Source organism: Hemitrygon akajei, unplaced genomic scaffold, assembly GCF_048418815.1.
Source record: "Hemitrygon akajei unplaced genomic scaffold, sHemAka1.3 Scf000077, whole genome shotgun sequence".
Lineage (NCBI taxonomy): Eukaryota > Metazoa > Chordata > Chondrichthyes > Myliobatiformes > Dasyatidae > Hemitrygon > Hemitrygon akajei.
In genome coordinates, this window is record NW_027331963.1 from 1303651 (window position 1) to 1419999 (window position 116349).

Sequence of the window (116349 nt, forward strand, 5' to 3'; positions counted from 1 at the left end):
GTACCTGCCTCGACCACTTCCTCCGGCAGCTCCTTCAACAGACGGACCACCCGTATCCCTCTAAACCTTTCCTATCCGTGTCCCTGTCCGAGTGTCGTTAATGTACCTGCCTCGTCCACTTCCTCCGGCAGCTCCTTCCACAGACGGTCCACCCGTATCCCTCTAAACCTTTCCTATCCGTGTCTCTGTCCGAGTGTCGTTAATGTACCTGCCTCGTCCACTTCCTCCGGCAGCTCCTTCCACAGACGGTCCACCCGTATCCCTCTAAACCTTTCCTATCCGTGTCCCTGTCCGAGTGTCGTTAATGTACCTGCCCCGACCACTTCCTCTGGCAGCTCCTTCCACAGACGGACCACCCGTATCACTCTAAAACTTTCCTATCCGTGTCCCTGTCCCAGTGTCGTTAATGTACCTGCCTCGACCACTTCCTCCGGCAGCTCCTTCCACCGACGGACCACCCGTATCCTTCTAAACTTTTCCTATCCGTGTCCCTGTCCGAGTGTCGTTAATGTACCTGCCTCGACCACTTCCTCTGGCAGCACCTTCTAGAGGCGGACCACTCTCTGGGTGAAAAAGTTTCCTCTCGGGTCCCATATTAAATCTCTAAAACCTGTGCCCTCTGGTTCTTGATTCCCCGACCCTGGGGAGAAGCCTGTTCACATTCACCCTATCTGTGTCCCCTCGTGGTTTTTCACATCTCAGTAAGGTCCCCCCCCAGCGCTCCAGGGAATGAAGTCCCTACCTGCCCGACCTCTCTCCGTAACTCAGTCCCTCGAGTCCCGGCGACACCCTCGTAAATCCTCGTGAGCTTCCGCCTCCGGTACACGGTGCCTCGTCCGATGATGGCGGTCATGCCAAACGCCGCCTTCACCGCCCCGTCTGCCTGTGACCCCACTTTCAGGGAACCATAAATCTAGGAATCTCGGAATAATGATGCATATTTCCCTGAAGGTGGAATCTCATGTGAATAGGGTGGTGAAGAAAGCTTTTGGTAGGCTGGCCTTTATAAATCAGAGCACTGAGTATAGGAGTTGGGATGTAATGTTAAAATTGTACAAGGCATTGGTGAGGCCGAATTTGGAGTATTGTGTACAGTTCTGGTCACCGAGTTATAGGAAAGATGTCAACAAAATAGAGAGAGTACAGAGAAGATTTACTAGAATGTTCCCTGGGTTTCAGCACCTTAGTTACAGGGAAAGGCTGAACAAGTTAGGTCTTTATTCTTTGAAGCGTAGAAGGTTGAGGGGGGACTTGATAGAGGTATTTAAAATTATGAGGGGGATAGATAGAGTTGACGTGGATAGGCTTTTTCCATTGAGAGTAGGGGAGATTCAAACAAGAAGACATGAGTTGAGAGTTAAGGGGCAAAAGTTTAGGGGCAACAGGAGGTGGAACTTCTTTACTCAGAGAGTGGTAGCAGCGTGGAAGCAGCTTCCAGTAAAAGTGGTAGAGGCAGGTTCGAATTTGTCATTAAAAAATTGGACAGGAAAGGAATGGAGGGTTATGGATTGAGTGTAGGTCGGTGGGACTAGGTGAGAGTAAGCGTTCGGCATGGACTAGAAGGGCCGAGAGGGCCTGTTTCTGTGCTGTTATTGTTATATGGTTATAAACCAAAACTTGGCGCGTTCCGTTAATCGAAGGCTAAAGTTCTCCGTCTCTCACCCTCTCCCTCTTTCACCCCTCTCCGCCTCTCACCCTGTCCCTGTCTCACTCTCTCTGTCTCTGCCCCCTCTGTTTTCCACGTTTCTCTCCCTTCCCTGTCCGACCTCTCTCATCTCCTGCCTCTCACCTCCCTCTCCCCCATCTGACTCTCATGTCTCTCCCTCGATCAACTGTCCTCTGCCACCTCTCTTCTTTCTCCCCCTTCCCTACCCCCATCTCTCTCCCACCCACCCGCTCTCTTCCTCACCCATTGACCCCTTCTCTTCCTCCCGGTCTATGTCTCCCCACCTCCGCCTATCCAATACCCACTCTCACTCACTCGTCTCTCTTCCCCGGCCATCTTCACCCATGCCCCTCCCTCCCTCTCTCTCTTTCTCTCACCTCTCGCTCTCACCCCATTTCTCTCTCTCTCTCTCCACCACTCCACTCCTCTCTTTCCGTCTGGCTCTCTCCCCTCTCCCATGCTCCCTCCGCTCTGTCCCTCCGCCAAACACCGAATCTCTCAGAGGTTTGTCAGCGGGATGACGGTGATCTTGCTGGTCAACTGCCTGGTCTCGCTGGTGATGTCCGTCCTCACGGCCATCGCCAACAGCAGGGACCTGGAGTGCTGCGCCGCACAGCCTCCGGTGGTGAGTGGGATCTTCCTGTGCATGGAAGGGGTGTGTGTGGGCGGCGAGGGATGGGTCATGGGTACAAGAGATGGGGGAGGTGAACAGCGTGGGGAGGGAGCAAGAGAGCGGGAGGGGGTAGACAGAGATGGAGGCAGAAAAGGAATAAAAGGGTGCAGAGAGGGGTGGAGAGAGGAGGATAGGGTGGGGAGAGGGGATGATGGGGTGGTGAGGGGAGGGTAGGGTGGGGAGCGGGGTGGAGAGAGGAGGGTAGGGTGGGGAGAGAGTGGTGGGGGAAGAGATGGAGAGAGAAGAGGGGACAAGGGGACTGAGAGAGAGGCTGACGGAGTTGGTCTCATCTCCTCTCCTCACCTTATCTTTCTTCCCTCCCCTCCTCGATCTGATTCCTCTCTCTTCCCCACCCCCTGCAGAAAATGGTGATGCTCCACGCCAACCAGCCCGCACCGCCAGACCTCGCCTCCATCTTCTCCGGCAAGCCGGCGCCCACCCTACCTTTGACGGGCCCAGTGACGACACGTCCACCTACTCCATGGGACAGCCTGAACGATTCGGGCCGAGCGATCTGAGGCTCAGCCCGAAAGAAAAGTCAAAGCAGGACTTTCGAGACTGAGGAGGGGAGGGGATGGTAACGGTGCTAGCCTCTTCCCGAAGTTACATTCCTCCCCCGTGGGAACCCCCAGTTCCATCTCCCTTGTTACGAGCCGCCCTCTCCCACCCTCGGCTCCCGTCACTCCTGAAATACTCCGCTCTCTGTCCCCTCGCTCTCCCCTCTATCACCGCCCATCTCACCCTGGCCGGCGGCCATTTTGTGATGGTTACCATTGACAACCGCTCTCCCCGCATCATAGAATGGGGCAAACCCTTTTCCTCACCTTCCACTCACTTCCCTCCCTGTTTATTCAATTTCATCTGCTCACCCCTCCTCTCCTTCCCCTCGTTGCCCGATCTCCTGACTCTCCATTTAACCTACTGCCGACAGCCATTTTGTGACAATGTGAGACCCTCCTTCCCACTTCCTCCACCACGAAGTGGGTCACTCCCTCACACTCACCATCTTGTCACCCTCTTTCCCATCCCATCACTCGCAAACCCCTTCCCTCCCTCCCCTCGCTCTCCTCTCCCCGCCATCTAGATGCTCTGCATCGTATGCTGGTTGGGGCTGCCATTTTGCGATGCCAAACTTCACCTCTCCTCATCGCCCTCTTTCTCTCTCTCTGTTACCCACTGAGTCACTCCTCTACACCTTTTCCCCTCTCTGGCCCCTTGCCCTTTCTCCCGCCATCCACCACATTCTGGTGAACATTTTCTGATGGGAAATTTCGCTCCCCCACCCAATCCCTTCTCCCCCGTCCGTTGAGTGAGTTGCTTCCCTCTCCCTCGTTGAGACAATGAACTCCCCGACTCATCAGCCCTGACCGCAGACCCGACCCCCGCTCTCCCTTTCTCCTTCCCACGCCCCACTTTTTTGCAGCTCGTCTTATTTGCGAAGGAAATGGCACCACCCATTCATCTCCCACTACTGAAAACGTCACTCCCCCACACACCCTATCCAGTCCAATCAGACCACTCCCTCCCGTTACATCACTCCCCCTCCCTCCCCGGCCCATCACATCGCGCTCCCTCCCGTCCTATCAGTCCCGCTCCCTTCCTGTCGTTTCACTCCTCCTCACCCCGTCTTTGATCTTCTCCATGTCGGGCACCAGTTTGTGGCAGGAACTTTCGCCCCTCCCCTTTCCGTCCTCTATTGATTCAGTGACTTCGCCACGCTCACCGTCTCATCAGTCCACTCCTCGTCCCATCACTCCTCTTCCTCCCAAACCCCTCACCCCTCCTCCCTCCCTTATGTGTATGTGTGAATATCTGAGATATATACATTAGTTTATTCAATGACAAAATAATTAGAATTAGAACATATATAGAATACGCAAGACTATATAAAACACAAATTAAAATATTGTTATTGCAATCAATAACGAACTCGATCCCGGGATTGTATCCATGGGCACCGCATGTTCCTTCGCCATAAATACTGTGTGTGACATTGGCCATTGTAAGTCAGTGTCTCACTCCATCCCTGGCGGCCACATTAAACAAGGATTCGCCCATTTTAAACCAGCGCGTCACTCTCTCTCTTGTGCTCACTTCTACCAAAGCCGTCACTCTCTCTCCAGCAGCCATTTCAGGTGAAGCGTCGGACATCTCACCTCTCCCGCATATTGATAGCGGCTCCCTGACGCCCGCGGATTATATACAATATCCCAGAAATCGATTTTTTTGAGGGAGAGGGAGAGGGAGAGGGAGAGGGGGAGAGAGAGAGAGAGAGAGAGAGAGAGAGAGAGAGAGCGAGAGAGCGAGAGCGAGCGAGAGGGAGAGAGAGAGAGAGAGAGAGAGAGAGTGAGTGCCGTAGCAGAGTATTAAAAAAAAGAAAATACAAAACGTACTTCACCCCAGACTACACTAAAGTGTACCTCTGCATAATAGGGGTCAGCAATAATGACAGTGTCGCTCTCTGCACTGTTTGCAACAGTGACTTTTCTATTGCCCATGGGGGGTTAAATCACTGTTGAGGTGAGTTTAACGGGTGTCATTCGTTCATTAGTATAGCTAACGCTATTTAAACTAGCTGGCTGGCCGCTAAGGAGCTACTCTATTGCAGACATCCCACCTCTCCCGGGAGTTCCGGGAGTCTCCCGCAAATTGATGGTGTCTGCTTCCCTGAAATGAGATTTTGCAGGGTGGAATTAATTGAGTGATGGAATGGTGCAGACGGAGCTTCACTGTGTGTTTGGCATTGCAAGTTTGTGATGGGACGGTGTGGAGGGAAATTCACTCTGTGTCTGACCCCGGGAGTGTGTGATGGGACAGGGTGGCGGGAGATTCACTCTGTGTCAGGACCCGGGTGTGAGTAAATTTACAAATGTAAATTAAACAATGTGTGAGCTGCTGACGTGCGGGAATAAATAAGTTGCTCCCGACTCACTCACAGTCACACACAATTAACTGACCGGCGACAACGGGTGACAGTTTGAATAATCAGTCCCGTTTCTCACCGTCACTCTGCATCGGGGAACCGATGACTATAAAATCACACTTCAGGGCCGTGTCCGGGATCGCTGCAGATCCAGGGTCACTGCCGAGGGATTTGTCCATTTAACATCATTATATCGGCCAGACTGCCGAATGCACCGTCCTCAGCAAAGGGAGCAAAAGGATTCTCTCCCGGGATCATCCCCCCCACCCCGGGACACCGGTGTCCCAGACCGAGCCCCGGCCCCCGGGTTCTTCCTGTCTGTGTAATTCCCCGGGGTCTCACGTGGGCGGTGTCTCGAACACGCACATCCGACGGAAGCTGCGCCGCCGGACAACAGGCGGAAACACGTCACTGTGGGACCGCTTCCGATGTCACCGAGTTCGCGACTGGTGCCAGTTCCGTTAAAATCTTTGAGAATCACCCTCGGCGCACGGCCATTAAAGGTAAGGGCGGCAGTTAAAGGGCAGGGCGGGGAATCGGCCAAGATGTCGCCATCCCACGGGCGGGGATGTTCACACATTCAGATGTTCACTGTCAGACCGGGTCTGCCCTGCAGAGATCTCAATTCCTTCTCTCCGGTCTCACTGAACCAATTCACCCGCAGCCTGAAACAGATGGGAGAATAAAGATGAAATAAACAGATTACACAACAGTTGTTTTATGGGAAGGATGTAATAGAGAAATGGAGGTCATTTAAGGGTGAAATTATGAGGGTACAGAATCTTTATGTTCCTGTTCGGTTGAAAGGAAAGGTTAAAGGTTTGAAAGCGCCATGGTTTTCAAGGGATATTAGAAACTTGGTTCGAAAAAAGAGGGATGTCTACAATAGATATAGGCAGCATGGAGTAAAGGAATTGCTCGAGGAATATAAAGAATGTAAAAGGAAACTTAAGAAAGAGATTAGAAAAGCTAAAAGAAGTTACGAGTTTGGTTTGGCAAATAAGGTGGAAGTAAATCCGAAAGGCTTCTACAGTTATATTAAAAGCAAGAGGATAGTGAGGGATAAAATTGGTCCCTTAGAGAATCAGGGTGGTCAGCTATGTGTGGAGCCGAGGGAGATGGGAGAGATTTTGAACGATTTCTTCTCTTCGGTATTCACTAAGGAGAAGGATATTGAATGGTGTAAGGTGTGGGAAACAAGTAAGGAAGTTATGGAACCTATGACAATTAAAGAGGTGGAAGTACTGGCGCTTTTAAGAAATTTAAAAGTGGATAAATCTCCGGGTCCTGACCGGATATTCCCCAGGACCTTGAGGGAAGTTTGTGTAGAGATAGCAGGAGCTCTGACGGAGATCTTTCAGATGTCATTAGAAACAGGGATTGTGCCGGAGGATTGGCGTATTGCTCATGTGGTTCCATTGTTTAAAAAGGGTTCTAGAAGTAAGCCTGGCAATTATAGACCTGTCAGTTTGACATCAGTGGTGGGTAAATTAATGGAAAGTATTCTTAGAGATAGTATTTATAATTATCTGGATAGACAGGATCTGATTAGGAGTAGCCAGCATGGATTTGTGCGTGGAAGGTCATGTTTGACAAACCTTATTGAATTTTTTGAAGTAGTTACGAGGAATGTTGACGAGGGTAAGGCAGTGGATGTAGTCTATATGGACTTCAGCAAGGCCTTTGACAAAGTTCCACATGGAAGGTTAGTTAAGAAGGTTCAGTCGTTAGGTATTAATGCTGGAGTAATAAAATGGATTCAACAGTGGCTAGATGGGAGATGCCAGAGAGTAGTGGTGGATAATTGTTTATCGGGATGGAGGCCGGTGACTAGCGGGGTGCCTCAGGGATCTGTTTTGGGCCCAATGTTGTTTGTAATATACATAAATGATCTGGATGATGGGGTGGTAAATTGGATTAGTAAGTATGCTGATGATACTAAGGTAGGAGGTGTTGTGGATAATGAGGTGGGTTTTCAAAGCTTGCAGGGAGATTTATGCCGGTTAGAAGAATGGGCTGAACGTTGGCAGATGGAGTTTAATGCTGAGAAGTGTGAGGTTCTACATTTTGGCAGGAATAATCCAAATAGAACATACAGGGTAAATGGTAGGGCATTGAGGAATGCAGTGGAACAGAGAGATCTAGGAATAACAGTGCATAGTTCCCTGAAGGTGGAGTCTCATGTAGATAGGGTGGTGAAGAAGGCTTTTGGAACGCTGGCCTTTATAAATCAGAGCATTGAGTACAGAAGTTGGGATGTAATGTTAAAATTGTACAAGGCATTGGTAAGGCCAAATTTGGAATATTGTGTACAGTTCTGGTCACCGAATTATAGGAAAGATATCAATAAATTAGAGAGAGTGCAGAGACGATTTACTAGGATGTTACCTGGGTTTCAGCACTTAAGTTACAGAGAAAGGTTGAACAAGTTAGGTCTCTATTCATTGGAGTGTAGAAGGTTGAGGGGGGATTTGATCGAGGTATTTAAAATGTTGAGAGGGATAGATAGAGTTGACGTGAATAGGCTGTTTCCATTGAGAGTAGGGGAGATTCAAACGAGAGGACATGATTTGAGAGTTAGGGGGCAAAAGTTTAAGGGAAACACGAGGGGGTATTTCTTTACTCAGAGAGTGATAGCTGTGTGGAATGAGCTTCCTGTAGAAGTAGTAGAGGCCAGTTCAGTTGTGTCATTTAAGGTAAAATTGGATAGGTATATGGATAGGAAAGGAGTGGAGGGTTATGGGCTGAGTGCGGGTAGGTGGGACTAGGTGAGATTAAGAGTTCGGCACGGACTAGGAGGGCCGGAATGGCCTGTTTCCATGCTGTGATTGTTATATGGTTATATGGTTAACAGTGTCAGTAACAGGGGACTGGGGTTAATGTTTCAACAACACTAACAGACAAATATCACCAGAAAACCCGCGGATCCGCTGATATTTTATCACATTGAACATTAACACAAACACTCACAGGATCACCTCCAAACTCGGAAGGGTCAGTATGAGGCGGCGGAGAGCGGGAACAGATCGGTCTGTCAGCGAGTTTGATGCCAGGTACAGCTCCGTCAGTGATGGTTTTGTACTGAGAGCGGAGACAAGATCCTCGGCACCAGAATCAGTGAGACCGACACCCCACAGCCTGGAGATGAGAGAAAGTGAGGGTGAAGGATACAGAGAGACAGGAGACGGTACAAATCCCCAGTGTTTATCAGTAACACAATTACTGATCACATTAATGTTCAGTGTCAGACACCCAGTGACTGTAAACACAATCTCCCACAGTCTGGTACTTACACCAGTTTCTGTATTTTACACTCCGGGTTCCTCAGAGCCTCAGACACCAGTTTCACTCCTGAATCCCCCAGTTTATTACCACTCAGGTCTAACTCCGTCAGTGATGGGTTTGTACTGAGAGCGGAGACGAGATCCTCGGCACCAGAATCTGTGAGACCGACATTGATCAGCCTGGAGATGAGAGAGAGTGAGGGTGAAGAACAGAGAGAGACAGGAGACGGTACAAATTCCCAGTGTTTATCAGTAACACAATTACTGATCACATTAATGTTCGGTGTCAGACACCCAGTGACTGTAAACACAATCTCCCACAGTCTGGTACTTACTGCAGTTTCTGTATTTTACACTCCGGGTTCCTCAGAGCCACAGACACCAGTTTCACTCCTGAATCTCCCAGTTTATTACCAGTCAGGTACAGCTCCGTCAGTGATGGATTTGTTCTGAGACCGGATGCGAGATCCTCGGCACCAGAATCTGTGAGACCGACGCTCTCCAGCCTGGAGATGAGAGAGAGTGAGGGTGAAGGACACAGAGAGACAGGAGACGGTACAAATCCCTAGTGTTTATCAGTAACACAATTACTGATCACATTAATGTTCAGTGTCAGACACCCAGTGACTGTAAACACAATCTCCCACAGTCTGGTACTTACTCCAGTTTCTGTATTTTACACTCCGGGTTCCTCAGAGCCGCAGACACCAGTTTCACTCCTGAATCTCCCAGTTTATTACCACTCAGGTCCAGCTCCGTCAGTGATGGGTTTGTACTGAGAGCGGAGGCGAGATCCTCGGCACCAGAATCTGTGAGACCGACCTTCTCCAGCCTGGAGAAGAGAGAGAGTGAGGGTGAAGGACACAGAGAGACAGGAGACGGTGCAAATCCCCAGTGTTTATCAGTAACACAATTACTGATCACATTAATGTTCAGTGTCAGACAACCAGTGATTGTAAACACAATCTCCCACAGTCTGGTACTTACCCCAGTTTCTGTATTTTACACTCCGGGTTCCTCAGAGCCGCAGACACAAGTTTCACTCCTGAATCTCGCAGGACATTCCGCCCAAGTCTAAACACAAACAGACAGACTGATGAACAAAGTGATTCAAACAGTGGGTCTGGGGGAATTTCTCTCACTCCGATATTTCTGGAAACATTAAACCCTTCAGTAAATCACTGATCGGAGTTCCCATCACTGTCAATGTCCGTCACTGCCAAGCTCCAGGGTATTCACCGAATGTCAGTAATATAGTCTGTCGGTGTGAAGCTGTAAACTCCACATATTTTGTCTGATTCCCCGATGGTGAGAAAGTGTTTCTGACAGAAATGCAGAAATGTCAATGCGACACAGTGAAATAGACCCAACCAAGCTAAAGGGATGTGGAAGAGAGATTGCGCAGGGGTAAGGGCGATGGGAAAAGAGATCCCACAGGAGGAAGGGGACGGGGAAGAGAGATCCCACAGGAGGAAGGGGACGGGGAAGAGAGATCCCACAGGAGGAAAGGGGATGGGGGAGAGAGATCAGACAGGTTGAAGGGAGATGGAGAAGAGAAATCCCACAGGAAGAAGAGGGATTGTGAAGAGAGATCCCACAGGAGGAAGGGGCATGGGGAAGAGGGAACTGACAGGAAGATGTGAGATGGGGAAGACAGATCGTACAGGAGAAACGGGGATGAGTAGGAGAGTTAACTCATGAGTAATGGGGGATGGGAAAGAGAGATCCCACGGGAAGCAGGTGTTGGGAAGAGGGGGTTGGGAAAAGAAGACCCACAGGATGAAGAGGAATGGGAAGAGAGATCCCAGAGGAGGTAGGGGGATGGGGTAGAGATATCCCACAGGAGCAAGTCGGATGGATAAGTGATCCCAATGGAGGAAGGTGAATGGGGAAGAGAGATTCCATGGGAGGAAGGGTTTTGGGAAAGACAGATCCCACAGGTGGAAGGGGGATGGGGAAGAGAGATCTCACTGGAGGAAGCCGGATAGGGAACAGAGGCCCGAAAGCAGCATGCCGGATGCAGAAGAGAGATCGCTCAGAAGGAAGGGGGATGGGGTAGAGAGACCCCACAGGAAGTGGGATGATGGGAGTAGAGTCCCTACAAGAGGAAGGTGGATGGTAAGGGAGATCCCACGGGAGGAAGGTGATAAGGAAGGCAGATCGCACAGAAGGGTTGGGGAAGAGAGATACCTCAGAATGAACGTGGAGGGAAAAGACAGATCCCACAGGAAGTGTGGTGATGGAAACAGAGGACCCACAGGATGAAGGTAGATGGGGAAGAGAGATGGTACAGGAGGAATGGGGGATAGGGAAGAGATCGCACAGGAGGAAAGGGGATGTGGAAGAGAGATAGCACAGGGGGAAGGGGTATGGGGAAGAGAGATCCCACAGCAGGAAGGGGGATGGGGAAGAGAGATCCCACAGGAGGAAGGGGGATGTGGAAGAGAGATAGCACAGGGGGAAGGGGTATTGTGAAGAGAAATCCCTCAGAAGGATGGGGGATGGAGAAGAGAGACCCCACAGGACGAAAGGGGATTGGGAAGAGAGATAGCACAGGGGGAAGGGGTATGGGGAAGAGAGATCCCACAGCAGGAAGGGGGATGGGGAAGAGAGATCCCACAGGAGGAAAGGGGATGTGGAAGAGAGATAGCACAGGGGGAAGGGGTATGGGGAAGAGAAATCCCTCAGAAGGATGGGGGATGGAGAAGAGAGACCCCACAGGACGAAAGGGGATTGGGAAGAGAGATAGCACAGGGGGAAGGGGTATGGGGAAGATAAATCCCTCAGAAGGATGGGGGATGGAGAAGAGAGACCCCACAGGACGAAAGGGGATTGGGAAGAGAGGCCCAACAGGAGGAAGGGGGGTCGGGAAAGGAGATAGCACAGGACGGTGAAGGAAGGGGAAGACAGATCCCACAGAAGGAATGTGGATGGGGAGGAGAGATCACACATGAGGAAGGGGAAGGGAAAGAGATATCCCACAGGACGAAAGGGGATTGGGAAGAGAGGCCCAACAGGAGGAAGGGGATGGGGAAGAGAGATCCCACAGGAGGAAGGGGGACGGGGAAGAGAGATCCCACAGGAGGAAGGGGGATGGGGCAGAGAGATCCTACAGGAGGAAGGGGGACAGGGAAGAGAGATCCCATAGGAGGAAGGGGGACGGGGAAGAGTGATCCCACAGGCGGAAGGGGGACGCGGAAAAGAGATCTCACAGAAGGGACGGGGACGGGGAAGAGAGATCCCACAGGAGGAAGGGGGACGGGGAAGAGAGATTCCACAGGAGGAAAGGGGATGGAGGAGAGAGATCCCACAGGAGGAAGGAGGACGGGGAAGAGAGATCCCACAGGAGGAAAGGGGATGGGGGAGAGAGATCAGACAGGTTGAAGGGAGATGGAGAAGAGAAATCCCACAGGAAGAGGAGGGATTGTGAAGAGAGATCCCACAGGTGGAAGGGGCATGGGGAAGAGGGAACCGACAGGAGGATGTGGGATGGGGAAGAGAGATCGTACAGGAGAAACGGGGATGAGTAGGAGAGTTACCTCATGAGTAATGGGGGATGGGAAAGAGAGATCCCACGGGAAGCGGGGGTTGGGAAGAGGGGGTTGGGAAAAGAAGACCCACATGATGAAGGGGAATGGGAAGAGAGATTCCAGAGGAGGAAGGGGGATGGGGTAGAGATATCCCTCAGGAGGAAGTCGGATGGAGATGTGATCCCAATGGAGGAAGGCAGATGGCGAAGAGAGATACCATGGGAGGAAGGGGTTTGGGAAAGACAGAACCCTCAGGAGAAAGGGGGATGGGGAAGAGAGATACCACAGGTGGAAGGTGGATCGGGAGGAAAGATCCCAAATGAGGGTGGGGGAAGGGGAAGAGAGATCCCAGAGGAGGAAAGAGGATCTGGAAGAGATATTGTACAGAGGGAATGGGGATGGGGAAGAGAGATCCCATAGCAGGAAGGGGGATGGGGTAGAGAGACCTCACAGGAAGTGGGGTGATGGGAGTAGAGTCCCTACAAGAGGAAGGTGGATGGTCAGGGAGATCCCACGGGAGGAAGGTGATAAGGAAGACAGATCGCACAGAAGGGCTGGGGAAGAGAGATACCTCAGAATGAATGTGGTTGGAAAAGACAGATCCCACAGGAAGTGTGGTGATGGAAACAGAGGACCCACAGGAGGAAGGTGGATGGGGAAGAGAGATGGTACAGGAGGAAGGGATATGGGGAAGAGAGATCCCACAGCAGGAAGGGGGTGGGGAAGAGAGATGCCACAGGAGGAAGAGAGAAGAGGAAGAGAGATCCCACCAGAGGAATGGGCATTGGGAACAGAGTCCCAACAGGAGGAAGGGGGATCGGAAAAGGAGATAGCACAGGAGGGTGAAGGAAGGGGAAGACAGATCCCACAGAAGGAATGCGGATGGGGTGGAGAGATCACACATGAGGAAGGGGAAGGGAAAAAGATATCCCACAGGACGAAAGGGGATTGGGAAGAGAGGCCCAACAGGAGGAAGGGGACGGGGAAGGGAGATCCCACAGGAGGAAGGGGGACTGGGAAGAGAGATCCCACCGGATGAAAGGGAATGGGGGAGAGAGATCCCACAGGAGGAAGGGGCATGGGGAAGAGCGAACCAACAGGAGGATGTGGGATGGTGAAGAGAGATCGTACAGGAGAAACGGGGATGAGTAGAAGAGTTACCTCATGAGTAATGGGGGATGGGAAAGAGAGATCCCACGGGAAGCAGGAGTTGGGAAAAGAAGACCCACAGGATGTAGGGGGATTGGGAAAGGAGATAGCACAGGAGGGTGAAGGAAGGGTAAGACAGATCCCACAGAAGGAATGCGGATGGGGAGGAGAGATCACACATGAGGAAACGGAAGGGAAAAAGATATCCCACAGGACGAAAGGGGATTGGGAAGAGAGCTCCGACAGGAGGAAGGAGCATGGGGAAGAGAGATCCCACAGGAAGATAGATAGATAGATAGATAGATAGATAGATAGATAGATAGATAGATAGATAGATAGATAGATAGATAGATAGATAGATACTTTATTCATCCCCATGGGGAAATTCAACTTTTTTCCAATGTCCCATACACTTGTTGTAGCAAAACTAATTACATACAATACTTAACTCAGTAAAAAATATGATATGCATCAAAATCACTATCTCAAAAAGCATTAATAATAGCTTTTAAAAAGTTCTTAAGTCCTGGCGGTAGAAGTGTAAAGCCTAATGGCATTGGGGAGTATTGACCTCTTCATCCTGTCTGAGGAGCATTGTATCGATAGTAACCTGTCGCTGAAACTGCTTCTCTGTCTCTGGATGGTGCTATGTAGAGGATGTTCAGAGTTATCCATAATTGACCGTAGCCTACTCAGCGCCCTTCGCTCAGCTACCGATGTTAAACTCTCCAGTACTTTGCCCACGACAGAGCCCGCCTTCCTTACCAGCTTATTAAGACGTGAGGCGTCCCTCTTCTTAATGCTTCCTCCCCAACACGCCACCACAAAGAAGAGGGCGCTCTCCACAACTGACCTATAGAACATCTTCAGCATCTCACTACAGACATTGAATGACGCCAACCTTCTAAGGACCTTCTAAGAGGGGGAATGGGAGCGAGGCCTCACAGGAGGAAGTGGGATGGGGAAGAGAGATCCCACAGGAAGAGGGGGAATGGGAGCGAGGACTCACAGGAGGAAGCGGGATGGGGAAGAGAGATCCCACAGGAGGAAGCCGGATGGACAAGTGATACCAATGGGGGAAGTCAGATGGGGAAGAGAGATCCCATGGGAGGAAGGAGGATGGGAAGAGAGTTCCCACTGGAGGAAGGGGGAAGAGGAAGAGAGATTCCTCAGAAGGAAGGGGGATCGGGAAGAGAGATCCCACCAGAGGAAGGGGGATTGGGAACAGAGGCCCAACAGCAGGAAGCCGGATGCGGAAGAGAAATCCCTCAGAAGGATGGGGAATGGGGAATAGAGATCCTACAGGTGGAAGGTGATGGGAAGTGAGATCCCACAGGAAGAGGGGGCATGGGAGCGAGGACTCACAGGAGGAAGCGGGATGGGGTAGTGATTCCAATGGAGGAAGTCAGATGGGAAAGTGAGAACCGATGGGAGGAAGGAGGATGGGGAAGAGAGATCCAACAGCAGGAAGGAAGGGGAGAGGATGAAAGGGGGTTGGGAAAGAGAGATGGATGGATTGCTACCAGTGCCACGTGCTAGTGAGGCTAGAAATAGGAAGATAATGCAGCTAAATACGTGGCTGAGGGGATGGTGCATGAGGGGTTCATGTTTCTGGACAATTGGGCTTTCTTCCAGCGGATGTGCGACCAGTTCAAATTGGACAGTTTGCACCTGAACTGGAGGGGGACTAACATCCTTGCCGGTAGGTTAGCAAGTTCTGCTCCGGGGATTTTAAACTACATTGCAGGGGGAGGGGAACCAGAGTGTTAGAGCAGATAGTGAAGTGGAGGAGGATAAGGGTCATGCGAGCACTGCTTGTATAGACAGATATCAATGGTTTGTACGTGATAGAAATGTTCTCAGGTGCATCTATTTCGATGCAAGGAGTATTGTAGGTAAGGCAGATGAGTTTAGGGCGTGGACTGGCACATGAAGATTTCTACATTATTGCTATTAGTAAGACTTGGTTTGCAGGAAGGGCAGGACTTGCAGCTTCATGTTCTGGGTTTCCATTGTTTCAGACGTGATAGGGGGTAGGGATGAAAGGGGGAGGAGTGGCATTACTAGTCAGGGAGAATATCACAGCTGTGCGTAGACGGGACTGCCTGGAGGGCTCATCTACAAAGGCCATACGGGTGGAGCTGAGGAGCGGGAAAGGTGCGACCACACGAATAGGGTTGTATGATAGACCGCCCAATAGTCAGAGAGAATTGGAGGAGCAAATCTGCAGAGAGTTAGCAGACCGATGTAAGAAACAGAAAGATGTAATCATAGGGGATTTTAACTTCCCACATATTGACCTGGACTCCCACTCTGTGAAAGGGTTAGATGGCGTGGAGTTTGTCAAATGTGTTCAGGAAAGTTTTTTAAATCAATATATTGAGGTACCAACGAGAGAGGGTGCAGTACCTGATCTCCTATTAGGGAACCAGACAGGTCAGGTGACAGAAGTATGTGTAAGTGAACATTTTGGGTCCAGTGACCATAATGTCATTAGTTTCAAGATAATTATGGATAAGGATAGGACTGGTCCACCAGTTAAGGTTCTGAATTGGAGAAGGGCCAATTTTGTTGAAATGAGAAAGGATCCGGGAAGAGTGGATTGGGTGTTTTCTGGCAAGGATGTGTTCAGTAAGTGGAACGCCTTCAAAGGAGAAATTTTGAGAGTGCAGAGTTTGCATGTTCCTGCCAGGATTAAAGGCAAAGTTAACAGGCCTAGGGAACCTTGGTTTTCAGGGGATATTGGCGATCTGGTTCAGTAGGTGTTTCGCAGGTATAGGCAACAAGGAACAAATGAGCTACTTGAAGAGTATAGAAAATGTAAGGGAATCAGGAAGGCAAAAAGAAGACATGAGGATGCTTTGGCAGATAATGTGAAGGTAAACCCGAAGGGTTTCTACAAGTATATTGAGAGTAAAAGGATAGTAAAGGACAAAATTGGTCCCCTAGAAGATCAGAGTGGTCGTCTATGTGTGGAGCCTCACGAGATGGGGAAGATCTTAAACAGTTTTTATTTTTGCATCAGTGTTTACTCAGGAAACTGGCATAGCGTATATGGAATTAAGGCAAACAAACAGTAGTGTCTTGGAACATACAGAGATTAAAGAGGAGGAGCTGCTTGCTGCCTTGCAGTGAATAAAGGTAGATACATCTCCAGGCCTGACATGATATTTTCTCGGACCTTGAGAGAGACTGGTGTAGAAATTGCAGCGGCCCTGGCAGAAATATTTAAAATGTCCTTACCACGGGTGAGGTGCGGGAGGATTGGAGGGTTGCTCATGTAGTTCCGTTGTTTGAAAAAGGCTTCAAAAGTACACCAGGTAATTACAGGCCAGTAAGCCTGACATCAGTAGTAGGTAAATTATTGGAATGTGTTCTGAGAGATCGGATATACAGGGATTTGGACAACCAAGGGCTGATTAAAGATAGTCAACATGGCTTTGTGTGTGGTAGATCATGTTTAATGAATCTCCTAGTGTTTTTCGAGGAGGTTACCAAGAATGCATATAAAGGAAAGGCTGTGGATGTTGTCTACATTGACTTTTGTAAGGGCTTTGACAAGGTCCCACGTAATAAGTTAGTTCAAAAGGTCCAGACACTAGGTATCCATGGAGAGGTTATAAACTGGATTCGAATTGGCTGTTTCAGAGAAGACAGAGAGTGGTAGTGGATGATTGCTTCTCAGACTGGAGGCCTGTGACTAGTGGTGGGCCTCAGGGATCTGTGCTGGGACCATTGTTGTTTGTTGTCCATATCAATGATCTAGATGATATTGTGATAAATTGGATCAGCAGGTTTGTGGATGACACTAAGATAGAGGCGTTGTGGACAGCGAGGAAAGCTTTCAAAGCTTGCAGAGGGATCTGGACCAATTGGAAGAATGGGCCAGAAAATGGCAGATGGAACTTATAACATATGACATATAACCATATAACAATTACAGCACGGAAACAGGCCATCTCAGCCTTTCTGGTCTGTGCCGAATGCTTACTCTCACCTAGTCCCACCTACCTGCACTCAACCCATAACCCCCCATTCCATTCCTTTCCTGTCCATATACCTATCCACTTTTTTTTTAAATGACAAAACTGAACCCGCCTCTACCACTTCTACTGGAAGTTCGTTCCACACAGCTACCACTCTCTGCGTAAAGAATTTCTCCCTTGTGTTACCAATAAACTTTTGCCCTTTCACTCTCAACTCATTCCCTCTTGTTCGAATCTCCGCGACTCTCAATGGAAAAAGACTATCCACGTCAACTCTATCTATCCCCTCATAATTTTACATACTTCTATCAAGTTCCCCCTCAACCTTCTACGCTCCAAAGAATAAAGACCTAACTTCTTCATTAGGTGCTGAAACCCAGGTAACATTCTAGTAAATTTATTCTATACTCTCTCTATTTTGTTGACATCTTTCCTATAATTCGGTCACCAGAACTGTACACAATACTCCAAATTTGGCCTTACCAATGCCTTGTACAATTTTAACATTACACCCCAACTCCTGTACTCAATGCTCTGATTTATAAAGGCCAGCATACCAAAAGCTTTCTTCACCACCCTATCCACATGAGATTCCACCTTCAGGGAACTATGCACCATTATTCCTAGATCACTCTGTTCTGCTGCATTCCTCAATGCCCTACCATTTACCATATATGTCCTTTTTGGATTATTCCTACCAGAATGTATCACCTCACACATATCAGCATTAAACTCCATCTGCTATCTTTCAGCCAACACTTCTAACTGGCCTAAATCTTTGAACAACAAGCTTTGAAAACCTTCATTATCCACAACGTCACCTATCTTAGTATTATCTGCATACCTTCTAATCCAATTTACCACTCCATCATCCAGATCATTAATGTATATGACAAACAACATTGGACTCAGTACAGATCCCTGAGGCACGCCACTAGTCACCACTTTAATGCAGACAAGTGTGAGGTGTTGCATTTTGGAAGGACAGATCAAGGTAGGACATACTCAGTAAATGGTAGGGCACTGAGGAGTATGGAGGAACAAAGGGATCTGGGAGTTCAGATACATAATTCCCTGAAAGTGGCGTCACAGGTAGACAGGGTTGTAAAGAAGGCTTTTGGCATCCTGGCATTCATAAATCAAAGTATTGAGTATAGGAGTTGGGATGTTCTGATGAAGTTGTATAGGACATTGGTAAGGCCAAATATGGAGTATTGTGTGCAGTTCTGATCACCTATAGGAAGGATATCAGTAAGTTTGAAAAAGTGCCGAGAAGATTTACTAGGATGTTGCCGGGTCTTCAGGAGTTGAGTTACAAGGAAAGATTGAACAGATTAGGACTTTATTCCTTGGAGTGCAGAAGAATGCGGGGAGATTTAAAGAGGTTTACAAAACTCTGAGGGGTATAGACAGGGTAAATGCGAATAGGCTCTTTCCACATAGATTAGGAGAGATAAATTTCAGGAGGACTTGGCTTCAGGGTGAAAGGGGAAAGGTTTAGGGGGAACTTCTTCACTGAGAGAGTGGTGAGAGTATGGAACGAGCTGCCATTTGATGTAGAAGATGTGGACTCACTCTTAAGCTTTAAGAATAAATTGGATAGATACATGGATGGGAGAGGTCTGGAGGGTTATGGACTGGGTGCAGGTCAATGGGACTAGAGGAATAAAGTTTTGGCACAGAGCAGAAGGGCCGAAAGGCTTGTTTTCTGTGCGCTGGTGTTTTATGATTTTATGATTCTAAGAAGGGGGATGGGGAGGAGAGTTCACACAGGCGGAATGGGGATGGGGTAGAGGGATCCCACAGGAGGAAGCGGGATGGGAAGGGATACCACTGGAGGAAAGGGGATGGGGAGAGGATCCCACAGGAAAAAGGGATGGGGAAGGGAGATCCCACAGGAGGAATGGGGATGTGGAAGAGAGATCCCACAGCAGGATGAGCGATGGGGAAGAGAGATCTCACAGGAGGATTAGGAAAGAGTAATAGACAGCCCACAGGAGGAATGGGGATGGGGGCGAGATTCCAAAGAATGGAAGGGGGTTTGGGATGAGAGGTCCCACAGGAGAATTCCAAGGGTAAACGATAATCGTACAAGACGAGAGGATGCATACATTTTTGTATGTGTTTGTTGGTTCTGAACAGAGGCCCAGAGGAGATGCGCCCTCTCTCTCTGCGTATCTGGAAGTGAGCAAAGTCACACATGGGGAAGGGCAGGTGAGGAAAATCTCACAATGGTATTCCTTTCCTTCTCACTGGGACAGTCTGCTGACGGTCTCTTGTCCCTCACCGGGAAGGGGGTGTGAATCTCTGACCAACCTGCTGCAGTCAGTGTCAGTCTGGGTGACAGTAACAGTGAGAAGGAACATTGTCAATGGACGTGTCACAGGCAGCGAGAAACACGGCCATTCCTGTGATTTACTACCATTAAACCAATGGCTGTCGTTCACTGATCTGATGAAATCTCCAACATCCCTTCACAAGGAGCCACAGAACCCTCCCGTCCTTGGGGAATTACTGACCGATCCCCTGGGCATTTGTCACAATTCTTCACAATCAGATTTACTACAGTTTTACCCAAATCCCTTTACACTGAAAGAACACAATGATCTGAGATCAGAGTGGGAGATAAGTCAAGTTACCTCAACTCCTGGCACTTGTGCAGCCCGGGTCCCAGCCGATGGACTCCTTCACACTGAATGAGGCAGTTCTCCAGGTCGAGGTGTTTTATTGTATCACAGAATCCGATGGCATGAGACAGGACCGTGCAGTCAATCGGGGTCAGTGTCATTCCACTGAATGAAAGTGTTTCCACAGATCCCAGTGCGTCCTGAGCCAGTCCATGATTCTGAGACTCAAACAGGTAGTGAAATGTGTTCAGGAGGCTCCTTTTACCAGATTCACTCCATATGTTTCCACTCTGGCGTTTAACCTCCTCCTTCACCCAGTCAATCACCCGGCAGGTTGTTTGATGAGGGAATGGACCCAGAAACTCCTCCAGGCCCCGAGCTGTCTTTGGGGAGGAGAGACCAGCAACAAAACGGAGAAATACCTCAAATCGCCCATCTGTCGTGTTGTGGACTTCAGTGAGGAATTTCAGGATATCCCTGGGATGTGGATTCAGGAATTGTGTGACTGCAGCTACAAACTCTTGGATAGTGAGGTGTGGGAATGTGTACACCACGCTTCGGGCATAATCCTTTCTTTCCAAAAGCTCCATCAGGAACCCGGACAGGAACTGGGAAGGCTGCAGATTGTACTTGATCAAATCTCCATCTGTAAACACAATCTTCTTCTCGGACACTCCACTGAAGGCCATCTGACCAACCCTGAGTAACACATCACGTGGGTTCTCAATCTCACGGCCTTGGTTTTTCAGGATGTTGTAAATATAGTAGGAGTACAGTTGGGTGATGGTCTTGGGAACTCGCTGTGGGTCCCTGACTCTTTGTGTGAAGAAGGGACCCAGTGCCCGAGCGAGGATCCAGCAGTAGGAGGGGTTGTAGCTCATGGTGTACAGGATCTCGTTCTCCTTCACGTGTTTGAAAACTGCTTCCGCCACTGACTGATCTTCAAATTGCTTGATGAAATATTCCTTCCGTTCCTCTGCGCCAAATCCCAGGATTTCAGCCCAGACACTGATCTCAGCCTTTTCCAATAAAAGCAACGCAGTGGGACGGGTGGTCACCAGCACTGAACACCCTGGGAGCAGCTTGCCCTGGATTAAACTGTACACAATGTCAGACACTTCACACCACCACTCAGGATCTGGGCACTGGTGCTTGGGTTCTGTATCTCTCCGACTGTCAGCAAAATCGATTCTGTGTTTGAATTCATTCAAACCATCGAATATAAACAGCAATCCCTCTGGGTTCTTCCAGACCTCTCTCAGTAAATTCCGAAAGTAAGGATACTGATCCAGAATCAGTTCCCTCAGGTTTATTCTGCAGTTTATAGAGTTTAAATCTCGAAATTTGAAACTGAAAACGAACTGGAATTGTTGGTATATTTTCCCCGTGGCCCAATCATAAACAATCTTTTGTACCATTGTTGTTTTCCCGATTCCTGGCACTCCAGCTACTTCTGCAGAACTCCGGGATTTGGATTTACTCCGGGAAAAGCTACTCTGGAACAACTGATCCGCCCGGATTTTTTCCAGCTCAACACGGAGATGTTTTTCTCTCCACTCCTCGTGGTCTCTACCTCTTGCCAGCAGCTCATGTTCCACCAGTCTCCGATCTCGAATAGTAGAAATGACCGTGAGCTCAGCATATCCATCAACCAGCTGGAACACCTTCACCTTCTCCCTCATCCGGATCGTGTTCACTCTCAGTGTTTCAGTTCGTTCCCGAAGAGTTTCCTTGTGTTTCTTTTGAACATCTTCAATGGGAACAGAGAACATAGTCACAATCCATCAGAAAAGAGATCCATTACGCTTGTCAAAAAACACTGTTGAACACTGCAAAGGGATCTCTGTGATGATATTGCTGGAATTCAACGTTTCTACGGATGACAGTGTGGACAATAGAACTTGGTTTTAGGCAATGGACACGGTGGTATTCAATGACCAGGAAAATATTAGGCTTGTACAATCTAATATTCAGCGAACAGTGAAAGTGAAAGTTCCCACTACTATTTCATTATATCCTTCCTGCTCACGTAACGGCATATGTGATTTCCCTGTCCAGAGGCTCTTTCTGACACCCAATGATTCTTGATAGATCCTCAATAATGACTCCACAATCTCGTTCATATCATCCCCTTCCTGATGGGCCACTCAGGCGTCCTGGTGGTCTCATCCCTCGTAATTCACCGCCCTGATCTTGTCTGAAAATTTCACATCAGTTCTTCAACTCTCGGCAAGGCCCTTTTTACCCAACACCACAGTCATATTACTGCACTGGAATCACTCAATAAAGTTTTGAATTAACACATTTAATTCCCATCCATAGGCAAATTCGGCACGTCACTACTTCTCGGTCTGTCTAACATGCTCCAACGCAAATGACCACATGGAACCTCTGCTCCTTCACTTTTTGCCATTCTGCTTCACCACACTTCCGCAATCTCCAGTGATAGCCCTCTGGATCTGAACTATAATATTCATTCCCGAAAGCTCCCCAAACTCTTCCCAAAATCTATGTCATTGTTGTATTTGTTATCTGGGGTATTGCACGCATACTTTGGGACAGAAGGTGAAAAATATGGCAGAGATTCCATGAAAAAATCCATATTGATTAAGCTGGGAAACTGTGGTCTCACTAGTTCACTTGCAAACGTTCCTGTTGCACTGCAACAAAGAGGGAACCAAACGAGTTTCTGAGATGAGGAATTTTGGTTGCAGGATGTGCTCACTGTATTTCTTTGGCTAATAAGCTGGTCTCTCTTTGTCTGCATCGCAATGTTATAAATCAAAGCTGATATACAGGAAAAGAAGCGTCTTACAGTTAGCACAATAATTTGGGATCAGTTGAAACTATGAACCAAGGGGAGACATAAGCGTCATTTACCTCTATCAATCAGGTTAACAGAACTCTGGTCAACCATGGGAGTATGCATTATAAAGGGATGTAATACTGACAAAATTAGGAAATGAATGCACTTTCATGGACACAGGAAATCTGGGAAGTGGCAAATATTATTTTGGATTCTTTCACTTGGGCGCTGATTTTATTGGACCATGGTGCTTTCTTATTCCCTTTCTAATTTCTCTCTCTGAAACTGCACCTGGATCCAAATCTAGTTTTAACATATTTACCAGCGACGGGTTAGATTCACAAATCCTGTCTATTAACGCAATAAACAATAAATGTAAGTTCATGTTACAAATCTGAGATGACATCTCAATCAAAATACCCACATTTTGAAGAGAATGCTCATCGATTTAACCGTGAAGCGGAAGCCAACTTACACATGAACTTTGTTCCTTCCTTGCAGAAAGAGTGCAACCACTTCGATTCCGTTATGCCACAGGAAAGACAGGAGTAGATATATCACACAAAGCTATTATGAGTGAAACTGTTGTCATGGAAGTGTATTCTGACTTCCTAAAAATAAATCTGAATTGCCTTATTATAAGAGCTTGAAGAGGGTATAAATTTTAAAGTGCATCGAGGAGAGATGATGTTCTTTCATGTATTTAAACATTTTAAATATGGATAATGAAGGTGAGATTCATAGCAGTTATTGGGGAGAAGAACAGATGATTTGGACATAGATATCCTGAGGTAGGTGAGGGATGATTTCGATTGTATACCACAGCGCTGATTGAAGGTTATTCTTTACCCTATAAGCCGGAGTCTTTCAAAAGAGAATAGTGCGAGTTTGGGGCCAATGAGTGAAAGGCGTGAAAGTATTTCACGTGTTAGGCGTGAAAGGTGTAAATTGTAACGAACGTTGAAAATCAAGGTATATCAATGGTTTTACTGATAAAAGGTGCTGACTTCAGATTAAAGAATAAGAAAAAACAAAGAACATGTTTTGCGAAGAGTAGAGCAGAAGTACTTCAAATGAATTATGAGACCAGCCTGGGACATGGCATGATGATGTTCACGAAAAATGCCAAAGCGTTTTGTGAATATATTACAGGCAAGGGAGGTTCAGTGTATCAGGACACTCCAAGAGTACATGGAAGTTGAGTGTATGAGGAATCATCCAGTGGTGAATGCAGGGATCGACAATGTACTGGGACACTTCGGAGAGTGCAAGGTGCTTCACAGTGTGTTAAGATCAAGGCTGGGCTGTCTGTAGTTTTACAGGGCATCAACACTCTGCCAGAGGTCTATGCAGACCATGGTCGTAAACTGGATGAAATGAAGTATAGTTTAATATTCGTGCCAATTGTGAGACTCGAGCTGAAGGAAATGCTTAATAATATTTTTAGAGATATAGCACAGTAACATCCCATTCCTGCCCTTGTGCCCACACTGCCCAATTATACCAATGTGACCAATTAACCTACTGACCTGTACATCTGGGCATGGACTGATTGAGGATAGTCAGCATGGCTTCATGTGTGATAAGACATGGCTAACTTATAGAGTTCTTCCAAGAAGTTACCAGGAAAGTTGATAAAGGCCAGGCAGTGGATGTTGCCTACATAGACTTTAGTAAAGCATTTGACAAGGCCCCACATGGGAGGTTGGTCACGAAGGTTCAATTGCTCGGCATTCAAGATGAGGTAGTAAATTGGACTAGACACTGGCTCTGTCGCATCAGCCAGATAGAGTGGCAATCGATGTTTGTCTTTCTGATTGGAGACCGGTGACTTGAGAGTTCCAGGGATTATTGTCGGGTCCCTTGTTGTTTGTCATCTATATCGGAGATCTGTATAATAATGTAACTAACTGAATCAGCACATTTCCGATGACATCGATATTGGGAGTGTAGTCGACAGCGAAGAAGCCTATTATGACTAACAGAGGGATCTGGAACGTATGGGAAAATGGGCTGAAAATGCAGATAAAAATTATTCCAGACAAGTGCAAGGTGTTGCACTTTGGCAGGACCAACTAGGGTCGTACACAGTGAACAGTAGGGGATTGTAGGGTGTAGTAGAACGAAAGGATCTGGGAATAAAGGACCATAATTCATTGTAATTGGCATCACAGGTAGACAGGGTCTTAAAGAAAGCTTTTGGCACACTGGCCTGCACAAACCAAAGTATTGAGCACAGGAGTTGGGATGTTATGTTGAAGTTGTGTAAGGCCTGCTGAGGCCTAATTTGGAGTATTATGTGAAGTTTCGTTGACCTACAGGAAAAATGAAAATACGGGTCAATGAGTACATGGACGTTGCCGGGTCTGAAAGACCTGAGTTATAACGAAAGTTTTAATAGAATAGGATGTAATCCTTGGAACACAGAAAATTGAGAGGAGAGTCAATAGAGGTATACAAAATTATGGGGGGTATAGATAAGGAAAATGTAAGCAAGCTTTTCCCACTGACAATATGGGGACTACAACTAGTCGCCATGGTGAACATTTTAAGGGGACATTCAACTCGTCTCATTGCCCAAGACACCGGGACAACCAGTGGTCTGTCTCCTGATCCATTCTGTAAATCTATCACTCCACTCAGATGTTTGTCAGAGTGTGAAACACGATGCCAGCACAATTAGTTCACACAACCTATATTTCAACACACTAGAGGTTTGATTAGGTACATGGATAGAGGTAATTGGGAGTAGGCAGTTTAAGTGGTTCAGCAGAGTCGATGTGCAGAACTTTTCCATGACTCCGTCTTTAGAATGTGCACGAAACCGGATCATCCAGGAGAATCCCTCGCGGTCACGGAGAGACAGTACAAGCTCCTTTCAGACTGCAGCGGGAACTGAACCGAGATCACTGATGCTCAAAAGCAGTACTCTAACAGCAATAGACAATAGGTACAGGAGTAGGCCATTCGACCCTTCTAGCCACCACCGCCATTCACTGTGATCATGGCTGATCATACATAATCAGTACCCCGTTCCTGCCCTCTCCCCATATCCCTTGACCCCGCTATCTATAAGAGCTCTATCTAACTCTCTCTTGAAAGCATCCAGAGACTTGGTCTCCACTGCCTTCTTGGGCAGAGCATTCCACATATCCACCACTCTCTGGGTGAAAAAGTTTTTTCCGCATCTCTGTTCTAAATGGCCTACCCCTTATTCTTAAACTGTGGCCTCTAGTTCTGGTCCCACCCATCAGCGGGAACATTTTTCCTGCCTGCAGCGTGTCCAATCACTTAACAACAATGCTACCATGTCGTCCTAAACATGGAAGACTTCACGATTCTTCCGCTCTCAGACAATATGGGATTTGCTGCTGTATCAACAGCCAGCATTGTTGGGATTCACAACACATCAGCAGACTGCCAGCAACTTCCGGGTGTTTCTTTGGCAGCAGGACCTTGCTGGGTGTCGATGCCTGAGTGACTCTTATGGCTGAATAGCTGAAATACTGAACAGAGTTATTTGCACAAAATGTCAGAAATGGTCTGAAGTGCAACTTCAGCTCAATACCAATTCACTGATAGTGATTTCCAGTCAAGACCATCCTTTCCACAAACACTGACAGCTGGGCTCCTAGTTTCAGCAATCTGTGAACAATCGCTGTTCAACAGCATTCCTGCCGTTATCAGTTTGAATCGTTTATTTCATCACTCACCCTTGAGTTGCGAGGATAAATCACAAAAGCCTCGGGTGATATTCATGCCTTCATATGGATCAGGACCTGTTGACATTGAAAAACTTTCATGAAATTGGGTCCAATGTGCATTGTTAAATCTGGAAAGTTGCAATCTGATTTAGTGTGTTATTTCACTGTACCGAATTCCTGGATTTCCTTCAGTATCTTGTTCAACTTTGGTAACTCCTTCCTCATTTCCACAAAGGATTTCCACATATCCCTCCGGGCCTGGGCGCCTTTCTCCATCACCAGACTGAAGAAGAGTTTGGAACTCTCCGTCCGGTTTCTCCTTTCCACGAGCTCAGTGACTTCCTGTGAAGAATAACAGTGAAGATCAGAGAGACAGACACAGTATGATGAGGAAAATATCTGCACATTGATGGGACATACAGATAGTCTCATTACCCAAGGGCACCAGGACAACCATGGTCTGTCTCGATTCATTCTGTAGATCTATGGGGTCAGGAAATGGAACCGAAACACGAATTGAACACAATTACAAGTATTATTGTCGCAGAGTGAAGTAACCTTCCTTGCCACATTCCTTCATGACACCTGTGGACCTGTTACATTGCTTTGTTGGTGGTAACAATGTGAGATAGACATCGGGCCATTAACCAGTGGATTATGTCTCATTACAATTTACTGCTGCTGCACAATCCATTTGCGCTGCTAACTGGTCAGGGTCTGTTTCTTTCCGTATGATAAAAGTGCCATGGATGTGCTCCCTGTGAACATTTCACACATACAAGTACTTGGGATGAACATCTCCATTGAGAGATAGCATAATTGGAATGTTAATTTGGCTCGATTCTATAGAATTGTGCCCTGACTCATCTCTGGGACAACTTGGCAAATTCCTGTTCATGACATTTACTACTCTGGAGTATCCTCCCGGGTGACTAGGGCTAATGTGCCTTGATCTTACATGAATCCCTTGAGTAAGTTATCAGATTCTATATCATTAGTACATTTGTACTGTCCTGGAAAGGTGGAGCTGCTGAGTCACAGCGACGCTTTACTGGCTACAAAGAAAACTCTAACTACACTTCTCTGTACTACGATTAGTGCAATGTTTTTCATTTGCAAGTTGTTATTTTTGAACCGACTGTATATGCAGTGCTGTGGTGGAATTCGGTGAGCTGATGTGACGAGAGTACACGTCCGTTATGGTCATTGCTCGAAGTGACAGGAAGCGGGCCCGAGAGCGAGGAATGGACCAGAGTTTTGTCGTTTTGAGTGCTAGACCAAATCAATAAGTTTTGGATCTCACTGCCAGGAGCGACAAGCGGGTCGATGTTTAGTTCACTGCTTCGCGACATTTACTCACACCTGCCGATCTGGTGTGTGCTCAAGGACAGGCTGCAGCGGGAGTCATTGCTTCATTGCTGTGGACTCACTTTCCACGTTGGTGGTCTCTACTGTGCATATTCAGAGTGTTAAATGTTTACTTTTAGTGTTCGGACGATCTGTTCTGTTTTTTTTTCAAATATTGGGTGATTGGCGATCATTGTTGTGTGAGTTTTTATGAATAGGCTCTGTTGTATTTCTTTGGTGCTTGTAAGAAAGCGAATCTCAAGGTCGTTTGCTAGCAACATACTTTGATAATAAATATTTGAAACTATGAAATGTTGAAGATAATTGGACAAACAGGTGATAGGAAAGATTTAGGGCGATATGGTCCGTTTTCCTGTTGTGTGATTCTACTTCTATGGCCACGACACAATGGCGAAATTCCAGGCACCTGGCTGTGTACAGGAGTGATATGACCATATCGATGTGGCAGACAGGTATCCTTCCACACATGGCAACAGAGAACCGCATATCTGTATTGTGCATGAGGAGAAATGAAATTAATCCTAATGTGACCAAATGCCTTGATGGGTACTTTAATCAGGTGTTCCTTTCTGATGCTGATTCATTGAATCACATTTCTCTCACCATTGTGTTGGGCTCAGCGTGTTTGGACTGATGAATTAAGTTGGGATGTGCAGTTCGCACCTTTCCACCTCACTGATTTTAGCCTTGGTGCAAAGGTTTTGGGCACAAATTGCTCAGTGATCAATATCATCACTGCAGTGCACTGAAATAAGAGGACGAACCAGACTGACCTTTGTCTCCCATCCGTCTTTTTACTAAAATTAACAGTATCCCAACTGTTTCTCCCAATCACCTTGTGTTCCTGTTCACTGAATTGTCCCTCCTGTCTCAACATAAAGCTGAGTCTTTCTACCCGTTCTTCAATCGCAGGTTTCAGTCTCTCTCGGTAGAAATTGGTCAGGTGGAGCAGTTGATAATCTTCGCATTGTGTCAGGAGATCTGAGATCGTAGATTTGGGATCTGGGAATAGAAATATGAAAATACAGCAGTGAGCAACGTGGAGTGGAGAGCAAATTGACAAATCTGGCGGGGAACAAAGTATGCTTCAGTTGCATCTGACATGGTTAAAAACGTTGTGGACGAGTGTGAGCCTGCAAACACTTAGTGTACATTTCCAAACCAAAAGCCGTGGATGAATCAGGAGGTACATCGTCTGCTGAAAGCTAGATCTTTGGCATTCAATTCTGGCGACCCAGGTCTGTGCCAGAAAATCAGGTATGATTTGCAAAGGGCTATTTCAAAGGCGAAGAGACAATTTCGTACGTGGTTGGAGGCAACATCGGACGCTACAACTTTAATTACAATATAATTATGGCTGTGAAGACCCCTGCTGTACCTAATGATCCTGTGATCTCCGTCTCAGAGGCAGATGTTGGGTTGTCTTTAGAGAGGATGAACCCTCGCAAGCTGGACGGTCCCAATGGAGTACCTGGTAAGGCTCTGAAAACCTGTGCCAACCAACTGGCAGGTGTATTCAAGGACATTTTCAACCTGTCGCTACTATTGCTGGACATTCCCACTTGATTCAGTTATGTACCCCTAGGGTTCATATTTTCTGTGGACAATCACTTTAAAATGTCGGGAGAATGAGACTGGCTTTTGGACACTGTTTGAGCTGTTACAAAGAGAGAGAGAGGCATCCAGAGCAATGAGAGAGAGACAGAAACTGCTCGAAAGATTGATGTTATGGTTTCTCTGCTAGCTTGTTTACCTTTCTCCAAGGTCACTTGCCTGCTTGTTAAAGTTCCTGCAGAGAGAGAAGGGAGGAGCAGTTTGATGGACAGCTGGTGTCCACCATGGAGAGATAAAAGCCAGGTCTGCTGTTACACAGACAGACACACCAGGACACACACGGTTCTGTACACTGGACGAGCATTGTTGCACCATCAAGAAGGTGGCGCTTTTGGAGGATCGATTTGGGGAAATCGATCAGTGGCTCACAGTGTGAAAAGGTACAACCGGTGGGGAATTGTTTGTGTGTCCACCCTTGCCTGGGTGATAGTTACAACACAGAAGAATGATCGCCTTTGTTCTGTGGTCACATTCGGTGACTTTAAAGGAAGAGAAGAGGGGAGAGGAAGGTTTGAAACAAAAGAAACCTAGTGACAAAGAGATCACTCTTTGGACTCTCTCCTCTGTAGCCCGTAAGGGTGAGTTTGAGTTCCATTCGAATACGAAGGTGTGACTGTCACGTAGTTAATCCACAGGAGTGGGCTCTCTGATGAGGGGGAAATCTTTGTGATTACCACTTGTGTGTTACCCTTGTTTGGGTGTGGTAGTTCACTGAAGAAAGGCACCCCTGTGGCAAATCACTGTAAGAGTTATTTCGTACGTAGTGGAACTGGATAAATGGCTATCACAGTTGTGTGGTTGGGGTAACCTGGTGTGGAAACTACCTGTGTGTGATAATCCTGGCCTGGGTTGGTAGTTTTACCACTTGAAGATGGTACCTCGATGATAAGCTACTGTTGGTGGTAATCCATACATGGATTTTGTTCGAGTATCCTGTGGCCACCAAATAACTACCTGGAACTGAACAGAACTCTATTCACCATCGTAGGACTATTCATTCACCCCTAGGTTTGAAAGAGCCTAGTTTTGTTTCTGTTTCCATATATATCATTGCTAACCTGTTCAATATATTTGCATTTATATTGCCGTACTAGGTACTAATACTAGGTACTAATAAACACTATTAGTTCATACTAATACCAGACTCCAATGTGGTTTCCATTTCTGCTGGTTCTTTAACCCGGTCACGGGGTACATGACACTTCAAAAAGGCAACAGTTATTACAGTGAATAAGAAGAATAATGTGAGCTGCCTTAACAACTATTGCCTGGTAGCACTCACATCTACAGTGATGAAATGCTTTGAGAGGTTGGTTATGACCAGACTGAACTGCTGCCTCAGCAGGGACCTGGAGCCATTGCAATTTGCCTATCGCCACAACAGGTCAATGGCAGATGCAATCTCAATGGCTCTTCACATGGCTTTAGACCACCTGGACAACACAAACACCTATGTCAGGATGCTGTTCATCGACCATTCCAGTGGGATTACAATATTGCCAACTTTCCTGTTGAGTGTGTGCTCCTGGATTATTTTTTTATAGAGCATCCAGCCAGACCTCTAATCTTCTCATTCCTGGGATGTGAACACCATTTCCAAAACTGCCAGCTGTTGTGTACCTCATTCTGGAGGGAAGGAATGCCTTCATTTTAGAGAGCAGTTACAAATCGGCTGGATTAGGTCAGCCGTCGTGCTTAGACACAGAGTAACAAGTTCAGGTCGTGACCCTTGAGTGGGTTACATGAACAAATTTGGTTCTCAGGATGATGGACACTGACCATTCACCAAATAATTTTATCATTTCACATCACTACTCCAGAATCTCTGGTGAGATTTGATCCTTCATTCTGCTCAATGTCTATGGGACTGCACAGAGAAGCAATGCCACCTGGTATTTAAAACTCTGCATATTCTGTCTTTCTTTCAACTGTCAGTTTTCTCCTTTGGCCTGTGCGTCTCCTTGGGCCTAATGTGCCTCGATACCAAAATGGTCACCAATATTCTCGTGAAAACTGGCTGATGTATCTGAACACAGAAGAGAAGGCAAGTGTATTGAGTTGAGTAGGATGCTGCATTAGCCATAATGAAAAGGCGGAGCAGTCTCCATGGGCTGAATGGCCTAATTCTGCTCCTATGTTCTATGGTCTCATGACCTACCCAGGGATTTTAATCTTTAGTGGTAGGTGGAGGAAAGCATGTTACTAGGCAGATAGTAGATGCTTGTGCGAAAAATGTTGTGAGGCCTTCATATAAAGTCAGGGACGGAAAGAATAAGTAAAATGGGAATACTGTTTGGAGTTGTGTATCTATTAGTGCAGTTAATATTGTTTATGAGGCGGATAAGCTCAGAGCATGGGTCATCATGTGAAGATATGAAACTGTAGACGTTAGTGAGATTCGTATGCAGGAGAGGCAGGACTGGCAGCTTAGTGTCCCAGATTTCTGTTGTTTTCGACATGGCAGAGTTAGAGGGAATAAAGGGGAAGGTGTAGCATTACTAAACAGGGAAGGTGTCATGCAAAAGTTCAGGAAGGACAGTTCATCCACTGAGGCAGAGACCAGATTGGCTGAAGTGCTGTAGTGCTCTGTGTGTATCTCCAATTTTGACCTGTTCCCTGGAGAACGCTCCACTTATTCCAATGATTATGGATTCCAAATCCTAATGTGTCTCTTTTAGCACTGTCTGACCTGCACAACTTCATCACTCCAGTCTGGGTGACCTCCTGTTGCTGGGTCAATTTGTCAGGAGACCTCTCTTCCCAGTCACTACATTAATGCACACCAGAGTCCTCAGTGAATCCATTCCTTAGAATCATAGAACACTACAGCACAGAAACAGGCCCTTCGGCCGAAATATTTAACTGCCTAGTCCCATCAACGTGCACCTAGAACATAGCCTTCCATGTCCTTCCCATTCATGTACCTAATCTACTATACTGAATTCACAGAATGTTGAAATCGTACCGGCATCCACCACTTCCGCAGGCACCGAGTTCCACACTCTTGCCACAGTCTGAGTGAAGATAATCCCATTTTTGTTCCTTTTAAACATTTCATCATTCATCCTTAGCTCATCATCTCTTCTTCCAGTCTAGGTGTAATTTTATATATTTCTATCAAATCTCCTTTCATTCTCTGCACTCTAGGAAATAAAGACCACACTCACACCAACCTCTGAGTGAAGCTGATCCTCTACTTGTTCTTTAAAATGGTCACCATTAATCGTTAATTTATGACCAAGTTCCAGTCTATTTCAGTCTATACTGCTCATAATTTCCTATAGCTCTATCTAATCTCCTCTCATTCTCTTTTGCTCTGCAGATTAAAGTCCGAATTAATTCAACATTTCCCAACAGATCAGGTCTTTACATCACTCTTTCTGCACTCTTTTAATCTTGTTGGTGCACTGTATTTCCTGTGGGTAGGTGATGAGACTTGCATGCAGTACTCCAAATTAGTCTTCAATAAAGAGAACTTCAACTTAACATCTGAACTCCTGTAACACAACACTTTGATTTTTGTAGGCCGATGTGCGAGAAGCTTGCTTTACGACCTTGTCTACCTGTGATACCACTTACAAGGTTCTGTGTATCTGTATTCTCAGATCCCTCCATTCTATAGCATTCCTCAGTGTCCTGAACGTTCGCTGTGTAATCCTACACTGGCTTGTCTTAGCAAAATGCAACACCTCACACATCTCTGCATGAAATTCCATCTGTAATTTTCAACCAAATGTCATTTGGTCCAGAGCCAGCTGGAAACTTTGACAGCCTTTTTCCCTGCCTATGTACCACCAATCTCGGTGTCGTCCGCAAGCTTCTTAATCCACTTGACCACATCATCATTAAGATCCTTTATATAGATGCAATCAACAACGGACTGTAGACCAATCCTTGCAGCAGACAACTAGTTACCGGCCACCAGTCCGAGAGCCAACTGTCTACTACCACTCCCTGGCTTCTGCCACAAATCCAATGTCTAATCCAAGTGATTATCTCATTCTGAGTGCCAAGTGACTGAATCGGAAGTTTGATGGAGGAAAGGCAATAAATAGCTATATCTTGGCAACCCTTTTTATAGGACAAGGAACTGGCAACTGGGAGCCTGGGCTTGGACTCTGAGCCAGACACTGGACAAGAACCCAGAACCTGGGTCTTGACTCGGACTCTGACCCTAGAACTAGGCGAGGACAAGACGTGGCTACAGGACTTGGTGAGGCTTGGGTTCTTTGAGAGGATTCCAGCACAGGTGAAGGCAGATGGACGGGACAAGAACCTGAAGCCTTGACTTGATCTTGGGACACCAGAACACAGAGCATCGGTCTAGAGAGAACAGGAACACAGAGCCAGGACCCCTGCTTAAGAACAGGACTTGGGGCCGGGGCTCTACACAGAGTCAGGACTTCTCCTAGGGAGCGGGACGTCGGGCCGGGACTCGTACACAGAACACAGAGAGACAGTTCTCAACTCAAGGTAGCGGCAAACGGCCGGACCTACATAGCGAAGGCGTGGACACAGAGACCGTACCAAACAACGGTAGCCAGTTACTTATCTGGATACAGCAAGGTTCCGTTCTTGCTCCAGCGGTAGAACTTGACAGCGATACAGGCAAGGCTTCAGGACAAAAGTGAAGGGATAGTCCAGCAAATGAACCTGAACCTGGGAGCTATTTATGTTGCCAGCCCAAAATGAGAATCAGGTTCCTCAACTAGAGCACCCAACAGAACAAGGGAAACCCAGAAAACCTCAAATAAGGAACAATGGACCGGTCCGTGAACTGGAATGCGGACTTCACAGACCGGACCATGACAAAAGCTCAGACAGGGCAGACTCAACAGCTCGTCTACTGAGGCATGGACTAGACTGAGCAAATTGATCTGTGAGTATCTCCATTTTTCTCCTGTTCCCTGGAGAACTCTCCGTCTATTCGGATGATTATGGATTCCAAATCCTAACTGTCTGACCTGCACATCATCATCACTCCAGTCTGGGTGACCTCCTGTTGCTGGGTCAATTTGTCGGGAAACCTGTTTTCCCAGTCACCACATTAATGCACACCCAAGTCCTCAGTGAATCCATTCCCTCCCCAGACATTCAGAATCATAGAACGCTACAGCACAGAAACAGGCCCTTCTGCCAATATATTAATCTGCCTAGTCCCATCGACCTGCACCTAGAACATAGCATTCTATGTTCTTCCCATTCATGTACCTAATGTACTATATTGAATTCATATAATGTTGAAATCGTACCGACATTCACCGCTTCCGCAGGCACCGAGATCCACACTCTCGCCACAGTCTGAGTGAAGATAATCCCCTTCTTGTTCCTCAAGCATTTCACCATTCATCCTTAGGTCATCATCTCTTCTTCCAGTCTAGGTGTAATTTTATATAGCTCTATGAAATCTCCTTTCATTCTACTGCACTCTAGGAAATAAAGACCACACTCACACCAACCTCTGAGTGAAGCTGATTCTCTTCTTGTTCCCTTTAAAGATTTCACCATTAATCTTTAATTCATTAACAAATTCCAGTCTATGCTGCTCATAATTTTCTATAGCTCTATCTAATCTCCTCTCATTCTCTTTCGCTCTAAGGATAAAGTCCAAGTTAGTTCAACCTTTCCTGACAAATAAGGTCCTCACATCCCGGCAATATCCTTGTATATTTTTCTGCAGTTTTTTAATCCTGTTGATGCACTTCATGTATGTTGGTGACAAGGATTGCACGCAGTACTCCAAATTAGTCCTCCGTTAATGTGGCCAATGTGCCAAAAGCTTTCTTTACAACCTTATATACCTGTGATACCACTTACACGGTTCTGTGTATCTGTATTCTCAGATCCCTCCATTCTATAGCATTCCTCAATGTCCTGAACGTTTGCTGTGTAATCCTACCCTGGCTTGTCTTCGCAAAATGCAACACCTCACACATCTCTGCATGAAATTCCATCTGAAATTTTCAACCAAATTCCATCTGCTCCAGAGCCAGCTGGAAACTTTGACAGCCTTTTTCCCTGCCTATGTACCACCAATCTCGGTGTCATCTGCGAGCTTGTAAATCCACTTGACCACATCATCATCCAGATCCTTTATATAGATGCAATCAGCAATGGACCCTGAACCAATCCTTACAGCAGACAACTAGTTACCGGCCACTAGTTGGAGTGCCAACTATCTACTACTACTGTCTGGCTTCTGCCACAAATCCAATGTCCAATCCAACTGATTATCTCACTCTGTGACTGAACCTTCTTGAGTGAACTACCATGCGTAACCTTATAAAAGGGCTTGCCAAGATCCATATAGATATTTACTCCTTTCCTCCATCAAACATCCTGGTATATTCTTCAAATAATCTATAAGATTGGATAGATATGATATACCACCACACAACCATGTTGAATATCCGTAATCGGTCTCTGTCCATAAAAATTCTATTACTTAGAGTACTTCCAATAACTTAGTCAATATTGATAGCACGTCCATCATACTTGCTCAGATTATTTTTAGAGCCTTTCTTAAACAATGGAACAATATCAGGGGTGCTGCCATAGTGCAGCCATTAATGTGACACGAATGCTGCTCAGGGCATCTTAACTTGGAGTTCAGTTCTGGTGAGCACATTTGTACATTCCAACTCGTGTGCACAACTGTTTTCTCTGGGTGCTCTGGTTTGCTCTCACAATCCAAAAACGTACCGGTGTTTAGTTTAATTAGTCATTGTAATTTGCCCCCTGATTACGTTAGGTTAAATCGGTGGGCTGCTCCGTTACACAGCTCATTTGATTAAGGAAACTTATTTGAACACACTTGACAATCTCTATCTCATTCATAGTTTTTACACACATGGCAGTCCAAGTCATTATCCATAAAATCACTCAAGCAGTGACTATAATAAACATGTAGAAGTTATCTCTCTATTTCTCAGCCGTTACCCCTTCCCTGTATTCCTGCAAATTGCAGGCCTAGGCATTAAATTTGGAACTGATGTGAAGGCAACATTTATCTTTAAAAGTATTCTGAAACGCACCTGTGTCCTCTCCTGCTTTGGATCTCACTGGATCCCCATCCTTATTCACGCCTTCAGCCATGTTGGGGATGGGGTTTTCAACCTTCTGGCTCTCTGCAATAAACAATGAGGATAAGCTGATTATAATCAAAAGTAAGCCACTGCTTTGCGTTCTGCTCATTCTTCATCTTCAAACTGCTCTCTGTCAGGGAGGTAGAGTCATAATGTGCAAGCGCTTCAGCTAATCATGTACATACTGACCATCTAGACCAAACCATATATTTACCGTTTGTACAATTCCTGCAATGCCTTGGCAATTTTATTCATATCAGAAACAGAATCCGAGGTCAGGTTCAATAACACTGGCATATGTCGTGAACTTGTTAACTTTGTTGTATCGGTACAGTGCAATGCATGATAGAGGAACAAAAGCTGAATTGCAGTCTATATATCTGAAATAGTTCAATTAAATAGGTAGTGCAATTTAAAAAAATATTTAAGTACTGATCATGCGTTCAATATCCTTTCAGAAATAAGATGGCAGAGGGTAGGAAGCTATTGCTGAATCATTGAGTGTGGCCCTCAGGCTTCTGTTCCTCTTTTCTGATGGTAGTGGAAGTCCTCAAAGATGGACACCATCTCTTTGAAGCACCGCTTCTTGAAGATGTCCCTGATACTATGGAGGCTCGTGCCCACGATGGTGCTGACTAATTTTACAACTTTCTGCAGCTTACCTTGATCCTGTGCAGTAACACCTTCCCCCATTCCAGACAGTGATGCAGTCCGTTAGAATGCCTAACATCGTAAGTCTAGAAATTTGCACAATACTGTTTTTTGTGACATCCCAAATCTCCTCAAAATCCTGATGAAGTATAGCCACTGGGTCCAGGTTAGGCCCTCAGACATAGTAACACCTAGGAACTTGAAATTGCTCACTCTGTCCACTTCTGATCCCTCTATGAGGACTTTTGTGTGTTTACAACGATATTGCCTGGATTTGAAGTCTCGAGTTAGAGATTAAAGTTGAATTGGTTAGGAATTTAGTTTGGGGCGGTATGGTAACATAATGGTTAGCAGAATGCTCTACAGCCACAGTGACCTGCGTTCAAATCACGCTGTCATCTGAGGTGTTTATATGTTTCTTTCTGTGACGACTCGTGTTTCCAGTTTGCTCCCACATTACAAAGATGTTTGTGCTAGTAGTTTAAATGTTCACTAGCGTATAATTGGTGGCAAGGACTTGTTGTGTCGTGTCGTAAAGGAAGGAAGGGAGGAAGAAATAAATTATCTGCCATGCCCACTGACTCACACTCATCTATTTCAACAGCTACATTTTCTAAAACAGTCCTGCAGAGTACTGAAACATGCCTGCTCTTTGAGGAATATGTTCACACAGTCTGTTGTGTGTTCACCAATTATAGAATTATTAAGAGTTTTTAAGTAATACTTGAGTGACTGCTAAAAGTTTAATTTGAAACAATTTGCAATCTACTAACCTGCTGCATGTTCGAAGCTTCCAGAGGGTTTCGATTTTGTGGCATCATCAACTTCCCCTTGCGACAAGTTTTCAGGCTGAGTTTTAGCGGATGTCCCTCCCATTTCAGTTGTTTTGCTATCTGCAAAGTGAAACCTCAGGTCAAAGAGCAATGCAACACACCACTGAAGCTAGTAGAAATATTTAGATCATATCATAGGAGTAGAATTAAGCCGTTCAGTCCATCTTGCCTGTTGCTGATAGCTGATCCCAGATCCCACTCAACAGCATACAGCTGCCTTCTCACCATATCTCTTGATTCCCTGACTGATCAGGAAACGATCAGCTAGTGCCTTAGATATATGCACGGGCTTGGTCTCCATCATAGTCTGTGAAAGAGCAATCCCCAGATTTACTAGTCTCTGACTAAAAAAAATAATAATCCTAACCCCTTTTCTAAACAGTCACCGCTCAATTTTGAGGCTGCCCCTTCTACTTCTGGATGCCCTCAACATAGGAAGCATCCTCTGTACATCTACCCAATCTAGACCTTTTAACATTCGGTAAGATTAAATGAGATCCCCACACATTTTTCTACATTTCAGGGAGTACAGGTTGAAAATGTTGAACCCGTTCTGAGGTTTGGGGCCCAAAACTGTTGAAAATACTCCTAGTTCAGCCTGACTAGTGTCTTATAAAGGTTCAGCATGATTTCCTTGCCTTTATATTTATTCCCTTAGAAATAAATGGCAACAATGCATTTCCAATCTTTACCACAGTCCGAAGCTGTAAATTAATCTTCTGGGAGTCCTGCACGAGGACTCCGAAGTCCCTCCGTACCTCTGGTTTGAGCATTCTCTCCATTTAGATAATAGTCGGCCCTATCGTTCCTTTTACCAAGATACATTATTATACATTTCGGGTAAGGGGGGCCGCCACCTGACCTAGTTTCTGATGAACTTGCGATGGAAGTTCGCAAACCCTAGAGACCATTGGAGTTGCTTGCGGTCCGTGGGTTTGGGCCACTCCGCCACAGCCCGGATCTTCTCGGAATCACCCCTCACCTGTCCCCTCTCGATGATATACCCTAGGAAGCTGACCGAGGGGACGTGGAATTCTCATTTCTCCTACTTCACGAATAATTTCTTCTCCCCCTGCCTCTGCAGGACTTGACGGACATGATGCACGCGTTGCTGGGGACTACTGGAAAAGATCAGGATGTCATCCACGTAGACAAACACAAAGCGGTTAATGAAGTCTCTTTGGACATCGTTAACCAAGGCTTAAAAAAGGCGGGGGCATTTGTGACGCCGAAAGGCATGACTAGATACTCGAAGTGGCCTAACGGGGTACTGTAAGCTATCTTCCGCTTGTCCCCGTCCCTTATCTGGAACAAATGGTAGGCGTTTCTGTCCAACTTCGAGAAGATGGTGGCTCCATGAAGTGGCTCGAACGCAGAACTTATAAGAGGCAGTGGGTACTTGTTCTTAATGGTGATATGATTTAGGCCTCGGTAATCGATGCAGGGACGGAGAGAGCCATCCTTCTTCCCCACAAAGAAGAATCCAGCGCCCACCGGGGAGGTTGAGGGTCGAATCATGCCTGCCGCGAGAGACTCACTAATATATTTCTCCATTGCTTCTTTCTCAGGCCGGGACAAATTATACAGGCGACTGGTCGGTAACGAGGCCCCGGGGAGAAGGTCGATTGCACCATCGTATGGGCGGAACGGGGGTAGCGAAAGGGCCCGCTGTTTGCTGAACACCTGTGCTAAGTCATGGTACTCCTTGGGGACCCGGGACAAGTCAAGGGGTTCCAAAACAGGTGGGATCACGGTAGCTTCTCTGCGAGACAGGGTCGACCGCAGGCAGTTGGTATGGCTCCATTCGCTATCCTACCGGTAGACCAGTCAATATGGGGATTGTGCTTGATCAGCCATGGTTACCCTAGGACTACCGGGGCTTGGGATGAATGAATGAGGCTGAAACGTACTTCCTCCCGATGATTGCCGGAGAGAATCAAGGTCAGGGGTGGCATACAGTGGGTCACCCGAGCAAGCAGTTTGCCGTCCAGGGCCCGGGCCTCCAGGGGGGTGGTCAACGGCTCCCGCGGTATTCTGGCCTGGGTGGCTATCTCCTCGTCCAGCAGGTTGCCCTCTGCACCGGAATCCACCAGAGCGGATAGGGACAGGGACTGCAGCTGGTATTTCACGGTTGCTGGGATCTGCTCCCACGTCAGGGGAGCTAAAGGGACTATCATTCGACTCACCAGGGCTCCCTTTCTCACAGGTGAGCGCGCCCCTTTTGGCCGCCTAGGGCAGGTATCCCGGAAGTGGCCTTGTTGGCCGCAATAGTAACAGTATCCAGCTCTCCACCTGCGTGTCCGTTCGGCCAAGGAGGTCCGGTTCCATCCCAGCTTCATCGGTTCCTCCCCCGGGGGGTGGGGACAGGGATAGCAGAAGCCACACGGGGAGCGGCTGTGGAAAGGGACCTGGCTGAGGCGGGCAAGGTGGACCGGGGTGACTGGTCTTCTCTCTGTGAAGCTCCTGAAGTCAGTAGTCTAATCAGAGAGTCCAGAGTGTCCGTGTCATCTCTCGCGGCCAACTCATCCTTGATCTGATCTGAGAGGCCTTGCGGAAACACCTCTCGTAGGGCCGCGTCATTCCACCCGGAGTCCGCGGCCAACGCCCGGAACTCGATGGAATACTTGGCCACACCACGAAGCCTGGCGAAGAGCAAGCAGTCCTTGCCGCGAATGGATTGCTCGAAAACCTTTCTCATTTCTGCGACAAAGGAGGGGTAGGAGGAGCAAACCTCCGGCCGGATATCCCACACCGGGTTGCCCAAGCCAAGGTTTCTCCTCGAAGCAACCCCATGATGTACGCTATCTTCGATCTTTCGGAAGCGTAGGTACGTGGCTGCAAATCGAAAACCAGGGAGCATTGGGGCAGGAAGGCCCGGCACCTCCCTAGGTCCCCGGCGTCGGGTTCAGGATCGGGCACAGGCGGTTCTCGAGAGGATGGGATTGTGGACTCTGAGGCCGAAGCCATCCCGAGCAGAGCAGTTTGGGTAGCTGGAGATCTTGGAGGGGGTGGGGAGGCCAAAGCGGAGACATGGTCCATTCGTTCACTGACATTCTGCACGTTCATGGTTAGCGTCCGAAGGTTGTCTGTGATCTCCTGAAGCAGTTGATCATGCGCGTCCAACAGGTAGCCCTGGCTGGTCAGGCCCTCCCGTACGGGATCCATGTCTGCTGGGTTCATTCTGGCCAGTTCGTTCTGTTACAAGGGGCGACGGCGGAGAACCCAAGTGCAGGACACTGGCAGGTCGACTCAGTTGGACAGGCTGTCGTGGACTTGAACGTAGAGCAGAAAACCAGGGGCACCTTGACAAGGAGACGGGATTCTCTAGAACCAGGGCAGAACCTAGAATTGCCGATTCAAATCGGAATAGGGAACGAAGTATCACACAAGGAGTGACCAATGAAGTGGCAACCTGTGATCGGGTCGTCCTCGTTTTTATTTCCCATTCTCTGATTGAAAGCCAGATGTACGGTAATTGGGTAACTAGCAGCAATTAACTGAAATTGGGGCATGATAAGGGAGAAAGGAGTGTTAAAGGGGAACGACCGACCGGGACCATGACACGATCACGTACTCTTCGTCCGCAGTGTCAAAGTGCCCGGCCCCCTGGGTCACAGACAGACCATTAACTTGAGTCACAAACTGTCCGGTCCCCTGAGTCACAGACTAATCATTTCCTTGCGTCACACACCGTCTAGTCCCCTGGGTCACAGACTAAACATGACCTAGATACGAACACAGTCCTATCTGCAATGTCACACACAGATCAGCGACCGGATTACACACAGTCGGATCCTCTGAACCACATACTGTCCGTACACTTTGACATACAGTGTGCTGTCCCCTAGATCACAGACTAACCACGGCCTTGACACATTCACTGTCCAGTCCCCTGGTGGAAAGTTTTCTGTACCCTTTCCATTTGAAAGACATTTATGCTCTGCTCTACCTACGTGTATAAACAGTTTGTGGGAATCTTGGTCCCCTACCTCCCGTTGTGCTACATCATTTTTCAAGGCCTTACAATTTACCATGCAATTCCTGCCCTGGTTTAACTTTACAAAGTTAATCCATTCCTTGGAGCACTTCTCAGGTTCATCTCAGTCTCCTTGTAAATTCACTTACCCCCACGATATCACCAATGTTAATGTCATCTGAAAACTAATGAACAACGTTAATTTTATCTACCAAACCTTTAATATAAAGAGCAAATAGTGGACATAGCACCCATCCACACCACTGGGCACAAGCTTCCAAACGGATTAGCACTCTATTATTAACCCTCTGATCCCTTCCACCTCACCAGTTCCATATCCATTCGGCTAACTCGCCCGCAAGGATACAAATCTTTCATGGTGGGGAGGCGTTGGGAGCGGACCCAAATGCAAGACACTGAACTACCAGGAACAGGAATATTTCAATTTAGGATGGGAATAAATGTTGGGGTTGCCAATGAGATTCGTTTCCCAGAGATGCTCTCAGCATCCTGGCGAATATATTTCCTTCAATTCATATCCCAGAGATGCTCTCTTATCTGGGTAGCTGCATTTCCTGCAATACACATCCTGCAAATCCACAGAGCAGGCTATACATTTCCTGTAGTGGGGTAGCAGGTGCCTGACTGAAACAGTTGTAGCACACACACACATTTGCCCTCCCTGACCAACCCCCCAACAAGGAAACACGTCCTCCCTCCCGCATTCTGCGAACACACCACACTGATATTTAACTCACCGGCTCTTTGTTGGGGATTTGACAATTCCGTGTTTAATGAGCCTCCGAGCTGATAGGCGGTAGTCTCACTTGTGCAGGTTCCAGATTCCTGATCGGTGTCTCTGATGCCACTGTCTCTGGGCTGAATTTGCTCCTCCTCCTCTGCGGTAGGATCACTTTCCATTGGGACATTGCTCTCAATCTGACCCTGCTTTGGTAACTTGCTTCCCGTGTCCCGATCATCTTCCCTCGATGATTTGCCTGCTAAAAACCTCTCGAATGCTTTGCGTAACCAATTGGTTTTCCCACCTGAAATAAATGATGAATTGCAGGTCATACTAGAATGATTTAGATCCGAGCAGAGCAAGGTTTGGCAATTGGTGGCTACAATGAGAACATAATTAGGACATTTGGCCCATCGAATCTGCTCTGCCATTCAATCATGGCTGATCCCTTTTATATGCTCCTCAACCCCAGATTCCCGCCTTCTCCCTGTAACTTGATGTTGTGTCCTATCAAAAACCTGTCAATCTGTGCCGCAAGTAACGACCCAACGACCTGGTCTCCACAGCTGCCTGTGGTAACAAATTCCACTAATTCACCACCCACTGGCAAAAGAAATGTCTCTGCATCTCTGTTTTAAATGTAAGATCCTCTATCCTGAGTCTGTGCCCCCTGATCGTAGACTTAACCACCATGGGAAAAATCTTTTCCACATCTGTTCGCTCTAGACCTTTCAGCATTCGAAAGGGTTCAATGAGATACACACAATCCCACACTCCCATCTCTCTAAATTCCAGCGAGTTCATTCCCAGAACCATTAAACATTGGAGCCGAGGCTCTGGCTGACCAGATTTGGAGTGGGACAGTGCGGGGGAACGTGAACCATACCTCCTGCCAGGAATAATCCCGATAAGCCAGTGACTCGACGCATCCACTCCCAGAAAAAGAACGGGAATTGAACGTACTGATAGCCAGGGAATCTTAATGGACCGGTGTCAGGTGATACCGGGAAATATCACTGAGATTATTTTCCACAAGAATATTCTCCCTGGGACACAATGTTTTGTCACCGGTATCACACCCTGTTCCGCCACCGACTTGCACGCTGCCCGATTCTCTCGATCACATATACTCCGTCCGCAGTGACAAAGTGTCCGGCCCCATGGGTCACAGACTGACCTTTACCTCAAGACGCGCATTGGCCACTCCCCTGGGTCACAGACTGACCATTACCTTGACTCACAAACTGTCCGGCCCCCTGGATCACAGACTATCCATTTCCTTGAGTCACACACAGTCCCATCCTTTGGAGCACTTTCCACGTTTGTCTCAGTCTTCTTTTAAATTTACATAACCCTACTTTACCCCCAATTTTGATGATATCTGCAAACTAATGAACAACCTTAATTTTATCTGCCCATCCTTGAATATAAAGAGGAAATAGTGGACATCCATCCATCGACAGTTTGCATGTTTGCTGTCATCAGCTGGAGCACAGAATACAGGCGCAGAGAGCTCTTCTGGCAGGTTTATAAACTGCTGGTTTGACCAGTTGGAATAGCGTGTGTGGTCTTGGTAACAAATGGACAAGGGAGAGCCAGTTTCCTGGCTGGCAGACAGGAAACAAAGAGTAGCGATTAACGGGTCCCTTTCGAAATGGCAGGCTGTACCAGTGGGGTACCTCAAGGTTCGGTGCTGGGACCGCAGCTGTTTATAATATACATTAATGATCTAGATGAAGGGATTAAAAGTAACATTAGCAAATTTGCCGATGACACAGAGCTGGGTGGCAGTGTGAAATGCCAGGAGGATGTTATGAGAATGCAGGGTGACTTGGACAGGTTGGGTGAGTGGGCAAATGTATGGCAGATGCAGTTCAATGTGGATAAATGTGAGGTTATCCACTTTGGTGGAAAGAACAGGAAGGCAGATTACTATCTAAATGGAGTCGTTAGGAAAAGGGGAAGTACAACGAGATCTAGGTGTTCTTGTACATCAGTCAATGAAAGCAAGCATACAGGTACAGCAGACAGTGAAGAAAGCTAATAGCATGCTGGCATTTATAACAAGAGGAATTGAGTATAAGAGTAGAGAGGTCCTTCTGCAGCTGTACAGGGCCCTGGTGAGACCCCACCTTGTGTATTGTGTGCAGTTTTGGTCTCCAAATTTTAGGAAGGATATTCTTGCTATTGAGGGAGTGCAGGTTAGGTTCAAAAGGTTAATTCCCGGAATGGCGGGACTGTCATATGTTGAAAGATTGGAGCGACTGGGCTTGTATACACTGGAATTTAGAAGGATGAGAGGGGATCTGATTGAAACATATAAAATTTTTAAGGGATTGGACACGCTGGAGGCAGGAAGCATGTTCCCGCTGATGGATGAGTCCAGAACTAGAGGCCACAGTTTAAGAATGAGGGGTAGGCCATTTAGAACAGAGATGCGGAAAAACTTTTTCACCCAGAGAGTGGTGGATATGTGGAATGCTCTGCCCCAGAAGGCAGTGGAGGCCAAGTCTCTGGATGCATTCAAGAGAGAGTTGGATAGAGCTCTTAAAGATATCGGGGTCAAGGGATATTGGGAGAGGGCAGGAACGGGGTACTGATTGTGTATGATCAGCCATGATCACAGTGAATGGCGGTGCTGGCTAGCAGGTCCGAATGGCCTACTCCTGCATCTACTGCCTATTGTCTATTGTCTAATACTAGAGGAAGGATATATTAGGACTGGAGAGATTGCAGATTAAAAATTTCAATTACAAAAGATTGAGTTCGGAAGAGAACATTTTCTGACTCAGCGAAAATCATTTGCCTCCATAAATGCTGCCTGACCTGCTGAGTTCATTCATCATTTTGCATGTTGCCCGCTCTAGTTCCCCTCTTGAAACGTCATGGGGTTCACTTTAATCATCCTCACCAATGCCATTACATTGTACTGACAACCTTCGTTGTTACCATGTTTGTCTTCTGCTGTTTGATATGTACTGTGCAAAATCAGTATTGTAGCTTCTTAATCGTATTTTGAGAAAACGACATTCACCATTTGTCCACAGGCCAGACATTCATCGGGGTATTAAAACACCGAAACAGACCACAAGTTTATCTACAATAATCTGTCTCCTGATCCTCAGCTATTCCCAGCGCTGGCAATGTTCTCGGCTCGGCTACAGAAAAGAGATTTCAAGAACACCCCTGAACCTCATCTTCTTCGCATAGCAGTCAAAAAAAAAGAAAGAAAAGAAACAGGCGGGTGTTGATAGCTATCCTTCCAAAACCCGAAATGCTAGGCTAACACACAATCTCTGAAATCCCTAAATTCTCCAATCATCTGGCTCTGAATTTTATAAATGAAAGTTGGAGATGATTTTCACCTCTAAACAGGCCCTGATGTGCAACAAACCCTGAACCTGGACTTTTACGTAACAAACAACACCGCTGTCACATTCCTTGTCTTTGTTTAACTCACAACCTCCTGATTCAGGAACTCCTTCCTTTCACTCAGTGAAGCTTTGCATGGTGATCGGAGCATTTTGACCATTACCGGTGTCAGGTCCCTGCACTGCAACTGTTGGTTTGAACCATTACTCAAAGCCTCTTTACCAAGGGATTCAATTACCCTTTTTGATGAAATATTTCTGTGCCCGTTAGCATATACGTTTAGTCATCCGAACTATTGCGCACAAACGGGACGGAAGTATAATTATAAAGATCCCACTGAACATACCTGTAGCCATTCTGATTCTGACCGAGGATTGTTGATTGACGTCTTCTTTACATTTGGTCCCGGTGCAGGAAAGCTACACTCGCTGGTGATGCCCTGAATTACAATCAAACAAAAAATGAGTCAGAGGGAATAGGATTACTTTGCAAATATGACAGTATCTCCGTTGCCTGCATGAGAGCAGTAGTTGGTTTAAGGACCACCCATTCCTCGTATCCATCAACTTCTACACCATGTCTCTATGTCTGTCCATTGATATCTGACGCATCTACTGATAGTCGCAGAGCAAGAGAGCACCAATACAAAGCCTTCACAGTGTGCTAACCACAGTGCCCACAGAGATGGTCTTAATCTCCTGTGATAGGCCCATTTCCACGTGTCCTCCTGACTCTGTCTACACATCCTAACTGTTTCTGGAGTTATACAATTGTGCCTGCCTCATTCTCTTCCTCTGGCAGTCCCACCTGCATCATCACCAAACTCCACATAAAATCGTTTCTGCTCGTATCGGTTTTGGAATCTATTTAGCATTCCTCTGCCGTTTAGATCCGCAATAAGCTGTGGTGATATCACGTGTCAGAACGTGATTGGACAGAGTTCGGATCATGAGCAGAAATGAGAGAATGATCGAGAAACTTGTATGATAAAAACATGGTTGCTGTTGCTGTAGTAAATAAAAGTTCTAGACAACATGGAGTAAGTAAGGTGCTTGAGAAATACAAAGAATGTACAAAGAATCTTATGGAAGAAATTAGAAAAGCTAAAAGAAGATATGAGGTTGCTTTGGCAAGTAAGGTGAAATTAAATCCAAAGGGTTTCTACAGTTATATTAATAGCAAAAGGATAGTGAGGGATAAAATTGGTCCCTCAGAGAATCAGAGTGGACAGCTATATGTGGAGCTGAAAGTGATAGGGGGAGATTTTGAACAATTTTTCATCGATATTCACTAAGGAGAAGAATATTGAATTATGTAAGGTAAGGAAAACAAGTAGGGTAGTTATGGAAACTATGATGATTAAAGAAGAGGAAGTACTAGAGTTTTTAATGAATATAAAAGTGGATAACTCTCCGGGTCCTGACAGGATATTCTCTAGGACCTTGAGGGAAGTTAGTGTAGACATAGCAGGGTCTCTGACAGAAATATTGCAAATGCCATTAGAGACGGGGATGGTGCCGGAGGTTTGGAGTATTGCTGATGTGGTTCCATTGTTTAAAAAAGGTACTAAGAGTAAACCTAGCAATTATCGGCCTGTAAGTTTGACGTCAGTGGTGGGTAACTTAATAGAAAGTATTCTTAGAGATGGTGCGTGGAAGGTCATGTTTAACAAATCTTATTGAATCTTTTGAAGAGGTTACGAGGAAAGTTGACAAGGGTAAATCAGTGGATGTTGTTTATATCGACTTCAGTAAGGACTTTGATAAGATTCCACACGGAAGGTAAATTCGGAAGGTTCAATCGTTAGGTAGTAATATTGACTTAGTAAAATGGATTCAACAGTGGCTGGATGGGAGATGTCACGGAGTAGTGGTTGTTAACTGTTTGTCAGGATGGAGGCCGGTAACTAGTGGTGTCCCTGAGTGATCTGTACTGTGTCCAATGTTATTTGTCATATACATCAATAATCTGGATGATGGGATGATAAATTGGATTAGTAAGTATGCAGATAGGTGGTATTGTGGATAATGAAGTAGGTTTTCAAAGTTTGCAGAGAGATTTAGGCCAGTTAAAAGACTGGGCTGAAAGATGACAAATGGAGTTTAATGTTGATAAGTATGAGGTGCTACATTTTGGTAGGAATAATCAAAATAGGACATACATGGTAAATGGAAGGGCATTGGGGAATGCAGTAGAACAGGGTGATCTAGGAATAGTGGTGCGTATTTCCCTGAAGGTGGAATCTCATGTGGATAGGGTGTTGAAGAAAGTTTTTGGTATGCTGGCCTTTACAAATCAGAGCATTGAGTATAGGAGTTGGGATGTAATGTTAAAATTGTGCAAGGAATTGCTGAGGCCAAATTTGGAGTACTGTGTACAGTTCTAGTCACCAAATTATAGGAAAGATGTCAACAAAATAGAGAGAGTGCAGAGGAGATTTACACGAATGTTACCTGGGTTTCAGCACCTAAGTTACAGAGAAAGATTGAACAAGTTAGGTCTTTATTCTTTGGAGCGCAGAAGGTTGAGTGGGGCTTGATGGAGGTATTTAAAATTATGAGAGGGATAGATAGAGTTGATGTGGATAGGCTTTTTTCCATTGTGAGTAGGGGAGATTCAAACAAGAGGACATGAGTTGAGAGTTAAGGGGCAAAAGTTTAGGGGTAACATGAGGGGGAAATTCTTTAGTCAGAAAGTGGTAGCTGTGTGGACGAGCATCCAGTAGAAGTGGTAGAGGCAGGTTCGATTTTGTCATTTAAAAAACACATTGGATAGGTATATGGACAAGAAAGGAATGGAGGGTTGTGATCTGAGTACAGGTAGGTGGGACTAGGTGAGAGTAAGCGTTCGGCATGGACTAGAAGGTCCGAGATGGCCAATTTCAGTGCTGTAATTGTTATATGGTTATTTTTCCAGAATATGTTTTGTTATTAGTAACCCACGGTACGTATAAAGAACATAACATAAGCTATGATAATTTTCGCTATGAATACCATCTACTAATTTTGTGTCATCCGTGAACTCTCTCGTCAAGCCTTGTGCATTGGGATCCAAATCATTACTATAAAATAACGAATATCAAGGTCCCAACTTGTAGTCTTGCAGTACACCATTAGTTACCCGCCTCAATCCGGAGAATAAACCTTCAACCGCCATTCTTTGATTGCTACCTTCAAGGTAATATTGAATCCATATGACTTTCCCTCCCTGGACTGCATGGGACCCTATCTTCCAGCCGAACCTGCCATGTGACACTTTATCAAAGGCTTTGTAGCGGTCCCATGAACAACATCCACTCCCTTACCCTCATTGATACACAACTTCAAAACTTAAAAAAAAAGTATTGTTGAACACAGCTATCCATGCACGATGCCATGCTGATTCCTAATCAGACCCTGTCGATTGAAATGTCGGTCTATGACTGGCATATATTGTGGAAAATTATCTCCGGCACCTCCCTTACACTTTCTCCACCCACCATCAAAAATACAATGTGGTAGTCCGTAGTAAGATAATACTTCTCCAAATGCTCGAATTTCCTGTACCCAAGTATCCATTGGAAGAGTCTGCCCACCCCTGATGTAACACTCACTGGTCTATAATCCACAGGATTATGTCTATTACATTTATTGAATTAGGGAACAACATTTGCCAAACTCCAATCTTGTATTACTAATCTTGTGTCCAGAGAGAACAGAAAGTTCATTGTCAATGTTTCTGTAAACACCTCTCTCGCTTCTTGTAGTAACGTGCTGTGTGTTGGAAGTATTCTTGCTTCTCTGCTATAATACGCAACCTTCCCTGCTATAATTGCTAACCTATTTAGCAATCCAGAACATGGATATACCCAGTGATTGCCTCCAACACCCTTTGTGGTAACAGATTCCACATATCACCCAAGCTTTGGTTAAAGTAATTTCCCTCATCTCAGATTTAAAGTGAAGCTTCTTTATTCTGAGGCTGAGCTCTCAGAACCCAGACTCTCCCTCTAATCGAGACACCCTCACCATTCCCACTATATCCAGGAAATAATCACCCCCACCCACCCCCTCCCCATCACCATCTCTCTCAACTCCACTGAACACTGGTCCAGGGCCAACAAATGTTCCTCATGTATAACGTTTATCATTCCTCGGAGTATTCTTGTCAACCTTGTTAGCATCAACTGCACTGAATACTTTTCCAGGAATAACGGGCAAATTGGTCCCAGGGTAATTTGACTGGGAGAAGCTGTGTTTTCTTTACTCTTCTACTAACTATCCCAAAACGAGCGCTGGTGTACTGGTCCATTTCCAGGGAATTTAAAATGTTTTCCGTGTGAATGTAATAAAGAGAACCTGGAATTACAGAAACTCTCAGCAGAAACTGCCTCGGGGAGAGGAACAAAGTTAGCGATTCTGTTTCCTAACCTTTCATCAAAATGGATTTAAATATCATCCAGTTTGTAGCGGACAGTCTTGGCTTGTTATCCTTGGAGCGGTGGGGCTGAGGGGAGATCTGATGGAGGTTTGTCAGATTGTGAAAGGCGTAGATAGAGTAGATAGGGAGTATCTTTTTCGGTGGTTAGAAATTTCTAATACCAGAGAACATGAATTTAAGGTGTGAGGGAGTAGATGCAACGGAAATATGAGGGTAAGTTGTTTTACTCAGAGTGGTGGATGTCTGGAATAAGCTGCCTGTATTGGTGGTGGAAGCAAAGACATCAGAGGCTTTTAAGAGACATTTAGATAGGCACATGTGTGTGAGAAAGATTGAGAGGATATGGACATTGTGTAGGTAGGAGTCATTAGTTTTGCTGGGGCGGGGGTTGATATACTTCTCAACTGGTTTGCCACACCATTGTGGCCGAAGGGCCTGTTCCTGTGATGTATTGTTCCATATTCTGTTCTATCTCCAGCATCTTCCGTTTCTCTTTGACTCCCACTGGCAGATAGACAGGAGACTGTGAGGGAGAATTTCCAAATGTGAGTTGCATTCTGAAACCCCGGTCTATTTCCACTGGTGCAAACACAAAACAGCGTATTTAATCACAGCCTCTCCCTGTGAGGAATGGAATGGAAACTCATTCTCTGCTTTGCTTCTAAAGAGAGTTCAGAACCAAACATCTGAGTACAGAACAGAAATACTCGCTCAACATCTCATAAACACGGACAACTTGGTCCCCTGATTCATTTTATCTGGGTCAAAGCATGTGTGGTATCCCAGTATCCAACCTCAGAGGGTCACAGCCAACACCAAGAGCCTCGCACATCTTTACCACATCACACACTGGGTTTTCCCACATCTCACACTGAGAGATTCACGGTACCAATATCCAGCCGCGGAAACCATATAACCATATATAACCGTGTAGCAATTACAACACGGATACAGGCCATCTCGGCCCTTCTAGTCCGTGCCGAACGCTTACTCTCATCTAGTCCCACTGGCCCTCACTCAGCCCATAACCCTCCATACCTTTCCTGTCCATATACCTATCCAATTTTACTTTAAATGACAATACAGAACCTGCCTCTACCACTTCTACAGGAAGCTCATTCCACAGAGCCACGACTCTGAGTAAAGAAATTTCCCCACGTGTTACCCTTAAACTTTTTGCCCCCTAACTCTCAAATCACGCCCTCTTGTTTGAATCTCCCCTACTCTCAATGGAAAAAGCCTATCCACATCAACTCTATCTATACCCCTCATAATTTTAAATACCTATATCAAGTCCCCCCTCAACCTTCTACGCTCCAAAGAATAAAGACCTAACTTGTTCAACCTTTCCCTGTAACTTAGGTGCTGAATCCCAGGTAACATTCTAGTAAATCTTCTCTATATTTTGGTGACATCTTTCCTATAATTCGGGACCCAGAACTATACACAGTACTCCAAATTCGGCCTTACCAATGCCTTGTACAATTTTAACATTACATCCTAACTCCTATACTCAATGTTCTGATTTATAAAGGCCAGCATACCAAAAGCTTTCTTCGTCACCCTATCCACATGAGATTCCACCTTCAGGGAACTGCGTACCATTATTCCTAGATCACTCTGTTCTACTGCATTCTACAATGCCCTACCATTTACGATTTATATCCTATTTGGATTATTCCTCCTAAGATGTAGCATCTCACACTTATCAGCATTAAACTCCATCTGCCATCTTTCATCCCACTCTTCTAACTGGCCTAAATCTCTCTGCAAGCTTTGAAAACCCACCTCATTATCCACAACACCTCCTACCTTAGTATCATCGGCATACTTACAAATCCAATTTACCACCCCATCATCCAGATCATTAATGTATATGACAAACAACATTGGACCCAATACAGATCCCTGAGGCACACTAGTCACCGGCCTTCAACCTGACAAACAGTTATCCACAACTACACTCTGGTATCTCCCATCCAGCCACTGTTGAATCCATTTTACTACTTCAATATTAATACCTGACGATTGAATCTTCCTAACTAACCTTCCGTACGGAACCTTGTCAAAGGCCATACTGAAGTCCATATAGACAACATCCACTGCTTTACCCTCGTCAACTTTCCTCGTAACCTCTTCAAAAAATTCAGTAAGATTTGTCAAACATGACCTTCCACGCACAAATCCATGCTGACTATTCCTAATCAGACCATGTCTATCCAGATAGTTATATATTCCATCTCTAAGAATACTTTCCATTAATTTACCCACCGCTGATGTCAAACTGACATGCCTATAATTGCTAGGATTACTCTTCGAACCCTATTTAAACAATGGAACCACATGAGCAATACTCCAATCCTCCGGCACCATCCCTGTTTCTAATGACATTTGAAATATTTCTGTCAGAGGCCCTGCTATTTCTACACTAACTTCCCTCAAGGTCCTAGTGAATACCAAGGACCCAGGGATTGATCCACTTTCATATTCCGTAAAAGCGCCAGTACTTCCTCCTCTTTAATCGTCATAGTTTCCATAACTTCCCTACATGTTTCCCTTACCTTACACAGTTCAATGTCCTTCTCCTTAATGAATACCGAAGAAAAGATATTGTTCAAAATCTCCCCCATCTCCTTTGGCTCCACACATAGCTGTCCACTCTGATTCTCTAAGGGACCAATTTTATCCCCGACTGTAGAAACCCTTCAGATTTAATCTCTCCTTACTTGCCAAAGCAACCTCGTATGTTCTTTTAGCTTTCTAATATCTTTCTTAAGATACTTTTTACATTCTTTATATTCCTCGAGCACCTCATTTACTCCATATTTATTGTAGATCTCCCTCTTGTTCCGAAACAAGTTTCCAATATCCCTTGAAGCCCATGGCGCTCTCAAAATTTAACCTTTCCTTTCAACGTAACAGGAGCATAAAGATTCTGTACCCTCAACATTTCACCCTTAAATGACCTCCATTTCTCTGTTACATCCTTGTCATAAAACAAATTGTCCCAATCCACTCCTTCTTAATTCTTTCGCATCTCCACAAAGTTAGCCTTTCTCCAAACAAAAATCTCAACCCTGGGTCCAGTCCTATCCTTCTCCATAATTATACCGAAACTAATGGTATTTTGATTGCTGGACCCTAAGTGCTCCCCAACACATACGTCCATCATCTGACCTATCTCATTCCCTAACGGAGATCCAACACTGCCCCCTTCTCTAGTCGGTACCTCTATGTATTTCTGCAAAAAACTATCCAGCACACATTTGACAAACACCAAACCATCCAGCCCTTTTACAGAATTGGAAGAGACGTCTGCTTCATTGCGGAAGGAGGAACATCCAGCCGCATCTGTAAAAGCACCGACGTAGACCGAAGCCCAGACACTGACAGTTCCATATTCCTGGAGCCCCCATCCCAAGATTGTATCTCAAGCACCAGCTCTCCCAGGGCTCTTTGCTGCCGGTAACATGCGGCAGTGTCTCAGCTAATCCCAGTTCAACAACTTACACTCCCACACCAGTCCTTGACAGAACTGGAGATTGATCATCATTTGTCTGGACGGGGGTCAGGCGGGAAGCATGGGCATTGGGTCACAAAGAGGGCGCTGATACATTTCAACTTGTCTCCACAGTTACATTGAGAACATTTGTTTATTATTTTTATTGTTGAATGCCGTGTAGCCCAGGTCAATTAGCAGCCAGTTTCCCCGTCGTGTAACAGGAACAAAAGTTTTTAAATATAAAATTGAAAATATAGCACGGCAAAGACAGTACAGGAGATTTCCTTTTTGCTCTTTCGATGGAGAAACGATAGACTGACTGCAAGAAGTTTGACACCCAGAACAGAATTGCTTAAATACAATTCCTACAATCGCCTTCATTCCATCCCGGACAGGAAATGTTCAAAGCACACTCGTATCTGAGGCCACTCTCTCTCCGCTGAGAGTCAGCAACCAGAGAGCGATAAACATGTTCAACACTCTCTGCAGCTCTGGTGAGCTGTTGCCCTGGTGACGGAGGAAGTGACTCGCAAAGATAACCGAGCGGGGAAATAACAAACTCAGTGTGACACGTTCTCGGTTTCATTGTGACAAAGATGAACAGAACATTCAGCGATTTTGTAATGGTGATACTAAAATTCCAGTGGTTGTATTTACCCTGTGAGGTGCATTCAGTAAATCTCATGGTAGTCCCAGCTCTACAGAAATTCCGGCAGTGCGGACGCTGGTCTAAAATAAAAACACATTGTTGGATACGACCCGTCTGCAACAAATATCGATTATGTGTAGAAGTTTCAATTTAGATTCATACAGCCGCTAGAGCACAGGCACAAGACTGTTAGCCCATATATTCGGTGCCATATTCAGTGTGGTCCCATCCCAGACCATAGCCCTCTATACATCTCTCATCCATACACCTACCAATCATCTCCCAAATACCACAATCGAACCTTCATCTCTTACTTCTGCTGGGAACTGGTTCCACCTTCGCACCACCCTCTGAGTGAAGTAGTTCCCCCTCAGATGCCCCTTAAATGTGTCACTTTTTGCCCTAAATCCATGACCTTACCCAACCTGAGAGGAAAATGCCCACCTGCATTCACCCTACTTATGCCATCATAGATTTCTATATCTCTAGCAAGGGTTACCAACCTGGGGTCCATGGACCCTTCCTTTAATTGTAGGGATAAATAGCACAGAAAAGTTGGGGCACTGCTAGGATACCCCATCATTCCCCTGTATTTCAGGTAATCAAGTTCTAATATGTTCAACCTATCACTATAAATATTTTCTGAAATATCAGCAATGTCCGTGTAATTTTCCCTGCACTCTTTCACGCTTATCTATATCTGTCCTCCAAGTAGGTGACCGGAACTGCACACAATTCTGCATATTTTGAAATCACGGTGTCTTTTACAACTTTAGCATTAATATCCCAACCCCTCTTTTTAATAGTCTGCGTTATTAAGGTCAATATGCCCAAAACTCTCTTTACGTCTCTGGTACTACCTTAAGTGAATTGTGGATCTGTAACATCCACGCCAGGACAATCAAGCTCAAAACAGTTATTTACCCCAAGCAGTAAGCCTGATCAATACGTCTACTCACTAACTCACGCTTCTCACCCCACCCACTACTAGTTTAACATTTCCTGACAGTTCTAGACACTCCTGTGCCTGAAGTAATTTAATGGACAGACAATCAATATCAGTCTCCGTATGTCCAGTCTCTCCTGTGCCTAACGTCACTTTATGGACATAGAATCAATGTTTTTTTTAAGCTAACATACTGTATGTATTGTGTTTTGTTTATTATTGTTGTCCCTAGCATTTTATTTCTTTTTTCTCTCTGTCCTGCTTCGGACACAGAGTAATAATTATTTTGTTCTTCTATACTGGAATGACATTACACAATCTTGAATCTTGAACCCTGGGGAGAATACAATGACCAACCACATTATCTGCACTCCCTCTTGATTTTATAAACTCCTACAGTGTCAGCTCCATTCTCCTCTGGAATTAAGATCCAGCTTGGCCAACCTCTTCCCATGACTCGGCACTCTAGTTTAGGTAGCATCTTCAGTAATCTCGTCTGCACACTCCCCAGACTGATAATATCTTTCCTACAGTAGGGAGAACACAAATGTACATAACACTCTGTGTATCCGCACCAAAAAATTATATGACTACAATATAATGCCCATAATCCAGAACTCAATTCCCTAACTGATGAAGGCCAGCATGATTAAAGCCTTCTTTTTCACCCTCTATACCTGCACAACCACTTTCAGTGAACTGTGCTGTTGTACAGTTGGTCGCTCTATTGCACAACACTCGATGCCCTCCCAATCACTATACCAGTCCCACCTAGTCTGACTGACAAAATGCACCATCTCTCACTTGTCCAAGTTGAAAACCATTTGCCATTCCTCAGCCCATCTCCAAAACTGACCGAGATGTCTTTGAAATTCAGTGTCATCTGTTGCCTTATCAACCAGTCTCCCGAATTTAGTCTCTCTGTATACCCATGACTGTGTCGCTACCCACAGCTCTAATCTGCTAATTAAATTTGTCGATGACTCTATGTTGACTGGCCTCCTCTCAAGCAATAATGAGGTGGCCTACAGGGAAGAAGTCATCTCCCTGACACAGTGACGGCAAAATAACAACCTTTCCCTCAGTCGCAAAAACAAAGGAGCTGGTTGTGAATTACAGGAGGAATGGAGACGGGCTAACCCCTATTGACATCAATGGATCTGGGACTGTGAGGGTGAACAGCTTTAAGTTCCTCGGCATCCACATAACCGAGGATCTCGAGCGGTATATTCACATCAGCTGTGTGGTGAAAGAGGCACAAAAGCGCCTCTTTCACCTCAGACGGTTGAGGAAATTCAGTATCGACCCCCAAATCCTAAGTAGTTTTTTATGGGGGCACAATTGAGAGCATCCTGACTGGCTGCGTCACTGCCTGGTATGTGAACTGTACATCTCTCAGTCACAGGACTCTGCAGACAGTGGTGCAGAGAGCCCAGTGCATCAGTAGATGTGAACTTCCCAAGATTCAGGACATTTACAAGGACAGGTGTGTAAAAAGGGCCCGAAAGATCATTGGGGACCAGAGTAACCCCAACCACAATCTATTCCAGCTGCTACCATACGAGAAACGTTACCGCAGCATAAAAGCCAGGACCAACAGGCTCCGGAACAGCTTCTTCCACCAGGACTTCAGATTAATTAACTCTTGTTAATTTGAGGTAATCCATATTATATAGACTGTTTAATTTATCCTGAATTATTATGAATTACTTTGATTGCACATTGCACATTTAGACCGAGACGTATTGTAAAGATTTTTACTCCTGTACGTGAAGGACGTAAGAAATCAATTAAATTTAATTCAATTCAAATTTGCTGATCGTGCCTTGTACATTCATATACATATCAATGGCATGAATAATGAACTACGGAGGTATCAACATTGCCACACACATCCCAGTCGTCACAGGCCTCCATTTGCTAAAACCATCTTCAATCATCATTCTCTGCTTCTTGTTCTCGAGCCCGGTGTGAATCCACCTCGCCAGCTCCCCGTGACTCCCACGTGACCAAACCATCCAGGTCAGTTGCCATGCGGGATATTGATACAGACTTTACTAAAGTTCAGATGATTAACATCCCTGCACAACTTCACCCAACTCCCTAGTTAACTCTTAAATAATCTCCAAAATACTTGACAGATATGATGTCCTATTGGGCAGCGTAGACGGTGATTTCCCCATAACCAACGCCCAACCGCCCGGGATTTCAGTTTCACTGCAGACTGTAAAAATTTCGATCCCAATTGTCGAATTACAAACCTGGACTGTAGCCCGTATACTGCAAGTTCCATATCCTCAGAGTCACCAGCCCAATATCATCACCCATACAAAGACGCTTTGGTGCCGGTGATTTGTCGTGGTGTTCCTGTCATTTCTCATTCACAAACTGAGGTGGAACAGGAACCTAATGTCCCTCTGCCGGGGCCGGTGCTCAGGCTGGTTCCCCGGTCTGTATAGAGGATGCAGATACACTTCAGCCTGATCCCAGCAGCTAAACCAAGCACATTTGATCACAATCTTCCTGCTGTGTGGGATCTTGCCCAGCACAGCTGGCTGCCATGTTTCCTGCAGTGCAGCAGGAACAAAATGTAAAATTATAAAGTAGAAAATGCTGGGAACTCAGTACATCAGACTACATCTCTGAAAGGACAAATGGTTGAAGACGCAGTTCCAGAACTGAGACTGTCCGAGATGCTGCCGATCTGCTGAGCGTTTCCAGTAGTTTCACCTGCTTACTTTAAATTTCCTGAAACTGTAATATTTTCTGCCTCTTCATTTTAAGGCACAGATAGTAACTGATTGCCACGCTAGACTGTAAAAGCCATCCCAGCCCAACCAATTTGTTGGTTATCAGTTCATTCTGACCCTGGTGTAACACTTCCCACACAGTCAATGCTCACAGCATCCTTTCCTCCCACTATCATTCTGTTGCATTTCCTCCCAAGGCCACTGTCTCCACGTCGAGAGGCAGTGACCACAGAGCGATAAAAACTGCAACACTTGCTTCAACTCTGACAGGCCGTTACCCTGGAAACGAAGGGAACGTCTCACCGAAAATAACCGAAAACGGAAATAACAAACTCAACATCAGATGCTATGAGTTCCATTATGACAAAGATTAACACTGCAGCCATTTTGTAACGGTGAAACTAAAATTAAAATGGCTGCTCTTACCCTGCCACGTGCTGTGTTCTACTAAACCACTGGTAGTCCTTGCTATATAAAAAAAAGAAGACAAAAACGACCCTGGAAAAATAAAAAAAAATGAAGACTAAGTTTGAAAGAGAGATTGCTGAAATATATAATTGCAGCAATGGGATACAGACTGGAAAAAGTTTGAACAAGATGGTTGATATATATCATTGAGATGGTGGAATACAGACTGGACAGAGGTTGAACAAGACGGTTGATATATATCATTGAGGTGGTGGGATACAGGCTGGACAGAGGTTGAACAAGACGGTTGATATATATCATTGAGATGGTGGAATACAGGCTGGACAGAGATTGAGCAAGACAGTTGATATATATCATTGAGGTGGTGGGATACATAGCGGACAGAGGTTGAACAAGACGGTTGATATATATCGTTGAGGTGGTGGGATACATAGCGGACAGAGGTTGAACAAGACGGTTGATATATATCATTGAGGTGGTGGGATACAGGCTGGACAGAGGTTGAACAAGATGGTTGATATATATCATTGAGGTGACGGGATACAGGCTGGGCAGGGGTTGAACAAGATCGTTGATCAAAGGCGATCTCTGATGGTCCTCCAGCAATACACAGATCCTGAAATAATAGTACGCACTAGTAGATAACAGATTCCAATTTAACAAAGCCAGAACAAACAATAAGAACTTTGGTATATGTCCTTTTCTACTCTACACACTTTATCAATGCACCACACAATGTATCCCACCCCGATACTTCACATCTTTATACTGCTACCGCTCTTCCTTTAAATGAATGAAATAGCAGAAAACTGTGGACACAGCTGAGCACATCCTAGAAACCAACCTCCCCTCCATGGAGTCTGTCTACACTTCCCACTACCACAGTAAAGCAGCCAACATAAGGAAAGCTCCCTACAACCCTGAATATTTCTCACTTCTAATGCTCCACAGGGTCGAAGAGAAAATAAAACATAAATAAAATAAAAATAGATCCCCACAACCTTGAACATTCTTACTTCTCACCCTCCCATCGGGGCGATGATGAAATAAAACAGAAACATGCCACCGGGCTCATGGACTGTGTCCATTCTGCTGTTAGAAGTGAAGAGTGTGATGAGTGGACTCCTGACCTCACAGTCTAAATCGATGTGACCTTGCACCACATATCTACCTGCACTGCACTTTCTCTGTAACCAGAATGATTTGTTTTACCTCTATGTACTGCTGCAATGTATTGATCTGTGTAGACAATACCGGAGACAATATTTTCACTCTACCTCTGTACATGGAAAACAAAATAAAGATTCCCCATTGCAACGGTGAGGAAATATTAGACAGCCTGAATTGCTCCTTTGGAAATTCTGAAGGGAGTGTACGCACTTCTGGTGGAAAGCGGCCAGTGAGTGAGTGGGCCAGTGAAGGAGTGGAGATTTGAGGCTTTGACTCGAGAGATTCTGGCAGTTTTGGCAGTTGGACTGTGCAATCAAGTCAATCAAGATTTGAATAACTCAAACTCAGCAGATAGCAGCTAATTGGGCAAGAGGTCAGGTGACCAAGCAGTTTGAAAAGCTCAAACAAGTAAATAGAGGGGTAGCTCAAGCGGAGCGGCCTGTGAAAAGCGGCCAGTGAGTGAGTGGGCCAGTGAAGGAGTGGAGCTTTGAGGGTTTGACTCAGGAGGCTTCACTGAGAAGAGGCGGAGGGCGAGCTTGTTCCCAGGTAGTCTTTTCAATGCCTCCTGAGACGGCGATGTGCCTCTCCTGTGAGATGTGGCAGTCTTGGGGGAACTCCCCTTTCCCGCAGAGTCACATCTGCCAGAAGTGCATGCGGCTGGTCGATCTGGAAGACAGTGTGAGGAATCTGGAGCAGCAGCTGGATGACCTTCCACTCATAAGGGAGAATGAGGCAGTCATAGATGAGAGCTACAGGAAGGTAGTCACAACTAGGCTGCCTGAAGCAGGTCGTTGGGTGACAGTCCGAGGGGGGAAAGCGAAGGAGAGTCGACAGGTAGTGCAGAGCACCCCTGTAGCCATTCCCCTGAATAATATGTTTACCATCCTGTATACTGTTGGCGGGGACAACCGGCCAGGTGTGAGCCACTGCAGCAGGGCCTCTGGCACTGAGTCTGAACCTGTGGTGCTGAAAGGTGGGACGGAGAAGAGGAGAGCTCACGTCATTGGAGACTCTATAGTCAGGGGAGCAGACAGGAGATTTTCTGGACGTGAGAATGACACGCGCATGGTTTGTTGCCTCCCGGGTGCCAGGGTCCGGGATGTCTCTGACCGGGTGCATGACATCCTGGTACGAGAGGGAAAGCAACCAGAAGTCGTGATACATGTTAGCACCAACGACATAGGCAGGAAGAGGGATGAGGTCCTGAAGTGTGAGATTCTGGAACTAGGCAGTCTGCTGAAGAACAGGACCTCAAGGATGGCGTTCTCAGGATCGCTGCCATTGCTCCGTGATAGTGAGGTTAAGAATTGGAGGAGATGGCAGTTGAATGCGTGGCTGAGGAGTTGGCGCAACGGGCAGGGTTTTATATTTTTGGATAATTGGGCTCTCTTCTGGGGAATTTGGGACCTGTAGGGATTAGATGGGTTACACCTAAACCCGAGGGGGAGCAACATCCTTGGAGGTAGGTTTGCCAGCATGGTTCAGGAGGGTTTAAACTAATTTGCAAGGCGGGTGGGACCCGGAGCGATAGAACAGTGGAAGAAGTGCATGGAGTAAAGCCAGATCTAACATATCTTTGAGGAAAAAGAAGCAGAATAAAGGGTGTAAACTTAGTAAGGCAGAAGGGCTAAAGTGTGTGTACTTCAATACAATAAGCATCAGGAACAAAAGTGATGAACTGAGAGCTTGGATACATACATGGAATTATAATGTAGTGGCCGTTACAGAGACTTGGCTGGCACCAGGACAGGAATGGATTCTCAATATTCTTGGATTTCAGTGGTTTAAAAGGGATAGAGGTGGGATGGCATTACTGGTACGGGATACTATTAGAACTACAGAAAGGGTGTGTAATGTAGCAGTATCCTCTTTTGAGTAAGTATGGGTGGAAGTCAGGAACAGGAAGGGAGCATTTACTCTATTGGTGGTATTCTATTGCCCCCGGTAACAGCAGAGATACCGAGCAGCAGATTGGGATGCAGATTTTGGAAATGTGCAAAAATAACAGGATTATCATGGGTGACTTTAACTTCCCTAATATTGATTGGCACCTGATTAGTTCCAAGGGTTCAGATGGGGCAGAGTTTGTTAAGTGTGCCCAGGACGGATTCCTGCCACAGTATGTTGACGGCCGACTAGGGGGAATGCCATACTAGATCTAGTATTAGGTAACAAACTGGGTCAGGTCACAGATCTCTCAGTGGGTGAGCATCTGGGGGAGAGTGATCACTGCTCCCTGGCCTTTAGCATGATCATGGAAATGGATAGAATCGGAGAGGACAGGAAAATATTTAATTGGGGAAGGGCAAATTATGAGGTTATAAGGCCAGAACATGCTGGTGTGGATTGGGTTGATGCTTTTGCAGGGAAATGTACAATAGACATGTGGTCGATGTTTAAGGATCTCTTGCAGGTTGTTAGGGATAAATTTGTTCTGGTAAGGAAAATAAATAATGGTAGGGCGAAGGAACCATGTGTGACAAGTGAGGTGGAAAATCTAGTCAGGTGGAAGAAGGCAGCATACATGAGGTTTGGGAAGCAAGAATCAGATGGGTCTAAGGAGAGCAAGAAGGGGGCATGAGAAGGTCTTGGCGAGTATCGTAAAGGAAAACCCTAAAGCATTCTTCAATTATGTGAAGAACATAAGGATGACAGGAGTGAAGTTAGGAACGATTAGAGATAAAAGTGGGAAGATGTGCCTGGAGGCTGTGAAAGAGAGCGAGTTCCTCAATGAATACTTCTCTTCGGTATTCACCAATGAGTGGGAACTTGATGACGGTGAGGACAATATGAGTGAGGTTGATGTTCTGGAGCATGTTGATATTAAGGGAGAGGAGGTGTTGGAGTTGGTAAAATACATTGGGAAGGAAAAGTCCCCGGGCCTGACGCTGCTCCTCTTCTACTTCCCCAGGCTGCTCCACAAGGCGAGGGAAGAGATTGTTGATCCTCTGGCTAGCATTGTTATGTCCTCGTTGTCCACGGGAATGATACCGGAGGATTGGAGGGAGGCACATATTGTCCCCTTGTTCTATAAAGGTAGTAGGGATAGTCCGGGTAAATATAGTCCAGTGAGCCTTACGTTACGTCTGTGGTGGGAAAGCTGTTGGAAAAGATTCTTAGAGATAGGATGTATGGGAATTTAGAGAATCATGGTCTGATCCGGGACAGTCAGCATGGCTTTGTGAAGGGCAGATCATGTCTAACAAGCCTGATAGAGTTCTTTGAGGAGGTGAACAGGCATATGGATGAGGGTAGTGCAGTGGATGTGATCTACATTTAACCAGATAACCATATAAAAATTATAGCATGGAATCAGGCCATCTTGGCCCTTCTAGTCTGTGCCGACGCTTACACTCACCTAGTCCCAGTGGTCCGCACTCTGCCCATAACCCTCCATTCCTTTCCTGTCCATATCCCTATCCAATTTTACTTTAAATGACAATACCGAACTTGACTTTACCACTTCTACTGGAAGCTCGTTCCACACAACTACCACTCTCTGAGTAAAGAAATTGCACCTCGTGCTGCCCTTAACCTTTTGCCCCTAAACTCTCAAATCATGTCCTCTTTTTTGAATCTACCCAACTCTCAATTAAAAAAGCCTATCCACGTCAACTCGATCTAGCCCTCTCATTATTTTAAATACCTCTATCAAGTCACCTCTCAACCTTCTATGCTCCAAAGAATAAAGACCGAACTTGTTCAGACTTTCCCTGTAACTAAGGTGCTGAAACCCAGGTAACATTCCAGTAAATCTTCTCTGTACTCTCTCTATTTTGTTGATATCTTTCCTATAATTCGGTGACCAGAACTGTACCAGTGCCTTGTACAATTTTAACATTATATTCCAACTCTTGTACTCAATGCTCTGATTTATAAAGGCCAGCATACCAAAAGCTTTCTTCACCACCCTATCCACATGAGAATCCACCTTCTGGGACCATTGCACCATTATTCCTAGAACACTCTGTTCTACTGCATTCTTCAACGCCCTACCTTTTATGATGTATGTCCTATTTGGATTATTCTTACTAAAATGTAGTACCTCACATTTATCAGCATTAAACTCCATCTGCCATCGTTCAGCCCACTCTTCTAACTGGCCTAAATCTCTCCGCAAGCTTTGAAAACCTACTTCATTATCCACAATGCCACCTACTTTAGTATCATCTGCATACTTACTAATCCAATTTACCACCCCATCATCCAGATCATTAATGTATATGACAAATAACATTGGACCCAATACAGATCCTTGAGGCATACCACTAGTCACCGGCCTCCAACCTGACAAGCAGTTATCCACCACTACTCTGGCATCTCCCATCCAGCCACTGTTGAATCCATTTTACAACGTCAATATTAATACCTAACGATTGAACCTTCCTAACTAACATTCTGTGCGGAACCTTGTCAAATGCCTTACTGAAGTCCATATAGAGAACATATGCTGATTTACCCTCATCAACTTTCCTCGAAACCTCTTTAAAAAATTCAATAAGATTTGTCAAACATGACCTTCCACGCACAAATCCATGTTGACTCTTCCTAATAAGACCCTGTCTATACAGATAATTATATATACCATCTCTAAGAATACTTTCCATTAATTTACCAACCACTGACATTAAACTGACAGGCCTATATTTGCTAGGTTCACTGTTAGAACCCCTTTTAAACAATGGAACCACATGTGCAATACGCCAATCCTCCGGCACCATCCCCGTTTCTAATGACATTTGAAATATTTCTGTCAGAGCCCCTGATATTTCTACACCAACTTGTCTCAAAGTCCTAGGGAATATCCTGAGCAGGGCTCGGAGATTTATCCACTTTTATATTCCTTAAAAGTGCCAGTAATTCCTCCTCTTTAATGGTCATAGTTTCCATAACTTCCCTACTTGTTTCCCTTACCTTACACAATTCAATATCCTTCTCCTTAGTGAATACCGAAGAATTGTTCAAAATCTCCCCCATCTCTTTCGGCTCCATACATAACTGTCCACTCTGATTCTCTAAGAGACCAATTTTATCCCTCACTATCCTTTTGCTATTAATATAACTGTAGAAACCCTTCGGATTTATTTTCACCTTACTTGCCAAAGCAACCTCATATTTTCTTTTAGCTTTTCTAATTTCTTTCTTAAGATTCTTCTTACATTCTTTATATTCCTCGAGCACCTCATCTACTCCATGCTGCCTATATTTATTGTAGATATCTCTCTTTAACCTAACCAAGTTTCCAATAACCCTTGAAAACCATGTTTCTCTCAAACTTTTAACCTTTCCTTTCAACCTGACAGGAACATAAAGATTCTGTACCCTCAAAATTTCACGTTTAAATGACCTCCATTTCTCTATTACATCCTTCCCAAAAAACAAATTGTCCCAATCCACTCCTTCTAAGTACTTTCGCATCTCCTCAAAGTTAGCCTTTCTCCAATCAAAAATCTCAACCCTGGGTCTAGACCTATCCTTCGCCATAATTATATTGAAACTAATGGTATTGTGATCACTGGACCCGAAGTGCTCCCCAACACATACGTTCGTCACTTGACCTATCTCATTCCCTAATAGGAGATCCAGCACTGCCCCTTCTCTAGTCCGTACCTCTATGTATTGCTGCAAAAAACAATCCTGCACATATTTTACAAATTCCAAACCATCCAGTCCTTCTACAGAGTGGGCTTCCCAGTCTATGTGTATAAAATTAAAATCTCCCACAATCACAACCTTGTGCTTACTACAAATATCTGCTATCTGCTTACAAATTTTTTCCTCCAATTCTCGCTCCCCAGTAGGTGGTCTATAATACACCCCTATAAGTGTTACTACACCTTTCCCATTCCTCAATTCCACCCAAATAGTCTCCCGAGATGAGCCCTCTAATCTATCCTGCCAAAGCATCGCTGTAATATTTTCTCGGACAAGCAATGCAACACCTCCTCCTCTTGCCCCTCTGATTCTATCACATCTGAAGCAACGAAATCCAGGAATACTTAGTTGCCAATCACACCCCTTCTGCAACCATGTTTCACTAATAGCTACAACATCATATTTCCAGGTAACAATCCATGCTTTAAGCTCATCCACCTTTCTTACAATGTTCCTAGCATTAAATAGATCAATTTAAGAAACTCTCCACCTCTTCCTCTCTGTTTATCCGTAACAATGCAATCAACTTTATTATCTTTTTCTTCCTTATCCCCTACATCTTCGGTCAGAGCGCTCCCCTTCTCTATCACCTTCCTATCCTCACTCACACACTGTCTACTAGCTTTCTCTATTTGTGAATTAACCTCCTCTCCCCTAGTCTCTTCAAATTGATCCCCACCCCCAACCATTCTAGTTTAAAGTCTTCCTAGTAGCCTTAGCAAATCTCCCCGCCAGGATATTAGTCCCCCTATGATTCCTGTGTAACCCGTCCTTTTTGTACAGGTCACACCTGCTCCAAAAGAGGTCCCAATGATCCAGAAACTTGAATCCCTGTCCTTTGCTCCAATCCGTCGGCCACGCATTTATCCTCCACCTCATTCCATTCCTCCTCTCACTGTCGCGTGGCACAGGCAGTACTCCTGAGATTACTACCTTTGCTGTCCTTCTTCTCAACTGCCTTCCCAACTCCCTGTATTCTCCTTTCAGGACCTCTTCCCTTTTCCTCCCTATGTCATTGGTACCAATATGTACCACGACCTCTGGCTGTTCTCCCTCCCACTGCAGGATATCTTGGACGCGATCAGAAACATAGGCACCAGGCACCAGGGAGGCAAATTACCATCCGGGTCTCCTGATCGCGTCCACAGAATCGCCTATCTGCCCCCTAACTATCGAGTCTCCTATTACTAATGCCTTCCTCTTCCTTTCTCTACCCGTCTGAGCTTCGGACTCTGTGCCGGAGGTACGGCCACTGTTGCTTCCCCCAGGTAGGCTGCCCCCCCCCACAACAGTTCTCAAACAGGAGTACTTATTGTCAAAGGGTGCATCCACTGGGGTACTCCCTAGTGCCTTCCTCCTCCCATCTGAGTTTCTTTCCTGTGCCCACAGAATCGTCTGTCTGACCCCCTTGACTATAGTCCCCTATCTCTGCTGCCTTTCTCTTCCTTTCCCTGTCCTTCTGAGCCACAGGGCCAGACTCTGTGCCAGAGGTGTAGCTGTTGTTGCCCCCCATCCAGCAGTACTCGAACAGGAGAACTTATTGTCAATGGGGACAATCACAGGCGTATTCACTAGTACCTGCTTCTTACCCTTCCCTCTCCTAACCGTGACCCTCCTGTCTGCCTCCCGTGTTCCCGGTGTGACCACCTGCCTGTAACTCCTCTCTATCACCTCCTCGCTCTCCCTGACCAGAAGAATGCAATCGAGCTGCATCTCCAGTTCCCTAACTTGGTCCCTAAGGAGCTGCAGCTCGACACACCGGGTGCAGATGTGAACGTCCGGGAGGCTATGAGACTCCAGGATCTCCCACATCCGACACAGAGAAAAACAAGCTGCCCCCACACTCATACTTCCCCTTTCCGCAAATAACCGGAAAAACTGAAACCTAAACCTACCTTGCCTCGCCCGCTTCCAGCTAAGCCCGTTGAACCCAAGCCCTTTAGCCTTCACTCTGCTCCCGCCTCACTCCGCTGCCCGCAAAGCAACGCTGCCCGCTGCATAAGGCTGTGTGCTTTTTAAATCTCCCCCGCTTCACTGCCCGCCTTCACACGCCTGCGCCGTCCCACCTCTCTTAACTCCGAGGAGAATGAGAAAAATTCAAGATGGCTCCCGCCGCACTCCCGTTCGGATCCTCCTCCTTCCTTCTCCAAACATGGATTTTAGTAAGGCATTTGACAAGGTTCTACACGGTAGGCTTATTCAGAAAGTCAGAAGGCATGGGATTCAGGGAAGTTTGGTCAGGTGGGTTCAGAATTGGCTTGCCTGCAGAAGGCAGAGCGTCATGGTGGAGGGAGTACATTCAGATTGGAGGGTTGTGACTAGTGGTGTCCACACAAGGATCTGCTCTGGGACCTCTACTTTTTGTGATTTTTATTAACGACCTGGATGAGGGGGTAGAAGGGTGGGTTGGCAAGTTTGCAGACGACACAAAGGTTGGTGGTGTTGTAGATAGTGTAGAGGATTGTTGAAGATTGCAGAGAGAGATTGATCGAATGCAGAAGTGGGCTGAGAAGTGGCAGATGGAGTTCAACCCGGAGAAGTGTGAGGTGGTACACTTTGGAAGGACACACTCCAAGGCAGAGTACAAAGTAAATGGCAGGGTACTTGGGAGTGTGGAGGAGCAGTGAGATCTAGGGTTATATGTCCACATATCCCTGAAAGTTGCCTCACAGATAGCTAGGGTAGTTAAGAAAGCTTATGGTGTGTTAACTTTCATAAGTCGAGGGATAGAGTTTAAGAGATGCGATGTAATGATGCAACTCTATAAAACTCTAGTTAGGCCACACTTGGAGTACTGCGTCCAGTTCTGGTTGCCTCACTATAGGAAGGATGTGGAAGCATTGGAAAGGGTACAGCGGAGATTTACCAGGATGCTGCCTGGTTTACAGAGTATGGATTAAGGGAGATTAAGGGAGCTAGGACTTCACTCTTTGGAGAGAAGGAGGATGAGTGGAGACATGATAGAGTTGTACAAGATATTAAGAGGAATAGATAGAGTGGATAGCCAGCGCCTCTTCCCCAGGGCACCACTGTTCAGTACAAGAGGACATGGCTTTAAGGTAAGGGGAGTTCAAGGAGAATATTAGAGGAAGGTTTGTACTCAGAGAGTGTTTGGTGCGTGGAATGCACTGCCTGAGTCCGTGGTGGAGGCAGATACTTACAATAGCAATCATATGAAATTATGATCATATCCCGATGGGGAATTTGCCTGGCAACCTATTTACTTCACTCATACGGCAACCAACATAGCATTTATTTTACAAGTACTTGTACCGTTCCTCGTCAGAGAACGATGGGGAAAAAACATTAATTTCACTACATTTCTTATTTGTCAGAGTGCGCTGCTGGTTTGTGTAATTAGTAACAGGACATTCATCCCCTCAGTCCTGTTCCGTCATTCTCTATGATCACAGCTGGACTGAGATCTCAGTGACACATCCCTGCGACCGTCTGGACTAATTCACTTCCTTGTCTGTCAAGGATCTCTCCGCTGCGGAATTAAACTCACTGAGAATAATCCTTGCTTCTCGTTTCCTTTGAGGAAGAGAATTCCAAACACACACTACTACCACCCCAAATAGCGTGTGGAATTAGTAACAGGACATTCGCCCCCCTCAGTCCTGTTCCGTCATTCTCTATGATCACAGCTGGACCGTGATCTCAGTGACACATCCCTGCGACCGACTGGACCAATTCACTTCCTTGTCTGTCCAGAAACTGTGCCCTGCTGAATTTAAAACATTGAAAAAAACCTCTGCTTCTCATTTCCTTTGAAAACAGTTCCAACTCATAAAAATAACCTCATCTACCTTCACCTGTTTCAGCTTCCCCTGGAACAGCAACTGATAGTATTGATACGGTAGAAAAACTGGAAATACTTGCCATGACAAGTGGGGTTATTGAAACACCATAACACTGCCCAGTACAGACTCTTTTCTTACCTGGTGCTGGACTCCTGAGTCTGGTTTCAGTGAATCCGAGCATCTGAATTTTATGGTCCTCACAGTAAGTGAACACACCCTGAGCAATTTTCAGTTGATAACACGCTCATAAACCTGAACCTCATCCTATTCAGTATGTAACGTCACCTTGTTCCACAACGCTTGAAGTGAAAAACGCACAAACTTGTTTCTAACATGTGCTTCGAGCCCAAAGTATGACTTCAGTGCGTGACCTTTCTCTGGAAAATTTGCATTTGGAGTCATTTATATAGTTTTTTCGTTTTGAACACTGAAATTCCCTAAGAGTGTCCCAGCTGCCTGGAGCTGACTTGAAGGTCAGCCTGTTTATAAAGAACCATTTTTAACAGAAGTCTGCATTTGGTCCATTACAGTAATGTGCCAATTGTGCAGCAACTGTGCCGAGGTAACCGTCTCCCAGAGATAACAACCGGTGTAAGTCAACAGCGTGATAAGAACGCCCTTCCCCTTCAGTTTATTGCTCACTTACTGGAAACACGTTACCATGGCAACATAGCATCATATGAAATTGTGACCATATCCCGCTGGCCTATTCGGCAGGCATTGCCCTTATTTTACAAATACATCTACCGTTCCTCGTCCGAGATCGATGGAGAAACACCAAACACTAAATTCACTTTGTCTCTGATCTCTCAGAGTGTGCTGCTGGTATGTTGAATTAGTAACTGGACATTCGGCCCGTCAGTCCTGTTCCGCCATTCTCAGCAGGACATAGCAGGACTGTGATCTCAGTGACACATCCCTGCGACCGTCTGCAACACTTCACTCCCTTGTCTGTCCAGAATCTGTGTTCGGCGGAATTAAACACATTGAAAGAAAGCTCTGCTTCTCTTTTCCTTTGTGGAAGAGAATTTCAAAGAGACACTAGTTCCAGCTCAGAAAAATAACCTCATCTACCTTCATCTGTTTCAGCTCCCCATACAGTAACAAACGTGTTCTCCACACTCCTGTCTAGACTCCGCATGATATTCAATGTCCCCAGCAAGGGCTCAACTCAAAGGATCTAACCTCCAGTGGAAAAAATCTCCTCACCTCCTAAATAACAGCGAATGCAATTAACTCCCCGTCTTAGTCGAATGCCAGCGAATACAGCGCAGTGGTCAGCATTGAAATGGACGGGCAATCGCAGCGGAAGGCCCTGGACATGCACTCAGCGGCCGCATTATTAGATACAGGGGGTTCAGATTAGTGCCCAATGAGTGTAGAATTTGCTGTTTTTATCTACAGCCATTGAGAATTACCACAATATCTGTTAATATAAATATCACTGCCAGACGTACCTCGTCATCCCTATGAAATACAACATATACAGAATAATCGAACACCCAGATCCGTAAAGCCGCGCGATTTCAATGATAATATTGATAGAACAATAGAACACTACAGCACAGTACAGGCCCTTCAGCCCTCCATGTTGTGCCGACCCATATAATCCTTAAAAAATAGTACTAAACCCACACTACCCCATAACCCTCCATTTTTTTTTTGATATGGTAGAAACATTAGAAATATTGCCGTTACAAGTGGGCTTATTAAAACACCACAACACTGCCGAATACAGTCCATGTTCCTACCTGATGCAGAACACCTGGGGCTGGTTTCAGTGAATCCGAGTATCTGAATTTTATGTCCCTAACAGTAAGTGAACACACCCTGAGCAATGTTCAGTTGATAACACGCTCGTAAACCTGAGTTTCACCCTATTCAGCATGTAACGCCACACCCTGTTCCACAACGCTTGGGTTAAACCACACAAAGACTCACCTTGCTTCAATGAGTCTTTCTAACTTGTGCTCCGAATCAGAATTAATACTTAAGTGCGCGACATTTTACCACCTCCAGAGAGGAATCATAACCCGCATCCTGGTTCCGTTCTGTTGGTGCCGTCGCTTGGATTTATTATGCACCTTGGGACCAGTTTATTGTCAGATTATAAACTACAGCGACAGCTCAGGGCAAAGATCGCTGTGGGTTTATTATAGACAATAGACAATAGGTGCAGAAGTAGACCATTCGGCTCTTCGAGCCTGCACTGCCATTTTGAGATCTTGGCTGATCAATTACTATCAATACCCAGTTCCTGCCTTGTCCCCATATCCCTTGATTCCCCTATCCATAAGTTACCTATCTTGCTCCTTCTTGAAAGCATCCAGAGAATTGGCCTCCACTACCTTCCGAGGCAGTGCATTCCAGACCCCCACAACTCTCTGGGAGAAGTTTTTCCTTAGCTCTGTCCTAAATGACCTACCCCTTATTCTCAAACCATGCCCTCTGGTACTGGACTCTCCCAGCAACTAGAACATATTTCCTGCCTCTATCTTGTCCAATCCCTTAATAATCTTATATGTTTCAATCAGATCCCCTCTCAATCTCCTTAATTCCAGCGTGTACAAGCCCAGTCTCCCTAACCTCTCTGCGTAAGACAGTCCAGACATCCCAGGAATTAACCTCGTGAATCTACGCTGCACTTCCTCTACAGCCAGGATGTCCTTCCTTAACCCTGGAGACCAAAACTGTACACAATACTCCAGGTGTGGCATCACCAGGGCTCTGTACAAATGCAAGAGGATTTCCTTGCTCTTGTACTCAATTCCCTTTGTAATAAAGGCCAACATTCCATTAGCCTTCTTCACTGCCTGCTGCACTTGCTCATTCACCTTCAGTGACTGATGAACAAGGACTCCGAGATCTCTTTGTATTTCTCCCTTACCCAACTCTACACCGTTCAGATAATAATCTGCCTTCCTGTTCTTACTCCCAAAGTGGATAACCTCACACTTATTCACATTAAACGCCATCTGCCAAGTATCTGCCCACTCACCCTGCCTATCCAAGTCACCCTGAATTCTCCAAACATCCTCATCACATGTCACACTGCCACCCAGCTTAGTATCATCAGCAAATTTGCTGATGTTATTTTCTATGCCTTCATCCAAATCGTTAACGTAAATGGTAAACAGCTGTGGTCCCAATAGCTCTGTTATTGCACAGAGACAGCAGAGGGAAGGGCGCTCTCCACTCTGATGGAATATTATGCTTTGGAAATAATGTTCTTCTTGGATCAGCAGACATTTCCTTTCTCCAGATTTAACTGTGCCCCCATAGACTGGACCTGCACTGATTTTAATTTGGCTAATTTAAAAGGCATCTTTAACAGCTGTCCACAGTTGTAACATTAGGGTAATGGACAAGTGGGGAGCGGCTGTGTCGAGATTACCATCTTCCAGAGATGACTACCGGTCAAAGTCAACAACAAGATATGGACGCCCTTCTCCTTCAGTTTATTGTTCACTTACTAGAAACAAATCGCAGGATCACTGCACCATCATATGAAATTTAGACTATTTCCCGCTGGTGATTTTGCCTGACATCGCATTTACTTTACACATACATCAGCCGTTTTTCATCAGTGAGTGATGGAAGAACTCGAAACATTAAAATCACGGGGTCTCTTATTTGTCGGAGGTTGTTGCTGGCATATTGAATTAGTAGCAGGATATTCGGCTATTTCTATTTGAAGAAATGACAAGCAGGTTAGAGAGAGGTGATACGTTGATGTTGGGTACTTGGATTTTCGAAAGGCCTGTGACAGTGTGCCACACTCGAGGCTGCTTAGCAAGCTAGGAGCCCATGGTATTACAGGAAAGATTCTAGCATGGATAAATCGGTGCCTGATTGGAGGGAGGTCTTATGGAAATGCAGCTTTCCTGGAGGTGGAGGAAAGAGGTGGAAGAGGCAGTGGGAAGAAATGGTTTGTCAGGTCTGAAAACGATTTGAATGTACAATAACCTTCAGACTGAATCAGAAAACCGTTCTGAGGGTATTTGAATTGTCAGAAGCAGGGGAGATGTGATCACATGTGTTGCAGGTAGGGGTTGTTTCTCCATCAGACCCTCAGTGAGATGGTTCAAGTTACAATGTGCAGGGATGAAAGCACAGTGTTCGGGGTCTGATTTAATCACTGATTCTGACACAGTGAGAGGGTTAGTTTTGCTGTAAGAATGCAACATTAATGGAAGAAGACACAGGAACTTCATCGGTTGCCAGTTGTTTAGCTGACGTGTCCAATCTGTATGTTACCTTGACAGAAACAGATATTCGCAGTGGTGACAAAGGGGTTCAGTCTGGTTTATTTCAGGTTGGAGAGGGGTGTGGAGTTTTGAAATCAATGCCTTGCGGTGAAACCATCGTTAATTTAGCATGTCTGGAGTGGTGGATCACACAGCACGGAAACAGGTCTTTGGCCGGCCATACCTGTTCTGACCATCCACTCACTGTCTCCACTGGCCCCATTTATCAGCACTTGGTTCATAGCCGACTGTATCTCTGCAGTTTCAATGCTCATCAGGATTATTCCATAGATCATGTCATGAATGTTGCATCAACATGAGGTAATAGCCAGTTCTCCCAGAGTTTATTTGTGGCTAGGTAGGACACAAGTATATTGGTCAAGGCCCCAGCAATCTCTTCACTTGGCTCTCTCTGTAAGTTGTGGTACATCCCGTCAGGGCCTGGAGACTTATACGCCTTAATGCACTTTAAGAGACCCAACACTGTCTACGCTTTTACTTCAAAATGCTCGAGCATACTAGTACTCTCCGGACTGATCTCCCTATCCTCCATGTCTTTCTCCTTGGTAAATACTGATGTAAGTTACTCATTAAGGACCCATACACGTTCTCGAGGGCTCTGTTTGATTTGACCTTCCTGAGCTATACATACTTTTCCTCACACGGCCTGAAAAAAGCACCGCATCTCTGATATGTTCCTTTTTGTAATGCGCATCTATAAATATTTAGAATGGACTGACAAAAAATATAATTTTGTCTTTATCTATTAATAAATTATAGTGCAACAAAGAAAAACTCTCAGATTTCATGAACTTTTTTCCAGCTGCATTTTAATCCATCTGCGCTACAACAAAGGCTCCGTGATGCGAGCATTTTAACTAGAGCGCAGCCGCACACCGGCGCAGCTCAGAAGGAACAGTGACAGTCTCTCTCTCCAGGTTACCCCGAACTGCCTTGTCAGCGACAACCTGTTGTTGGAAACAGGGAAATCGCAAAAATCAGCTCCAAATCTCACCCATATTCAAATTCGAGATAGGTGAGGGCCCGTCTAAATGTTAAATGCACTAAATGGCTGTGTTATTACGTACAACTGTACAGCCGCTCATCAACGGGAATCTGATAATCGCGTGGCAGCAACTCAAAGGATACAACATGCAGATATGGTCAAGGGGTTCAGTTGTTGTTCAGGCCAAACATCCGAATCTGGAATCAATGTGGTCTAAATGACCTTGACCGTGGAATGACCGTGGAATGATCGCTGGTGCCAGACAGAGTGGCATGAGCATTACGGAAACTGATCATCTCCTTGGATTTTCACGCACAAGTCGCTCGGTTTACAGCGAATGGTGCGAAAACAAAAGAAAATCCACTGAGCAGCAGTTCTGAGGGTGGAAACGCCTTGTTAATGGGAGACATCAAGGAGATTGACTAGACTGATTAAATCCAACAGGAAGGTGACAGTAATTTAATTAGCCATGCGCTCCAAAAGCCGGGGTGCAGAAGAGTGTCACTGAACGCCGACCATTGGATTTGGACGGGGTACAGCTGCGGTAAACTCCGAACATACACTCAGTGGCCATTTCATTAGTTACGGGAAGTAGATAAAAATTGCCCACTGAGTGTAGACGCCCATAATTTTAACAACAGCCAGTGAGATTTACTACAGGATTTTTTATTTTAAATATCACTGCCAGATATACACCGTCTTTGCTCACAAAAATACACAGAATTAAAAAGAAAACACGCATCCGTAAACCCAGGCAATCTTGTGGACAATATTGAACTAGTGGAAACTCTCTAGAAATACTATCGTGATAAGTGGGGTAATAAAACACCATAACAAACCGATTTTACCATGTTAAAATATCCCATGACTATCGTAATGTTGTCCTTTTAACATACATTTTCTATCTCCCATTGTAATTTTCAGACCATGTCATTTTGGAAAACTCTGAACATCCTCTACATAGCACCATCCAGAGACAGAGAAGCAGTTTCAGCGACAGGTTGCTATCGATGCAATGCTCCTCAGACAGGATGAAGAGGTCAATATTCCCCAATGCCATTAGGCTTTACAATTCAACCGCCAGGACTTAAGAACCTTTTAAAAGCTATTATTAATGCTTTTTGAGATAGTGATTTAGATGCATATCATATTTTTTACTGAGTTAAGTATTGTATGTAATTAGTTTTGCTACAACAAGTGTATGGGACATTGGAAAAAAAAGTTGAATTTCCCCATGGGGATGAATAAAGTATCTATCTATCTATCTATCTATCTACTACTGTGTGGGGGTCTGTATATAATCCCCATCAGGGTCTTTGTATCCTTGCAGTTTCCTAGCTCTACCCACAATGATTCAAAACCTTCCTACCCTATGGCACCTCTTTCTAATGATTTGATTTCATTTCCACCGAGAGTCACGCCAACCTTTCTGCCGACCTGCCTGTCCTTTCGATACAGTGTGTATCATTGGATGTTAAACTCTCAGCTGTAATATTCTTTCAGCCACGATTCAGCGACATCCACAATGTCATACATGCCAATCTGTAACTTTGCTACGTTCGTCTACCTTATTCCGTTTTCTGTTTGCCTTCAACTGTAACACCGTCAGTCTTGTACTCCCCGTTTTCCATTTTGTCTGCCTTTTATATTGCAACTCATCCCATTGACTGCAAGTTTGCCCTATCATCAGCCTCCCCTTTCTATCACTATGACTGCACTCTGCCTCTGTTTGATAACCAGCTATCCCATTCTCAGCATTATAACTCCAGTTCCCATCCCACTGCAAAATTAGCCCTCCTGAATTGTTTTGGAAAACCTGCCCGCTAGGGTATTGGTTCCCCTGGGATTCTGGTGTAACTCATCCCTTTTGTACCCGTCATACATTGCCCAGACGAGATCCCAATTGTCCATATATCTGAATCGCTGCCTCCTGCACCATTTCCTCAGCCACTGCCAAATCATTCTACTCCTGTCCTCGCTGGCACGTGGCACAGCCATCAATTCAGAGATTACTACCCTGTAGATACTGTTTCTCAGCTTTCTACTGAGCTTGCTATATTATCTCCCAGGAACCCCTTCATTTTTCCTGCCCATGTCATTGGTGCCAATATACACCAAGACATCTGCCTGCTCACCCACCCCCTACAGAATGCCATGGACCCGATCTGAGACATCCCTGACCCTGTCACCTGGGAGGCAACATGCATCCAGAATCTCCTCTCTATTCCTCTGACTATGGAATCCTTTATACCCACTGTAGACCTCTTCACTTCTGTTCTGTTCTGAGCCAGAGACCCAGAGGCTGTGCTTCCAGCTGGTAGGTCATCCCTCTCGCTCGGTGTATACTCTAAGTGGTATACATATTATTGAGGGGCACGTCCACAGGGCTAGTCTGCACTGGCTGCTCATTTTTCTTCCTTCTACCGACAGTCACCAAGTTACTCCTCCTCCTGCAACCTAGCGGTGACTAACTCCTTGTATCTCCGAACTGAAACTTAAACTATACCGGTACTCAAGAGGAGTGTGGTTAAATTCTTCAATGACTATCGCCCTGTGGCACTTACATCCACAGTGGAAGTGTTTTGAGGGGCTGGTGTTGAAGCATATCAGCTCCTGTATGAACAGTGACCTGGATCCACTCCAATTTGTCTACTGAAACAATAGATCTACAGCACATCTTCTACGGCTTCAGTGATCAACGTTGATTCTGAATTGTAAAGCACTTGAGCCTGATCGCCCCGCAGTACAATTACCCTGATGAGGTGAATTCAGCTTTTGTGTGTTACACATTACCATTTCCATGATGCCTGTGTGTCACCAATAAAACAGTTTTAGCTGCTCTTTTCAGCCTCAATATCCCGTCTGTTACAGGAAAGTGCGATACTGTGCCATGTTCAAATGTATTTGTTCTTCGCTATTATTTTGCATAGATTCCAGGATTTTATGTTCCCTTAAGATTAACCCACCCTTGTCGTCACGACAATGTTTAGTTCACGGTCTTGTCTGCGCCATCCAGTTGTGGGAAACAGGGGAATGAACAAATAGATCCAGATCTCATTCTTGATAACACCCGAGATGGGGGTGAGTGGGTTGTCTAATTCGGAAATAAACTCAGTGGTAATTTTTTGAAGTGCACCTGTACACCAGCTCGTTAATGCTGATCAACAAATCACATGGCACCAGCTCAGTCACTTTAATAAAAACATGCAGAGATGGTCAAGAGGTCCAGGTGTTGTTCAGAACAAACATCAGATTGGGGAAGAATGTGATCTCAGTGACTTTGACAGTGGAATGATTGTTGATTCCAGACGGAGTAGTGTGAATATTTCTGGGATTGTCACGCAAAACTGTCTCAATTTACAGAGAATGGTGTGAAATATGAGAAAGACCGGAGGAGAATGGTCAGACTGATTCAAGCTGCCGGGAAGGCGACAGGAAGTCTAATAAGCACAGGTTGCAACAGGGAAAGCGGCCAGTGAGTGAGTGGGCCAGTGAAGGTGTGGGGCTTTGAGGCTTTGACTCGAGAGTCTTTGACGAGAAGAGGCGGAGGGCGAGCTTGTTCCCAGTTAGTCTTTACAATGCCTCCTGAGACGGTGATGTGCATCTCCTGTGAGATGTGGCAGTCTTGGGGGAACTCCCACCCACCTCCCGCAGAGTCACATCTACTAGAAGTGCACATGGCTGGGCGATCGGAAGACCGTGTGAAGAATCTAAAGCAGCAGCTGGATGACCATCGACTCATAAGGGAGAATGAGGCCGTCATAGATGAGAGCATACAGGGATGTAGTCACACCTAGGCTGCCAGAAGCAGGTCGTTGGGTGATGTCAGAGGGGGAAAAAGTGAAGGTGAGTGGACAGGTAGTGCAGAGCACCCCTGTAGCCATTCCCCTGAATAATAAGTTTACCGTCCTGGATACTGTTGGCGGGGATGACCGAGCAGGTGTAAGCCACGGTGGCAGGGCCCCTGGGACTGAGTCTGACCCTGTGGTGCAGAACGGTGGGACAGAGAAGAGGAGAGCTGTCGTCAGGGGAGCAGACAGGAGATTTTGTAGACGTGAGAAGGACACCCGCATGGTTTCTTGCCTCCCGGGTGCCAGGGTCTGGGATGTCTCTGACCAGGTGCTTGACATCCTGGTACGAGAGGGAAAACAACCAGAAGTCGTGATACATGTTGGTACCAACGACATAGGCAGGAAGAGGGCTGAGGTCCTGAAGTGTGAATTTTGGGAACTAGGCAGAAGGCTGAAGAACAGGACCTCAAGGGTGGCGTTCTCAGGATTGTTGCCAGTGCTACGTGATAGTGATGGTAAGAATTGGAGGAGATGGCAGTTGAATGCGTGGCTGAGGAGTTGGTGCAGGGTGCAGGGTTTTAGATTTTTGGATCATTGGGATCTCTTCTGGGGAAGGTGGGACCTGTACAGATTGGATGGGTTGCACCTGAACTCGAGGAGTAGCAACATCCTTGCAGGTAGGTTTGCTAGCATGGTTCGGAAGTGTTTAAAATAGTTTGCAAAGGGGATGAGACCCGGAGGGATTGAACAGTGAAAGAAGTGCATGGAGTAAAGCCAGATCTAACATATAGAGAGGCTTTGAGGAAAGAGAAGCAGAATAAAGGGTGAAAAGGTAAGAAGTTAGAAGAGCTAAAGTGTGTGTACTTCAATGCAAGGAGCATCAGGAACAAAGGTGGTGAACTGAGAGCTTGGATACGTACATGGAATTATGATGTCGTGTTCATTCCAGAGAATTGGCTGGCACCAGGGCAGGAATGGATTCTCAATATTCCTGGAGTTCAGTGCTTTAAAATGGATGGGGGGGGGAGGGAGGAGGGGTGGCATTACTGGTTAGGGATACTATTACAGGTATAGAAAGGGTGGGTATTCAAGCAGGATCCTCATTTGAGTCAGTATGGGTGGAAATCTGGAACAGGAAGGGAGCAGTTACTCTATTGGTGGCATTCTAAATGCCCCCTGGTAGCAGCAGAGATACTGAGTTGCAGATTGGGAGGCAGAGTTTGGAAAGGCACAAAAATATCAGGGTTGTTATCATGGGTGACTTTAACTTCCCTAATATTGGTTGGCACCTGATTAGTTCCAAAGGTTTAGATGGGGCAGAGTTTGTTAAGTGTGTCCAGGATGGATTCCTGTCACAGTATTTTGACGGTCCAACTAGAAGAAATGTCATACTAGATCTAGTATTAGGCAACGAACTGGGTCAGGTCACAGATCTCTCAGCAGGTGAGCATCTGGGGGACAGTGATCACCGCTCGCTGGCCTTCAGCATTATCATAGAAAAGGATAGAATCAGAGAGGACAGGAAAATTTTTAATTGGGGAAGGGCAAATTTTGAGGCTTTAAGTCCAGAACATGCGGGTGTGAATAGGGATGATGTTTTTGCAGGTAAATGTACTATGGACATGTGGTCGATGTTTAAGGATCTCTTGCAGGATGTTAGGGATAAATTTGTCCCGGTGAGAAAGATAAAGAATTGTAGGGTAAAGGAAGAATGGGTGACAAGTGAGGTGGAAAATCTAGTCAGGTGGAAGAAAGCATCATACAGCAGGTTTAGGAAGCAAGGATCAGATGGGTCTATTGAGGAATATAAGGTAGCAAGAAAGAAGCTTAAGAAGGGGCTGAGAAGAGCAAGAAGGGGGCATGAAAAGTCCTTGGCGAGTAGGGTAAGGGAAAACACCAAGGCATTCTTCAATTAAGTGAAGAACAAAAGGATGACAGGAGTGAAGGTAGGACCGATTAGAGATGAAGGTGGGAAGATGTGCCTGGAGGCTGTGGAAGTTAGTAAGGTCCTCAATGAATACTTCTCTTTGGTATTCACCAATGAGGGGGACCTTGATGACGGTGAGGACAATATGAGTGAGGTTGATGTTCTGGCGCATGTTGATATTAAGGGAGAGGAGGTGTTGCATCTGTTAAAATACATTAGGATGGATAAGTCCCTGGGGCCTGATGGAATATTCCCCTGACTGCTCCATGAGGTGAGGGAAGAGAGTGCTGAGCCTCTGGCTAGGATCTTTATGTACTCGTTGTCCACGGGAATGGTACCGGAGGATTGGAGGGAGGCGAATGTTGTCCCCTTTTTGAAAATGGTTAGTATGGATAGTCCGGGTAATTATAGACCAGTGGGCCTTACGTCTGTGGTGGGAAAACTGTTGGAAAAGATTCTTAGAGATAGGATCTAAGGGCATGTAAAGTATCATGGTCTGATCAGGGGCAGTCAGCATGGCTTTGTGAAGGGCAGATCGTGTCTAACAAACCTGATAGAGTTCTTTGAGGAGGTGACCAAGCATATAGATGAGGGTAGTGCAGTGGATGTGATCTACATGGATTTTAGTAAGGCATTTGACAAGGTTCCACACGGTAGGCTTATTCAGAAGGTCAGAAGGCATGAGATCCAGGGACGTTTGGCCAGGTGAATTCAGAATTTGCTTGCCTGCAGAAGGCAGAGGGTCGTGCTGGAGGGAGTTCATTCAGATTGGAAGGTTGTGACTAGTGGTGTCCCACAAGGATCTGTTCTAGGACCTCTACTTTTCTTGATTTTTATTAACGACCTGGGTGTGGGGGTAGAAGGGTGGCTTGACAAGCCTGCAGACGACACAAAGGTTGGTGGTGTTGTAGATAGTGTAGAGGATTGTCGAAGATTGCAGAGAGACATTGATCGAATGCAGAAGTGGGCTGAGAAGTGGCAGATGGAGTTCAGCCCGGAGAAGTGTGAGGTGGTACACTTTGGAAGGACCAACTCCAAGGCAGAGTACAAAGTAAATGGCAGGATACTTGGTAGTGTGGGGGAGCAGAGGGATCTGGGGGTACATGTCCCCAGATCCCTTAAAGTTGCCTCACAGGTAGATCGGGTAGTTAAGAAAGCTTACATAAATTACATAAATAGCTTTCATAAATCAAGTGATAGAATTTAAGAGTCGCGATGTAATGATGCAGCTCTATAAAACTATGGTTTGGCCACACTTGGAGTACTGTGTCCATTTCTGTTCGCCTCACTATAGGAAGGATTTGGAAGCATTCGAAAGGGTACAGAGGAGATTTACCAGGATGCTGCCTGGTTTAGAGAGTATGGATTATGATCAGAGATTAAGGGAGCTAGGGCTTTACTCTTTGGAGAGAAGGAGGATGAGAGGAGACATGATAGAGGTGTACAAGATATTAAGAGGAATAGATAGAGTGGATAGCCAGTGCCTCTTCCCCAGGGCACCACTGCTCAGTACGAGGACTTGGCTTTAAGGTAAGGGGTGGGAAGTTCAAGGGGGATATTAAAAGAAGATTTTTTTACTCAGAGAGTGGTTGGTACGTGGAATGCAGTGGTGGGGCAGATACACTAGTGAAGTTTAAGAGACTAATAGACATGTATATGGAGGAATTTAAGTTGGGGGTTTATATGGGAGGCAGGCTTTGAGGGTCAGCACAAGATTGTGGGCCGAAAGGCATGTAATGTGTTGTATAATTCTAAGTTCTATAAGTAGTGTACAGAAGGACAAGTCAGTGAGATGTTACAGATGAGAAGCAGGATTAAGGCGCTGAGATCACAGACAGAACTGGATCGGTCACAGTAAATTCAACATGTGAATTATATTAAATCACCCATCAGCATCCTCCGGCTGATAAAACACATCCAGTGAATTTAACGTTAAAGGGATTTTCATCACACAGTAAAGAGTATCTTAGAACCATAGAACATTACTGCGCAGAAACAGGCCTTTTGGCCCTACTTGGCTGTGCTGAACCATTTCTCTGCCTAGTCCCACTGACCAGCACCTGGGCCATACCCCTCCAAACCCCTCTCATCCACATACTTGTTAAATGTCAAAAGTGATCCCGCATTCACCACTTCATCTGGCAGCTCATTTCACACTCCCACCACTCTCTGCGTGAAGAAGCCCCCCCCCCATGTTCCCTTTAAACTTTCCCGCCTTCACCCCTAAACCATGTCCTCTGTTTTTTTTTTCTCCCCTGGCCTCAGTGGAAAAAGCTTGCTTGCATTCACTCTACCTATACCCATCATAATTTTATACACCTCTATCAAATCAGCCCTCATTCTCCTACGCTCCAGGGAATAAAGTCCTAACCTCTTCAACCTTTCTCTGTAACTCAGTTTCTCAAGTCCCAGCAATATCCTTGTAAACCTTCTCGGCACTCTTTCAACCTTATTAATATGCTTCCTGTAATTCAGTGACCAAAACTGCACACAATACTCAAATTCGGTCTCATCAATGTCTTATACAATCTCACCATTACATTCCAATTCTCTCATCTCAGATATTTGTAAAGTAAGATAGCAAGGAAACACAACAACGGGAGTAACGTAAATAGACCCATTAGAGACCCAGAGCGGTGGCAGAGAGAGGGGGGGGGGAGGGAGAGAGAGAGAGAGAGAGAGTGTGTGGAGAGAGAGGGGGAGAGAGGGGAATTGGGGGCAGAGGGGGAGAGGAAGAGGCGGGGGGGGGGAGAGAGAGAGAGAGAAAGAGAGAGAGAGATATGCTTTCAGTTCCTCCCAGAACAGGAACTATTTTGTCGACGTCCCTGTCAAGACGCCGCAGGATACGATTTCTCATCAAATATCCCAATGATTTTACCAAACTACTACGGATAAGTCAAGTACATTGTTATTTTAAAACAAAACTGCAATGTATACACCACCCTGTAAACTTAGGTCATGTTGAATTCTTCTCAATCACTGAAAAAAGCCAAGATCACAGAACGTTCCTCACAGGACAACTCATATGGTGCAGATGTCTCGCTGGTAAACCTTCTTTTGATCTCCCACATACCCACACACTTCTGACAGAAGGGAATCAACACTGCTGACGGTGATCCACAACAGGTCTCTACAACCGATTATATAATGGAACCATCACATCTTTACACCCCTCCCCGCCGTCCCCTCCCCCGCTATAAACTGCAGTGTGAGTAGTTCTCATAATTTCACCCTCTCCCAGCAGCTACCTACCGAAATGTCGTAAAGGGCAGACAGATAGTGTCGACTCCGCCTGCGATGGAATAAGCAAAGCGAATCCTCAGTTCCCCCGGTCAGGGATCAGTAAATCCCAGAGTGTGGGCGGATCGGCTTCCTGTTACTGCAAGCGGTAGCCCGGGGACAGTTCCGAGATGCGGGAAGCTCGCAACTCCCGAGCCTTTGCTGATGATTCGGAGCTGGGTTGAAAGTGCGGCGATTCCTATAACACCTCCAACTGCCCTGGTTTCTCCCGGTGCATTCAAGTCGATGCATTCAATTAGATGAAGGGAATTAGTAATTCATTTAAAAGCGATTCGCTACAGTTCAAATGTCGATCAACACAATATGTTATCAATCTCATTCAATTGTTCATAAAAGTGGGTGACTGCATTTATGATGTTTATATATCAGTAAAAAGAGCTTCTTACCTTGTACCGCGGCTGCAGGTTCTGTTACCACCCTGTCCCAGTAGCTGTGTTACGGGTTCTGTAAGTAATGAACACACCCTGGTTAATGTTTAGTCAGCTCCTGGTGATAATTATTAACTAAATGCACAGCTTTATCAACAGGTCTCTCCGTATCCTCCTCCTTAGCACAGGGTACGTTCTGTTTCCAACAAACATCACCATGAAGATGAAATGCTACATTTTGGTAGGACTAATCAAAATAGGACGGACATGGCAAATGGTAGGGCACTGAGGAATGTAGTAGAACAGAGTAATCTAGGAATAATGGTGCATAGTTCCCTGAAGATGGAATCTCATGTGGATAGGGTGCTGAAGAAAGCTTTTGGTATGCTGGCCTTTATAAATCAGAGCATTGATGGACGTCCAGTCCCTATATAACTCCATCCCCCACCGAGATGGCCTCGAAGCTCTTCGCTTTTTTTTTGGATTCCAGACCTAACGAATTCCCCTCTACCTCCACTCTCCTCCGTCTAGCGGAATTAGTTCTTACTCTCAATCATTTCTCCATTGGCTCCTCCCACTTCCTCCAAACAAAGGGTGTAGCCATGGGCACCCGTATGGGTCCCAGTTATGCCTGCCTTTTTATTGGCTTTGTGGAACAGTCCATGTTCCAAGTCTATACGGGTATCCATCCCCCTCTTTTCCTTCGCTACATCGACGACTGCATTGGCTCTGCCTCCTGCACGCATGCTGAGCTCGTTGACTTCATTAACTTTGCCTCCAACTTTCACCCTGCCCTCAAATTTACCTGGTCTATTTCCGACACCTCCCTCCCCTTTCTTGATCTTTCTGTCTCCATCTCTGGAGACGGCCTATCTACTGATAGCTACTATAAACCTACAGACTCTCACAGCTACCTGGACTATTCCTCTTCCCACCCTCTCTGTTGCAAAAAGGCTATCCCCTTCTCACAATTCCTCCGTTTCCGCCGCATCTGCTCTCAGGATGAGGCTTTTCATTCCAGGCCGAAGGAGATGTCTTCCTTTTTTAAACAAAGCGGCTTCCCTTCGTCCACCATCAACTCTGCTCTCAAACGCATCTCTCCCATTTCCCGCACATCTGCCCTCACCCCATCCACCCGCCACCCGACTCGGGATAGGGTTCTCCTTGTCCTTACCTACCACCCCACCAGCCTCCAGGTCCAAAGTATAATTCTCCGTAACTTCTGCCACCTCCAACGGGATCCCACTACCAAACAAATATTTCCCTCCCCCCCCCCCTTCTGCTTTTCGCAGAGATCGTTCCCTACGCGACTCCCTTGTCCACTCGTCCTGTCTCCCTCATCCCTTCTCACCAATCTCCCTCCTGGCACTTATCCCTCACCACCATTCAGGGCCCCGGGCAGTCCTTCCAGGTGAGGCGACACTTCACCTGTGAGTCGGCTGGTGTGGTATACTGCGTCCGGTGCTCCCGGTGTGGCCTTTTATATATTGCTGAGACCCGACGCAGACTGGGAGACCGTTTTGCTGAACACCTACGCTGGGTCTGTCAGAAAAAGCAGGATCTCCCAGTGGCCACACATTTTAATTCCACGTCCCATTCCTATTCTGATCCATGGCCTCCCCTATTGTCAAAATGAGTCCAAACTCAGTTTGGAGGAACAACACCTTATATACCGGCTGGGAAGCCTCCAACCTGATGGCATGAACATTGACTTCTCTAACTTCCGTTAATGCCCCTCCTCCCATTTTTACCCCATCCCTGATATAGTTAGTTGTTTGCCTGTTCTCCATCTCTGGTGCTCCCTCCTTCCTTTCTTTCTCCTGAGCCCTCCCGTCCCATGATCCTTTCCCTTCTGCAGCTTTGTATCACTTTCGCCAATCACCTTTCCAGCTCTTAGCTTCATCCCACCCTCTCCGGTCTTCTCCTATCATTTCGTATTTCCCCCTCCCCCCACTACTTTCAAATCTCTTACTATCTTTCCTTTCGGTTAGTCCTGACGAAGGGTCTCGGCCCGAAACGTCGACAGTGCTTCTCCCTATAGATGCTGCCTGGCCTGCTGTGTTGCACCAGCATTTTGTGTGTGTGTTGTTGATTGAGTATAGGAGTTGGGATGTAATGGTAAAATTGTACAAGGCATTGGTGAGGCCAAATCTGGAATATTGTGTACAGTTCTGGTCAACGGATTATTGGAAAGAGGTCAACAAAATAGAGAGAGTACTGAGAAGTTTTACTGGAATGTTACCTGGGTTACAGCAGCTAAGTTACAGAGAAAAGTTGAACAAGTTAGGTCTTTATTCTTTGGAGTGTAGAAGGTTGAGGGGGGACTTGATAGAGGTATTTAAAATTATGAGGGGGATAGATAGAGTTGACGTGGATAGGCTTTTTCCATTGAGTGTAGGGGAGATTCAGACAAGATGACATGAGTTGAGAGTTAGGGGCAAACGTTTAGGGGTAACACGATGGGGAACTTCTTTACTCAGACAGTGGTCGCTGTGTGGAACGAGCTTCCAGTAGAAGTGGTAGAGGCAGGTTCGATATTGTCATTTAAAAAAAAATTGAATAGGTATATGGACAGGAAAGGAATGGACGGTTATGGGCTGTGTGCAGGTCAGTGGGATTAGGTGAGAGTAACCGTTCAGCACGTACTAGAATGGCCGAGATGGCCTGTTGCCGTGCTGTAATTGTTATATGGTTGTAAGTGTTATCTCAGTGACGTTTAGAGTGGAATGTTTGTAGGTTCAAATGGTGCAGTTTGAATATCGCAGGTACGTTCAACAGTCTCAGTTTGTGGAGAATGATGCGGGGAGAAAAATCAGGTAGCGGCAGTTCTAAGAGCAAAACCGCCTTGATAATGAGAGAGATCGGTGCAGAAAGACGGGTTGATTCAATCTGCCAGGAAAACGACAGTAACTCAAATGATCACGCTACCACTGCAATGTGCAGAGAGGCATCAAGGGACGCGAAACGTGTCGAACATTGAACTGGACGGGCTACGGCAGTACAAGACCACGGACATACAATCAGTGGCCGCATTATTCGGTACAGGAGGAGCGCAATACAGTGCACATAGACATTTGTTATCAACAGCCAATGAGATTTAATTCAGCAAGTTTAATTTTAAATATCACTGACTGATACTTGCTGTCTTTGCTACAATAGCACACTCACTCCTGCAGAAAAAAATCAGGCGGATCCGCAAAGCCACACAATTTGACAGACAGTAATGAAATGGTAGAAACACTTGAAATCCTGCCGTCACAAAATAACACATCGTAACGTTGCCCACCCAGTACAGTCTCTGTGTTTACTCTGTGCTGAGCTCCTGATTCTGTTACCAGCGAATCCGAGCACCGGAATTCCGTGGGATCAATCAGTAAGTGAACACAATCAGAGTAATGTTCAGTTGACAACACACACATAAGCCTGCACTCACACTCATCAGCAGGTAACTCCAGACCCTGCTCCACAGCGCAGGAACTAAACCACACAAAAACTCCTTCAAGCCAATGGTTCTGCTGTGCTGTTCGATCCAGGCTTAATTTCGTACCTCAGTAGACGGTGACAAAGATTACATACTGTATCTCACGACAAATCGATCTGCTCCAGGGAGCAACCGCGACCCGCATCCTGGTGCAGATCGGGTGGTGTAATGGCATTAACTTATTGTTTACTTTGGGACCAATTTACTGTCAGACTGTAAACTTCAATGACAGCTGAGGGCAAAAATCGCTGTGGGTTTATAGGAAAGACAGAGCAGCAGGACAGGCCATGTGAACTCTGGTAAAAAGTTATGATTTTGGAATCATCTTTTCTTTTGAACATCGGACATTCCCTTTCGCCAGATTTAACTGTGTCCCGGCAACCTGGAGCAGCACTGATCTCAGAGTCAACAACTTTAAAAAGCAATCTTAAATATTTGTCCACAATGGGGCCATTACAATACCGGGCAAGGCGGCAACTGTGTGGAGATTGCAAACTGGAGATAGCCACGTCTCAAAGAGAAGAGCAAAATTAAAAAAATAATAATTCACCTTAAGATTAGTGCTCACCTACTGGAAATAAATAACCTTAACAATCAGATAAAATTCATGACTAATGGGTAGGAATTTGGGTAGGAATGGGTAGCAATTTCATGACATGACATAGGTAGGAAGAATGAGGAGGTCCTGGAAGGTGAGTTCAGGGAGTTAGGCGCCAAAGTAAAGCACAGGACCTCCACGATAGCAATCTCAGGATTGCTACCAGTGCCACGTGCAATATCCTTGTAAACCTTCTCTGCACTCTTTCAACCTTATTAATATCCTTCCTGTAATTCAGTGACCAAAACTGCACACAATACTCAAATTCGGTCTCATAAATGTCTTATACAATCTCACCATTACATTCCAATTCTCTCATCTCAGATATTTGTAAAGTAAGATAGCAAGGAAACACACCAACGGGAGTAACGTAAAAAGACCAATTAGAGACCCAGAGGGGTGGCAGAGAGAGGGGGGAGAGAGAGAGAGAGAGAGATGCTTTCAGTTCCTCCCAGAACAGGAACTATTTTGTCGACGTCCCTGTCAAGACGCTGCAGGATACTTGATTTCTTATCAAATATCCCAATGATTTTACCAAACTACTACAGATAAGTCAAGTACATTGTTATTTTAAAACAAAACTGCAATGTATACACCACCCTGTAAACTTAGGTCATGTCGAATTCTTCTCAATCACTAAAAAAAAGCCAAGATCACAGAATTTTCCTCATAGGACAACTCACACGGTGCAGATGTCTCGCTGGTAAACCTTCTTTTGATGTCCCACATACCCACACACTTCTGACGGAAGGGAATCAACACTGCTGACGGTGATCCACAACAGGTCTCACCAAACGATTATAAAATGGAACCATCACATCTTTACACACCTTCCCTCCGAACCCCTCCCCCGCTATAAACTGCAGTGTGAGTAATTCTCATAATTTCGCCCTCTCCCAGCAGCTACCTACCGAAATGTCGTAAAGGGCAGACAGATAGTGTCGATCCCGCCTGCGATGGAATAAGCAAAACGAATCCTCAGTTCCCTCGGTCAGGGATCAGTAAATCCCCGAGTGTGGACGGATCGGCCTCCTGCTTCTGCAAGCAGTAGCCCGGGGACAGTTCCGAGATGCGGTAAGCTTGCACCTCCCGAGCCTTTGCTGATGATTCGAAGCTGGGTTGAAAGTGCGGCCTTTCCGATAACACCTTCAACTGCCCCGGTTTCTCCCGGTGCATTCAAGTCGATGCATTCAATTAGATGAAGGGAATTATTAATTCATTTAAAAGCGATTCGCTGCAGTTCTAATATCGATCAACACAATACGTTATCAATCCCATTCATGTTCATAAAACTGGGTGACTGCATTTGTGATGTTTATATTTCAGTATATAGAGCTTCTTACCATGTACCGCGGCTCCAGGTTCTGTTACCACCCTGTCCCAGTAAGGCTGTGTTACGGGTTCTGTAAGTAATGAACACAGCCTGGTTAATGTTCAGTCAGCTCCTGGTGATAATCATTAACTAAACTCACAGCCTTATCAGCGGTTCTCTCTCTATCCTGTTCCTTAGCACAGGGTACGTTCTGTCTCCAAACAAACATCACCATGGAGATGAAATGTGATCTCAGTGCTTTTGCGAGTGGAATGTTTGTCGGTGCCAGAGGGTGAAGTTTTATAGACAATAGACAATAGGTGCAGGAGTAGGCCGTTCGACCCTTCGAGCTAGCACTGCCATTCAATGTGATCATGGCTGAACATCCACAATCAGTACCCCGTTCCTGCATTCTCCCCATATCCCTTGACTCCGAAATCTTTAAGAGCTCTACCTAACTCTTTCTTGAAAGCATCCAGAGAACTGGCCTCCACTGTTTTCTGAGGCAGAGCATTCCATAGATCCACAACTCACTGGGTGAAAAAGTTTTTCCTCAACTCTGTTCTAAATGGCCTACCCCTTATTCTTAAACTGTGGCCTCTGGTTCTGGACTCCCCCAACATCGGGAACATTTTTCCTGCCTCTAGCGTGTCCAATCCCTTAATAATCTTGTATGTTTCAATCAGATTCCCTCTCATCCTTCTAAATTCCAGTGTTCCAGTGAAAACACTGTATTTCAAGCGTGAAGAAAGTTTAACTCTTTCTGGTACAGGGAAGAGCGATAGAACCAATGACGCGATGTAAAATACATTAGCTGCGGTCTGGAAGGTCGACTGTTCTTTTCTCCATAGGCGCTGCCTGGCCTGCAGAGTTCCTCCAGCATTTTGTGTGTGTTACACAAATTTCCAGCATTTACTGAATTTCTCTTGTTTGAGAGAGATCGGTGACGGGTCACTGCCCCGCTGGATGATTCACATCTCACTACCGGGGTGAAAGATGCTTTCTGCTCACACTCTGTGGAAATCACCCAGGAGAGTATTTCTGGTTGATGGCAAAGACCTCGTTTCTCTTAATCCATTTGGACAGTAACTGACTCGTTAACATGGACATGTCAGGACTCCCTTCTCCCACTAAATTCACTCCCGATCCCGACCAAAGCCGAGCACGCTGTAAACGCTGAATAGTTGTGCAGAATCATAGACAACACTTACCTCTGATGTTTAACCAGACGGCGTTCAGTGTGGTCCCGGGAATTCAGTCTGACTACCCGGGTGACCGACAATGGTCCTGCACCGGTGTTCTCACCCTGTACGGAGAGTTGAGTCTGAGCTGCTGCTCCCGAGGCCACTCGGCTGTGATGTGTCCGTCGCTCATTACAGATGGACAGGGCCGGGTGAGCCGGGGTGAAGCGGGACTGCCGCGGTCTGGGTCACACTAACTCTCACCGGCTCAGGACGGGTCTGACAGCGGGAGGAGGCGGGAGTGGGATCACTGTAGCAACCCTAAAGAGGAAAACAAACAGGCTGCGTTAACCTTTCTGTCCGGATTTCCGTGTGGATCTCCCCTTTTTCTTTCATTGCAACCAGTGGGGCGGAGTTTCTCTGTTGAACTCAGCGAGTCCCAGGCTGCGAATTTGATCCAGCCCGGGTTCTGGGAAGGTCTGAACTCCGCTCTCTGTGTAAGAAAGACTGCCTGACATGGATAGAGTTTCAGCTCAAACCTCCCTCACCTGTTCAGGTACAGGGAGGCGCATTTCTGCTGAAATTAAAGCAAACACGTTCGGCTATATATTTCCACTAACTGGAAAAAAAACTGGGGGAGATGTTTGCATTTCCATCCGGACAACTATTGTCACAAGAACCCTCCTCGCCCAAGGTTTCATTCCACACCCCGCCGGAAATACTTGTCGAATTTATTTCTCTTAAAAGTCATTTATTCCAAATGGCCAAATGTTTTACCGAGGGATGGAGTGACTCACTCACTAAAAATTGTCGCATACGTTAAAATGGTCGACAGGGAGGAAAGGACGCACTGATCGAAATGAGCATGGGGGAGGGGGGAGTTGTTTGCCGATTAAAAATAGTTGCCTCACTCCCTTCTATCCCCTGACCCTCACTATCCTCATCCCTCAACCCCATCTACCCTATCTATCCCCTTCATGATTTTGTGAATCTCCATCAAATCTCCCCCAAATCTTCTGCGTTCCAAGGAACAAAGTCGTAACCTATTCAATCTTCCCTTATAACTCAGGTCCTCCAATCGCAGCAACATCCTTGTAAATCTTCGTTTTACTCTGTCAACCTTATTTACATCTTTCCTGTGGGTAGGTGATATAAGCTGCAAACATACTCCAAATTAGGCCTCATAACTGTCTTATAACATGCAGTTTCCTGTACTGAATACTTTAACTTATGAAGGCCAATGTGCCAAAGATTTCTTTACTACCTTATCTAGGTGTGCTGCCACTTTCAATGAATTATGGACCCGTATTCCCGGATGCCTTTGTCCTACCGCACCCTTCAGTGCCGAACCCATCATTGTGTAAGTCCCACCCTGGTTGATCCTACTGAAGCGTAACAGCTCACAAGCCTGCATTAAAATCCATCTGCCATTATCAGACATTTTTACACCTGGCGCAGATCCCGCTGTAAGCTCCGATAGTCTTCCTCGCTGTCAAATACACCCCGAACCTTGGTGTCATCCGCAAATTTGCTGATCCGAATAATCTAATTATCATCGAGATCATTGATATAGATGACAAACAACGACGGATATCAGCACCGATCCCTCTGGAAATCCACAAGTCACGGGTCAGAGAGGCAACCATCTGCTACCACTATCTGCCTTCCTCCTCTATGCTAATGTCTACTCCCATTTACTAACTCAATTTGAATGCCAAGAGAATGAAATTTATTGGTCAACACCCTACGCGGGACATTGCCAAATGCCTTGCTAAGGTCCATGTAGACAATATCTAGAGCCTTGCCTTCATCAACTTTCCTGGTAACATTCCCTGTAACCTCTTCGAAAAACCCAATAGATTGTCCAGAACACACAAAGTCATGTTGGATGCCCCTAATCAGTCCTGTTTATTTAAATACTCCTATATCCGGTCCTTCCAATGTCTTCACATGACTGATGTCAAGTGCACCGGCCTATAATTTCCTGGTTTAATTTTGGAGCCTTTTTTAAACAGTGAATCAAAATTAGCTATCCTCCGATCCTTTGATAGCTCTCCTGTCTTTGAGCATAATTTAAACATAACGGTTACATCTTTGCAATTTCTACATCCACCTACATCGGGGTCCAAGGACTGAACTTCTCAGTCACTGGGGATTTATACACTCGAAGTTGCCCAATTTGCCCAAAACACTTACTCATCCGTAATTTGTATAACATCCATGCTCACTTCTCCTTTGTCTCACTTATATAGATTATTTTCCCGAGTGAACACAGAACCAAAAATCCACTTAAGAACTCCTCTATCTGATTTGGCTCCATGCATATATCGGCATTCTGATAATCCAGACAATCAATTGTGTCCCCTGAAATCCTTTTGTTTTTAAAACATCTGTATGATCCCTCACCTTGTCTGTTAGGACAACCTCATGCCACCCTATAGCCTTCCTGGTTTCTTTCCTCAATGTTATCTTGCATTTTCTCAACTCCAAAAGTACCTCAATTTTCTCCTACCTGCCTACACCTGTTATGCATCTATTTTTTGTTCTAAACACAAAATACACTGCTGATGCTGTGGTCAAATCAAGACGTACAAAAAAGCTGGATGAACTCAGCAGGTCGGGCATCATCCGTTGAAAGGAGCAGTCAACATTTTGGGTCGAGACCCTTCGTCAGGACTAAAGAAGGAGGGGGCAGGGGCCCTATAAAGAAGGTGGGGGAGGGTGGAAACCCAATCAGAGGAAAAATCAAAGGGTGCGGGAGGGGAAGCAGGGAGGGGATAGGCAGGAGAGGTGAAGAAGGGATCTAAGGGGAACGCACTATGGGTAGTAGAAGAAGGCAGAGTCATGATAGGTGACAGGCAGCTAGAAGAGGAGACAGAGTGAAGGTGGGATGGGGAAAGGGATAGAGAGGGAATTACTGGAAGTTGGTGATTTTGATGTTCAAGAATATTTTTCCTCTGATTGGTTTTCCACCCTCCCCCCACCTTCTTTATAGGGCCCCTGCCCCCTCCTTCTTTAGTCCTGACGAAGGGTCTCAACCCGAAACGTTGACTGCTCCTTTCAACAGATGATGCCTGACCTGCTGAGTTCATCCAGCTTTTCTGTACATATTTTTTTCTATACCAGGGCCTCAATACCACGGAGCAGAGCTATCGTTCTCCATACTTCCTTTGAACCTGATGGCATTGTGATCACCGAATGCAAACAGTTTCCCTACACAGACTTCTGTTACGTTTGTCCTGTCTCAGTCCCTAATGGGAGATCAAGTATCACACTTGAGTCTTTTGGATGTACTGATTAATGAAACTTTCCTGAAGACATTTGTCAAATACATGAGTACATCTACAGTATGAGGGTTCCAGTCCGTATGTGGACGGTTAAAATCAAATTATAACAAATTATGTTTTTTTGCAATATTCTCTGATGTCTACTAATTTGTTCCTCTAAATCCCACAGACTCTTGGGCAGTCTATAAGACAGACCCATTAACATGTTCAAACAAATTTTATTTCTCCGATCTACCCATAAAGACTCACTAGATGAATTCTCCCATCTGCCCTTACTGCACACTGCCGTGACATTCTCCCTGAGTGAAACCACCCCTACCCTTTAATCCCCCACGCTCTGTCAACTCTAAAACAACAGAATCCCAGAATACTGAGCTGCCAGTTCTCTGCAAGCCAGTCTCAATAATGGTGACAATACCATAATGCCATGTGTTGATCCATGCCTAAGCTCATCTGCCTTTCCTTCAATACAATACATTGTGGGAATTTTTTTTGTGTTTCTATCGATTTACGGAGAGTGAGGAAGTGGTGGGTGCTGTCGTCACACATATTTACAAGGGATTTCAGCCACCCCAGAACAACAGGAGTTGTATTCTGTGAATGCTTCAGAGATGGGGTCATTTTTGCTGCAGTTGGAAGTTCCCACATCCCTTAAAAGGCTAACAATTATACCAGTGCCCAAGAAGAGCAGTGTGAGTTACATTAATGACTATCGTCCATAGCAATAACAGTTACTGTGATGAAATGCTCTGAGAGGTTTGCGATGGCTAGAATTAGCTCTTCACTCAGCAAGGACCTGGGCCCACTGTAATTTACCTGTATCCACAATAGGTCATAATGCAATCTCATCGGCTCCTCACGCGGCTTTCGATTACCTTGACAATACGAATACTTACATCAGAATGCGGTTTCTCAACCAGAGCTCAGCGTGTAATGCAATTATCCCCACAGTTCTGGTCAAAAGGCTCGAACCGCTGGCCTTTCTACCTCCCTCTGCAACTGGATCCTCAATTTTCTCAACAGAAAACCACAATCTGTGCGGTTTGGATGTAACGCCTGCACATCACCATCGATACTGGTGCACCTCAAGGATATGTGCTTTGCCCACTGCCCTACTCTCTCTGCACCCATGGCTGTGCAGCTTGGCACAGCTCAAATGCCAGTGACAAATTTGCTAATGACACCACTATTGTTGGCAGATTTTCAGATGGTGAGGAGAAGACAAACAGGAGCGAGATATATCACCTGGATGAGTGGTGTTGCAGCAACAAACTTGCACTCAATATCGGTAAGACCAATGGTCTAATTGTGGACTTCTGAACGGGTAGGACAAGGGCACAGACACACAACAATCATCATTGATCGGTCAGCAGTGGAAAGAGTGAGCAACTTCATGTTCCTGTGTGTCAGCATCTCTGAGGATCTATCCAGGGCCCAGCATATCGATGCAGCTGCAAAGAATGCACGTCAGCCATTATATTTCATTAGGAGTTTGATGAGATTTGGGATGTGACCAACGACTAGCGGATTTCTACAGTTGTACCGTAAAAATTGTTCTAACTGTCTGCACATTGCTTCATATGGTAGGGTGGGGGAAGTGATGAAGCTACTGCACAGGATCGAAATACTCTGAGGAAAGTTGTCAATTCAGTCAGCTCCATCACGGGCAGTAGCCTCCGTAGCATCCAGGACATCGTCATGGAGCGATGCCTCAAAACGGCGGCATCAGTCATTAGGGATCTGCTTCACCAAGGAGATGCCCTCTTCTCATTGGTATCACCAGGAAGGTGGTACAGGAGATTGAGGGCACACACTCAATTAGTCAGTAACCGCTTCTTTCCCTCTGCCATCCAATTTCTGAATTGACATGGAACCCATGAACCTACTTCACTGAATTCATTTTTTGCAATATTTATTTAACTTTTAGTAACAGATATTTACTGTAATGCAGTTTTTTCTCTACTATTATATATTGCATTGTACAGCTGCCACAAAGCCAACAACATTCACTATGTATGCCTGTGATATGACACATCCTCCTGATGACTCTTCGGGGATTAATTCCGATTGAGTCCATCGGGCTGAAGATCCACTTCCCGTGTTCTTCTCTGTTCCCCAATAACAAACTGTGCAGCTGGACAGCCAAAGATCACATCCTCATCCCTGGGACAATCACAGCCATCGTGAGCCAGTAATGCCGCTGCTCCACTTGTCAGTGATGGGAAACCATCTTTATCGTTTCACTTTCCAGAGAGCTGGACTCTGGGCATTGCCGATTTGGGGCTGTGTTCACAGGGATATCCGAGGCTTTTTGAAACAGAATCATTCCCACAGCCCTGAGAGGACACTTGCAGTGTGGATGGTCCTGCAGCAGCCCCGGGGTCATCAGCTCCTGGACTCAGACAACGGGCAACAGCACAGCTACACAAAGTGTCTAGCCCCGCCCGCCCCCATTTCCTAACTTTTATGGTTCGTTTCTCCCCAGAGCAGTGAAAGTATGATGTGCAAGAATGTTGTTGGACAGTTATCAGGCTGGAACAACGTGACACTTACTGCTCTGGGAGAGAGAACAGTTAATTTACTGAATTAAAAATATATAGTTCAGTACAATGTAGGAAGACATTTGGCAGAGTCCCACCTGGGAGATTAGTCAAGAAGGTTTGGCATTCAGAATGAGGTGGTAAATTGGTTTGGACATTGGTTTTGCGGGAGAAGCCAGTAAGTGGTGGAAGATGGTTTGACTCTCTGACTGGAGACCAGTGACTCGTGGGGTGCAGTGGGGTCGGTGCAAGGTTCATTGTTGCTTATCATCTCGGTCAATGTTCTGAATGATTTAATTACTGCAATAGTTGTTTTTTGTTCAACAGTAGGTTATTTGCCGTGGTCTGTACATTAACTTAGTTTACAGTAACTCTGTAGTCAGAGCTTTTCTTGTGCACAGACCAGGCAGAAATTGGCCACTCAGCCCATCGAGCCTGCTGCCCCACACTGTGAAATCATGATGTTCGCTCTGCAATGCCGCCTGTCGCTTTCTGTAACTGGTCACCCCACCCCCACTGTTTGTTATGTATCGAGACCTTGAACAGAATCAACGTCTTTTCTTTTAAAGGACGTTGAGGAAATCGGCTCGAAACACCAACAATAAACACAGTCATGAGAAAAACGACATGCATTCATCTGAAGTCACAAGTTTTGGAAACAGAAGCTGTGTTGACAAAACATCTTTTGGCACACTTGCTTTGGAATCGTAACCCCTGATTTGGGAACTGTTTTTAACCTTGACATGAATTGTGGAGAATCTCAACCGTGCAGACAGGATAATGCAAGAACACAAATACCACGACCGACAGAAGGGACAAAATAGAGCGAGTAACTTCTTGCAACACACACAAAATGCCGGATGAGCTCAGCAGGCCAGGCAGCATCTGGGAAAGGAGTCCTGCCGAAGGATTTCGGCCCGAAACGTTGACTGTTCACTCTTTCCCAAGATGCTGCCTGGCCTGCTGAGTTTCTCCAACATTTTGTGTGTGTTGCTCCAGCATCTACAGATGTTCTTTTGTTTGCGAATATCTTCTTGATCACTGATCCAAAACATGGGAAACATGTCAACTGGAAGTAAAGATCAGAAATAAATATCAGAAGCTGAATTGTTCTCACATTAATTCACTAAGAACGTTCAGTCTCCCTTTGGGTATATTTTCAAGTCGTTTTCTTCTAGTTTTACACCAGACCATCAGACGAGGGTCATTTAGTAACTATGGGGGAGGGGCCGGTGTTGCTGCTCTGTGAGACTCGCAGTGCAATTTTCTGTGTGCAAGCTGCTGACTGTCTGCAGGGCAAATTCTGACACGCAGGCATTCCTCTGAGCAGGGAGCGGCTTCTCTGCTGAAAACAAACAAACTACTTCAACATTTCGCGCTCACCTTCAACTGTGAACAAAGCTAATTTAACACTGAATTTAAATATTTCTGTAACAGGAAAAAACATTAAAACACCGATGATATAGAAAAGAAAGTTCACCAGTGTCTGCAATCTGAATGTCTACTTATTACAATTGCTATCAGACTTTGAGAGTTTCCAGTAGTTTATTTTACTTCAAACACCCAATATCTGTAGTTTTAATATATATATATTTGCGATTTAATTAAATGAATCGATCTGTGGCATAGTCCAAGACGATGTTCCGAATGCCAGTATCTTACAGTAGCTCTGTATTCTCAATAGTTTTTCCTGTGTATGTGAGTGAGTGTGTGTCAGGGAGGGAGAAGAGGGAGAGAGACTCTTTCACTGACCTGGGGGGACATTTCGCATATCACTGCAGAAAGGTTTTTCTACAGCGTCTCAGTAGAAACCAACTGGAGAATGTTTGTAGTTGAAGGTAATTGTTTCTTTTAATCCATTTGGTCAATAATTAACTTGTTAATTTGAAGATTTCAGAGTTCCCTTCTCCCACTGACTTCCCTCCCAAGCCCGACAAAAGCCAAACCCCATTGTAAACGCTCCCTGGTTCTGAAGAATCGGAGACGACACTTACTGTGATGTTGAAACCGGACGGAGTTCAGTGAGGTGCCGGGTGAACGGTGTGCTCACCATACACAGAGATGTCAGTCTGAGCCGCTACACCCGAGGTTATTCGGTTATATAGTGTCTGTCACTCATTACAAAACTCCTCCCACCCTCCTTCCCCAAGCTCTCTCCTTCCCCCTCCCACACTCTACTCATCCCATGCTCAACTCCCCTTCCTCTTTCCCCACACCCTTCCCCGCTCTCTCATGCCTTCATCCCTCTCCATCTCTCCTTCTTTTTCCTGTCCAGCTGCCGCCTGTCTATCCCTGTCTAATAATGTAGACTGTCATCAAATGGGAGAATGTTCAAACATCAGAGGTGCAGAGGGAATCAGGTGTACTCAGGTCTGACTCCTGGAAGGTTAATTTATAGGTTGAGTCTGTGATAAAGAAGGCAAGTGCAGTGTTGTCATTTATTTCAAGGGGAATAGAATATAAAAGCAAGGAGAAAATTCTGAGTCTTTATGAGACATTAATCAGGACATATTTCAAGTGTCATCAACAGTTTTGGGCCCAATATCTCAGGAAGCATGTGTTGTCATCGTTGAGTGACCACAGGAGGTTCATGAGGATGATTTCAGCAATGAAGGGGTTCACATATGAGGAGCATGTGGCAGCTTTGGGCCTGTACTGACTGGAATTAGAAAAATGCTGGGGAATCTCATTGACACCTACTGACTGTTAAAAGGACTGGCTGGGGTGAATATGGAGAGGATGCTCCTGTGGTGAAGGTATGCAAATCTGGGGGCTGCAGCCTTAAAATTGAGGGGCGACCATTTAGAAAAGATTAAAGAAGGATTTGTTTTAGCCAGAGAGTAGTGAATCTGTCACAGACTGTAGTGGAGGACAATCCGTGGGTGTATTTAAGGCAAAAGTTGATTGTCTCCTGATCATTCAGAACATCAAAGGATATGGTGAGAAGGCAGATGTATGGGGTTGAGTGGGATCAAGGGTCAGCCATGTTGGAATGTCGGAGCTGAATTCTGCTCCTGTGTCTCATGGTCCGGTGATTGTCACAGACTGATCTTTTATGGAATCATGAAAAGAAAGTTTTAGAAACAAATATAGACAATGTGAGTCTGAAGGAAAAAATCATAAAATTCCAGAAACTCGCAGCAAGCAGAGCATCATCTGTAATTGGTAGCGTGGTTTTGGAATCATCGGTAGTATTCTTTATATCAGCTTTCACATTCATTGTCCCTCCCTGCAGCAGAAATAGTTAAGCAGACTAATAATGTCTTTGTGGTGGCGTGTTGGGGAGGAAGCATTAAGAAGAGGGACGCCTCACGTCTTAATAAGCTGGTAAGGAAGACGGGCTCTGTCGTGGGCAAAGTACTGGAGAGTTTAACATCGGTAGCTGAGCGAAGGGCGCTGAGTAGGCTACGGTCAATTATGGAAAACTCTGAACATCCTCTACATAGCACCATCCAGAGACAGAGAAGCAGTTTCAGCGACAGGTTACTATCGATGCAATGCTCCTCAGACAGGATGAAGAGGTCAATACTCCCCAATGCCATTTGGCTTTACAATTCAACCGCCAGGACTTAAGAACTTTTTAAAAGCTATTATTAATGCTTTTTGAGATAGTGATTTAGATGCATATCATATTTTTTACTGAGTTAAGTATTGTATGTAATTAGTTTTGCTACAACAAGTGTATGGGACATTGGAAAAAAAAGTTGAATTTCCCCATGGGGATGAATAAAGTATCTATCTATCTATCTATCTATCTATCTATCTAATGTGAATGTTTTCAAACCCAAATGAGAGGGAAACTTCAAACCAGTTGGATATGGTTTTAGCAGAATGGCTTAAAGTTCTGCTTTAAGAAGAACTGCCTACGGTTCTGTGGAATGTGCGGGGCCAAACAGCTGCTTACACCAGACCCTGAGCTTGGAATCTCCCAGAAAAACAACTCGCACCTTTTCCCAGTACTCTTTCAACCTTATTTCTCTTCTATAGATTGATGACCAAAGCTGCAGTCAATACTCCAAATTCAAACTCAGCAATGTCTTATTCCTTTTATTCCACCGCACTCTTTAGTGCGCTATCGTTTACTGTGTAAGACCTACATAGAGCAACACTTACCTGCATTAAATTGCATCTGCAATTTTCAGCTCAGTATTTGCAGCTGCGCCAGAGCCCACTGTAACCTATGATAACCTGCCTCTTTGCCAACTACACCCCTGATCTTGCTGTCATATGCAAATGTGCTTATCAAGTTAAACACATTATCATAGATGACAAACAGCAATGGCCCAACTACCATTTCTGTGGCTCTCCACCGGTCATAAACCCCAAATCAGGGAGACAATCATCTACTATCATTGTCAGCCTTCGCACAAAGCTCCACTGTCTATGCCAATTTACTTCCTTACATTGAACGTGGAGCAAATAAATTTTCTTTACCAAACTCCCTTTCTGTCCCTTTCTCTCTAATCATATTTCCCTCCCACTGTCTCCCCATTGTGTTCCATCATCTACCCCCTGTCTACCTACTCCACTGACTCACCTTCATCTTAGTTGCTCCCTGTCCACCTCATAGACCTGTTATGAGTGATGAATAGACCTGATGGACAATGGGGTAGAGTTAACCATTCCCCTCCTGAGAAACACAAACTATTACTGTTGCTATGCTGACCATGAGAAAGAGAGACGGAAAAACAAGCAAGAACATCGGCAACAGATAAGAGAGAGGGGGAGATTGCTGATTAACCATATTGTGACTCCTTTTTGAATTATTTACTGTTTCGCTGCAAGGACAATAGTTTGCTCATAAACATTCCTCAGTGGACTGAAGGAGTGGCCTTATTTGATGGACACAGTCATTCAGGAGTGATGGATAGCTGAGTCCCCGTTAGTAGGGATAAAAGACAGGTCTGTAGAGACACCCTCCAGACACACCAGTGGACACTGATTGAGTGTTGGAACCCACAAGAAAGGTGGGGGCTTTGAAGACTGAACCAGGAGGTAGGTCAGTAAGGCTATCAGTGTAAAAGCAGGGCCGGTGGGGACTTGTGTGGGTGTCCACTCACGCCAGAGTGACGGGTCCACCACAGAAGAACGGTCTAGCAGAAGGATGGAGAGGACATAACTGAATGACCACACCGATACGACGGATTAAGAAAGCAAAGGAAGGTTTGCCTGACTGTAACTGTTACATCTCGCTCGCTCTCTCTCTCTCTCTCCAACCATTACAATACAACAACTATAACTACATCAGCACTCATGAACTGAACTGAGCTTTATACTTTTCTATGACAATTTATTTACCCCTAGACATCAATAGAGCTTGTTTATTATTGATTATTATTATTCCAACACTTTTAGGTTTATTACTGCTAACTGGTTTTATATGTATATTTGCATTATTGATATGGTTTTGCTTATTTTTATTAATAAACACCTTTAGTTTGGTACCACCAACGGATTCTTCTTTCTCTGCTGGTTAGACACCCAGTTACGGGGTACGTAACAGACCCTCGCCCTGACTTTTTCCCCTCTCCCTGCTCAACCTCTCTCTCTCTCTACCTCATTCTGCCCCTCACCTTTACCCTTACATCAACAATATTTTAAGGGTTATTGACAATTTTGGGAAAGATGCACTTTTCATACACTGTGTCATGTCTTTGTATTAAGGAATGTCACAGTTGGGAATGGCGTGGATCTTTTTTTTAATATCATAAAAAAAGTTTTAAAACAACTGCAGATAATGAGAGTTTGAAGTAAAAATAACTAAATTCTGCAAACTCACAGCAAACAGGACAGTAACTGTAACTGGTAAGGTAGCTGGTTCAAGCCCATTGGCAGTGTCGTTTATGACATGTTACAGGTTCCTTGCAAACTATTAACAGTTTAGCACATTTGCATATGCAGAAATAGTTGAACAGAACACTGAAGTGACTTTGTTTATGTGATAGAGAGTGAAATGTCAAACCAGTTTGAATTGGTTTCAGCAGAAAGACTGCTCCCTGTTCTGAGGAATATGCAGGCAGCCGTTTAAACACAAACCCTGAGCTCCGAGTCTCACACAAAAGCAACCTGCACCTTCCAAATCAATCAATGATATTGCCTCTTCCCTCTTCCTTTCCAGTTCCACTGAAGGGTCTCGGCCCGAAACGTTCCCATTGTATTCAGTTCCATACACACTGCCTGGACCTGCTGAGTTACTCCAGCATTTTGTCTTTCCCTGGTTACGAAATATCCGTGACAGGGAGCGTGTGGGCAGTTTAAAACCACGTCAAAACACATCCAGGCTGTTGAGTATTCTTGGGAAATTAAGGTGTGAATTATTCAAGTCTGATATTAATTTCGGATCTTTACCCAATCAAACTTCTGTCTGTGATCAAGGAGTCATGGTTAGAGAGTCATATCGAAACAGAACACAGTACAGGTGCATTGTCTGAGCCATTTAAACCACCTGTTCCCACCCACCTGCACAGTAGCCTACTCCCCCATCCATATTTTCAAAGGTGAAATCGTGCTCGCATGTACCACTCCTGTTGGCAGCTCGTTCCACATTCTCTCGACCCTCTGATTGAAGACTTATCCACTCATGTCCCACTAAAACTTTTCATCTTTCACCCATGATGCATGATCTCTGGTTGTCGTTCTACCCGACTTCAGTGGAAAAGGCCTGCTTGCATTTACCTATCTCTACCCATCTTCATGTTGTCCTGCTCTATCAAGTCTCCTCTCAATTTTTAGCATTTCAAGGATTAAAGTCCAAAACTATTCATCCTTTCCTTATCACTCAGGGCCTCCGGAAACCTCCTTGAAGTTTTTCCCAGTACACTTTCAAACTTACACCTTTCCTGTTGGTAGGTGACCAAAACTACACACAATACTCTAAATTCGGACTCACTGATGTCTTATAACAACTTCAAAATAACATCCCATCTCCTGCAGTCAATAACTTAACTGATGAAGGTCACCATGCCAAAGCATTTATTAACCACCCTATCTACCTGTGGCGCTGCTTTCAATGAATTATGGACCTCTATTCCCAGATCCTTTTGTTCCACCGCAACGTTAGTGCTCTACTGTTGACTGTGTAAGACCTACCAAAGCACAACACTTCGCACTTGCCTGCATTAAATTCCATCTGCCATTTTCAGCTCAGTATCTCCAGCTGTTCCAGATCCCTGTAACCTATGATAGATAATTTGCCTCTCTGTCAACTACACCCCTAACCTTGGTGTCACATGTAAATGTGCTTATCAAGTTAAAAACATTACCATCCCAATCATTGATATAGATGACAAACAGCAATGGACCCAACGATTAATGGAGACAATCATCTACCATCACAGTCCACCTTCTCCCAAAATGCCATTGTCTACTCCAATTTACTTCCTTACGTTGAACGTGATGCAAATGAATTTTCTTGACCAACCGCCGACGCAGGATTGTTAAATGCTTGCAAAAGACCATGTAAACAACATTCGCTTCATTGTCTTTATCTACTTTCCTGGTAACATTCCCAATAACCTCATCAAAAAAAAAAATTCTGTGTGTTGCCAGGAGTAAACAAAGTCATGCTGACTGTTCCAAGTCAGTCTTGTCTTTTCAAATACTTATATATGCAGTGGTTCTAATACTGATGTCAGAAGCACTGGTCTATAGTTTGCTGGGGTTTTTTTTAAGCCTTTCTTCAACAGCAGGTCTGTATAACCCATGGAGAGCAGGATTTTACACCATATTCCAGGTACAATCTCAACAAAACGCAAGTAATTGTTAATGTCATTTCACTCTTACACCCAATAACTCTTACAATAAATACAATGTACCTTTCACCTCCCTCTCTACCCACTGCACTTAAACTCTCCATTTTAACACACTCAGGATTTCAGTTTCTCCTACAGAAGTGGGTGATCTCACATTTCCCACACTGGTCTCCAGTGACCTGTTGTTCCCACTCACTCCTTTTGCCTCCGTTACCCCCAAAACCTCTCAACAAGAGACACAGAACATAGAACAGTACAGCACAGTGCTCAGTCTATTCAATTAATGAAATGGCCAACTAAACTAATCCCATCTGCCAGAACAATGTCCATATCCTTCCATTTTCCTCACATTCATGTGCTGATCTAAATATCTCTTGAAAGTCCCAATGTATCTGCCACTACCATCACCCCAGGCAGCACAGACTGGATGGAGGTTGAACAAGATGGTTGATATACATCATTGAGATGATAGGATACAGACTGGACAGAGGTTGAACAATATGGTTGATATATATCATTGAGATGATAGGATACAGGCTGGACAGAGGTTGAACAAGATGGTTGATATATATCATTGAGGTGGTGGGACACAGACTGGACAGAGACTGAAAAAGATGGTTGATATATATCATTGAGGTGGTGGGATACAGGCTGGACAGAGGTTGAACAAGATGGTTGATATATATCATTGAGGTGGTGGGATACAGGCTCGACAGAGGTTGAACAAGATGTTGATATATATCATTGAGGTGGTAGGATACAGACTGAACAGAGGTTGAACAAGATGGTTGATATATATCATTGAGATGATGGGATACAGACTGGACAGAGGTTGAACAAGATGGTTGATATATATCATTGAGGTGATGGGATACAGACTGGACAGAGGTTGAACAAGATGGTTGATATATATCATTGGGGTGGTGGGATACAGACTGGACAGAGGTTGAACAGGATGGGCAGGGAATGAGCAGATGGGATCAGCTGGGAGAAGGGATCAAGGATGATCACTGATTGTCCTCAGGAGGAGGGGTTGGTCAACAGCCCGCCCCCTACATTTCTAATGAGCAGCACTGTTTACTGTTCTTGTGTTAAAATGCTTTTGTGGGATTATGATGGGATGTTCCAGTTCATTTATTGTTACCTTTTATCTTGGATTATACAGTTATTTGCTTGTGTATTTCTGGGTCACACTAACTGTATCCGGGGTGTGTGATGGTCGCCTCCCGTCTGTATGAGACTGGTTGGGTTCACTCTCGGGGTCGTGCTGGCCGGTCTATTTTGTGTTTATCACGATAAAACTGTTATTGAGTTTAATGAACTGCCTCATCTGTCGTTATGGACCAAATGCTCACCACAATACTACTGTATAAAAGATCTGAAAATAACAAAGCTAGAACAAACCATAAGAACTTTGGAATATACGCTTTGCCCATCAGCAAATTTTATCAATGCATCATAAAAAGTTTCCCATCTGGATACTCCACACATTGGTATGGCGACTGCTTTACCCGTGACCGCAAGGAACTGCAGAGTTACGGACACAGATCAAGCTCATCACAGAACCTAGTCTCCCCTACATGAACTCCTTCTGGACTTCCCGCTCCCTCGGTAAATTCAAAGATCCCCACAACCTGGGACATTCTCCTTTCTCACCCACCCCAATTAGGGAGAAGGTACATATCACCAGGCTTAAAAGCGGCTTATCTGAAGTGAAAAAAGTTTTTGAGACGTTCCAGGAAGCGAGGCGAAGTCGACAGTTCGGGGAGTTAACGGGACTCACCGGCCAATATCAGATCTACCGAACAAGAGAAATCATGCTGGTGCTGCAAATCCACGTCAGCACAAAACGGTGACTGGACTCCGCCGGCCAAAAATCACTGCATTCCGCGGACTGTGTACACGAGCAATGCGATTACTGCACGCGGAGGGTGATTACTGCGTCAGAGCGGAGGGTCACCCCAGGGAGCAAATTCCAGTGACCGACCCAGCAGACTCGGTGAGGAACAACATACACGCCCCTCATATCTCCATTAACCTACCCCCTCTCACCTCAAATGGATGGCCTCTTATCTAAAATATTTCATCCCTGGAAAAAATATATCGTCTATCCACTCTTATCCCTCTCGTAATCGTATAAACGTCCATCCAGTCTCACCGGAGCCTGCGCCGCTCTAGCGAAAACAACATAAGTTTGTCCAGCCTCTCGTTATAGCTCATGCCCTCTAATCCAGGCAGTGTCCTGGTAAACCTCTTCTGCGCCCTCTCCAAAGCCCCGACATCCTTCCGAGAATGGGGGCGACCAGAACTGTATGAAACACTCCAGATGTGGTCTAACTAGTTTTACAAAACTGCAGCACAACTTCCCGACTTTTGAACTCAATGTCTCGACTAATAAAGACAACCATGCCATTTGCCCTCTTAACCTCCCGGTCAATCTGTGCAGTCTCTTTCAGGGAGGCATGAACTTGGAGTCTAAGATCCCTCTGATCATCAACACTGTTCAGGGTTTTGCATTTAACAGTGTACTGTCGCATACATTCGACCTACCGAGCTTCCAAGATGATCATCACTAATCAAATCTCACTGGGATTTCTCAGGTCCTGTTGAATTTATTGCCAAGTGCACAAGTACGGGAAGGTACAGGTACAGAGAAACACTGACTTGTGGCAGCATCACAGGCAAGTACATTCACATAACACACGGACAACAAATTGTACATTTCTCTGTCAGTAACAGTCTATAAATATGTTTTACGTCATCCTGTTAATAGGACCAGAACAACAGGGGCTGAGCGGCGGCTCATCTCAGACGGTTCGGTGTGAAGGTCTCACAACCCGGACCGACCCCGGCAGATTCCGTGAAGGAAGCGAGGCGAGGCCGCCAGATCGGGAAAGTTCATCCCCTCCCCCTTCAGGTTTCACCGATCACCTTGTGTTTCTCTCTCCCTCCCCACCCCCACCTTTTGTTCTCCAGTTCTCCCCGCTCCGGACCTGTTTCAATACTCACCGAAAGGAAATTGTTGGTGTCGCCCCGCAGTGAATAATCCGTCCCCGGCTCCTCGCCAGGACCCCTCCTGATCCTGATCCCACCGCCGACCAGTTTAAACAAAGAACGATAAACAACAGCGCCCTTCCCGTACTGAGCATGCGCGACGCGTCAGTGCGTCAACAGATAAGTGGGCGGAGCCTCGGAACGCAGCTGCAGATCCACAAATCTGTCTGTCCAGGTAGACTCATTGTCTCAGATTGCTCCTGCCCCACCGAACTCATTTCTGCATACCTTGACGCTGTTTTATCCTCCTTTGTTCAATCCCTTCCCACCTATGTTCGTGACACTTCTCATGCTTTGGATATTTTCAATGATTTTAAGTTCCCTCGCCCCCACCGCCTTATTTTCTCCATGGACGTCCAGTCCCTCTATACCTCCATCCCCCACCTGGACGGTCTCAAAGCTCTCCGCTTCTTTTTGGATTCCAGTCCTAAACAATTCCCCTCTACCACCACTCTCCTCCGTCCAGCGGAATTAGTTCTTACTCTCAATAATTTATCCTTTGTCTCCTCCCACTTCTTCCAAACCAAGGGTGTAGCCATGGGCACCCGCATGGGTCCCAGTTATACCTGACCTTTTGTTGGCTTTGTGGAACGGTCCATGTTCCAAGTCTATACGGGTATCCGTCCCCCTCTTTTCCTTCGCTACATCGATGACTGCATTGGCGTTGCCTTCTGCACGCATGCTGAGCTCGTTGACTTCATTAACTTTGCCTCCAACTTTCACCCTGCCCTCAAATTTACCTGGTCTATTTCCGAGACCTCCCTCCCCTTTCTTGATCTTTCTGTCTCCATCTCTGGAGACGGCCTATCTACTGATATCTACTACAAGCCTACATACTCTCACAGCTACCTGGACTATTCCTCTTCCCACCCTGTCTCTTGCAAAAATGCTATCCCCTTCTCGAAATTCCTCCGTCTCCGCCGCATCTGCTCTCAGGATGAGGCTTTTCATTCCAGGACGAAGGAGATGTCTTCCTTTCTTAAACAAAGGGGCTCTGACGGTGGTGTCGGAAAAGAGAATGCTGTCCAAGTTGCATGCCATCTTGGACAATGACTCCCATCCAATCCATAATGTACTGGTTAGACACAGAAGTACATTCAGCTAGAGACTCATTCCACCGAGATGTAGCACTGAGCGTCATTCCTACCTGTGGCCATCAAACTTTACAACTCCTCCCTCGGAGTGTCAGACACCCTGAGCCAATAGGCGGGCCCTGGACTTAATTCCACTTGGCATGATTAACTTATTATTTAATTATTTGTGGTTTTATATTGCTATATTTTTTCACCATTCTTGGTGTGGCTGTAACGAAACCCAATTTCCCTCGGGATCAATAAAGTATGTCTATCTGTCTGACTGTCATCACCTCTGCTCTGAAATGCATCTCTCCCATTTCCCACACATGTGCCCTCACCCCATCTGCCCACCACCCAACTCGGGATAGGGTTCCCCTTGTCCTTACCTACCACCCCACCAGCTTCCGCCAACATATAATTCTCCGTAACTTCCGCCACCTCCGACGGGATCCCACTACCAAGCACATCTTTCCCTCCACCTTCCCTTTCTGCTTTCCGCAGGGATCGCTTCCTATGCGACTCCCTTGTCCCCCCATCCCTTCCCACCGATCTCCCTCCTCGCACTTATCCTTGTAAGCAGAACAACTGCTACACCTGCCCGTACTCTTCCTCCCTCACCACCATTCAGGGCCCTAGAAAGTCCTTCCAGGTGAGGCGACACTTCACCTGTGAGACAGCTGGTGTGGTATACTGCTTCCGGTGCTCCTGGTGTGGCCTTTGGTGAGACCCGACGCAGACTGGGAAACCATTTCGCAGAACACCTACGCTCTGTCTGCCAAGGAAAGCGGGATCTCCCAGTGGCCACACATTTTAATTCCACGTCCCATTCCCATTCTGATATGTCTATCCATGGCCTCCTCTACTGTCAAGATGAAGCCACACTCAGGTTGGAGGAACAATAACATATACTGGCTGGGTAGCCTCCAACCTGATGGCATGAACATTGACTTCTCTAACTTCTGTTAATGCCCCTCCTCCCCTTCTTACCCCATCACTGATATATTTAGTTTTTTTTCCACCCTCCTTTTTTTCTCTCTTTCTGCCCATCACGCTGCCTGTTCTCCATCTCCCTCTGGTGCTCCACTCCCCCTTTCTTTCTCCCGAGGCCTCCCGTCCCATGATCCTTTCCCTTCTCCAGCTCTGTATTCCTTTTGTCAATCACCTTTCGAGCTCTTGGCTTCTCCCCACCCCCTCCGGTCTTCTTCTATCATTTCGCATTTCACCCTCCCCTCGTACTTTCAAATCTCTTACTATCTTTCCTCTCCGTTAGTCCTAACGAAGGGTCTCGGTCTGAAACATCGACAGTGCTTCTCTCTATAGATGCTGCCTGGCCTGCTGTGTTCCACCAGCATTTTGTGTGTGTTATCTGCAGATGCTGCGGATCCGCGGTAGAACGGGATCACGTGACGGGTGGAGGGTCTCTCACGTGACCCGGTGACTCCAGTCCTCACCCCTCACACTCTGCCCGACCTCCCCACAACATTTCCCATATTACTCCATATTTAGACCGTGTACATGTTTAACATTTTCCCTCCGTATATTCCCGTCCTATCCCTCCACCTCCCTGGGTTAGGGGCTACGGGTTCGAATCCCATTCCGGTCCGACTAACATTTTAGATCCAAACCAGAATTGTGCAGGTTTGATGTAAATCAGTCTATGTTTATAAACACTAATTTTTATTCACATTCCTCCGGCCTCACTGGACAGGAACACTGAAACATCAAGTGAGAAACAGCAGGAGGTGGCCATTCAGCCCCTCTAACTATCAACAAGATGGCGGCTGCTCTCCCATCTCAGATACACGTTTCTGTCCGATCCTAATTTCCTCCATCCCTTCGGTCTCCACACATCTACCAGCCTCTGTTTTATGTGAAGAAGATCACTGAGTCTTCACCGCCCTCTGTGGTGGGGAATTACAGACATTCACCACCCTCGGAGTGGAGACATTTCCCCTCATCTCAGTCCCAGACAGACAACCCCTTTTTCAGAGACTGGGATCCCTGGTTCAACCGGTAATGATGTTGTGCATTTCAATGTGTTCACCTCTCAGTCCTCGATTCTCTAAATGAAATGGTTATCATATTTGATCTTTCTTCATATGATGACCCCACCACTCCAGGGATCAGTCTGGTGAATCTTCATTGCACTCTCTATAACAAACACTCTCTAACCTCTTTGTTAATCCTCTATGGAATTAATTTCCATCTTCTGCAGCCCCGTGTTGCCCCAACCACTCACCTCCCACCCCTGTCACTAATTCCAACTTCCCACCTCCCCCCTCACCTGGATCCACCTCTCTCTCCCCAGCTCTCGGCCCGAAATGTTGACGGTCCATTTCCCTCCACAGATGCTGCCCGACCCTCCGGCAGTTTGTTCTTTGGTCTGTATAACCCGTGTTAGTATGGGGAGCGGGATTTTACACCATATTCCAGGTACAAACTCAACAAAGCACAAATAATTGTCACTTTGCCCGGACCATCGGCCCTGCTTCCAGGGCAACAGTCTGCCGGTGTTTGCCCCCAATGTGGTGAATCCCTCTGCTCGACAGCACCGTGGTCTCAGACATTTCCACAGATGAGCCCCTCCTGTCCCCACCGGGACAAACATCCTGTCCGCCCCCTCTCACATCATCTTCATCCTTTCAATAAAATCCCCCCTCCCGGGGGAACCGGCATCAAACCGACGGACCGAGCGGTCTCCTCCTACCTCTCGGCGATACATCAGACTCCGGTCGCGGGAGACGCTTCACAAACGTCCCAACTTCCCTCGGAGGGAAATGGAAATAAATCAGAAAGCGGACATTTGCTTTGAGGGTTTCTCCGCTCTGAGGAGGCGGTCGGCGCTCGAGCGGGAGACGGACTCAGCGGGGTAACGCCCACTCGGCTTGTCCGCCTCCGCGACTGGTTGTAACCGGTGATTGGCATCGCTTCGCACCAATGGGAATAGCGCAGCGCCCGAATCCTGTGTTGACAGCGGTGGGGGAGGGGCTGGTCACGTGATTATTAGCCCAGCCGGTAAACCGATAAAGCTCGAGCACAGCAGTGCGTGGGTGACGTAAGACACCGCGCACGTGAGGGCAGATCCCGGTGGGGGAGCCCATGTGTGACGTCAGGCGCGTGGGGGAGGAGCTGTGTGACGTCACCTGTGAGTGCTGGCATTTAAAAGCACCTTGATGGACTTTTCAGTGGGACAACAACATTAATCACGGGTTTCATCACTGAATCCAGTGTTGTGGGATGTAAAGTCCCCTGTTATGTGTCCGGCTGTGCCGTGTTGTTGGTGGAGTGGGCAGCGTGGTGTTTGTCTCGATTCGGGTCACAACACCAGAATTGCCTGCGGGGTCCACACACAGTGTATTAGTCAACAGAAAACCTCTTGTCCCTGCAGTCTTTGTCTCCTGGTAAACTCAACACCCTGACAGTGTGGACCATAATATACCCCTTCCTCTCAGAGTCAGGGGATCATTCTGACAGCTGATCGCTGAGAGGAATTATATTTATTGGTCATTAAAGTTCACCCAGATTCGTTTGGACGGATTTGATGTGGAGTTCGGGGTGTAGCAGTGAAAGGGCCGGACGACCGAACTCTCTCCGTTGTCCAAACATCCTTCCAGGTGAGGCGACACTTCACCTGTGAATCTTCCGGCGTCGCCCGTTGTGTCCGCTGCTCCAGATGCGGCCGCCTCGACACTAGTGACACCGGCTCCTCCGCGGTTGTGCGGGGTAGGGTTTTTTTGGAGGGGGGGGGGAGGAAATCGAAGATATTGTTCCCTTTTGTGCGGGAGGGGTGGGTTTTGGGAGTTGAAGATCAGGATGCCGTTAGTTTTTTATGCGGGGTGGGCGGGGTAGTAGTTTGATTTTTCTCTCTGAACGACTTTGATGCTCTTTCCTTGTTTCGTGGTTCTTTGGAGAAGAAAAAAACTCACTTGTTTAGATAGATAGATAGATAGATAGATAGATAGATACTTTATTCATCCCCATGGGGAAGTTCAACATTTTTTCCAATGTCCCATACACTTGTTGTAGCAAAACTGATTACATACAATACTTAACTCAGTAAAAATATGATATGCATCTAAATCACTCTCTCAAAAAGCATTAATAATAGCTTTTAAAAAGTTCTTAAGTAGTTTACTTAAATACATTAAATACAATCAACCTTGGCACTTTAACATATCTTACTCCTGGCGGTTGAATTGTAAAGCCTAATGGCATTGGGGAGTATTGACCTCTTCATCCTGTCTGAGGAGCATTGCATCGATAGTAACCTGTCGCTGAAACTGCTTCTCTGTCTCTGGATGGTGCTATGTAGAGGATGTTCAGGGTTTTCCATAATTGACCGTAGCCTACTCAGCGCCCTTCGCTCAGCTACCGATGTTAACCTCTCCAGTACTTTGCCCACGACAGAGCCCGCCTTCCTTACCAGCTTATTAAGACGTGAGGCGTCCCTCTTCTTAATGCTTCCTCCCCAACACGCCACCACAAAGAAGAGGGCGCTCTCCACAACTGACCTATAGGACATCTTCAGCATCTCACTACAGACATTGAATGACGCCAACCTTCTAAGGAAGTACAGTCGACTTCCTGCTTTATGGATACCTGCTTTGATAATAAATTAACCTTTGAACTATCCGCTCCGAGCGGGACTTCCCGGTGTACAAAGATTTCAATTCCGATTCCCATTCTCGTTCCGACGTGTCAGCCCATCTTGTGCCAATATGAGGCCACCCTCAGGGTCCAGGATCAGCAACTTATATTCCGTCTGGGCACCCCCAACGGAATCACAACCTGATAGCATAAATATAGATTTCTCCTTCCGGTGAACAAATTCCCTCCTCACACCCCTCCCTCCCACTCCCTCTCTTCCTCTCTGACTTTTCACGTCATCTCACCTGCTTATCACTTCTCTCTGGGTCCACTGCTCCATCCCTTTCTCCTATTCTCCACTCTCCTCTCCTATTAGACTCTATTTTCTTCTGCTCTTGAGCTTTCCCACCTACATCGTTTCACCTGTCACCTTCCAGCCAGACATTTCCTCGCCCGCCCCAATTTTATTCAGGTATTTCCCTCATTCCATCTCCTTTCTGAAAGAGGTTTCAACTGGAAACGTCGACTGTTGACTCTTTTCGATAGATGCTGACCGGCCTGCTGAGTTCCGCCAGCATTTTGTTTGTGTTGCTCTGAATTTCCAGCATCTGCAGACTTTGTCGTGTTTGTGATTTACCTCTCCGTTGTCCCTCCGGCCTCCGGGCACTGGTGGTGCTGTGTGGAACTCCGGCCACCCGCGGCGATGTGCGGACCTCCGGCCGTGGGTGTTGCTGCCGCGAACCTCATGCGAAACGCAGGCGCGGTACCGACCACGGCTGTCGCCGGTGGTTCTCCCATTCGGGCGGCGGAAGGGGGGGGGGGGGGTTGATCCTCGGTTTGTGTAAATCGAGGGCTTGCTGCAGTGGGAAAGGGCCCCTTCCCCTATCCCAGGTCCCTCTCTGCCTCTCTCCCCTTTCAACTTTCTGCTCCTTTATCTCTACAGTTCTTTCATGCTTATCCCTATCCCCCCTTTATCTGTCCTCTGATTGGTTCTCCACCTGGCGCCTCTAGCCCTTCCCCCTCCCCTATCTCTATTACTGGGCTTCGGCCCTCTCACCCCCCCCCCCATTCCTGATGAAGGGTCTCGGCCTGAAACGTTGGCTACTCTTTTCTCACGGATGCTGAGTTCTTCCAGCGTTGTGTACGTATTATTTGTGATTTACCTCTCCGTTGCCCCTCCCGCCTCCGGCCACTGGTGGCGCTGTGCAGACCTCTGTCCACCGGTGTTGCTTCGGAGTACCTCCTACTAAACGCATGCGCGGCGTTTCTCCTATTCGGGCAGCGGTGAGTAAGGGGCTGATCCCGGGGTTGTGTAAATCGGGTCCGGCTGCAGAGGGAAAGGCCTGAGATCGAGCTCGGCCGGACGTCTGGAAGATCCGGGCTCTCGGTCCCGTAGCCCCGGTTTTAGCTTTGGGCCCGAACCCTGTGGGATCGGTAAGTTGTGGTTCCCCGAGCCGGAAGGATGCTTGGAACGAAGGGGATCTGTCTATGTGTGTGGATAGAGCTGATAGGTGGATGTATAGGTATGGGGTGAGTGGTCGGATGAGGGATGTGGGAGCAGAGTGGTGATCGGACGTTCTGTAACCCGGGGAAGAGAGGGCCCGGAACAAAATAAGTTGTTAACTAGGGAGAATCTGGGCAATTGGATGAGCCAATTGGCGTGTCCTTTCAGAAAGCAGCAATTCTCTGTTCATATTAATTACTGTGTAATGTTGCTGTTAACATTGTGTTTGTTACAAAGCCCCAGAGTCTGGGAGACCATGGGCTGCGACTACAGATTGGGAAGGGGGGGGGAGGTCAGTGACCTTTGCATCAGAGGAGGACACGGGGTTGCACAGATGGTTCGGATTTAGTTAAAATCCCCTCCAGTGTTTGCAAAGGGAGAGAGAGTTTTAACCAGCCAAGCATGGTCAGAGGTGGAGGGGTACAGGAGCTGCCTGACCGATCGTTTTACAGTAATTGTATTTTTATATAATCTCACAGACGGTGACTGAGGAAGAAGCTTGTTGATGGAGGATACCCGGAGGTGAGCAGATCAGACCCGGTATCAGGACTGTGACAGTGATGTGATTTCCTGTGTCACGGGTACAGACAGTCGTCTCAAGTGAGGAGTTTGTGTGGAGATGCAGCTTCCCTGGAGGTGTAGGAAAGAGGACACACCAACAGGTGGAACCAGCTGTGGGAAGACATGGTTTGTCAGGTCTGAGGACGAGCTGAATGTACCATAACCTTCAGACTGAATCAGAAAACCATTCTGAGGGTATTTGAAATGTCAGAAGCAGGAGAGATGTGATCCCATGTCTCCATCAGACCCTCAGTGAGACGGTTCCAGTTATAACGTGCAGGGATGAAAGCACAGTGTTCGGGGTCTGATTTAATCACTGATTCTGACACAGTGAGAGGGTTAGTTTTGCTGTAAGGCAGCAACATTAATGGAAGAAGACACAGAAACCATCAATTGCCAGTTGTTTAGCAGAAGTGATCAATTTGTATGTTACCTTGACAGAAACAGATATTCCCAGTGGTGACAAAGGGGTGCAGTCTGGTTTACTTCAGGTTGGAGAGGGGTGTGGAGTTTTGAAATCAATGCCTTGCATCGTTAATTTAGCATGTCCGGAGTGGTGGATCACACAGCACGGAAACAGGCCTTTGGCCGGCCATACCTGTTCTGACCATCCACTCACTGTCTGCACTGGTCCCATTTATCATCACTTGGTTCACAGCCGACTGTATCTCGGCAGTTTCAATGCTCATCCATTTCATAAATGTTGTGAAGGGACCTGCCTCCACCACCACCTCGGGCAGTGTGTTCCAGATTTCAGCTACCCTCTGAGTGACAAATCTCCTCCTCAGATCCCTCTAAACCTGTTCATCCTTTGCTTAAATCTATGCCCTCGGATCTGTGACACCTCTGTCCCAGGATCTGGGCCGATATGGGCATCAGTGAGGCCTTTGATAAGGTTCACATGGTAAGTTGCTGTGGAATGTCAGACCACACGGGATCCAGGGAGAGCTGGCTCACTGGATGCACTGTTGTCAGAGAGTGATGGTGGGAGGCTGTTTATTGGACTCGAGGTCCGGGCTTAGTGAGGTTCCACAGGGTTACACCCCATTGCTCATTATTCATTGATATTTAAATATATTTGCATTTGCACAGTTTGTTGAATTATTTGAACATCAACCATTGCTACTTGTCATCTAGATCAATAATTTGGTTAAGAATGTACAGGATATGGAGAGTAGGTTTGCAGCAATTTCAAACAATTAGTTTTTCTTAAAGATATTAAGTATAAACTCTCCGCTCTGTTTCCCTCTGCGCATTCGACCACCCCCTCCCCTTACTGTCTTCCCTCTCTGCCCCGTCCTCCCTCTCACCCTGACATTGGAAATACGTTCAGGGTGAAAGTGAATTATTTTAGGGGAATCTGAAGGGGGATTCTTCACTCAGAGGTTGGTGAGAGTGTGGAATGAGCTGCCAGTGGAAGTGGAGGATGTGGGTTTGATTTAGACACTAAAGAGGAATTTGGGTGA

At 46.0% G+C, this 116349-nt stretch overlaps 1 protein-coding gene across 4 annotated transcripts; it reads right to left on the bottom strand.

Moving 5' to 3' along the window:
• Positions 1–4152: 4152 nt before the first annotated feature.
• LOC140722434 (NACHT, LRR and PYD domains-containing protein 3-like) lies at positions 4153–107252 on the bottom strand. 4 transcript variants are annotated; one of them, XM_073037174.1, is made up of 19 exons: positions 107111–107252; positions 90554–90844; positions 89374–89433; positions 83970–84027; positions 54568–54639; positions 46336–46428; positions 42634–42921; positions 37840–37959; positions 36365–36457; positions 28552–28718; positions 26519–26690; positions 26358–26423; positions 19851–21588; positions 9534–9620; positions 9208–9378; positions 8882–9052; positions 8556–8726; positions 8233–8400; positions 4153–5927 (listed from the first exon to the last, which is right to left on the bottom strand). In XM_073037174.1, exons 6-19 carry the CDS (start codon positions 46343–46345, stop codon positions 5843–5845), a joined length of 3507 nt encoding a protein of 1168 aa, XP_072893275.1. In that variant the 5' UTR covers positions 46346–46428; positions 54568–54639; positions 83970–84027; positions 89374–89433; positions 90554–90844; positions 107111–107252; the 3' UTR covers positions 4153–5842. The 4 variants fall into 4 exon arrangements, with proteins under 4 accessions (XP_072893275.1, XP_072893274.1, XP_072893277.1 ...); XM_073037173.1 differs by lacking the exon at positions 54568–54639; XM_073037176.1 differs by lacking the exons at positions 83970–84027; positions 89374–89433; positions 90554–90844; positions 107111–107252 and adding an exon at positions 83536–83877.
• Between the last annotated feature and the right edge of the window lie 9097 nt (positions 107253–116349).

Bases quoted from the DNA above. Each gene is read 5' to 3' on its own strand.
- LOC140722434 (XM_073037173.1), bottom strand. The intron at 9,379-9,533 runs GTAAGTACCAGA...TCTCTTCTCCAG, and splicing joins TGTAAAATACAGAAACTGGG to GCTGGAGAAGGTCGGTCTCA. The intron at 9,053-9,207 runs GTAAGTACCAGA...TCTCATCTCCAG, and splicing joins TGTAAAATACAGAAACTGGA to GCTGGAGAGCGTCGGTCTCA.